We start from the raw sequence: 144,179 nt of genomic DNA, 5'->3' as shown, positions 1-144,179 counted from the left end.
GATCGGGCACTGTGGCTCACACCTATAATCCCAGTACTTTGGGAGGCCTAGGCGGGCAGATCACATGAAGCCACAAGTTTGAGACCAGCCTGGCCAACATGGCGAAACCTTGTCTTTACTAAAAAATGCAAAAATTAGTCGGGCATGGTGGGGCATGTTTGTAATTCCAGCTACTCGGGAGGCTGAGGCAGGAAAATCACTTGAGCCTGGGAGGTGGAGGTTGCAGTGAGCTGAAATCAAGCCACTGCATTCCAGCCTGGGTGACAGAGTGAAACTGTCTCAAAAAACAAAAATAAATTTTAAAAAATTATTTATTTATTTGTTTTAACTAGTCTCAATGACTGGTTATGAATGCAAGTTTTTCTAAGTTTGTGGGTAAATGAATCTTTCTGGGGAGCTTTTTGTGTGTTCACAAAGCTCCCTGTCCTAAAGGAATTTAAGAACCTTTTTTCCTACAGCAGAAGCAACTTGTCTGTCTCTCTGTCCAGCCCCACAGGACACAGTGGCTGCTGAGGACACCTGGGAAGCCACCAGCACCCTACATGTAATAGTCCGCAAAACCGTTTCACTAATGTGACCCTCTCAAGTAAGTACTTCACACAGAGATCACTCCCTACCCAGCAACCCAAATTTTGTCAGCTTTCACCCTCTCCTTTACCAAAAATGTCTGGCCAATTACTTAATTCTGTTTCTCTTCCTATTGAATTCCCCAGTTCTATTGATCTCTGAAATTACCTGAGTCTCTTGATCAATTCTATTGGAAATCAATAGAATTTGGTAATGGATTGGAGATTTCCTTCCTCTTTGCCACAAGGATCTAAACTGCCATCAGGCCCTAGCAATGCTTCTCTCTTTTTTGTTGTTGTTGTTTGAGACAGAGTCTTGCCCTGTGGCCCAGGCTGCAGTGCAGTGGCGCAATTTCGGCTCACTGCAACTTCCGCCTCCTGGGTTCAAGCTATTCTCGTGCCTCAGCCTCCTGAGTAGCTGGGATGACAGGCATCCACCACCACACTCAGCTAAGTTTTGTATTTTTAGTAGAGATGGGGTTTCACCATGCTGGCCAGTCTGGTCTTGAGCTCCTGACCTCAAGTGATTCCCCTGCCTCAGCCTCCCAGCCCTGGACCAATAGCTCTCCATGCCACTCTGCTCACTCTGCTGTCTTCTGCAAACTGAATGACTTTCGCCAAAATGCTATTTGGTACCTAGGCAACATAGCAAGACCCTGGCTCTACTAAAACATTTCTTTTTTTTTTTTTTGAGATGGAGTCTCGCTCTGTCGCCCAGGCTGGAGTGCAGTGGCGTGATCTTGGCCCACTGCAAGCTCCGCCTCCCGGGTTCAAGCCATTCTCCTGCCTCAGCCTCCTGAGTAGCTGGGACCACAGGCGCCCGCCACCACGCCTGGCTAATTTTTGGTATTTTTAGTAGAGATGGGGCTTCACTGTGTTAGCCAGGATGGTCTCGATCTCCTTACCTCATGATCCGCCCGCCTCGGCCTCCCAAAGTGCTGGGATTACATGCGTGAGCCACCGCACCCGGCCTCTACTAAAACATTTCTAAAAATCAGCCAAGTGTGGTGGCTCATGCCTGTAGTCTCAACTACTTGGGATGATCACTTGAGTCCAGGAAGTCGAGGCCTCAGTGAGCTGTGATTGCAATGGGATGAGCCCAGGCAACGGAGTGAAACCCCATCTCTTAAAAAAAATTTTAAACAAAATATGTGTTGTGGCAAAGCATTCTGTGGCTTCCTGCTCCTTCCATGACAGGTCTCATCACTCAGGCATTGATGACTTCATATAGACTCCACAAGCCACACCAAGGGGCAGACCTGTGTGTGCATTGCTCATTCCCGCCTTTATCCATTTACATATGGGGAATGCCCTTGAAGCGCTGCCCTTCGCTGTGCCTCTGGAAATCCGTCTTCTTTCAGGACTCACATCCTCCACAAATATTTAGGGATCGTTTTCTCCTTACAGGCACACACCACCACACCCAGTTAATTTTTGTATTTTTAGTAGAGAAAGGGTTTTGTCATATTGGCCAGGCTGGTCTCCAACTCCTGACCTCAGGCAATCCACCTGCTTCAGCCCCGCAAAGTGCTGGGATCACAGGCATGAACCACCGTGCCCAGCACAAAGTTGTTTTAGCAGTGGCACATGCATCAGGAGATTAAAACAGAGTTATGAGATAAAGAGGCCAATTATTAGAAACAGATCAACTTTAGCCTTCACTCAGTCAGGAAACAAAAGGCTAATTCAGATCTGGGTGGTCCTTCCTGAGATAGTCAACTGTGTGCTGAGACCTGAATGACCAGAAGCAAGCCCCTTGTGGAGATTAAGGGGGAGCATGTCAGGGAGGAGAGACAACAGGGGCAGACATGGAAGAAGGGCCTGGGCACACTGAAGCATGCGGCTGTAGAATGCAAATGAGGAAGCGCTGTGGCAGAGAGGCCCGAGCAAAGCCAGAGCTGATCGTACAGAACTGTAAGGGGACTCTTGTGGGTTCAAGTGCATTGAAGGGTCTCAGGCAGACAGAGGAATCCTATCCTATGATTCATTCAGTTACCAGCTGACTCTGCTGCTGTGTGGATAATGTTTGCGGGTCCAGGAGGAAGCAGGGGCTGGCTAGGAAGGGACAGAACAGTGCCAATTGGACTCGCATGGCTGTGAAAGATGAGGGTGACCAACGACCCCAATTTGCCGGGTCTGAGGGGTTTCCTGGGACACAGGAACTGCAGTGCTAAAATGAGACAGTCCTTGGCAAACCTGGATGAGTGGTCATCCTAGGCCACCATGGGTAGACCAAGTCCACCTTACTCACTGATGGATAGAAGGAAGGAAAAGAAGAAATCGATGGGGACTGATAGGAATTTAGCTTGAGCAACTGAGTGCATGGTGGTGCCATTTACTGGGATGCAGAAAATGAGACAGGAACAGATTCAGAGAGAAAATCAAGAGTTCAACTTTCTGAGATACCCATGGCGAGCTCCATAAATCTCTGCCAAATGGCAAAGTCACTGTTATAACCCTTGAGAGAGACCTTCTGCTCTCCCAGATCTATGGAGATCCAAAGTGAATACAAAAATAGGCAATCTAATCAACAGCAAAATTGCTTTGGGATCCCGTAATTGCTGGCTAACAGTCACAAAGGAGTCATCCTTCCCAGAAAGAGGGGGATGCATCCGTTTCCAACAGATATGATGTTAGCACAATCCAGAGTGAGCTAGGGGCCATGCTGACCCTGGCCTCTGCTGTCTCCTTACAGACCCCATCCCCGGCAATTTGTGATGGACGCAAATTTAATTCAAGATGGGGAGGGGAGGGCAGCGGGAGGGGTCACATCAAGTTAATGTAGGAGCATCATTCTCTGTCTCTAGCTCCACCGAGATACTCCATCCTGGGTCCAATTATTTCTCTTTCTTCTGTTGTAGCACACCTTTCTCCTTCCTCTGACCTCAGCTGCCAAGGATGCCTTTACAGCAAATGGGCTTCTAGAAGCATCTCCCAACAGCGTTAGTCCTCTGTCCTACAGATGCTAAAAGGACTGCTTTCCTGTCCCGTGTGCTGGTCTTTCCCCCGTGACCTTGCTCTTAGTAGCCACACACTTCCCTTGGAGGGAATCCCACCTCCTGCATTTCCTCCCACAAGCCCAGCCTGCTCCTTCTCCATTGCAGCAGCTATTCCTGCTATCTGCAGAGACCCCCGCCCACCAGTCTAAATTGAAGAAAAACCAGGAGGTTCCCTAGGGCAAACTGGGAGGGAAGGGAGGAGAGGCTGGACCTTCCCGTCTCCGCTAACCTGCCCGAGGCTGTTAGCATTCCTGCTTTTTCTTCCTTGTGTCTGGTCCCATGTCTCCTACCCAAATATATGTGTTCTCAGAGCAGGAGGAGGGGAGAAGTGATGCACTTGGCACCAATTCTTTATTTATGTAAATTTTATGGCCAGGTGTGGTGGCTCACGCCTGTAATCCCAACACTCTGGGAGGCTGAGACGGATGGATCACTTGAGGTCAGGAGTTTGAGACCAGCCTGACCAACATGGTGAAAACCCACCTCTACTAAAAATTCCAAAATTAGCCAGGTGTGGTGGTGCACACCTGTAATCCCAGCTACTTGGGAGGCTGAGGCAGGAGAACGGCTTAAACCTGGGAGGCAGAGGTCACAGTAAGCTGAGATCACGCCACTGCACTCCAGCCTGGGCAACAGAGCAAGACTATGTCTTATTGTTACTTTGTTCATTATGAATTGTTTGCATTACCTTAGATTACTTTTTAAATATTGCATTCAGATATTATTTCTCTTGGGTGCTGAGTTTTTTGGAATCCTTTAGATTTTGTGCTCCAGTTGAGTGACTCACTCACTTTGCCGTAACCTGAGTCCTTCTGGTTTGCCGGCAGTGACACATGCATAAGGAGACTAAAACCTGGGAGGTGAGACTCTTTTTTGTTTGTTTGTTTTGGAGAGACAGTGTTTTGCTGTGTTACCCAGGTTGGTCTCAAACTCCTGGCCTCAAGCCATCCTACCACCTGGACTTCCCAAAGTGCTGAGATTACAGGCATGAGCCACGGTGCCTGGCCTGGACTTCCAGTTTTATTTATTTATGTATGTATTTATTATTTGTCTATTTATCTATTTATTTATTTATTTATTTGAGATGGAGTTTCGCTCTCGTTGCCCAGGTCGGAGTGCAATGATGCGATCTCAGCTCACCACAACCTCTGCCTCCCAGGTTCAAGGGATTCTCCTGCCTCAGCCTCCCGAGTAGCTGGGATTACAGGCATGCGCCACCACACCCGGCTAATTTTGTATTTTTAGTAGAGGCGGGATTTCTCCATGTTGGTCAGGCTGATCTCAAACTCCCGACCTGTGGTGATCCGCCCCCTTCGGCCTCCTGAAGTGCTGGGATTACAGGCGTGAGCCACTGTGCCCAGCCCATTTATTTATTTTTAGATGGAGTCTCACTCTGTTGCCCAGGCTGGAGTACAGTGGCATGATCTCAGCTCACTGTAATCTCTGCCTCCTGGGTTCCAGCGATTTCCGGCCAATTTTTGTATTTTTAGTAGAGACAAGGTTTCACTGTCTTGTCCAGGCTGATCTCGAACTCCTGACCTCAAGTGATCTGCCTGCCTTGGCCTCCCAAAGTGCTAGGATTACAGGCGTGAGCTACCGCCCCTGGCCTGAACTTCAGCTTTAAAATCAAGATAGTTCTGGGAAAACCTGGAAAAGGTGGCCACCCTAGGAGTAGCTGGTGCTAAAGTCAGGCTGCCAGAAATCAAATCCTGGTGTTGCTGCTCCCAGCCAGGGAACAACCTCTCTGTGATTCTCTTTCCTCTTCTGCGCATTGAGGATGGGAGAAGCCTCCGAGGAGGCTATTGTGAGAATTAAGTGAGTTCATCTGTTCATCTGGAGTGAGCTTGGTACCGTGTCTGGCGTTTAGAAAGTGTTTCAGACCATTAGCCTTGATGTTGATTTATTACCTGCCACGTGCCGGCCACTGTTCTAGGGAGTGGGCATATAGTAGTACTTGTGATGGACACAGCCTTGCCCTTAAGGAGCTCTAGGTGCTAGTGGGGAAGTCAGACCATGAACAGGTCATATCAAGAATTCTGTGTACCTTTTGGAATGGAATGGCTTTTATTTAAAAGATAAACATTAAGTGTTGGAGAGGATGCAGAAAAAAGAAAACTTTTTTTCCCCCAGCCAAGGTCTCACTTTGTTGCCCAGGCTGGAGTGTAGTGGTGCAATCACAGCTCACAGCAGCCTCAATTTTCTGGGGTCAAGCAATCCTCCTCGCACCTCAGCCTCCCAAGTAGCTGGGACCACAGGCTCATGTCACCATGCTCAGCTAATTTAAAAAATTTGGGGGGCCAGGCGCAGTGGCTCACGCCTGTAATCCCAGCACTTTGGGAGGCCGAGGCAGGCAAATCACGAGGTCAGGAGATCGAGATCATCCTGGCTAACACAGTGAAACCCCGTCTCTACTAAAAACAAAACAAAACAAAAACAAAAACAAAACAAAAAAATTAGCCAGGTGTGGTGGCGGGTGCCTGTAGTCCCAGCTACTAGGGAAGCTGAGGCAGGAGAAGGGCGTGAACCTAGGAGGTGGAGCTTTCAGTGAGCTGGGATCACATCACTGCACTCCAGCCTGGGCAACAGTGTGAGACTCTGTCTCAAAAAAAAAAAAAAAAAAAAAAGCCAGGTGTGGTGGCTCACGCCTGTAATCCCAGCACTTTGGGAGGCCGAGGTGGGTGGATCACGAGGTCAGGAGATCAAGACTATCCTGGCTAACATGGTGAAACCCTGTCTCTACTAAAAATACAAAAAAATGAGCTGGGCGTGGTGGCGGGCACCTGTAGTCCCAGCTACTCCGGAGGCTGAGGCAGGAGAATGGCGTGAACCCAGGAACGGAGGTTGCAGTGAGCCAAGATTGAGCCACTGCACTCCAGCCTGGGCAACAGAGCAAGACTCCGTCTTGAAAAAAATTAACCGGGCGTGGTGGCGCATGCCAGTAGTCCCAGCTTCTCAGGAGGCTGAGGCAGAAGAATCGCTTGAACCTGGAAGGCAGAAGTTGTAGTGAGCCGAGATTGCGCCACTGCACTCCAACCTGGCGACAGAGCGAGGCTCTTAAAAAAAAAAAAAAATTTTTTTTTTTCTTGTACAGACAAGGTCTCACCTTGTGGTCCAGGCTGGTCTCGAACTCCTGACTTCAAGCAGCACTCCAGCCTTGGCCTCCCAAAGTGTTGGGAATACAGGTGTGAACCACCATGCCTAGCTGAAAACTCTTATATGCTGTTGGTAAATTAGTATGGTCATCATGAAAAATGGTACAGAGGTTCCTCAAAAAGCTAAAAATAGAACTACCATACAACCCACAGGAGATATCCATCCCACTTCTGGGTATCTATCCTAAGGAACTGAAATCAGGATGTCAAAGGGGTATCTGTACTCCCATGTTTATTGCAGCACTATTCACAACAGGCAAGATACGGAATCAACTTAAGTCTCTATTAACAGATGAATGGGTAAAGAAAATGTGGTATATGCCAGGCACGGTGGCACATGCCTGTAATTCCAGCACTTTGGGAGGTAAAGGCAGATGGATTGCCTGAGCTCAAGAGTTTGAGACCAGCCTGGGCAACACAGTGAAACCCCATCTCCACTAAAACACAAAAAATTAGCCGAGTGTGGCGGCATGTGCCTATAGTCCTGGCTACTAGGGAGGCTGAGTGAGACAGGAGAATTGCTTGAACCTGGGAGGTGGAGGTTGTAGTGAGCCAAGGTCATGCCACTACACTCCAGCCTGGGCAACAGAGCAAGACTCCATATCAAAAAAAAAAAAAAAAAAGAAAAGAAAATGTGGCATATATATATACAATGGATATCGTTCAGCCTTTAAAAGGGAGTAAGTCATGTCTACAAACCATATACACCTACCATGTACCCGCAGAAATTAAAAATTTAAAAATTTTAAAAAGCAAAGGAAAAAAATGCCTAAATCGTTATTTATTTATTTATTTTATTTTATTTTATTTTATTTTATTTTTTGAGATGGAGTTTCGCTCTTGTTGCCCAGGCTGGAGTGCAATGGTACAATCTTGGCTCATCGAAACCTCTGCCTCCCAGATTCAAACAATTCTCCTGCCTCTGCCTCCTGAGTAGCTAGGATTACAGGCATGCACCACCACGCCCAGCTAATTTTGTATTTTTTAGTAAAGACAGGGTTTCTCCATGTTGGTCAGGCTGGTCTCGAACTCCCGACCTCAGGTGATCCACCTGCCACAGCCTCCGAAAGTGCTGGGATTACAGGTGTGAGCCACTGCACCCGGCCCAATATGCCTAAATCTTTGTGGAGGATGTGAGTCCTGAAAGGAAACAGATTTCCAGAGGCAAAGCAAAGGGCACTTCAAGGGCATTCCCCATATGTGAAAGGATAAAGTTCGGAATAAGCAATCCACACACAGTTCTGCCCTTGGTGTGGCTTGTGGAGTTTATATGAAGTCATCAATGCCTGATGACGAAATCTGCCATGGAAGGAGCAGGGAGCCAAGTCTTGCTCTTGCTCCCAGGCTGGAGTGCAGTGGCGCCATCTTGGCTCACTGCAACCTCTTCTCCCAGGTTCAAAGGATTTGCTAAGTGAAATAAGCCAGCTGAGCATAGTAGCTCACATCTATAATCCTGGCATTTTGGTAGGCCGAGGCAGGAGGATTTCTTGAGACCAAGAGTTCAAGACTGGCCTTGGCAATATAGTGAGATCCCATCTCTAATTTTTTTTTTTTTAAATTAGCTAGGTGCAGTGGTATGCAGTTGTAGTCCCAGCTACTTGAGAGGCTGAGGCAGGAGGATTGCTTGAGCCCAGAAGTTCAAGTCTATAGCAAGCTAAGAAGGTTGGGTGACAGAGCAAGATCCCATCTTTAAAAAAAATTAGATAGAATAAAAAATGAAATAAGCCAGGCACAGAAAGACAAATAGTTCATGATCTCACTTACAGGTACAATCTGATAAAGCTGAACGCATTGCCAGGCGAAGTGGCTCACGTCTGTAATCCCAGTGACTCAAGGGGCTGAGGCAGCAGGATCGCTTGAGCCAGGAGTTCGAGACCAGCCTGGGCAACAGAACAAGACCCTGTTTCTAAAAAAAAAAAATGAGCTGGGTGTGGTGGCACACACCTGTAGTCCCAGTTACTTGAGAGGTTGAGGTAGGAGAATTCGTTGAAGCTCTGGGAGGCCATGTGGTGGGGTGGAGGGCAGATCACCTGAGGTCAGGAGTTTGAGATCAGCCTGGACAACATGGTGAACCGCGTCTCTACTAAAATTACAAAAATTAGCCTGGTATGATGGCGCGCACCTGCAGTGAGCCGAGATCACGCCACTGCATTCCAGCCTGGGTGACAGTGAAAGACAATGTCTAAAAAAAAAAAAAAAAAAAATCCAGGTGCGGTACCTCATACCTGTAATCCCAGCTCTTTGGGAGGCCAAGGCAGGCAGACGATGAGGTCAAGAGATCGAGACCATCCTGGCCAACATGGTGAAATCCCGTCTCTACTAAAAATACAAAAATTAGCTGGGCATGGCGGCACACGCCTGTAGTCCCAGCTACTTGGGAAACTGAGGCAGAAGAATTGCTTGAACTGCGGAGGTGGAGCTTGCAGTGCGCCAAGATCATACCACTGCACTCCAGCCTGGCGACAGAGTAAGACTGTCACAAACAAACAAATCAAAAAAAGAATAAAAATAAAATGATAATAAACTTGAATTTATAGAGTAGAGAGTAGAACAATGGTTACCAGTGGCTGGTGGGTAAGGAGGGAGAAAATGGAGAGTTGTTTTTGATCAAAGTTTCAGATAGACAGGAGGAATAGGTTCTGAGAGCTATTGCACAGCAGGCAGACTATTGTCAACAATAATGTATTATATATTGCAAAATAACTAAGAGAATAATTTTCAAATGTCTCAACATAAAAAAAGGTAGGTAATTTTTCTCTTGCTGCCACCATGTAGGAAGTGTCTTTCGCCTTCCGCCATGATTCTGAGGCCTCTCCCGCCATGTAGAACGAGGAGAAGAGACAGAAAATAAGGAAGTCATCAACCCGGAGCTGGAGGTCCCAGCTGAGAAGAAAGCAGTAGAAGCTAAAAGGCCGGGTGTGGTGGCTCACGCCTGTAATCCCAGTACTTGGGGAGGCCGAGGCGGGTAGATCACAAGGTCAGGAGTTCAAGACCAGCCTGGCCAAGATGGTGAAACCCCATCTCTACTAAAAATACAAAAATTAGCTGGGTGTGGTCGCGGACACCTGTAATCCCAGCTACTCAGGAGGCCGAGGCAGGGAATTGATGAACTCGGGAGGCAGGAGTTGCAGTGAGCCGAGATTGTGCCACTGCACTCCAGCCTGGGGGACAAGAGGGAGACTTTGTCTCAAAAAAACAAAAAAAAAAAAAAAAAAAGAAAGAAAAAGAAAACTGTAGGAGCTGTGATGAGGAAACGGAAACACATTGGCAAGCCCAGCTCCCTCAGCAGGCCAGGGCTGGACAGGGCCAAGATAGGGACTCCCAGCCAAACCCCAGCAAAAAGAAGCCCCTCATGGAAAATAGGAGAAAATGGGAAAGCAAAACCCAACAAGGACTGCAGGAGACTCTGGCCTCTGATATCACCGATGTCCAGAGACAAGATTCTTAGTGGGGGTGACAGCCTGCCAGGGCCAGTTGTCCCACCGCTGCAGCACAACTCATCTCCACCTAAGGAGCGAGGAGCCAGTGGCTTCACTGGGTTTCTAAGCCCTCTCTCCCCGTTTCGATATTTCTTTAGGAAGAGCAGCCACTCTGAGCCTTCTAAATGCAGCTCAGGAAAGAGGATCCTCTTGTGCAGTGACTCCCCCCAAGCCATTCTTCCTCCAACTCTATCCTTTTCTTATGACACTTCAGTCGTGGGGAATGAGGTCCCCATGCTGAGTTCTCTGTGGGTTTATCCTGTCCTTTGCCCCTTTATAATAGTTGGGTTTTTGTTTTGTTTTGTTTTGTTTTTTTTGAGACAGAGTTTTGCTCTTGTTGCCCGGGTTGGAGTGCAGTGGCACAATCTCGGCTCACCGCAACCTCTACTTCCCAGGTTCAAGTGATTCTCCTGCCTCAGCCTCCTGAGTAGCTGGGACTACAGGCCTGCACCACCACACCCAGCTAATTTTGTGTTTTTAGTAGAGACAGGGTTTCTCCATGTTGGTCAGGCTGATCTTGAACTCCAAACCTCAGGTGATCCTCCTTCCTTGGCCTTCCAAAGTGCTGGGATTACAGGCATGAGCCACCGCACCTGGCCTATAATAGATTTTTTTCCCCAAATTTAAAATAATAAGAAAAGAATGGAACTTTCTAAAATGTTCACGTCCTGAGGCCCAGTTTAGCCTTTTGTCTTCGGCACTTAGGATCTTAATGACAATAAATTATTTACGAAGGAAAAAAAAAGATAGGTAAGCGAGGTGACGGAAATGTCAGTTAGCGTGATTTAATCATGCCACGTTGTATACTTATACAAAAACATCATACCGTACTCCAGAAATGCATACAATTATGATTTGCTCATCAAAAATAATATTAATAATACATTTTCATCTTGGTTTTTTTTTTTTTTGGTCCGTTTTCAGTCTTTTAAATTTCCTTCCTTCCTTCCTTCCTTCCTTCCTTCCTTCCTTCCTCCCTCCCTCCCTCCCTCTCTCTCTCTCTCTCTCTCTCTTTTCTTTCTTTCTTTCTTTCTTTCTTTCTTTCTTTCTTTCTTTCTTTCTTTCTTTCTTTCTTTCTTTCTTTCTTTCTTTCTTTCTTTCCTTCCTTCTTTCTTTTTTGAGACAGGGCCTCCCTCTGTTGCCCAGGCTGGAGTGCAGTGGCATGATCTCAGCTCACTGCAGCCTCAACCTCCCTGGCTCGAGCCAGCGATCCTCCCACCTTAGCTTCACTAATAGCTGGGACTACAGGTATGAGCCGCCATGCCTGGTTACTTTTCTTATTTTTTGTGGAGACGGGGTCTCCCTATGTTGCCCAGGCTGGTCTGAAACTTCTGGGTTCAAGCGATTCACCCACCTCGGCCTCTCAAAGTGCTAGGATTTCAGGTGTTAGCCACCACATCCTGCCAATAACAAATTTTTCAAAAAAAGAATTATGTGTGCAACAGATATGTCAATAATAACCTGCGTCATTTCACATCATCCTCTCAACCGGTTTGCAATCCGTTTCACTCCTGCCTCCTGTTTAGCAGATGACACCACTCAGAGAGAGGCCAGAGCTTGTATGGGATCCCAGAAAGAATGCGAGAAGGCTTTGGAATCTGACATCTGCACTCAGAGCTGATGTTCTGCCCATTGCCTCTTGGTGGCTCTGGAAGGCGCCCAGTGTGGCTAGGATTAAGGAGGAATAAACTCCAGTGAACAGTTTATCTTACAGAACATGCCACGTACTGGCAACTTACATTCATTAATCAAGTTCTCCTCAAGAGGAAGGTTGGCAAAGACTTACCAGTTCCCCACCGGCTGCTTTCGTGGGATGGAACTAGCTGCGTGGGGCACATGCACAAGGAGGGGTCCTTCTTCCTGCACACCCTTTTGCACTTCTGAACTTGGAGCCATCTAACTATAGATATTACCTCTTCAAAAATAAATGTTGGCTGGGCCCAGTGGCTCACACCTGTAATCTCAGCACTTTGGGAAGCTGAGGCGGAATGATCGTTTGAATCAGGAGTTCAAGACCAGCCTGACCAATATGATGAAACCCCGTCTTTACTAAAAATACAAAAATTAGCTGGGCGTGGTGGCACACGCCTATAATCCCAGCTACTTGGGAGGCTGAGGCAGCAGAAGCTCTTGAAGCCAGGAGGTGGAGGTTGCAGTGAGCCAAGATCGAGCTACTGCACTCCAGCCTGGGTGACAGAGCAAGACTCTGTCTCAAAAATTTTTTTTAATAAAAAAAATAAAATGTTAGAATTAAAATTCAAAATTAAAAAGAGAAAAGACTTACGAATTATCTTCAGAACACTGGAGTGAATTAGCCATAAAATGCATTCTATTTCAGCAAAATCTTCATGGGTTCCCAGAATGGTCTTCCCTGGCTGCCAAGTGAACCAGGCTCCCCAGCATTAGTTCACTCCTTGGACCCGCATTTTAGATTCCCCAGATATGCGACTTTCTGCTAATCTCGGATCGGCCCGGAGCAAGACCGGGCCTACAAAGTTTTTCTTTTGGGTTCCAAATGATCCAGTCTCAAGAACAATCTTCACAGGACAGCTCCCAAGACTGCACTGATGAGGGGTAAGTGGCCTGGCCAGCCAGTCCTTAATCCTCTCTCGGTCTGTTGGAGGGGAAAAAAGGGATATCGCAGCCAGAAGCTCACAATTGGGATTAACTATGAAATCTAAGGGGACACCAACCCCACAGTGGCTCTGAAAGAAGCTCACGTCCTCCCTCCTGGTTGGGTCACCCTGCTATGGAAGGAGCAGTGCTATTCAATAAAAGATTGTAATTAAAAAAAAAAAAAATGAGACACGGGAGGTAGTACGATGGCATGGGGAATGCCCAGATGAAGAATCCAGAGACCTAAGTATAGGTTCCAGCTCTGTCACCAGCAGCAGGCATTGGATCAGGCGTCCCATCGCTGAACCTCTGAATCTGTGAAGTGGAGAGTTGGGCTGATGTGCCCCAGCTTCCCCCCTGGCCTAATTTCCCAATTCGAGCTTGTCTTCTGACTCTCTCCTCCTTCCCTGGATTCAGGCTCAGACCTCAAGGGCTGCAGTCCCAGTTCATGGGCGGCTTGCAGGCACCACTCTCTGAAGGCAGGGAACAGAATCTTTGGTCCTTTTGTGCATCTTCCCACAGAACATAGTCCCCAGTTCTGCACATGCTGCCTCCCCCAACCCACCCTCCTCTTTCAGCATCTCTTAGGTTGCCCTGACCAGCAATGTTCACTCCTGGCTCAAGTCTTACTATGACAAGTGTCTTATTGTCTCTGCCTTGCTGAGTTGCTAGAGTCTCCAAAGACCCCAGATATGCAGGAGATGCAAGGCTAGGGCATCTCCCCTGAGATTGGTCTGGGATCTTGGGGCCAATGAGGGACTGTTTAGTAGACAGGGACTTACAAACCCCATAGACTGGGGTCATATCCTATGAGAGGTCCCCAACTCTGTCTCACAAAGTGCTCCCCTCTCCCAATCCACACTGGTAGAGTGTTCAGATTGTCTCCACCCTCCAGCCTCAACTGATTGGCCCACAAGTAGACATCTGACCTGAGTGGAACCAATGGGTCCCTGGCCTCAAACTTTGAAATCATGCTAAGAGATTTCAGTCCCATGGTGGCTGGACCAGTCAAGAAATCCTAAGGCCTTGGCCAGGTGCGATGGCTCATGCCTATAATCCCAGCACTTTGGGAGGCCGAGGTGGGCAGATCACCTGAGATCAGGAGTTCAAGACCAGCTTGGCCAACATGGTGAAAACCCATCTCTACAAAAATACAAAAATTAGCCAGGCATGGTGGTGGGTGCTTATAATCGTAGCTACTCGGGATACTGAGGCAGGAGAATCATTTGAACCAAGGGGCAGAGGTTGCAGTGAGCTGAGATTGCACCATTGCACTCCATCCTGCATGATAGAGCCAGACTCCATCTCAAAAAAAAAAAAAAAAGAAAAGAAAAGAAAAGAAATTCTAAGGCCTTTTCTACACTGGGAACGATAATAGGTTGCAGAGACAGCCTGTTTTCAGGAAAAGAAAAAGAGAAGCGTGAAGCAAAAATACAATAAGGGCTGAAATGGGACTTGGAGACAGTCCTGTGAGCATTCCTGTCCCTGGCAAGTCCCCGGTCAGGGCCTCAGGAGGTGCAGGTTTGTGTGTTTTTAACAGTCCAGTACCCATTACCTTCCAAAACAGGCACCCATTTCCACTATGAGTGCTATGTCTCAATATTTATATTCCCCCCAAATTCATATGTTGAAATCCTTTTAAGATGATGGTATCAGGAGGTGAGTCCTTTGGGATTAGTCGCCTTATAAAAGAGGCTCACAGGAGCTCATTCACCCCTTCCACCATGTGAGGATACAGACAGAAGGTGCTTTCTACAAACCAGGAACTTGGCCCTAACCAGACACCAAATGTGCTGGCACCTTGATCTTGGACTTCCCAGCCTCCAGAACCATGAGAAATACATTTCTTCTGTTTGTGATCCACCCAGTCTACGGCATTTTGTAACAGCTGCCCAAATAAACTAAAACAGTGGGTCACCTTTTGAAGAAGGGTCATTCCAGGCCACTTTCACCATACTGCGGGGAGCCAAATTCTTCTGCCCACTGCCAGGGACTGCCACACACAGACACGTGTTTTCAGCTGGCCTCTCCCAGGTCACAAATCCCACGCAAGTGACTGCAGTGGTGGCTACCTGCCCAGGCGGTCCTGGTAGGCCTCCTGCCCACCCCTCCAGGCTGCCTTGCCTCTGCCTCAGTTGCCATCAGCCTTCTGCCTTGTGTGCCCCCTTCTTTCTGTCTTTAAGTTCCCTTTTGTTTTAGCAAAACCAGAGTTGGTTTCTCTGATTTGCCACTGAGAGGTACTGACTGATATATGAAGTTATATCAGATGCCTGAGTTCCATGAGACAGTCCTGTATACATCCCCTGAAATAAGCTCTGTAATCCCAGCACTTTGGGAGGCCGAGGTGGGTGGATCATTTGAGGTCAGGAGTTCGAGACCAGCCTAGCCAACATGGCAAAACCCTGTTTCTACTAAAAATACAAAATTAACCAGGCAGTAGTGGCGTGTGCCTGTAATCCCAGGTACTCAGGAGACTGAGGTGGAAGAATCGCTTGAACCTGGAGGCAGAGGTTGCAGTGAGCCAAGATCATGCCACCACACTACAGTCTGGGCAACGAGTGAGATCCTGTCTCAAAACAACAACAGCAACAACAACAACAACAACAACAACAACAAAAAACAAAAACAAAAACAAAAAACAAAGAAAACAAACAAAAAAAGACACAAAACTCCTTAGAGGTTAGGGGTGGACTCTGGACAAGTTATTTTACCTCTCTGAGCTTCTCTTTTCTTACCTGGAAAATGATGCTACTAATTCCTGCTGTGCAGAGTAATTGGACAAAACAGCAACCGCAATAATAAAGGTGATCAACAGCACATGACAGATTGTGCTTACTATGTTCTAGGAGCTATTCCAGGAGTCTACATCTAGTAAGAAATTCATTCCACCCTCACAACAACAACCCTTTGAAGTAAGTAATTTTTGCCTCATTTTGAAGGTTGGAAAATTAAGGAACAAAGAGGCTAAGTAATCTCCCCAAAGCCACACAGCTAACACGTGCGGGGGTGCCTCATACATATTATGTTGTTCAGTAAATGGTGTTTATTGTTTGTGCTCGTCAAAAGATTCGACAAACTCAAAAAGTCAGTTTATGATGTAGGTTGCACCCTTTGTGTAAAGGAAAGGTTGAGCTGGGTGCGGTGGTTATTGTTTGTGCTCGTCAAAAGATTCGACAAACTCAAAAAGTCAGTTTATGATGTAGGTTGCACCCTTTGTGTAAAGGAAAGGTTGAGCTGGGTGCGGTGACTCATGCCTGTAATCCCAGCCCTTTGGGAGGACGATGCCAGTGGATCATTTGAGGTCAGGAGTTTGAGACCAGTCTGGACAACATGGAGAAACCCCGTCTCTACTAAAAATACAAAAATTAGCTGGGCATGGTGGTGGGCACCTGTAGTCCCAGCTACTCAGGAGGCTGAGGCAGGAGGATCCTTTGAGCTCAGGATTTCAAGGCTGCAGTGAGTTATGATCACACCATTGCACTCCAGCCTGGGTGACAGAGCAAGGCCCTGTCTCTAAAATAAAATAAAATAAAATAAAAACAACAGAAATTAAAAAAATAAAAAAATTAAAAAGACAAACAGTGCATGTTTGCCCCACACCTGCCCAGTCACCAGTGCTTTCTGCTCTAGTGGATGGTGTCACCAATCCCCAAGCTTCCTGAACCAGCTGTCCAAGGGTTGCCTCTGCTTCTTCCCTCACCCCAAATCCAATCAATTAATCACCAAGCCCAGTCTATCCTGCCTGGATAATCCTCATTTCTCCAGTCCCTAGAGCAGACCACTGTCACCCAGCTGCTGATCTCATTTCCCACATCCCCCTCCAATCCAATCCCACATCACAGCCAAAATGATGCTTCTACAGCACAAATCTGGCCACTCTTCCTAATCTGCAGTGGCTCCCCCTTGACTCCAATATAAAGCCAAACTTCTTTTGACAGTTTATGAAATTCCCTGATCTAGCCCCTACCTATCCCTCCAGCCATCAACTTTGATATTTTCCCTCTGCCATTTAACAAAAATGCGTTGAGCTCCTAATGTGAGCCAAACACTGGGAGAATAAGAAGGCAACATGATTCTGCTCTTATGAGGGCTACACTGGCCTGGGTGGCTCCTTTTTATCTTTGAGATATCAACTTAAATGTCAGTTCCTCAAGGCAATGCTCCTTCTTTCTTTGAGTTGCTTGGTGTGTGTCTCCAGAATGCCTTGCCCTTCTCTACCATAACTTATCCCACACTTGATTGCTGCTCAACCTCTCTCTTTGCTGCCAGAGCCATGGGGATGGGCACTGGCTCTCTTGCTCTTACCCGTGTCCCTGGCACCCAGTGTGGTGCATAGTAGATATTCAAAAAGTAGTTGAGGCTGGGTGCAGTGGCTCATGCCTGTAATCTCAGCAATTTGGGAGGCCGAGGCAGGCGGATCATGCAAGCTCATGAGTTCAAGACCAGCCTGGACAACATGGTGAAACCCCAGCTCTAAATATATATATATTAGATGGAGTGTGGTGAGGCATGCCTGTAGTCCTAGCTACTCAAGAGACTAAGGTGGGAGGATGGCTTGAGCCCAGGAAGCAGAGGCTACAGGGAGCTGAGATTGTGCCACCGCACTCCAGCCTAGGGACTAGAGCCAGACTTTGTCTAAAAAAAGAAAAAAAAAAAAAAAAAAAAGTAATTGATGATGCCAGGTGCAGTGGCTCACTCCTGTAATCCCAGCACTTTGGGAGGCCAAAGTGAGAGGACCACTTGAGGCCAGGAGTTCAATACCAGCCTTGGCAACATAGCAAGATTCCATATCTATTAATTAAACATTTAAAAAATTAACCAGATGTGGTGACACACACCTGTAGTCCCAGCTGCTCAGGAGGCTGGGTGGGAGGATTGCTTGAGCCTAGAGGTCGAGGCTGCAATGAGCCCTGACTCTACCACTGAACTCAAGCCTGGGTAACGGAACAAGACTCTGCCTCTGCAAATGAATAAATAAATATTAAAAAATACAAACAAAAAGTAATCAATGAAAGCCAGGCATGGTGGCACATGCCAATAGTTCAGCTATTCAGGAGGTTGAGGTAGGAGTTCAAATCCAGCCTAGGCAAACTAGCAAGACCCCATCTTTAATTTATATGGATATAAATATGTATATATGGCCAGGTGCGGTGGCTCATGCCTGTAATACCAGCACTTTAGGAGGCTGAGGTGAGAGGATCACCTGAGGTTGGGAGCTCGAGACCAGCCTAAGCAACATGGAGAAACCCCGTCTCTACTAAAAATACAAAATTAGCTGGGCGAGGTGGTGCATGGCTGCAATCCCAGCTACTCAGGAGACTGAGGCAGGAGAATTGCTTGAACCTGGGAGGCGGAGATTGCAGTGAGCTGAGATTGCGTCATTTTACTCCAGCCTGGGTAACAAGAGCAAAACTCCGTCTCAAAAAAAGAAAAGTATATATCATATATATAATAAATAAATAATAGTTGATAAATGAATGTATAAATATATGAATGAATAGCACTATCCTTATTAAATAATCATACTTCTGGTTTTCCCCCAAGACTGTATGCTTTATTTTTTAAACAGGAAAGGTCATGTGGTATTTATATTTTTCTCCCAGTAGCTGCCACATTGATACTCAGCGAGTCTTGGTTGGATGGATGGAGAAGTGTGTCCCAGTGTGGAAAAATGAGAGTTAGGAAGGATGGTCAAAGTAGAAAGGCAGTTCCTTTAAAGACCGAGGCAAGTGTGGGCGCCCCTGGAACTTGCAATCACTTGATCTACCTACTCTTCAGAGAGGCATGGAGTTCCTTGGTTCTCAGTGTTTGCTGAACATGAAGTCATGTGGGGTGGTTGATAAAATACCAGTTTCAAGGCCTCTCCCTCAGAGAGTCCAATTCAATGGGCAATGGGTCTGGGATGAGGGTTGAACACTGGATTTTTCTTTTTTTTTTTTTTTTTAGAGATGGGGTCTTACTCTGTTGCCCAACCTAGTCTCAGACTCCTGGACTCAAGCAATCCTTCCACCTCAGTCTCCAGAGTCACTGGGATTACAGGGACAAGGCTCTGCACCTGGCTAGAAAATAGTTTTTTGTTTTTTTGGTTTTTTTTTTTTAGACAGGGCCTCACTCTGATGCTCAGGCTAGTCTTGAATTCCTGGCCTCAAGCCATCCTCCTTCCTCTGCCTCCCAAAATTCTGGGATTACAGGCATGAGCCACTGCACCCAGCTGAGCTGAAAATGAAATTTTTTTTTTTTTTTTTTTTTTTTTTGAGGCAGAGTCTCACTCTGTCACCCAGGTTGGAGTGCAGTGGCGCAATCTCAGCTCACTGCAACCTCTGCCTCCCAGGTTCAAGTGATTCCCCTGCCTCAGCCTCCTGAGTAGCTAGGACTACAGGCGCGTGCCTGACTAATTTTGTTTTTTTTAGTAGAGATGGGGTTTCACCATGTTGGCCAGGCTGGTCTTGAGCTCCTGACCTCAAGTGATCCACCCACCTCAGCCTCCCAAAGCACGGGCATTGCAGGCGTAAGACACCGTGCCCAGACTGAAATATTTCTTGTAGAGATGGGGGTCTCCGGCTGGGGGCAGTGGCGGGCGCCTGTAATTCCAGCTACTTGAGAGGCTGAGGCAGGACAGTCGCTTGAATCCGAGAGGCGGAGGTTGCCGGGAGCCGAGATCGCACCATCGCACTCCGCCTGGGCAACAAGACCGAAACTGCGTCTCGAAAACAAACAAACAAACAAACAAAAACCACACACACACACTAAAAGAGAGATGGTAGTCTCACTATGTTACCCAGGCTGGTCTTGAACTCCTGGGCTCAACCAGTCCTTCTGCCTCAGTGACCCAAAGTGCTGGGATTATAGGCATGAGCCGCCACACGCGGCCAAGTCTCTTAATTTTAAGGGGCATTTTATCATTGTGCATGTTTGTACTAAAGAACGTTTCAGTTGGATACTAGCTTTCCTTTAACACCTTTCTAATACTTGCTAAGTTCCCTTTATAAGCAGTAGAAAGGAAGCCACAGACTCAGAACCTTCTTCAAGAAGAAATACCTGCATAGAAGTGAATAACACTGCTGTTTTATTTTTTCCATTATATGCACTTTCAGGGTTACTTCTATCTAAATACAAAGTGATAATAATTTTCCTTTTGTCACAGTAATAGCATGTTTTCATTTCAAATAATTTTTTAGGCAAAAAGCAAGTGATTAGGCTTTAAGAATGACTATTCAATAAATAATAGTAATGTGATTTGTGTATATTGCAAAATCATGATGATGGTATGAAAATGATAGAAAATTGGAAAATACTGAATGAGGTGATTTCTGTGCTCCCCTACTAAACAATCAGAGAAATTGCTAGCTTTATCATTTTTATTCATGTATTCACTTACTCATTCCGCTGACACTGATTAAGCCCACCCTAGCTTCCAGACGTTATATTAAGCATTTTCCCACAAAATATCTATTTCATTGCAAAAATAGATGAGAAATATACACAGAACCATCTTTGTCTCACTCATTGCTGTATTCCAGCACCTAGCACACTGTGAAGGCGCTCAAAACTTTGCCTTTGCATTATAGGGGCATTTTTGAGTCAAGATTCAACTTTTTTTTTTTTTTTTTTTTTTTGAGACAGGGTCTTGCTTTGTTGCCTTGCTGGAGTACAATGGCATAATCATAGCTCACTGTGGCCTCGACCTCCTGGCCTCACGAAATTCTCCCTCCTTAGCTCCCCCACCAACCCCCACCCTCCACCAAATAGATGGGACTATAGGGGCATACCACCATACCTGGCTAATTTTCTTTCTTTTTCTTTTTTTTTTTTTTTCGAGACAGGGTCTCACTCTGTCATCCAGCCTGGATTGCAGTTGTGTGATCACTGCTCACTGCAGCAGCACTGAACTCCTGACCTCAAGCAATCTTCCCGCCTTGTCCTCCCGAAGTGCTGGGATTACAGACATGAGACACCACGCCCCAGTCAGGCCAGCGGTTTCACCATGTCGGCCAGGCTGGTCTCAAACTCCTGACCTCAAGTGATCCTCCCACCTCGGCCTCCCAAAGTGCTGGTATTAGAGGCATAAGACACTGTGCTCGGCCCACTTAGGCAAATTATAACCCCCTTAGGCTCCCAATCCCATCTCGCCTCTACTTTAAAGCCTAATGTGACCTTCTCAGTGGAGAAAGACCCCTTCTTCCTCAGAACTCCTGCTCATTTAGAGTTTGTATACATAACATGGAGACTCAACAGAAAGAATGATACAATTGCCTCTTCTATTATTACCTCCAAATGGTTTATCTAATTTCCTTGTGTAAACTATGAGCTCCTTGGTGAGAGAATCGCTTCCATTTTATGTGCTCTGTCACAGGGCTCCAAAAAAGTCCCCCTTGTTCTAGAGATAACCAAAACCAGTTTCTGTTGCTTGCAATCAAACTACTCCCTAACTTATCCACCATGAACAAGGGGTGGGAAAAAAATTTTGAATTAAGTTAAATAAATGCTACTAAGGACAACTTAATCGTCACACATGTTGCTTAAGAGATTCCCTTACATCTCAGGCAGGGCCTATTTACTTGTATTTTAAATTCATTCTTCACAAGCTCAGTTATGCAGCTTTTATCAAAGTTATAAATGAGTATTAGGAAAACAGCTGCGGCAGGTGCTTCCATGAGAGAAAGAGCTGATAGCCCAGCCAAAACGAAGAGAGAAAAGCCACACATGGCAGAGACAGCCAAAAATTCAACAATCGCAGTGATTTGGGTAGAGGTTAAAAAAAAAAATTCATGAGCTCAATAGGACTGGATGATAGCCCAGTATAATAGGCAGTGTTCCTGATGGTGCCCTGAGTCATTCAGTAGGTTTAATTTTCTGGTATCTTCTATCTGCAGATAGCATGGAACTGAATAATTCATTTTAGAAAATTTCTAACCCAAATGTCTACTTAAGAAAAAAAAAGGTGTGGGACTCTGTAGAAGGTTCACACTTGAAGAAATCCATACATTCATGGATCTCTTCATTCAACACATATTTATTGAGCACCTACGCTGGACCAGGCACTGTCCTAGCTCGAGGATAGATGGATGATCAAGACAGATGAAGTAGATGCAGTGGGACACACCTATAGTCCCAGCTACTCGGGAGGCTGAGGCAGGAGGATTGTTTGAGCTTGAGAGTTTGAGACCAGCCTGGGCAACATAGTAAGACCCTGTCTCTAAAAAAGAGACAAATTAGATTCCTGGCATTTATTTTATTATTTATTTATTTATTTGAGACACAGCCTTGCTCTGTCACCCAGGCTGGAGTATAATGGCACCATCTCAGCTCTCTGCAACCTCCGCCTCCTGGGTTCAAGCAATTCTCCCGCCTCACCCTCCCGAGTAGCTGGGATTAGAGGCACCCGCCATCATGCCCAGTTTATTTTTGTATTTTTGTAGAGACAGGGTTTCACCATGTTGGCCAGGCTGGTCTTGAACTCCTGACCTCAGGCGATCTGCTTGCCTCCGTCCCAAAGTGCTGAGATTACAGGTGTGAGCCACCTCGCCCAACCTGCAGTTTATTTTAGATGGGGAAAAGACCATAATCAAAGAAACACTTAAATAAACAAGATTCTTTTATTTTATTTATTTTTTGCAAGTGGTTTTATTTACATACTGCCTTTTAAAAGGTCACTAAAGTTAACTGGACAATAAACTAGGCAGACATCGCTTTACAGGAAAGAAAGCTCAAAATGTCACTTATAGAGAACCCACAGTTCAGTCTTATTCACAACAAAGAGAAAAGAAATTTTCGATCATACTAGAGGAAACTCAGCCGTAAGTTTGGAATCTGCACTCAAACTACACATACAGTAAGGACGATATTCTGCTGATACAATTGATAGGCTGCTGTGCTTGTCCACTGTTTGTCTGATATTGACAATTATAAACAGGGCAGTGCAACCAGTGTTTGAAACAATCCTTACAGTGTGGCAGTGTCAGGCACAACATTTCACGTCTCTTCACACCGCTGGTTCTCTTTGGGTACCTGGGCTTCCTCCTGCTCAGTAGAGTCAGTTTTGGTATCGACGGAAGACTGTTCGTGCGAATCTCCTCAGGAGCTTTCCCCTTGATCAAATAGGCAACAGTCTTGCATGGAACATCAAACAGACCTTTGATGTCTAAGTAGTTTACAGCCAAAATGACTTCAAAAAGTGTCCCTGGGTCAACTTTCAGGAATTCTTGGTCCCAAACAGGGATAGCATCTGTTCGCTCTTCTTAGTTCTCATCAGCTTCTGGAGGAGAGGAGGGTCATCCTTTTGGTTGGTGAACCACTGAATTGCCTTTTTTTAAAAAAAGAAATTGTTATTATTATTTATTTATTTTTGAGATGGAGTCTTGCTCTGTGGCCCAGGCTGGAATGCAATGGCATGATCTCAGCTCACCGCAACCTCCAGCTCCTGGGTTCAGGTGATCCTCCTGCCTCAGCCTCCTGAGTAGTTGGGACTACAGGCATGCTGCCACCATACCTGGCTAACTTTTGTATTTTCAGTAGAGACGGAGTTTCACCATCTTGGCCACGCTGGTCTCGAACTCCTGATCTCATGTGATCCGCCGGCCTCAGCCTCCCAGAGTGCTGGGATTACAAGCGTGAGCCACCGTGCCTAGCCTGAACAACCTTTTTAATATTGCTGCATTAACATTTGGCAGAGGAACTGGGTCATTATCTCCTTCATCATTCATTCCCAAATCTTCCAACATGATCTTGAGAGTCACAGATTGTTTGGCAATTTCCACATCAACTTCAAATATCTCTCCATCAGAACTCAGCAACTTAATTGAAGGTATTATGGGTGTTGGTTCTTAAGGAGACAGCCAGCCAGAGGCTAAGGAGAGCTTGATGGCCTCAGCGGAGAAACAGGAAAGGCAGAGGACGGGGCCTCTGCAGCGACGCAGCATCTGCTCAAGCAGGATCATTTTAAATAGCAATGTGTTATACTATATATGGAAATATATCAGAGTGATATTATAGTAGATAGCGCCTGGGTGGGTGGGGGGGAGATAAATTATATTGGGTGATCTGAGGAAGAACATTTAAAGTCATTCCTTTCTCCACTTTTTTATTTTTTGAAAATAATTTAGGACCGGGCGCTGTGGGAGGGATGACCTGGGAGGAATGATCTTCCCAGCACTTTGGAAGGCCAAGATGGGCAGATCGCTTGAGCTCAGGAGTTTGAGACCAGCCTGGGCAAAATAGTGAGACATCATCTCTACCAAAAACATAAGAAATTAGCCGGGCGTAGTGGCGCATGCCTGTAATTCCAGCTACTCGGGAGGTTGAGGTGGGAGAATCACTAGAACCAGGGAGGCAGAGGTTGCAGTGAGCCGAGACTGTGCCATTGCACTCCAGCCTGGGTGACACAGCGAGACTCTGTCTCAAAAAAACAAACAAACAAACAAAAAACCTATTTTTAATTATTATGCATACATTAAGTTGTACATAGTTATGGGAACTTCCTGCGTTTATACCCTCCTAAATCCCAGAGGTACCTGTTTTCGGCTGGAAGACTCTGCCTCAGAGAGCTATTGACAGCGTCCCTGAGCTCGAGAGAAGGAAACAAAATAACCACATCCTTTTGTCAAAGAGATAGTTGAGTAAAGTTAAGAGTCCTGGCTTGTAGAAGGAAGTTTTTTTGCAGTCCCTAGATCAACACATCCTGTAGCCAATCTGAAAGGCTGTCCAAGCAGGACCCGGAACATAAGTCAGCAATGGGTTAAGGGCTCTCAGTGGAGAAGGCGGTTTGATTCCCCTGGTTTAGCCGTCAGGGGCTCGGCCCCCACATGCAAGAGTTGATAACCAAACAATGATTGTCACTAATTCACGGAAGGTTTGTAGCTGTTTTAGCCCCGATGTGCTCTGTGCTCAGTCATCCAGAAGTTACCTAGGGTGGAGGCGTTTCATGGTCTGACACTTTGACACAGAGCCATGTGACGAGCAATCTCTCAACGATTCCTCCAAGGCCAGCAACTGTCCCACCCTGGCTGCCAAGTACAGTCTATGACCCCTATGCATGCCCTCCAGCTGCCGACTCTCTCAGCAAACTCACTTCTTTGTCCGTCAGAATATCTGGCATTTTCCCCTAAAGGCTGGTTATAAAACTTCCACCTGCTTCCAGCAAAAATATTCAAGCAGATTCCAATTTTGCTTCACATGCCGCAAGAATGTGAATAATCCCATTTAGGAAGATGCTTGATTAAGTTTTGAGAACCCGAATCAACTTGGTCATTCTTCAACCCCTAGAGCAGGGCTGTCAAGAGAAAAAACACTTCTTCATCAACTATTGCCCAGAGAGGAGTCTCGTTAGGCTGGTTCCAAACACAAGGAGTTCCTGTAAGAGGCAGTAATGTGATTTCCACACGCGAAGTCCCTCAGACCAGTGCAGACTCTTTGGCCCCAGTGAACGTGTGCTCCGGGAGACAGCTGGCCTCTGACAAAAACCAATGTCCCCAATGCAGAGAGAAGAGAGGGCCTGTATCATCAGGGCTGTTATGTCATTCATCCTTCCAGCTGCCCAGCCTTTTAGGTGGAAAGACTCATAAACCAAATTCACTGAGCCATTACCTATATGAAAAGTGTGTTATCAGCTGAGTGCAATAGCTCATGCCTGTAATCCCAACACTTTGGGAGACTGAGACAGGAGGATCATTTGAGGCCAGGACTTCAAGACCAGTCTGGGCAACATAAGGAGACTCTGTTTCAATATTTTAAAATTCTAAAGAAAAATAAAAATATGTTATCACATTATTTAACAGGTTGGTAGCAAAGTCTCCCTCTGATCTGCCCCGCCAACTGCTGTGGTAACTCCCTCCTGCAGGAAGTTATGAAAGAAGAAGGCTGGGCCAGGCACGGTGGCTCAAGCATGTAATCCTAGCACTTTGGGAGACCAAGGTGGGTGGATCACCTGAGGTCAGGAGTTTGAGACCAGTCTGGCCGACATGGTAAAACCTTGTCTCTACTGAAAATACAAAAATTAGCTGGGCATGGTGGCAAGCGCCTATAGTCCCAGCTGCTCGGGAGGCTGAGGCAGGAGAATTGGTTGAACCCGGGAGGTGGAGGTTGTGGTGAGCCGAGATCACGCCACTGTACTCCAGCCTGGGCAACAAGAACAAAACTCCGTCTCAAAAAAAAAAAAATGCAAAATTAACCGAGCGTAGTGGCAGGCACCTGTAATCCCAGCTACTCGGGAGGCTGAAGCAGGAGAATTGCTTGAACCTGGGAGGCAGAGGTTGCAGTGAGCTAAGATCGCGCCACTGCACTCCAGCCTGGGTGACAGAGAACAACACCATCTCAAAAATAAAACAAAATTAAATTAAAATTAAAAAATAAAAGAAAGGAGAAGCCTGGCAGCTCTGAGAACAGGTACCTCTGTCCTTGTAGTTCCCTGCGTCTGTCTCCCAAACCTGAGCTAAGACAAGCACATGGCTTCAAGGTGGCAGAGTCCTCATCACAGCTGGGAAGAGAAGAAAAGCCCTTGCTTTAAGACCTGCACTGGGTACCTTGAAAACTGGTGTGTTTCAACAGACAAGAATTCCTTTGCTAAATTCTTTTTTGTTGTTGTTTTTGTTGCTGTTTTTGAGACAGAGTCTCGCTCTGTCACCCAGGTTGGAGTGCAGTGATGCGATCTCGGCCCCCTGCAACCTCTGCCTCCTGGGTTCCAGCGATTCTCCTGCCTCAGCCTCCTGAGTAGCTGGGATTGCAGGCGTGAGTCACTGCACTTGGTCCCCCCTTGCTAAATTCTATCAAAGGAATATTTCCCCCACAGGGGTACCCGGTGTGATCTCGCATATATGAATATCTAAATAGTTTCCCTCCATTACTGCCGAGGTGGAACTAAGGGGCCTATAAAGTGTGAAATGAGAAATGGTTGCTGCGTGGTTTAATGCTAATTACCACTCAGGTGATGTGGCTAAGGCTTCCACATTCTTACAGCTCCTGAAATCAGAATCTGGTTAGCGGCTATTTTAAGACTGCATTATAAAACCTGCCTCCAAATGCTTTCTAAATAAGGAGACTATTATGGGCTGCCACCCATCTTTCCCTCCTGTTAATCATTTCAAGGATTTATGTTGTATACACAGGGTGACTACTAACCAATTAAAACATTAAGGACATTTTTTAATTTGAATAATTTAGTTGAACTTTAGAAGAATCCTCCTTCCCCACCATCCCTCTACATCTTTTAATTTAAGTACCTGAATTCTATCACAGTCTATTAAAAGTATAAATAAATAAGTTCTAAGTCTACTGATAAAAGCTAGGGAAATGGTTTTTATTTTTAAATAACATATTTGTGTTAGAATGATTGGCTTAATTACAGAACTAAAAACAATTGTGAACCCTAGACTTTCTCTTCCCGAGTTGTGCTGTTTTAATTGCTTCAGTGGTAGGATAGCCAATCCACTCATTTTGTTCTATTTTCCAGGTTTCCAACCTGCCATATTTATACTAAAAATCATTGGTGATTCTGCAAGACAAAAAAACATTTAGTGACATGTAGTTCTCCCAATATCTTTACTGAGTTACAAAATTACTAATAACATGCATAGTCTTTCCCTCCAAGCTAACTTTCTTGTGTCCATATATCTGACCAAAGTCAGAATCCAATTAGTCATCTTAGAATATTGTTTCGACTTTGCAAAAAAAAAAGAACATTGTTTCAACTCTAATACCCACTCAACCTGCACCTAATCCAATCAATCAACAGCCCAAGTTGATCCCATCTCTGAATTAACTCTTTTTTTGTTTGTTTGTTTAACAGAGATGAGGTCTCACTATGTGGCCCAGGCTGGTCTCAAACTCCTAAGCCCAAGGAATCCTCCCGCCTCAGCCTCCCTAAGTGTTGAAATTACAGCACCTAGGCAGCCACTGCACCCAGCCTGAATTAACTCTTTAACCCCCCTTTTTTTTTCTTTCCTGAGAGAGTCTCACTCTGCTGCCCAAGCGGAAGTGCAGTGGCACAATCTCCATTCACTGCAACCTCAGCCTCCAGGGTTCAAGCGATTCTCCTTCCTCAGCCTCCTGAGTAGCTGGGACCACAAGCCCGTGCCACCAACATCTGGCTATGTTTTGTATCTTTGATAGAGACAGGGTTTCACCGTATTAGACAGGCTGGTCTCAAACTCCTGACCTCAAGTGATCTTCCCTCCTTGGCCTCCCAAAGTGCTAGGACTACAGGCGTGAGCCCCCACACCCAGCCCTGAATTAACTATTGAATCCACACCCCCTCCCCAGGCCTGGTACCACTGTTGTAGCTCAGGACCTGGCTGTGCCTCACCAGGACAGTGAGTGTAATAACCCAATGGGTTCACCTTGGCCACTGCCTAGACAGAGCCAATTTATCAAGACAGGAAGAATTGCAAGAGAGAAAACAGTAAAGAGTAATTCACGCAGAGTTAGCTGTGCAGGAGACTGGAGTCTCATTATTACTCAAATCAGTCTCCCTGAGCATAGGGGAATCAGAGTTTTTAAGGATAATTTGGTGGGTGGGGGGACAGCCAGTGAGTCAGGAGTGTTGATTGGTTGGGTCAGACGTGAACTCACCTGGGTGAGTTCCACAAGAACACAGATGGATGGGGGCCACAGGATCAGATGAGCCAATTTATCGACCTGGGTGGTGCCAGCTGATCCATCAAGGGCAGGGTCTGCAAAATATCTCAAGCACTGACCTCAGGCTTTACAAAGTGATGCTATCTCCAGGAACAGTCAGAATCTTGTAGCCTCCAACTGCATGACTCCTAAACCATAATTCTCATCTTTTGACTAATTTGTTAGTCTATAAAGACACTCTCGTCCCCAGGCAAGAAAGGGGTTTGTTTTGGGGAAGGGCTGTTATCATCTTTGTTCTAAACTATAAGCTAAGTGCCTCCCAAAATTATGTCTAGGAATGAACAAGGACAGCTTGGAGGTTTGGCTCGCTCTCAGCTCACTGCACCCTCTGCCTCCCAGGTTCAAGCAATTCTCCTCCCAAGTAGCTGGGATTACTGGCATGGGCCACCACGCCCAGCTAATTTTTGTATTTTCAGTAGAGATGGGGTTTCGCCATGTTGGTCAGGCTGGTCTCGAACTCCTGATCTCATGATCTGCCTGCGTCGGCCTCCCAAAGTGCCAGGATTACAGGCATAAGCCACCGTGCCCAGCCTGTTTTTGGGGGCTTTGAGACAGGGTCTTACTCTGTCACTTAGGTTGGAGTGCAGTGGCACGATCCCAGCTCACTGCAGCCTCGACCTCTTGGGCTCAAGCGATCATCCCGCCCCTCAGCCTCCTAAGTAGCCGAGACTACAGGCACGCACCACCATATCCAGCTAATTTTTGTATATTTTATAGAGGCAGGGTTTCGCCATGTTGCCCAGGCTGGTCTTGAACTCCTGGCTCAAGTGGTCCACCCACCCTGGCCTCTCAGAATTCTAGGATTACAGGCGTGAGCTACCACCGCACTCAGCCACGTGATGTTCTAAACACAAATCAGAACCCTAGCTCCGTGTCCACCATATGCAAAGTCCATGGTCTTTGGAATGGCCCATTGAGGACATTTCTTGCCTCCCCCAGGCCAAGTTGGGACCCCTCTCTCAGACCTTCATGTATGTCCCGTGCACTGAGGATTCCACAGCATTTTAATTCTTTGCTTGCAAAATTATCTCCCTCAAGGCCAAGCACAGTGACTCACACCTGTAATCCCAGCACTTTGGGAGACTGAGGCAGGCAGATCTCTTGAGGCCAGGAGTTCGAGACCAGCCTGGGCAACAGGGTGAAACCCTGTGGCTACTAAAAAAAAAATACAAAAATTAGCTGGGTGCAGTGGCACATGTTTGGAATCCCAGCTCCTTGGGAGGTTGAAGTGGGAAGATCGCTTGAACCTGGGAGGTTGCATGAGCCAAGATCATACCACTGCACTCCAGCCTGGGTGACAGAAGTAGACCTCATCTCAAAAAGCAAACACACAAACTGTCTGCCTCACTAGACTATGAGCATCCTAAAGGAGGGAGCTCTGTTTTTCCCAGCACCCCACACCGAGAAAATGGTTTAAAAACAAACAAACGAAAGATTGCTTGTAGATAAAAAGAAAAGGCCAGGCATGGTAGCTCACTCCTGTAATCCCAGCACTTTGGGAGGTTGAGGCAGGTAGATCACCTGAGGTTGGGAGTTGGAGACCAGCCTGACCAACATAAGGAGACCCTGTCTCTATAAAAGAAAGAAAGAATAGAAGATGGGCAATAGGAGCCCATTGAGCTTCACATACTGTGATAGTCCACAAATATGTCTTGTCGGCCTGCTCACCTAACTTCCCAGCATGAAAAAGGGGATTCCAGTAGAGTGACCATTGCCGCATCCAGTCTATTTGGGGAGAATCCCCTAGCAGCAGGCCAGCTTTGAGTATGTGTGACCTATACCATCATACAGGATCCCACACTTAAAAAGCCCTTACATTTAATTTAACGCTCTTCTGTTACTATCTTAAAATTCTTTTTTTTTTTTTTTTTTTTTTTTGAGATGCAGTCTCACTTTGTCGCCGAGGCTGGAGTGCAGTGGAGCGATCTCGGCTCACTGCAACCTCCGCCTCCTGGGTTCAAGCGATTCTCCTGCCTCAGCCTCCTGAGTAGCTGGGACTACAGGTGCGTGCCACCACACCGGCTAATTTTTCATTTTTAGTAGAGATGGGATTTCACCATGTTGTCCAGGCTGGTCTCAAACTCCTGACCTCAAGTGATCCGCCCACCTCAGCCTCCCAAAGTGCTGGGATTACAGGCATGAGCCACCATGCCTGGCCTCAGCCATCACGCCTGGCTGAAATTCTTTGTGGGTGTTTGTTTGTTTGTTTGTTTGTTTTTGAGATGGAGTTTCACTCTTGTTGCCCAGGCTGGAGTGAAATGGTGCGATCTTGGCTCACCGCAACCTCTGCCTCCCAGGTTCAAGCGATTCTCCTGCCTCAGCCTCCTGAGTAGCTGGGATTACAGGCACGCGCCACCATGCCTGGCAAATTTTGTATTTTTTTTTTTTTTCAGTAGAGATGGGGTTTCGCCATGTTGGTCAGGCTGGTCTCGAACTCCTGATCTCATGATCTGCCTGCGTCGGCCTCCCAAAGTGCCAGGATTACAGGCATAAGCCACCGTGCCCAGCCTGTTTTTGGGGGCTTTGAGACAGGGTCTTACTCTGTCACTTAGGTTGGAGTGCAGTGGCACGATCCCAGCTCACTGCAGCCTCGACCTCTTGGGCTCAAGCGATCATCCCGCCCCTCAGCCTCCTAAGTAGCCGAGACTACAGGCACGCACCACCATATCCAGCTAATTTTTGTATATTTTATAGAGGCAGGGTTTCGCCATGTTGCCCAGGCTGGTCTTGAACTCCTGGCTCAAGTGGTCCACCCACCCTGGCCTCTCAGAATTCTAGGATTACAGGCGTGAGCTACCACCGCACTCAGCCACGTGATGTTCTAAACACAAATCAGAACCCTAGCTCCGTGTCCACCATATGCAAAGTCCATGGTCTTTGGAATGGCCCATTGAGGACATTTCTTGCCTCCCCCAGGCCAAGTTGGGACCCCTCTCTCAGACCTTCATGTATGTCCCGTGCACTGAGGATTCCACAGCATTTTAATTCTTTGCTTGCAAAATTATCTCCCTCAAGGCCAAGCACAGTGACTCACACCTGTAATCCCAGCACTTTGGGAGACTGAGGCAGGCAGATCTCTTGAGGCCAGGAGTTCGAGACCAGCCTGGGCAACAGGGTGAAACCCTGTGGCTACTAAAAAAAAAATACAAAAATTAGCTGGGTGCAGTGGCACATGTTTGGAATCCCAGCTCCTTGGGAGGTTGAAGTGGGAAGATCGCTTGAACCTGGGAGGTTGCATGAGCCAAGATCATACCACTGCACTCCAGCCTGGGTGACAGAAGTAGACCTCATCTCAAAAAGCAAACACACAAACTGTCTGCCTCACTAGACTATGAGCATCCTAAAGGAGGGAGCTCTGTTTTTCCCAGCACCCCACACCGAGAAAATGGTTTAAAAACAAACAAACGAAAGATTGCTTGTAGATAAAAAGAAAAGGCCAGGCATGGTAGCTCACTCCTGTAATCCCAGCACTTTGGGAGGTTGAGGCAGGTAGATCACCTGAGGTTGGGAGTTGGAGACCAGCCTGACCAACATAAGGAGACCCTGTCTCTATAAAAGAAAGAAAGAATAGAAGATGGGCAATAGGAGCCCATTGAGCTTCACATACTGTGATAGTCCACAAATATGTCTTGTCGGCCTGCTCACCTAACTTCCCAGCATGAAAAAGGGGATTCCAGTAGAGTGACCATTGCCGCATCCAGTCTATTTGGGGAGAATCCCCTAGCAGCAGGCCAGCTTTGAGTATGTGTGACCTATACCATCATACAGGATCCCACACTTAAAAAGCCCTTACATTTAATTTAACGCTCTTCTGTTACTATCTTAAAATTCTTTTTTTTTTTTTTTTTTTTTTTTGAGATGCAGTCTCACTTTGTCGCCGAGGCTGGAGTGCAGTGGAGCGATCTCGGCTCACTGCAACCTCCGCCTCCTGGGTTCAAGCGATTCTCCTGCCTCAGCCTCCTGAGTAGCTGGGACTACAGGTGCGTGCCACCACACCGGCTAATTTTTCATTTTTAGTAGAGATGGGATTTCACCATGTTGTCCAGGCTGGTCTCAAACTCCTGACCTCAAGTGATCCGCCCACCTCAGCCTCCCAAAGTGCTGGGATTACAGGCATGAGCCACCATGCCTGGCCTCAGCCATCACGCCTGGCTGAAATTCTTTGTGGGTGTTTGTTTGTTTGTTTGTTTGTTTTTGAGATGGAGTTTCACTCTTGTTGCCCAGGCTGGAGTGAAATGGTGCGATCTTGGCTCACCGCAACCTCTGCCTCCCAGGTTCAAGCGATTCTCCTGCCTCAGCCTCCTGAGTAGCTGGGATTACAGGCACGCGCCACCATGCCTGGCAAATTTTGTATTTTTTTTTTTTTTCAGTAGAGATGGGGTTTCTCCATGTTGGTCAGGCTGGTCTCAAACTCCTGACCTCAGGTGATCCACCCACCTCAGCCTCCCAAAGTGCTGGGATTACAGGCATGAGCCACCGCGCCCGGCCTTAAATTCCTAATAAGTTATTAACAATGAGCTCACATTTTCTATCAGCACTGAGTTCTGCAAATTCTGTAACCGGTCCTGCCTAGTGGATATGGAAATCATAAGGGCTGGGGACTCAGATCCTCCTGCTTCCTTCTCCCCGTCTCATCCTCTCATGCATATATTCACCAAGCAGTCATTATCTGCAGACTGAGGGAATACTTTTAGTGTTTCTATCTACTGCTATTTTTCAGCATTATGTCGTCAATTTTTTTTTTTTTTTTTTTTTTTTTTTTTTTTTTTTTTTTTTTTTTGGAGACAGAGTCTCTATCTGTCGCCCAGGCTGGAGTGCAGTGGTGTGATCTCAGCTCACTGCAGCATCCGCCTCTCGGGTTTAAGCAATTCTCCTGCCTCAGCCTCCAGAGTAGCGAGGACTGCAGGCTTCCGCCACCACGCCCGGCTAATTTTTGTATTTTTAGTAGAAATGGAGTTTCATCATGTTGGTCAGGATGGTCTCGATCTCTTGACCTTGTAATCTGCCCGCTTCAGCCTCCCAAAGTGCTGGGATTGCAGGCGTGAGCCACCGCGCCCGGCCATATGTTATCACTACTGAATTTAATAAAATACATATTTATTTGAAAGAGTTTCTTAATTTTATGTGACATTTTATCTATGAATATATCTTCTACCTAAGAAAGTCCTCATTAGGTACCAGTCTGTCTCTAACAGTTTTCTAACACTTGCTAAGTTCCCTTTGTAACTTAGAGGAGGCTACAGGTTGAGAACCTTTCCCAAGCAGAAATATCTGATTAGAATTGAACAGCTCCTGGTGGTACTTTTCACCTCCTGGGAGCCAGGAGCCCAGGCACACCTAAGCACTGTCACTTAGATGCTAATACCCAGGAGATGAAGAGGTGATAAGAAGCTCTCTCGGGGACATCACAGTTGCAGTATCCCTACTGGCCATCACCTGCAGGACTCCTCTCCACAGCTCCTTCTCAGCTCCCACCCATCTTCGCAACCTGCACCTTTGGGCAGCCACTGATTTCCAGAGCCCCCACAGACTTCCAGTAGATTCCATTTCCATTTGAGGAAGAGTGAGTGGGTTGCTGCTGCTGGTCACATGGGAGAACTTTCTAAAAAGTGATAAAAATCAAAACTGCTTTTGCTGCAGGTTCTTCTTCCTTTCACTTGTCCCCACCCCTCACATGGTAGTAAGAGATGAAGACAGCTGGGCTTCTGGGTTGGGTGGGAACTTGGGGAACTTTTATGTCTAGCTAAAGGATTGTAAATGCACCAATCAGCACTCTGTAAAATCTCACCAATGAGCACTCTGTGTCTAGCTAAAGGATTGTAAATGCACCAATCAGTACTCTGTAAAATGGACCAATCAGCAGGATGTGGGTGGGACCAAATAAGGGAATAAAAGCTGGCCACTCGAGCCAGCAGCAGCAACCCACTCGGGTCCCCTTCCATGATGTGGGAGCTTTGTTCTTTTGCTCTTCTCAATAAATCTTGCTGCTGCTCACTCTTTGGGTCTGCACTACCTTTATGAGCTGTAACACTCACCGCAAGGATCCGCAGCTTCATTCCTAAAGTCAGCAAGACCACAAACCCACCGGGAAGAACAAACGACTCTGGACACGCCACCTTTAAGAGCTGTAACACTCACTGTGAAGGTCTGCAGCTTTACTCCTGAAGTCAGCGAGACCACGAACCCACCGGAAGGAATAAACTCCAGACACATCTGAACATCTGAAGGAACAAACTCCGGACATGCCATCTTTAAGAGTTGTAACACTCACCACGAAGGTCCACGGCTTCATTCTTGAAGTCAGCAAGACCAAGAACTCACCGGAATGAATAAATTCTGGACACAGTAGGTAGGAGTGCCTGGTGATAGATAACACAGTTGACTGCCTCCAGGGGCCGCAGCCAAGCTCTGCCCTAGCCCCTGGCCACATGGAGCACACGTTTGGCATTTGACTCAACAGGTAGTTGTTGTTAGTTCCCCACCCTCTCTCTCTATCTGATCCACCTAGGAGTAACACCTAAAGGTTACTTTGGCCTCACCAGGTGCACAGTCTGTCCCAAACCCTTTGTGTGTGTGTGTGTGTGTGTGTGTGTATACATATGTGTGTGTGTGTGTGTGTGTGTGTGTATATATATATATATATTTTTTTTTTTTTTTTTTTTTGAGATGGAGTCTGCCTTTGTTGCCCAGGCTGGAGTGCAGTGGTGCTATCTTGGCTCCCAAGTAGCTAGGATTTCAGGCACGTACCACAATGCCCAGCTAATTTTTTGTGTTTTTAGAAGAGATGGGGTTTCACCATGCTGGTCAGGCTGGCCTCGAACTCCTGACCTTGTGATCCACCCACCTTAGCCTCCTAAAGTGCTGGGATTACAGGTGTGAGCCACTGTGCCCAGCTCAGAGCCAAGCTCTTTTACCACTAAACACTACTGCCTTCCCCGGACCATCTAGCTAGCTGTGGTCCACTGTGACCTCAGATATCTTTCTAGAACTAATGCATTCGTACCAATTCTGTGCCAGCGTCCTACATGCATAAACATGCCATCTTATAATAGTGCCTACTGAATGGCATTGCTTTTCACTAAGAGTCGCTCCAACTGCCCACCCCAATCTATTACGAAGGCTGGTGGTAAGAGTTCAGAGTGGGGGCAAAGGTGGAAGTTCAGAGCTGGAGGACCGGGTGTGTAGAAGCTAAAAGAGATGAACCAGATGGCTTCTGTGAGAAGTACATACAGTGGGTGGATCAACATTTCCTGCCTTCTCCTAGGGTGGGTCTTCCTCCATAGCAGAGGCTGGAAGGTTAAGAACCACAATTCCCAAGCTCTAGGATTCCAGATGCTGATGAGGTTCCATCAACCAGCAGGAAGCAACAAGGATAAGACCCCCCCTTCTTATCCTTATCCTGCTGCTTCCACTGTTTCTCGTGGCAAGGGTCATTCCTGTGGAATCTGGCTTTCCCACAGTGTCTTCCCAAACCAGCCAGTAACAAAAGAGTCAGTAATTTCCTTGCTGCCTGACCTCCCACTTCTTTTTTTCTTTTCTTTCTTTTTCTTCCTTTCTTTTTTCTTTTTTTTTTTTTTGTTTGGTGGAGGGAGAGGGGATGGAGTCTCGCTCAGCTGTCCAGGTTGGAGTGCAGAGGCATGATCTCCGCCCCCCGGGTTCAAGCGATTATCCTGTCTCAGCCTCCCGAGTAGCTGGGATTACAGGTTCACATTACCACACCCGAATAATTTTTGTATTTTTAGTAGAGACGGGATTTCACCATGTTGGCCAGGATGGTCTCGATCTCTTGACGTCGTGATCCACCTGCCTCGGCTTCCCAAAGTGCTGGGATTACAGGCATGAGCCACCGTGCCTGGCCTTCTTTTTTTTTTTTTAATTTTTTATTTTTTTGAGACGGAGTCTCACTCTGTCCCCCAGGCTGAAGTACAGTGGCACGATCTCAGCTCACTGCAACCTCCACTGCCCGGGTTCAAGCAATTCTCGTGTCCTAGCCTCCCAAGTACCTGGGACTATAAGCGTGTGCCACCATGCCTGGCTAATTTTTTTGTATTTTTAGTAAAGACAGAGTTTCACCATGTTGGCCAGGCTGGTCTTAAACGCCTGACCTCAGGTGATCTGCCCGCCTTGGCCTCCCAAAGTGATGGAATTATAGCCATGAACCAGCATGTCTGGCGTATCTTCCCCCTTCTAAAACTCAGAGGGGTACCTTCAGCCTCCTGATCAATTCTGTAATCAATATTAATTCTCCTTCAGCCTAAACTAGCTAGCCAGCTAGAGTAGATTATGTCTGTCACTGACTCCTGACCAATACAGCATTGAGATGAAAATCTGACCATGACTGGGGTGCAGAGGAAATTTCGTTGCCAAAGACTTCATTTAAACAAAAAGCATAGAGAATAGCATGACAAACATCTTTGTACCCCCCACCAAGTTTCAAAAATAAAATTGAGGCTGAGCGAGGTGGCTCACATCTGAAATTCCAGCAATTTGGGAGGCCAAGGCAGGCGGATCACTTGAGGTCAGAAGTTCGAGACAGCCTGGCTAACATAGCAAAGCCCCTGACTCTACTAAAAATACAAAAATTAGACTGGCATGGTGGCACCACTTGTAATCCCAGCTACTTGAGAGGCTGAGGCACAAAATCATTTGAACCTGGGAGGCAGAGGTTGCAGTGAGCCGAGACTGGGTCACTGCCCTCCAGCCTGCAATACAGAGTGAGATCCGTCTCAAACAACAACAACAACAACAAATGACCGGGTGCAATGGCTCACGCCTGTAATCCCAGCACTTTGGGAGGCCGAGGCGGACAAATCACCTAAGGTCAGGAGTTCAAGACCATCCTGGACAACATGGTGAAACCCTGTCCATACTAAAAATTCAAAAATTAGTTGGACATGGTGGTGGGTGCCTGTAATCCCAGCTACTGGGTAGGCTGAGGCAGGAGAATCACTTGAACCCGGGAGGCAGAGGTTGCAGTGAGCCGAGATCTCACCACTGCACTCCAGTCTGGGTGACAGAGCCAGACTCCATCTCAAAAAAAAAAGAAGGAAATAAAATTGATGCCTCTGTTTCCTCTTTACCACTTAAAACCCCCACCTCTTATTTCAAGGACCTATCATCTTGAAGTGCCTGTGTATGTGTTTACATTTTTACCTCTTATGTAGCCCACATATCCCTGACTTTGTGTGCCTCCTTCTACAACTTGCTTTTTTTCCTCAACATTATGTTTTAGAGATTTACCAATACTGATATACGGTCAGCCCAGTTTATTCTTTTTTTTTTTTTTGAGACAGAATCTTGCTCTGTCACACAGCTGGCATGCGGTGCAGTGGTATGATCATAGCTCACTGCAGCCTCAACCTCCTTGGGCTCAGGCAATTCTCCTGCATCAGCCTCCTGAGTAGCTGGGAGCCCAGGCATGCGACAACACGGTTGGCTTATTTTTTAATTTATTATAAAAACAGGGTCCTAGCCAGGCGCGGTGGCTCACGCCTGTAATCCCAACACTTTGGGAGGCTGAAGTGGGTGGATCGCCTGAGGTCAGGAGTTCGAGACCAGCCTGGCCAACACAGTGAAACCCTGTATCTACTAAAAATACAAAAAAGTAGCTAAGCGTGGTGGTGAGCACCCATAATCCCAGCTACTAGGGAGGCTGAGGCAGGAGAATTGCTTGAACCCGGGAAGCGGAGGCTGAAGTGAGCTGAGATCACACCACTGCACTCCAGTCTGGGTGACAGAGCCAGACTCCATCTCAAAAAAAAAAGAAAGAAATAAAATTGATGGCTCTGTTTCCTCTTTACCACTTAAAACCCCCACCTCTTATTTCAAGGACCTATCATCTTGAAGTGCCTGTGTATGTGTTTACATTTTTACCTCTTATGTAGCCCACATATCACTCCATTGCACTCCATTGCAACAAGAGCAAAACTCTGTCTCAAAAAACAAACAAACAAACAACAACAACAACAACAAAAAACAGGGTCTTACTATGATGCCCAGGATGGTCTTGAACTCCTAGGCTCAAGAGATCTTCACGTTTCAGCTTCCCAGAGTGCTAGGATTATAAGCATGAGCTACCAAACCCAGCCCTCAGTTTATCACCCAGGCTGGAAAGCAGTGACTCAATAACAACTGATTGCAGCACCTTCCTGGGCTCAAGCCGACCTCCCGAGTAGCTGGAACTATAGCCATGTCTGGCTAATTTTTTTTTTTTTTTTTTTTTTTTTGTAGAGGTGGAGTTCTGCCATTTTGCCCAGGTTAGTCTCAAACTCCCGGGCTCAAAGGATCTTCCCGCCTCGGCCTCCCAAAGTGCTGAGATTATAGCTGTGAGCACCATGCTCAGCCAGTTTATTCCTTTAAACAGTTGGATGGTATTCCATGCATGAACATATTATCTGCATGGTTACATCACAGTTTATTCTGCTATCGATGAGGGACGTAATTTAACTTTCTGAACTCTAACTGGGAATGGCATTTCAAATGTCTTCAGGACAGACAAATAAGAGAAATACATGAAATGCTTTGCAGAGCAACAATAATGACCGGTGCCCATGGTGACCAAGGCATTCACATTTCTGTCTTAAAACTGCACTGGCTGGGCACACCTCATCCCTGGAGCATCAGTGTCCACGGTGGTGTCCCCAGTCTCTGTGCTTACGGTTGAGGCTTCTTAAGACAAAGACCCATGACAAACGGTACCAGATCACTTTCAGGAAATGAAAATAAAGTGGGTGACTGGCTTCCCATCCCAACAGCATGCGCCTGAGTTCTGGGAAGATGCTGGTGATCTCACTGACCAATCATGGAGCCGTTCTAACACCTTTGCCAGGAATTCTGGATGAAACCGGTAGCTCAGTGCAAACAATTCAGGAGTTTCTCAATAACCAGGGCTGGAGATGAGTTACTTTGTCACTCAAAGCTACTGAATCATGGAAAGTGGAGATGCATTTGCTATGGTTCAGTTCCAGTCAGTAGAACTTCCCTGGACACTGTGGGAAGAAGGAGAAAAGAATGGCTTTGCAGACAAACATGCATAAATCCCAGTTCTGTCTCTTTCTTTGTTTTGTTTTTGTTTTGTTTTGGTTTGGTTTTTGTTTGTTTGTTTTTGAGATGGAGTGTCGTTGTGTCGCCCAGGCTGAAGTGCAGTGGTGTGATCTCGGCTCCCTGCAACCTCCACCTCCTGGGTTCAAGCAATTCTCCTGCCTCACCTTCCCGAGCAGCTGGGATTACAGGCGTGCACCACCACGCCCGGCTAATTTTTGTATTTTTAGGAGAGACAGGGTTTCGTGGTGTTGGCCAGGCTGGTCTAGAACTCCTGAACTCAGGTGATTCACCCACCTCGGCCTCCCAAAGTGTTGGGATTACAGGCGTGAGCCACCCCAGTTCTGCCTCTTTCTAAGTGAATGACCTTGGACAAACGTTTCCTCTCTCTGAGCTTTGGTTCCCTTATATCTAAATGGAAAATTAAAATAATAACTGGGCTGGCGTGCTGGCTCATGCCTGTAGTCTCAGCACTTTTGGAGGCCAAGGCGGGTGGATCACCTGAGGTCAGGAGTTCGAGACCAACCTGACCAACATGGTAAAACTCCATCTCTACTAAAAATACAAACAAAAACAAAAACAAAAAAAAACTAGCCAGGCATGGTGGTGGGCACCTGTAATCCCAGCAACTTGGGAGTCTGAGGCAGGAGAATCATTTGAACCTAGGAGGCAGAGATTGCAGTAAACTGAGATCACGCCATTGCACTGCAGCCTAGGTGACAAAAGTGAAACTCCATCTCAAAAATAAAAATAAAATAGTAAAATAAAATAATAACTGGACGTGGGTGATCTGGTTTCCTTTCCTTTGGGTAACAGCATCCAGATTTGCTTCTGGGGAAACACGCCTCTGCCACTTGTAGTCCATACATTTTGGATCATGCGTCACTGCCCTTAACTTCAGAGGTGATATGGGACGCTGACCACCAGCAAGACTTACCGTGTCCCTGGCCAAATCACTGGTTCACAGGCAGGCATATCATGCAGTCAGAGCCAGTGCCATACAATGAAACTTTTATTGGAACATCAAGTGCTTTTTTACTGATGTACTTGAACTTGGGGAGAGTGTACCTCTCCCTGATATACTTGAACTTGGGGAGGATGTGAGCCTACAGTTGCAGGAGTCACTAAAAGTGATTTTTTTGTTCTTGCTTTCTTGAAGACAGGGTCTCGCTCTGTCACCCAGTCTGGAGTATACTTGTGTGGCGTGTTCACAGCTCACCACAGGCTCCACTGCTCAACCTCCCTGGCTCAGGAGATCCTCCCAACTCTGCCTTCCAAGTAGCTGAACTACAGGCAAGCCACCATGCCCAGTTAATTCTTTTTTTTTTTTTTTTTTTTTAGACAATCTCTCTCTGTCACCCCGGCTGGAGTGCAGCAGCACAATCTCTGCTCACTGCAACCTCCACCTCCCGGGTTCAAACGATCCTCCTATCTCCTTCTCCCAAGTAGCTGGAATTACAGGCATACACCACCATGCCCAGATAATTCTTTGTATTTTTAGTAGAGATGGGGTTTCACCATATTGGCCTGGCTGGCCTCAAACTCCTGACCTCAAGTGATCCTCCAGCCTCTGCCTCCCAAAGTGCCGGGACTCTAGGCATGAGCCACTACCCCAGGCCATGGAGCCACCAGTTTTGACCAAGAATGAAGGCAATACAGAAGATAACATTGTTGAGAGGTGGCCAGAAACCGGGACCTAGTGTCATCATTTGAGTTTGCTGGAGCACAGAAACCAACATATGGCACTTCAATGTGGTAAACTGAAGAAGCCTCAAGGCCTCTCTGACCTTCCCCTCCCCAGCCATCCCTCCCAAAGCACAGGATAACACTGAAGTTCCTTTATCTGACTGAAATCTAGACCCGCCAAAAAAAAACCTACTGTGTTTTCTTTCCCCTCCTTGTTAGACCAAGAATGTAACCACACCTGAACAGACCTTCTCCCAAGATAATCTCCAAGTTTTTTTCTTTTTTTTTTTTTTCTGAGAGGGAGTCTCACTCTGACCCCTAGGCTGGAGGGCAATGGTGCAATCTCAGCTCACTGCAACCTCCGCCTTCCGGGTTCAAGCAATTCTTGCTGCCTCAACCTCCCCAGTAGCTGGGATTATAGGCTTGTGACACCACGTCTGGCTAATTTTGCCGTGTTGGTCAGGCTGGTCTCAAACTCCTGACCTCAAGTGATCCACCGGCTTTGGCCTCCTAAAATGCTGGGATTATAGGCGTGAGCCACCGTGACTGGCTTGTCCAAGTCCTTCTCTGTTCCCTGATCCACTCATTCTTCCTAGTAATCCCCTCAATAGATTTCCTCTCTTCCCGTCCTCCCATAAGCTATTTTACCAGGATGGTATATAAACTTCTGAACCACTGTGGGTTGGGTAATCACTCTGTGGTTCTCCCCAAATACGTACTAAGATTCGTGGCCAGGCACTGTGGCTCATGCCTGTAATCCCAACATTTTGGGAGGCCGAGGCGGGCAGATCACTTGAGGCTAGGACTTCGAACGCAGCCTTGCCAACATGGTGAAACCTCATTGCTACTAAAAATACAAAAATTACCCGGTTGTGGTGGCACGCACCTGTAATCTCAGCTACTTGGGGGCTAAGGCAGAAGAATCACTTGAACTCAGGAGGCGGAAGTTGCAGTGAGCCAAGGTCACACCACTGCACCCAGCCTAGGTGAGAAAGCAGAAACTCTGGCTCAAAAAAAAAAAAAAAAAAGATTTGTATCCCTTTTCTCCAATGAATCTGTCTTTTGTGAGTTGATTTTTTTTCTGCAAACTTTCAAAGGGTGAAGACGAAATTTCTTTTAGTCTCTGCAAGTTCCTGCTCAAGTTATACTGAAGGCTGAGGTCAATTGTGGGACTTTTTAGCTCCTCATTAGTGTATTTATTTGTTTTGCTTAAGCCAGGTTGAGTTAGGTTGTCTGTCACTTGCAGGACAGTAAGTCTTGACCAACAGTCGGCCTTAGTGTGCAGCCGTGAGGACTGAGATGACATGAAGTAGTCCTACTATGAGCAAGATTCCTTTCCTTTCCTTGTTCAGATCCAGAGCTATTTTCATCTAACTCCTTTTTAATTTCATGTAATCCTAAAATCATTCTGAATTTCTAAAAACATCTGGAAACGATGACATATCAGAAACATGAAAAAATTGGAGATGGTTAGCTTAAAAAAGATGGCTTGGCAATGTCATCACTTTCTTGAAATAGTGAAGAGCCTGTCATATGGACAAGAATCAGAGTTGGAGAGCAGAATTGGGCAACCAGGTGGAAATCAGCAGAAGACACTTTGCTTTAATGTGAAGAACTTTATTTTTGAGATGGAGTCTCTCTGTTGTCGCCCAGGCGGGAGTGCAGTGGTGCGATCTCAGCTCACTGCAACCTCTGCCTGCTGGGTTCAAGTGATTCTCCTGCCTTAGCCTCCAAGGAGCTGGGATTACAGGCTTGTACCACCACGCCTGGCTAATTTTTGTATTTTTAGTAGAAACAGGGTTTCACCATGTTGTCCAGGCTGGCCTCAAACTCCTGACCTCAGGTGATCCACCAGCCTCGGCCTCCCAAAGTGTTGGGATAGTAGGCATGAGCCACCGAGCCCGGCCAGGAAGAACTTGTTAGTCAGGAAGCTCTGGACTGCTCCTCTGGGGCAGTGGGTTTCCTACTGCAAGAGACCTTCAGGTGGAAAAAGGACAATCACTTACTGTGATTTGTAGAGGGGATTCCTATTTCTTTTATTCTTTTTTTTTTTTTTTTTTTTTTTGAGATGGAGTCTTGCTCTGTTGCCCAGGCTGGAGTGCAGTGGTGTGATCTCGGCTCACTGCAAGCTCCACCTCCTGGGTTCACACCATTCTCCTGCCTCAGCCTCCTGAGTAGCTGGGACTATAGGCGCCCACTACCTTGCCCGGCTAATTTTTTGTATTTTTTAGTAGAGACGGGGTTTCACCGTGTTAGCCAGGATGGTCTCGATCGCCTGACGTCGTGATCCGCCCACCTTGGCCTCCCGAAGTGCTGGGATTACGGGTGTGAACCACTGCAGCCGGCGGGGATTCCTATTTCAAGGAGAGAGTTACAGGGATGGCATCCAAAGCCCTCTCACTTTTAGAATGCTAGGGTTCGAAATAAAGTGCCAAATACGAGGCCAGGCATGGGGGCACACATCCGTAATCCCAGCACTTTGGGAGGCTGAGGCAAGTGGACTGCTTGAGGCCAGGAGTTCGAGCCCAGTCTGGGCAACATGGAAAAACTCCATCTCTACTACAAATATGAAAATTAGCCAGGCATTGTGGTGCTCACCTGTAATCTCAACTACCTGGGAGGCTGAGGCATGAGAATCACTTGATCCCAGGAGGTAGACGTTGCAGTGAGCCAAGATCACGCCATTGCACTCCAGTGTGGGTGACAGAGTGAGACTGTCCAAAAAAAAAAAAAAAAAAAAAAACTAATACAATGACTACTCTTATGTTTCTAATATCTCCAATGTTTTTCTTCATGAAAAAGGTTTTGAGCCAGGTGTGGTGGCTCATACCTGTAATCCCACTGCTTTTAGGAGGCTGAGGTGGAGGCATCACTTGAGCCTGGGAGTTCAAGACCAACCTGGGCATCATAGTGAGATCCCTGTCTCTAGAAAAAAATGAAAAATTAGCTGGGCATGGTGGCATGTGTTTGGACTCCCAGCTACGCAGGAGACTGAGACAGGAAGACAGCTTGAACCCAGGTGGTTAAGGTTGCAGTGAGCTGTGATTTTGTACCACTACAGTCCAGCCTGAGCGACAGAGCTAGATCCTGTCTAAAAAGTAAAATTTAATTTAATTTACAAAAAAAGAAACGGTAATTCCAGCACTTTGGGAGGCCAAGTTGGGAGGCTCCCTTGAGGCCAGGAGGTTGAGACCAGCCTGGGCAGCATAGCAAGATCCCATCTCTACAAATAAAAAATAAAAACCAGTAGTGGTGGCCTGCACCTATAGTCCCAGCCATGAGGGAGGCTGAGGTGGGAGGATCAGTTGAGCCCAGGAGGTCAAGGCTGCAGTAAGCTATGAGCAAAGCACTGCATTCCACCCTGGACAACAGAGTAAGACCCCATTTCTAAAATAAGGAGTAAGACCCCATTTCTAAAATAATAAATAAGGCCAGGCGCGGTGGCTCATGCCTGTAATCCCAGCACTTTGGGAGGCTGAGGTGGGTGGATCACGAGGTCAGGAGTTCAAGACCAGCCTAGCCAAGATGGTGAAACCCTGTCTCCACTAAAAATACAAAAATTAGCCAGGCATGGTGGCAGGCACCTGTAATCCCTGCTCCTTGGGAGACTGAGCAGAGAATTCTTGAACCCGGGAGGTGGAGGTTGCAGTGAGCCTAGATTATGCCACTGCACTGCAAAAAATAATAATAATAGTAATAATAAAATAAAATACCTTTTAGGCATATGGATGAAATAGTCAAATGTCTAGTCATACTTTTTTTTTTTTTTTTTTTGAGACAGAGTCTCACTGTATTGCGCAGGCTGGAGTGCAGTGGCGCAATCTCGGCTCACAGCAACCTCCACCTCCTGGGTTCAAGTGATTCCCCTTCCTCAGCCTCCTGAGTAGCTGGAATTACAGGCGCCCACCACCACGCCTGGCTAATTTTTGTATTTTTAGTGGAGACAGGGTTTCACCATGTTGGCCAGGCTGGTCTCAAACTCTTGACCTCAAATGATCCGCCTGCCTCAGCTTCCCAAAGTGCTGGAATTATAGGCGTGAGCCATCGCGCCTGGCCCATATTTTCATTATATCAGTTATTTACGCAAATCTTTACATGTACTTATTACATAAAATTATGAATAGGAATTTATAATTCTAAATAGGAATTTAGAAAATTTGCTTTTTCCAAATCTCTTTTTTTTTTGGAGACAGGATTTCACTCCAGTTGCCCAGACAGGAGTGCAGTGGCATGATCTCTGCTCCTGGACACAAGCAACCTCTGTCTCCTGGGCACAAGCAGTTCTCTTGCCTCAGCCTCCCAAGTAGCTGGGACTACAGGTGCATACCACTGCACATGGCTAAATTTGTATTTTTTGTAGAGACAGGGTTTCGTCATCTTCCCCAGGCTGATCTCAAACTCCTGAGCTCAAGTGATTCGCTCATCTTCGTCTCCCAAAGTGCTGGGATTACAGGCATGAGCCACCACACCTGACCTTCAATTCTCTCATTTAATGAAATAACATTATTCAAGCCTTTCACGTGCACTTAGACATTAGTTTTTTGGTTTTTTGTTGTTTGTTTGCTTTTTTGAGTGACTTTCGAACCGTATGATGTTGGAATTCTCCAATTATGTTTAACTTTTAGAGCTGTGCCCTTGTAACTATAAAAAAAGGACTTTCAGATAGACATTCCAGCATTAAAAAAATACCCTTTTTGCGGGAGTCTTGATTTTTGATCCAATGAGTTTTCTTGACAACTCAACTATTGCAATATGGCAGAACAAGCCATACTTAGTAGCTGGTAGAATGTCTTCTAAATAAGGCAAAATACCAAACTGCAAATATAGTCTGATCCAAAATATGATGAAAATTTAGATAACTAGATGCAAAAAAAAAGATGAAAAAAATAACAGAAGTTAAACAGTCATCACTAATTGCAGTTACTATGCATGTCACTGTTTTATTTTTCATACTTTTTTATATTTCCAAGTTTTCTAGAATCAGCATGAGTAACTTTTATAATCGGAAAAAAAGAAACAAGTTACAGAAATAAATGCCTGTGTGGCAGTTATAGAATCTAGACCACTATTCCAGCTTCTGAGAAGTCTACAATTTGCAGTTAGACCAAGGGTCACAAACTCAACCACTTCCATGTAACATAAGTGACAGAAGTGGGCCAACTGTAATATAATACAATAGGGTACAATGGGTACTGCGGTAAATTGAGGAAATTTGTCTAAACAGGGCGGCCAATTATTGTCACGTGAAAATGTGAGGCCAGTGTTATCAAATACTCTGATATTGGACATTTAGGTAAAATTCACTCTCCCTTTTTTTTCTTTTTTTTTTGAGATGGAGTCTCGCTCTGTCACCCAGGCTGGAGTGCAATGGTGAGATCTCAGCACACTGCAACCTCCACCTCCAGGGTTGAAGCGATTCTTCTGCCTCAGCCTCCCGAGTAGCTGGGACTACAGGCCCTCACCACCACATCCGGCTAATTTTTGTATTTTTCAGTAGAGACGGCATTTCACCATGTTGGTCAGGTTGGTCTCGAACTCCTGACCTCAAGTGATCCACCCGCCTCAGCCTCCCAAAGTGCTGAGATTACAGGCATGAGCCACCACACCCGGCTGAGAATCTGCACTTCTAAGGAGTTTTTAGGTGATACCAATGCCGTGGGCCATGGGCCACACCTTGAATCACCAGGGTTTAGAACAGCGATTCGTAGCTCCAGCTGTCCCCTAAGGTCACATAAGAGGCCACATCTAACCCTACTCCAGGTTGATTGAATCAGAGTCTGAGGTGTTCCTGAGCACAAGCATTTCTACAAATCTCCCTGCAGCCTCACCCCCTGCCCCACACCTTTTTTTCTTCTTTTAACAGTGAGGTCAAACAAAATCTATGTTCCAGTTCGCCATTGTCAGTGACCTTTAAGTTAGATAGTTTCCGGTCACTCTGACTTGATATTCAAACTTCTGACTTTTACTGCCAGACTACAGATTTTAATTGCCCTGTCCAGCCAGACATGGTGGCTCATGCCTGTAATCCCAGCACTTTGGAAGGCTGAGGCCAGATCACTTGAGGCCAGGAGTCCCAGACCAGCTTGGGCAACATAATGAGACCCCACTTCTACAAAAAACTTAAAAATATATTGTAATTGCCCTGCTCTTCTTCTCCAGCCTCTCTATTAGCGTGTTTCAACATTAACTGCTTTTTATATTTCCCAGCCAGAGATTCACAGTGTCCACTGGTGCTTTAAAATGTATGAGAAGTCCTGCAGTTTACTAAGCAAGCAAACTTTGCATAGTCTACTATTTTCCAAGCTCATGGGGCCACAGAACCCTTTGGGGGCATAACTTCTCACACTTTTTTTTTTTTTAGGTGGGGGGGATGGAGTCTGGCTCTGTAGACCAGGCTGGAGTGCAGTGGTGCAACCTCAGCTCACTGTAACCTGTCTCCTGGATTCTCCTGGGAGGCGATTCTCCTGCACCACCATGTCCGGCTAATTTCTGTATTTTTAGTAGAGATGGGGTTTCTCCATGTTGGCCAGACTGGTCTCCAACTCCTAACCTTAAGTGATCCACCTGACTTGGCCTCCCAAAGTGGTGGGATTACAGGTGTGAGCCACCACGTGTGGCACATTTTTTTTTTAAGATAGGGTCTTGCTCTGTTGCCCAGGCTGAAGTGCAATGGTGCGATGACAGCTCACTGTCATGAGGTTGAGTCTGCAGTGAGCTGAGATTGTGCCACTGCATTCCAGTTTCAGTGACAAAGAGACCCTGTCTCAAAAAAACAAAAACAGGATGGCCATGGTGGCTCACACCTGTAATCCCAGCACTTTGGGAGGCCAAGGTGGGTGGATTACATGAAGTCAGGAGTTTGAAACCAGCCTAGTCAATGTGACGAAGCCCTGTCTCTACTAAAAATACAAAAATTAGCCAGATGTGGTGGCACACGCCTGTAGTCCCATCCACTTGAGGCAGGAGAATCACTTCAACCTGGGTGGTGGAGGTTGCAGTGAGCCGAGATTGCGCCACTGCACTCCAGCCTGGGCGACAGAGGGAGACTCTGTCTCAAAACAACAACAACAACAACAACAACAACACAGGCTGACAGGCCGGGTGTGGTGGCTCACACCTGTCATCCCAGCACTTTGGGAGACCGAGGCAGGTGGATCACCTGAGGTCAGGAGTTGGAGACCTGCCTGGCCAACATGGTGAAACCCTGTCTTTACTAAAAACACAAACATTTGCTGGGTGTGGTGGCGTGAGCCTGTAGTCCCAGCTACTCAGGAGGCTGAGGCAGGAGATTTGCTTGAACTCCAGAGGCAGAGGTTGCAGTGAGCTGAGATAGCACCATTGCACTCCAGCCTGGGCAACACAGCCAGACTCCATCTCAAAAAAAAAAAAAAAAGAAACAAACAAACGGTGTTATAAATTCTTTTGGAATTTATGTAGCCCCCTAAAAAGTCAATTAAAAAACCAAAACATGTTACTGCTACAGAAGTGATAGACCATGGAACACAATTTGAGTAGCACAGATTTAGGTTACTTGAAGCTTTTTTTTTTTTTTTTTTTTTTTTTTTTTGAGACGGGTTCTTGCTCTGTTACCCAGCCTCACTACATCCTTGACCTCCTGGGCTCCAGAAATCCTCCCACCTCAGCCTTCCGAGAAGCTGGGATTATAGACATGCACCATAATGCTAGGTTAATTTTTAGATTTTTTTGTAGAGACAGAGTCTCATGTGTTACCCAGATTGGTGTTGAACTCTGGGTTCAAGCAATCCTCCTGCTTCAACCTCCCAAATTGCTGGGATTATAGCTGTGAACCACTGCACCCAGTGCTTTTAGAGTTCTTGGTGGAGAAAATAATCTAAGCTACATGGATGTTAAGTCTATTTTCCTGGATGAGGAGATTCATGGGATGTTGCAAAGGAATGAGCAGAGATTGAGAATAAAATGCTGAAAATGTGTGTGTGTGTGTGTGTGTGTGTGTATTTATTTTTGAGAATAAAATGCTGAAAATGTGTGTGTGTGTGTGTGTGTGTGTGTGTTTATTTTTTATTTATTTATTTATTTTTTTGAGATGGAGCCTCACTCAGTCACCCAGGCTAGATAGAGTGCAGTGAATGAGCCCAATCTCGACTCACTGCAACCTTTGCCTCCTGGATTCAACCAATTCTCCTGCCTTAGCCTCCCTAGTAGCTGGGATTACAGGCACCCACCACCACGCCCAGGTAATTTTTGTGTTTTTGTAGAGACAGGATTTCACCATTGTTGCGAGAAGTCAGGGACCCCGAATGGAGGGAATGGCTGGAGTCGCAGCAGAGGAAACATAAATTGTGAAGATTTCATGGGCATTTATCACTTCCCTAATAATACTCTTATAATTTCTTATGCCTGTCTTACTTTAATCTCTTAATCCTGTTATCTTCATAAAATGAGGATGTATGTCACCTCAGGACCCTGTGATGATTGCGTTAACTGAACAAATTGATTATAAAACGTGTGCGTGTTAACAATATGAAATCAGTGCACCTTGAAAATGAACAGAATAACAGCGATTTTAGGGAACAAGGGAAGACAACCATAAAGTCTGACTGCCTGCAGGGCCAGGCAAAAAAAGCCATATTTTTCTTTTTGCAGAGAGCCTATAAACAGAAGTTCAAGTAGCAGAGATACTGCTAAATTCTTTTCCTAGCAAGGAATGTGATATTAAGACCCTAGGAAAAGACTTGCATTCCTAGGGGGAGGTCTATAAACGGCTGCTCTGGGAGTGTCTGTCCTATGCGGTTGAGATAAGGACTCAGATACGCTCTGGTCTCCTGCAGTACCCTCAGGCTTACTAGGATTGGGAAACCCCAGCCCTGGTAAATTTGAGGTCAGACTGGTTCTCTGCTCTCAAACCCTGTTTTCTGTTAAGATGTTTATCAAGACAATATGTGCACAGCTGAACATAGCCCTTATCAGGAGTTTTTGATTTTGCCCTTTGCCTTATGATCTTCACTTTGCCCTTTGCCTTGTGATCTTTTTTGGCCTCAGAAGCATGTGATCTTTGTGACCTACTCCCTGTTCCTACACCCCCTCCCCTTTTGAAGTTCTTAATAAAAACCTGCTGATTTTGTGGCTCAGGTGGGCATCACGGACCTACCAATATGTGATGTCACTCCCGGAGGCCCAGCTGTAAAATCCCTCTCTTTGTACTCCTTCTCTTTATTTCTCAGCTGGCCAACAGTTAGGGAAAATAGAAAGAACCTACGTTGAAATATTGGGGGTGGATTCCCCTGATACATCATGTTGGCCAGGCTGATCTCAAACTCCTGACCTCAAGCAATCCATCTGCCTCAGCCTCCCAAAGTGCTGGGATTATAGGCGTGAGCCACTGTGCCAGGCCCTAATTTTTGTATTTTTAGTAGAGACGGGGTTTCACCATGTCAGCCAAGCTTATCTCGAGCTCCTGACCTCAGGTGATCAGTCTGCCTCTGCCTCCCAAAGTGCTGAGATTATAGGCATGAGCCACTGTGCCTGGCCTGAAAATGTGTATTCTGATAAGTTCGTGTGGCACATAGTAACCACAGATATAGTCCTCAAAGCCAGACTTCCTGAGTTCCAAGGCCTGGCTCTGCCATTTCTTAGTGACACCACCTTGAGCAAGTCACTTAACTTTACTGTGCTTAGGTTTCTTGATATATTAAATGGAGCTAATTATAGGCCCTCTTCAAGGAATTGTACAAATAATAAATGAATTATGTAAAATGCAGAAAATTCATGGCACATTGCAGGGGTTCAATAAGTGTTAGCTATTATGTTCACTTATCCGCTCACTACATTTGCTAATGCATGGATAATAATAATGGCTACAGTGATATCATTACCTATATTATATATACATATATATATGTGTATGTGTGTGTATATATTTATTTATTTATATATATATATTTTTTGTTTGTTTGTTTGTTTGTTTTTGAGACAGAGTCTTGCTCTGTCACCAGGCTGGAGTGCAGAGGCATGATCTCAGCTCACTGAAACTCTGCCTCCCGGATTCCAGCGATTCTGCTTCCTCAGCCTCCTGAGTAGCTGGGACTACAGGCGCGCACCATCACGCCCAGCTAATTTTTTGTATTTTAGTAGACATGGGGTTTCACCATGCTGACCAGGATGGTCTCGCTCTCCTGACCTCATGATCCGCCCACCTCAGCCTCCCAAAGTGCCCGGATTAGAGGCATGAGCCACCATGCCCAGCCTACCTATATTATATTTTAATAGCTAACATATATTGGGAGCTTACTTTGTGTCAGGCACTGTACTAAATAAATTATATCCCCACAATTACTGTATTTGGTAAGTATTATGATTGTTCCTAATTTATATTGGGAACTGAAACTTTGGAGAGTTGATGTGACTTGCTGTAGATTAAAGGCTTAGCATTGGTAGAGCTGGGATAAAATCCTGGTGGTTGGATTTGAAAGTCCTCCTTCATAGCTGTTACGTTCTGCTTATTCAAAGGCCCAAGTCTTGAAACTTTAGAACAGGAAGATTCCTTGAAGATGAGCTTCAGGAATTCACTGGTGCCTCCCATTTCCCTGATGCAGAAAGGCCCAGGGGTTTGAATGACCTACCTGAAGTCAAATAGATGGGAGCAGAACTGGAATTAAAGGAAAGAGGGAGGAAGGAGGGACAGAAGAGAGGGATCCAGAATGGAGAGAGAAGGATGAGACCAATACTCCCATATTGGCCATAAAGGGGATCAGAATATGCCTCTCCAAAATATGCTACCCCAAAATACGCCTCTTTGGCATGAAGATTATTTTGAAATGATGGCAGTTTAGAAATAGCAGACACAGGAAAAGCTCTCTACCGCCCTCCTTTCTGTCTAAAAGCAGGGCATACATTTCCTATTATGAAGATTTCCCCCTCCCTTCTCCAATCCAGGAAGGAAAACAACTTTTTTTTTGCTTTTTTGAGACAGAGTCTCGCTCCGTCACCCAGACTGGAGTGCAGTGGCGGGATCTTGGCCCGCTACAACGTCTGCCCTCCAGGTTCAAGCAATTCTCCTGCCTCAGCCTCCTGAGTAGCTGGTATTATAGGTGCGCACCACCACGCCCGGTTAATTTTTGTATTTTCAGTAGAGACAGGGTTTTATTATGTTGGCCAGATTGGTCTCAAACTCCTGACCTCAAGTGATCCACCTGCCTTGGCCTCCCAAAGAGCTGGGACTACAGGCGTGAACCACCTCACCCGGCCTTCTTTCCCCCATATATTTACCTTCCCAGAATTACCTTCCCTAGAAGCCCGCACCCTTTTCCTTTGTCTTTTCACTTCTCTATAAATGTAATGCTCTTTGTTATTATATAAACTCTCAGACCTAACTGCTTCTTTAGATTTTTACTTCTTTTTCTATGAGACCCCCATGTACATGTAAAAATTAAAATATTAACATCAAATAAAATGAACATGCCTTTTTTCTGTTAATCTGTCATTTGTTTAATTTGCAGAGCCCTTGTCACTGACCTGAGAGGGTAAAAGAAAAATGTTTTAATTTCTTTTTTATTTAAAAAAAGTAGAGATGAGGTTTCACTATGCTGCCCAGGCTAGTCCCAAATTCCTGAGCTCAGACAATCTGCCCGCCTCAGCCTCCCACAGTACTGGGATTACAGGCATGAGCCACCGTGTCTGACTGAGGGTAGAAGAAAAAGTTTTTTCCTCCCCTATAGCCACATCCAATTGGAAAAGCCTATTAGCTGTCCGTGAGGATGGACAAGAAGGAAGTTGGGTCTTCAAGCCTGGAGCTCAGGTACCAGCTTGGGTCACATCTCCTAACCTGGTCATCTATACTGCCAAATGCATCTAGTACCCTGGGATCCATCTAGACACTAACCCTCCCTTACTCCTCACATCCTGTGAATGCTCCAAGTTCTGCAGACCCCACCTCCACAATGCGGCTTCGTGTATGCATTTGTCTCCACCCCTTTGTCACTACCTAGGCAGGTCCATCATCATCTCTCCCATGGATGCCTAGGCCAGTCTTCAACTTGGTCTTTCTGACTTTAGGCTTGCCCCTTGCAATTCATCCTTCATACTTTAGCCAGGGCAAATCTGACCATACTTTTCTGCTTAAACACCTTCCGTGAGAGTTTTGTTTGCTTCAAACCACAGGCTCACCAATGTCCTCATTGGTCCCTGCTCAGCTCCCTGAACTTGCACCATCCTGAGGGTGTCATGTTCTTTCCCTTCCCCCTGCTTTGCCATGTGCTATTTCCTCTGCCTGGAGTTCTCTCTGTTCCTCCCACTTGCTTCACTGCACTAGTTCGCACTCATGCTTCAGGTCTTCCTCTAGAGGCGCCTTCCTGACCTTCGCTCCTGGATAAATCCCCTCCAAGGGTGCCCACAGCACCCTGTAGTTACCCTCATCAAAGCATTCATCATGTTGCACTATAATTACCTTCGCTCATCTGTCTCTCCTAAAGAGATTGAATGGAACAATTTGAGTACAGGGGTGCATCTTTGTTGCCCAATGCCTGTCACATAATAGGTGGAGAATAAATTATTTATTTATTTATTTATTTATTTATTTATTTATTTATTTTGAGATGGAGTCTCGCTCTGTCCCCCAGCCTGGAGTGCAGTGGCACAATGTCAGCTCCCTGCAACCTCCACCTCCCGGGTTCAAGTGATTCTCCCACCTCAGCTAGGATTACAGATATGCGCCACCACGCCTGGCTAATTTTTGTATTTTTAGTAGAAATGGGGTGTCACATGTTGGCCAGGTTGTTCTCGAACTCTTGACCTCAAGTGACCCGCCCACCTCGGCCTCCCAAAATGCTGGGATTACAGGCATGAGCCACAGCGCCTGGCCAGAAATCACTTTTGAATGAATTAGTGAGTGAACAGCAACTTATACTAATTCATGCCCCTACATTTTAGATTGCCATCACGCCAACCTCACTCAGCCAGCTACTATTTTTATTATCAATAGAGTGCATTTGTTGTGCACCTTCAGTGTGAACACCAGCTGCGTCACTAAGTCAAAATCACCTACCACCAACCTTCTCAGAATGTGCTAGCAGTAACATTTCTACCAAATGTTATGTATAGCTTTTTGGCTCATGTTATGTGGCTCCAGGGAAAAAATCTTTCCATGTTCAAATCTGGGCTCCCAGGTTCTAGCTGGGCTACGTTATTGGTGTACACTGTCTGGTGCCAGGAAGGAGAAACCGGTTTGCTCATTCCCATGAGATGTATTCACAGAAAACCAACTCTGTAGCCAAGGAGACAAGGAGGGTGTTGTGTCTGTCCATCTGGGGCAGTTTTAACAAAGGAACCTGAAAACCCACCATTCCTCTTGGGAGCTGCACCTGATGAAGCTGGGTGACACACACTATATCCAGATACCCTCACGCCACACACCCTGGTCGCTGGGAATGAGAATTTGGGTTACTGGATAAAAATATAGCACAATCAGTTAAATTTGAATTTCAGATAAACAACAGATTTTAAGTATGAAAATGCCACATGTATTGCAATGGAACATACTTATACCAAAATAATTACTTGTCGTTGTTCATCTGCAATTCAAATTTAAATTGGATGTCCTTTTCTTCTTCTTCTTCTTCTTCTTCTTCTTCTTCTTCTTCTTCTTCTTCTTCTTCTTCTTCTTCTTCTTCTTCTTCTTCTATTATTATTATTATTTTTGGCTGTATGTGGCAACCCTAAATTAAGTTGAAGATTGGGATCCCAGCAGGCATTCCCAGTGCAAGGCTACCCAGGGATAAAAGGCCAACTCCAGGGAATTCCAGGTCTTCGGAAGGTGGATTTGAGCAGCCAGAAGACTGTCTCCTGGCCAGACGAGGTGGCTCACGCCTGTAATCCCAGCACTTTGGGAGGCCAAGGCGGGCAGATCACTTGAGGTCAGGAGTTCAAGACCAGCCTGGCCCACATAGCAAAACCTGTCCCTACCTGGGATTATAGGTGTGTGGTGGTACACGCCTGTAATACCAGCTACTCAGGGGACTGAGGCAGGAGAATCGCTTGCACCTGGGAGGTGGAGGTTGCAGTGAGTCAATATTGTACCACTGCACTCCAGACTGGGTGACAGAACAAGATTCTGTCAAGAAAGAAAGAAAGAGAGAGAGAGAGAGAAAGAAAGAAAGAAAGAAAGAAAGAAAGAAAGAAAGAAAGAAAGAAAGAAAGAAAGAAAGAAAGAAAGAAAGAAAGAAAGAAAGAAAGAAAGAAAGAAAGAGAAAGAAAAGAAAAAATGGCCAGGTGCAGTGGCTCACACCTGTAATCCTAGCACTTTGGGAGGGCCTAGGTGGGCAGATTGCCTGAGCTCAGGAGTTTGAGATGAGTCTGGGCAACATGATAAAACCCCATCTCTGCTAAAATACAAAAAATTAGCTGGGCATGGTAGTGTGTACCTATAGTCCCAGCTACTTGGGAGGCTGAGGAGAAAGAATCGCTTGAACCCTGGAGACAGAGGTTGCAGTTAGCTGAGATCACGCCATTGCACTCTAGCCTGGGTGGGTGACAGAGCAAGACTCTGTCTCAAAAAATAAAAATAAAATAAAAAAAGAAAAGAGAAAAAAAAATAGAGAGAGAAGGCTGTCTCCACTCAGAGGACAAGACTGTCATTTGGGGCAGAAGAAAAGAAGTTGCTGGCCTCCGCTGCACATTAGAATCACCTGCATGACTTTTAAACAGTCTCAAAGCGGCCAGGTGTGGTGGCTCATACCTGTAATCCCAGCACTTTGGGAGGCCAAGGTGGGTGGATCCCCTGAGGTCAAGAGTTCGAGACCAGCCTGATCATGGAGGTGAAACCCAGTCTTTACTAAAAAAACAAAAATTAGCCAGGTGCGGTGGCAGGCCCCTGTAGTCCCAGCTACTCAGGAGGCTGAGGCAGGATAATTGGTTGAACCCAGGAGGCGGAGGTTACAGTGAGCCAAGATCGTGCCACTATACTCTAGCGTGAACTAGTCTCAAAGCCCAGGCCACGTCTATTTCAGTTAAAACCGAATCCTTAGGGCTAAACACAGGCTTCAGAACTTTTTTTGAAGATTCCATTGTGTAGCCAAGGTTGAAATTTACTGATCCAGGACCACTTTCCTCCCCTCCCACAAGTCACCTGTTAATCATCTTCCCCCTTCACAGAGTGTGGTAAGCTGTCATTCAATTAGCAAATACTTATGGGAGGCTGGTGAGCCTTATCAGTGTGGTCTGGTATCGGGTGCCAAAGAGTTGAAGTTGCAAAGCCTGATTGGACCCATACTGTTACCAGTAGAAGGTGTCCAGGTTCTCAGCATCTCGAACAAAGAATTGGACAACGGCCGGGTGTGCTGGCTCATGCCTGTAATCCCAGCACTCTGGGAGTCCGAGATGGGTGGATCACCTGAGTCAGGAGTTTGAGACCAGCCTGGCCAACATGGCGAATCCCCATCTCTACTAAAAATACAAAAATTAGCCGGGCGTGGTGGTGTATGCCTGTAATCCCAGCTACTCAGGAGGCTGAGGCAGGGGAATTACTTGAACCCGGGAGACGGGGGTTGCAGTGAGCCAAGATCATGCCACTACGCTCCAGCCCGCGCAACAGAGCGAGACGCCACCGTCTCAAAAAAAAAAAAAAAAAAGGGACAAAAAGCACTAACAAAGTGAGGAAAGCAAAAGCAGGGATTCATTGAGAATGAAAGTACACGCCACAGTGTGGGAGTGGGCGTGAGCATAGGGGCTCAAGAGCCCCAGTTACCGTATTTTCTGGGGTTTCAATACTCCAGGGGTTTCCCATTGGTTACTTGGTGTATGCTCTATGTAAATGAAGAGAATGAAGTGAAGTTATGGAGTCATTTACTAGGAATGCGCCCTATGTAAATGGAGAGGATGTTACCTGTGTGTGATCTATGTAACAGAGAGGATGAATGTGAAGTTACAAAGTATAAATGGTGTAAATGGAGAGGATGAAGAGAGCTTACAAAGCCGTTCGCATTCCTATCACTGCTGAAGTGCTTTCATTTGATTAAGCCAGAGTGGATGGGCCTTATGTTCCCTTACCACAAGGCCCTATTCTCGTGCCTCAATACTAGCTATGGGTCTTCAGAAAAGAGGCCACTTTGAGAGCCTTGGTCTCCAGTTTGTCAAATAAAACCATGAACGTGGTGCTATGATGCCTGGCCAGCCTGCTTTGCAGAGCAGGATAAGGTTGAGGGTTAGGGAAGATGCAATTAGGTCACTTCAAATGTCTGGCAAGCTCTGAATCACTGTAGAAATATCCATTATTAGCCCCCTGACCTTCTAGTGGGCCCATGGACAGATCTCAGACTTAGGGGTTTAGGGGGAGCTAAATCTGAATCTGAATCCGTATGTTAACATGATTCCAGGTAAGATGCAGGCACATTAATGGTTGAGAAGAAGTTAGGATGCAAATTTCGGCTCAGTGGGTCTTGAGTGGGGCTGAGAACCTGCACATCTAAGGAGTTTTTAGGTGATGCCAACACATGCAATCACAGGGTTTAGAACGGCGATTCTCAGCTCCAGCTGTCTAGGGCCACATAAGAGGCAACATCTAACCCCACTCCAGGTCGACTGAATCAGAATCTGAGGTGTTCCTGAGCACAAGCATTTGTACAAATCTCCCTGTGCTGGGCGTGGTGGCTCATGCCTGTAACTCCAGCACGTTGGGAGGCCAAGGAATGAGGATTACTTGAGCCCAGGAGGTCAAGACTGCAGTGAGCTGTGATCGCACCGCTGAACTCCAGAGCCTGGGTGACAGAATCAGACCCTGTCTCAAAAAAATAAAAACTAAAATCTCCCCAGGTTCAGCTAGAACATGGATAATGAAGGAACGCCTATTTTCCAGATTCCTGGAAATCTGAGCTCCAAAACCTTGAAGGTAAACTCAGTTTCTCTCTCGTGCACACTCCCTGGGTCTAACTGCTGCGGGATCCCATCAGTTGTCGCAGCCAGGTAGCTCTACCACCCTCTTCCTTCCATGGCTGCTGTCCAGTCCTCAAATCGATCCCATCTGGGTGGCGTCAGGCCCGTAGCAGGATTTGGACAATGACCCCGGCCTCCTGTGCTGGGAAGTGCTCCACAGTTGCTCCCCACCCCTGTCATTAGCCAGGAACTGTGCAAATCTTGCAGGCAGCGTCCACTCACAGCAGCTCTTGCTATTATTACTATTACAAGGAATAGTTGGCCAGGCGTGGTGGCTCACGCTTGTAATCCCAGCCCTTTGGGAGGCCAAAGCAGGTGGATCACAAGGTCAGGAGTTCAAGATTAGCCTGACCAACATGGTGAAACCCTGTCTCTAATAAAAATTTTTAAAAATAGCTGGACGTGGTGGCACATGCCTGTAATCCCAGCTACTCAGGAGGGTAAGGCAAGAGAATCACTTGAACCCAGGATGTGGAGGTTGGGGTGAGCCAAGATCACGCTATTGCACTCCAGCCTGGGCAAGAAGAACAAAACTCTGTCAAAACAAACCAAAAACCTACAAGGAATAGTCTACAGGCTGCTTCTCCCTTCCTAGAGCCCTTCCCAGCTGCCGAACTGTCCAGTTGCAATGCACGCACTTGACCCCCGAGCTAGTCAGGCTGAGGAATGGGCTACGTCCGCATTTCTAATGTCCTCATCTTCTAGAACTGCAACAAGGCAAAAACAGGGGGAGTCCTGCTCTGTGACTCCTAATTAGTGTGTGGAAAGAGTCCTTTGTGATCCACAGATGAAAGGCCACTCTCTGGGGGATGTCATTACCGTGATGAGTTTCGCCATCTATAAAATGGACTTTAATGAGGCTGCTTGTTTACGGAGTGCCTGAGATGAAAAGGGTGTGACGGGCAGGATGCTGATGAGTCTTGGCTTGGGAGCCAGCCTGAGGTTCCATGAGGGGAAGCCTCCTTCCTTCGCTCACTCTGGCCCCAGCCGGCCAGAAAGGAGCATTGGCCAGTTCTGTGGGGACAGAACGGGGGTGAGAATGGAGAGAAGGGAGGGGGGTAGGGATAAGAAAAGGAGGTGATTGGTGGCCCGCAAAGCTACATCTGAAAGGGAGGGAAGCCCAGGAGGGAAAGCAGAGGATTAGGCCCGTGTGTGTGTGTATGTGTGTGTCTGTGTCTCTGCATGTGTGTCTGTGTGTGTGTCTCTGTGTGTTTCTGCTTGTGTGTCTCTGTGTGTCTGTGTGTTTCTACCCGTGTGTGTCTATGTGTGTCTGTGTCTCTGTGTGTGTGTCTGTGTGTGTGTCTCTCTGTGTGTCTGTGTGTATGTATCTGTGTGTGTCTGTGGACATCTGTGTGTGTGTTTCTGTGCGTGTGTGTCTCTGTGCGTGTCTGTGTGTGTGTAAAGTACGGGGTGCTGTGCCTGAAGAACCCTTCATTGTTACTGGTGTGTGTGTGTGTGTGTCTGTGTGTGTGTGTGTCTGTGTGTGTGTGTGCCTATGTGCATTCATCACCAAGGTGGACAGATAAGGTCCTAGCCTTGAGGTCAGGAAGAAACCATGTGTTTCTACTCCAAATTCCAAGAATTCATTAAGCTGAAGCTGAAATTAGTTATGGCTCAGGTGATGTGACTGTTCCAGTTTTCAGCCAGCGCCCTGTGGAGCCCCTCCAGGTTTCAGATGCCTGGACTAGGGAAGAGGAAGGGGAGGGACCAGGCTGGGGCACACAGCACCCCTCCCCCTTCAACCTAAACCCCACCTCGTGGGCTGTTTTTACTTTAGACTTCCTTACAAGATTTCATTGGAAGAGATTTCAACGGCTTACAAATGCTTGTAAAACACAGTCTGGGGGCAGGAAAAAAAATAAAGGAAATGCAAAGGGCTCTCCCAGTGTCAGAATAGCATACTTGTAAGGAACACAAACCTTAGGGACAGATGGCCTGGCTCTTAGCTTTGTGATCTTGAGCAAACTGCCTCACATCTCTGTGTTGGTTCCTGAATAGTAAAGTGTGGGTTAAAAATAGTAGCTGCTGGCCAGGTGCAGTGGCTCGCGCCTGTAATCCCAGCACTTTGGGAGGCCAAGGTGGGCCGATCACGAGGTCAGGAGTTTGAGACCAGCCTGGCCAACATGGTGAAACCCTGTCTCTACTAAAAAATACAAGAACTAGCTGGGTGTGGTGGCACATGCCTGTAGTCCCAGCTACTCAGGAGGCTGAGGCAAGAGAATCGCTAGAACCCGGGAGGTGGAGGTTGCAGTGAGCCGAGATTACACCATTGCACTCCATCCTGGGCAACAGAGTGAGACTCCATCTCAAAAAAAAAACAAGTAGCTGTGTTTTGGGGTTGCTGTGAGAATTTCATGAGTTCATCCGTGTAAAGTGTGGGGTGCTGTGCCTGAAGCACCCGTCATTGTTACTGGGAACCTTTATCTCCCCCTATCAAATGTGTCAGGTGCAATACCTGACACTTACTTCCACAGATGCTTCTTTTTATTTTTAATTTTTATTTATTATTATTATTATTATTTAGAGACAGGATCTCACTATGTTGCCCAGGCTGGCCTCTCCTGACTTGAGCAATTCTCCTACCTCGACCTCCCAAAGTGTGGGGATTACAGGTGTGAGCCACCATGCCCGACCCACAGACACTTCTTTGTGAAATCCTCTACAAATATATGCTGACCCATTGCACCGATAAGGACATCAAGGCCTGGGGAGGGAAGTGGAAGAATCACATATGGAGTCCCAGCTTAGGTCTGCAAGCCAGGGCTTCCTGCTGCTACTCTCAGGACTAGAAGGGAGGGGCTGTTTCTCAGGCAGCTGCTGTCCCCGCACTGAGGTCAGTCCTTTACACTCTGGCCTTCTCCACCTTGCTCTGTCCATCTGGGCGAGCAACCAGCTCAAGATACGAGCTCATCAACCCCCAAACAACAGGAGCAGGAGGTCCCCACAGTGACTGATAAAGGCTGTGACTGATCCATTGTGAAGGGGCCCTGGTAGCCAAGGACAGGATTAAAGTTTCTTTAAACTGTGCCCACTCACTCTAGGTTAGTGTTTCTCCAAAGGTGATCTCTGGATCTTCCATTTCAGAACCTTCAGGGGCTCTCATTGAAATACGGATTTCAGCCCTGCACAGTGGCTCACACCTGCAATCCCAGCACTTTGGGAGGCTGAGGCAGGCAGATTGCTTGAGGCCAGGAGTTTGGGACCAGCTCAGCAAACATGGCCAAACCCTGTCTCTACTAAAAATACAAAAATTAGCCAGACATGGTGTCGCATGCCTGTAATCCCAACTACTTGGCAGGCTGAGGCACAAGAATCGCTTGAACTCTGGAGGTAGAGGTTGCAGTGAGCCGAGATCGCATGCCACTGCACTCCAGCCTGGGCAACTAAGTGAGACTCTGTCTCAAAAAATAAAATAAATAAATAAATAAATAAATAAAATACAGATTTCTTGGCCTCAAAAGGATTAAATTCCAACCTCTAGAGAAGAGGCCCATCTCATGGTAAATTGCTTTTGGGGAAAAAAAAAGAAAAGAGGCTGGGCGCGGTGGCTCATGCCTGTAATCCCAGCACTTTGGGAGACCAAGACTGGTGGATCACAAGGTCAACAGATTGAGACCATCCTGGCCAACATGGTGAAACCCCATCTCTACTAAAAATACAAAAATTAGCTGGGCATGGTGGCACGTGCCTATAGTCCCAGTTACTCGGGAGGCTGAGGCAGGAGAATCGCTTGAACCTGGGAGGCGGAGGTTGCAGTGAGCCGAGATTGCGCCACTGCACTCCAGCCCAGGCGACAGAGCGAGACTCTGTCTCAAAAGAAAAAAGAAAAGAAAAAGGAAAAGAAAAAGCCGAGCGGGGTGGCTCATGCCTATAATCCCAGCTCTTTGGGAGGCCGAGGTGGGCAGATCACCTGAGGTCACGAGTTCGAGACCAGCTTGGCCAACATGGTGAAACCCCATCTCTACTAATAATACAAAAATGAGCCGGGCATGGTGGCAGGTGCCTGTAATCCCAGTCACTCAGGAGGCTGAGGCAGGAGAATTGCTTGAACCCAGGAGGCAGAGGTTGCAGTGAGCTAAGATCACACCACTGCACTCCAGCCTGGGCAACAGAGTGAGACTCTGTCTCAAAAAAAAAAGAAAAAGTAGAGAAGCAGCCCCACTATCTAAATGTAGCAAGCACCCAGGAGATTCTGGTCTTCCAAAGGTAGAGATCCCTGGATTCATGCCCTGTGTGGGGTGTGTGAGGGATGGGCTTGTTCATCGCACCTTCTCCTGGCCTCTAGGCTCAGGGTTGAGCCCCCCGCCTAGAACCCTGGTTCCAGAATAGTGAGGCCTTTTCTGCCTGAGGCCCAAACCCACTTCACGTCTCAAAACCCTGCCTGGCATGAGTGGATACTCAAGCCCCAGGAAGCTGTCCTGAACTGAGCTGCATTTGCCTATCCCGGGTGGGGCTCTTGCCTACTTATCTCCTGTGTGTAATTTTGCTCTTTCTTCTATTCCCTTTTGCTATGACCTCTTCTCCAACCCTTTCTGTCCTTAGTTGCCCTTTTCCCACCTGAAAAATGCAGGGGCTGCTCTGGTACTTCTCCTAGATCCTTTCTTACAAAATATTTAAGGAGCTGAGTAACCAGTAACTGCTGTCCCCTTTTGGAGATGCAGCAACCTCTCCCTGCCACACACACAGCTTCGAAGTGATTTATGGAGAGGGATGCAGGTGGCTACTGGAAGGAGTTGTGTGCACCAAGGAGGGTTTCTATGTCTCAGCAAGAACAGCCAGAAATTGCCTTGCCACGGACTAGACTCTGGCTCTCTTCCCTACCAGAGGCTGCCAAAAAAGGAATGCTAGGGTGGGCCAGTTGAAAAGATAATTCCTAAGAAAGTGAGAGGAATATAAAATCTAAGAGGAGGGCCTAGTGCTGTGCTCCTGTAGTCTGAGTTACTCAGGATCTGAGGCGGGAGGATCACTTGAGCCCAGGAGTTCGAGTCCAGCCAGGGCAACATAGCAAGACTCCATCTTAAAAAAGAAAGATCTGAGAGGAATTTGTTGAGAGATGTTTTATAAAAAGAAAACATGAGAAGTGAACTTCATCTGTTAATTTGTTGTAAATGTTCTGATGTAAGATGAAGGTGGAATGCGATCTAATGATACGGGTCCAATTTAGTGCAGGTGTAAGCCTGTATTGAGGTATAAGCCTGTTAGATCTCATTCCTCAAAAAGTGCCCCCTTAATACAGGTATAAAGGATTGTACTTCTCCCAGAACCCTTCACGTTGCAAAACTTGGCCTGGCAAGAGTGGATTATACCTATATTAAGGGCGTGTGTGTGTGTGTGTGTGTGTGTGTGTGTGTGTGTGTGTTTGAGACTCTGTCAGCTCACTGCAACCCCCGCCTCCCCGGTTCAAGTGATTCTCCTGCCTCAGCCTCCTAAGTAGCTAGGATTGCAGGGGTGTACCACCACACCCAGATAATTTTTGTATGTTTAATAGAGACAGGGTTTTGCCATGTTGTCCAGACTGGTCCCGAACTCCTGACCTCAGATGATAAGGGGTACTTTTTGAGGAATGAGCAGGAAGCAGTGGAATGGAGTGAGGGCCTGGGGTTTGCTGTTGGATTCACCTGGGGATCAGTATAGGCCCATCACAAGCTGTGTGGCCTTAGGAAAGTTACTTCATCTCTCTGAGCCTCCATGTCCCTATTAATAAAATGGTGACAATCACAAAACCACATGGGTTTGTGGTGAAGACCTAATGAAGTCATAATGTAGTATGCCTGGCATAGTTGAGTGTCCCATAGTCCATGATTCCCTGTCTTTCTGGACAGCTCAAAACTGATGGTACAAGGGGGTACAGGACTTCTAGGCAAAGTCATTGATCAAAAGACAAATGCAGGTTCCAGTCTTCAGGTATGAAGAAGGAAAAGAAGACGGGTGATTATGAACAATGATGAGGCACTAAATAGCTTATAAAAATACATGATAATAAACTGCTCCAGTCTGGGCCTAGGCATTTATCCAACCAGCAGCAGCTTTGAGTCTGTTCAAATGTTCAAATTCATCCTCAATAGCGGCCTATTTAAGAGGCTATCTTTCTCTCTACCTGCTCATTTTTTTTATTTTTATTTTTTTCTTCTTCTTTTTTGAGATGGAGTCTTGCTCTGTTGCCCAGGCTAGAGTGCAGTGGTGCAATCTTGGCTTACTGCAACCTCCGCCTCCTGGGTTCAAGTGATTCTCCTGCCTCAGCCTCCTGAGTAGCTGGGATTACAGGTGCATGCCACCACGCCTGGCTAACTTTTGTATTTTTAGTAGAGACGGGGTTTCATCATGTTGGTCAGGCTGGTCTCAAACTCCTGACCTTGTAATCCGCCTGCCTTGGCCTCCCAAAGTGCTGGGATAATTACAGGCGTTGAGCCACTGTGCCTGGCTTTTTTTTTTTTTTTTTTAAATAGAGATGGGGGTCTTGCTGTGTTGACAAGGCTGGTCTTGAACTCCTGGCCTCAAGTGATCCTCCCATCTTGGCCTCCCAAAGTGCTGTGAGTGTAGTGACGAGATCACCGCAGCCTCAACCTCCCACACTCAAGTGCTCCTCCCACTGCAGGCTCCTGAGGACTACAGGTGCATACCACCATGCCCTGCTAATTTTTGTTTTTTGTAGAGACAGTCTCACTATGTTATTCAACCTGTTTTCAAACTCCTGGGCTCAAATAATCCTCCTGCCCTGGCCTCCCAAAGTGCTGGATTACAGGAGTGAGCCACTGCACCTAGCCTCTACTTGCTAATTTTCTGCAGGAAAGTTCAGAAATTTCAACAACAATAATATCAACCACATGGATAGCAATGATGAAGGTGCCATGACCCGGGCTGTGTGATGGGTGACCATGGTCTCACTGAATCCTCTAGACCTTCTGAAGTGGTGGTGTGACTCCCAGTCGCCATCTTCAGATGCCGGTGCTTGGAGGTCACCTTGCCCAGAGTCATGCAGCAGCAATGTGGCACCGCCAGGACTCGGATCCAGGCCTGACTGGGGGTGGGGAGGGCTGGAGGGCACTCTATCATGTGAATGTCAGAGAAAACGTCTGCAGGATAAACCTGCAGGGAAAGGGGGAGCAGGAGAGGAAGAAAGAGTCTGAAAAACTCTAAGGACTGGGTAATAAACATCCGCCTCTGAATCATCCACTCTGTCTCTGAAATGAAGAAAGGAACAACCAGCAACAAGAAAGCAGATGAGGAAGCTCTGCATCAGGGGCTGGATGGTGCTTTAATCTCTTGCTGTCACATGATCCTTGTGATCTCTGTGACTCTCCAAAGAAGCCAAACACTTTACAATCGGATTAAAAACTAAACCAAACCTTGCAGGCTGGGAGAATGTGAAGCTGGCAAGGTCAAAGGATTAAACCCAAATGCCCAGAGCAAAATTTCACCATGACAGCCTGTTTGTGCAGGGTGGCTGGGGTGTGCCCGCCTGGCGGCGGTGCCAGGGCTGAAAGGGCAACGCGCCTTCGCAGGCAGCATCCTCAAGTGTTAGACCCGCTGCCACAGGCCCCCAGAGTGGGAAGACATGAGGGACAGACAGGCTGACATCAAACCTGACCACCAGGGGCGACAGCATTGACCCTGCAGCGAGCACAAGACTCAAGTGGTCTGGAAGGAAGGGGAAGGAGTTTCCTGGATGAGAGTGTGGGGATTAAAGAAGGCCACTGAGCTTTCTGCACAGGCACTCACTGCAGGATCAGCAGCGGAGACGGGAGGCCAGGACAGAGCCGCGCTGATGGCTGTAGCCCGGCTGTTTGGTGCCTACACAAGCAGCCCCTCTCACCTCTCAGGTAGCACAGTGCCTCTTCCTCTCAGGCCACACTAAAGAAGATTTATCTGCAGGGTGTCGTGGCCCATGTCCTATAATCCCAATGCTTTGGGTGGCCTAGGTGGGAGGATCTCTTGAGCCCAGGAGTTTGAGACTAGCCTGGGCAACATGGTAAAACCTCGTCTCTATGGAAAAAAAATAAGTAGAATGTTAGCTGGGCATGGTGGCGTACGTCTGAGGTGGGAGGCTCAGTTGAGCCCAGGAGGTTGAGGCGGCAGTGAGCCATGTGTGTGCCACTACACTCTAGCCTGGGCAACAGAGCAAGAGCCTGTTTCAAAAATAAAATAAAAATAAGGTGCGAATAAAGAGGCTTTTTCTTTTTTTCTTTTTATTTGAGATGAAGTCTCGCTCTGTTGCCAGGCTAGAGTGCAGTGGCACCATCTCAGCTCACTACAACCTCCGCCTCCCGGGTTCAAGCGATTCTCCTGCCTCAGCCTCCCAAGTAGCTGGGACTACCGATGTGCACCACCACGCCCAGCTTTTTTATTTTATTTTATTTTATTTTATTTTTTGTACTTTTAGTAGAGACGGGGTTTCATCATGTTGACCAGGATGGTCTCAATCTCTTGACCTCATGATCTGCCTGTCTTGGCTCCCAAAGTGCTGAGATTACAGCTGTGAGCCACTGCGCCTGACCTTTAAAGAGGCTTTTTCTACTATCATGTAGAAAGTGGGAGAAAAAATATGCTGCAAAACAAGATCTCTTGCAGTTCTGGAAGCCAGAGTAGGAAGGAAGAAAGAAAAGAAAGAAGGAAGGAGGAAGGCCTTAAATTTAGAAAGAAAATCAATTAGCAATTGTTTTCTACAAAGAAATGGTTCAGGCCAGGCACAGTGGCTCACGCCTATAATCCCAGAATTTTGGGAGGCCAAGGCGGGCCAATCACGAGGTCAGGAGTTCGAGACCAGCCTGGCCAACATGGTGAAACCCCGTCTCTACTAAAAATACAAAAAATTCACTGGGCATGGTGGCAGGCGCCTGTAATCTCAGTTACTCAGGAAGCTAAGGCAGGAGAATTGCTTGAACCCGGAAAGCAGAGGTTGAGTGAACTGGGATCGCGCCACTGCACTCCCAGGCCACAGTGCAAGACTCTGCCTCAAAAAAGAAAAAAAAAAAGTTCGAATTTACCACAGCTTTTTTTAACTAGAAACTGCAACCGCCCTCCATATCCGTAGGTTCATCCTCAGATTCAACCAACAACGTCTGGAAAATATTTGGGAGAAAAATATATATGACAATTTAAAATAATACAAATTAAAAATGCAGTATAACAACTATTTACATTAGGCCGAGTGCGGTGGCTCACGCCTGTAATCCCAGCACTTTGGGAGGCCAGGCGGGTGGATCGCTTGAGGTCAGGAGTTGGAGATCAGCCTGGGTAACGTGACGAAACCCTGTCTCTACTAAAATTACAAAAAGTTAGCCAGGCGTGGTGGCACGTACCTATAGTCCAGCTACTCAGGAGGCTGAGGGCTGAGGCATGAGAACTGCTTGAACGCTGGTGGGTGGAGGTTGCAGTGCCATTGCACTCCAGCCTGGGCGATAGAAGGATGCTCGGTCTCAAAAAAAAAAAAAAACGATTTACATAGTATTTACATTGTATTAGGTATTATAGGTAATCTAGTGATGATTTAAAGTATATCAGAGTAGCGGGGCATGGTGGCTCATGCCTGTAATCCCAGCATCTCAGGAAGCAGGAGGATGGCTTGGACCTAGGAGTTGAAAGCTGCGGTGAGCTGTAATCGTGCCACTGCACTCACTTAGCCTGGGCGACAGAACAAGACCCTATCTCTAAAAGAAACAAAATATGCAAGAGAAAGTGCATGGGTTACATGCAAATACTATGCCATTTTATACCAGAGAACAGAGCAGGATTTTGGTATCTTCAGGGAGTCCTGGAACCAATTCCGCTCCATTTAAGCATTTGTTTGGAGATCCTTAGCTAGCAGTGCAAATGGGCACAGAAACTTAAAATTCAAGACATTTGGTCATCCACAAAAGACTGCTGAATTCCCAGACCAGCATAACAATAGTGTAGGTCACTGGGGAGGGGAAACAGTTCATGAATATGTAAATCAATGGAAATTTTGTTTCAGGAAAAATCAGAGAGAGTTCTACTCAATATACTGGAAGACAAACTTAGAGAACTCACACACACACACACGTATCCCAAACCCCAGTGTGGATGGTGCAAGAATATAAAGGTGACAGAAAAACAGAGATCCACAATGAGTTGTCTATGCATCCTAAAAATCCTTTTCCCCCAGGAACAACTGCCTTTCTGCAAAACAATCCTCAGAGCCACTGACAGAGGCTGAGAGCAACACAAAATTGCAGAATGAGCACTGAATTTGGAGGACAGTCCTCAGGTATAAACTCCAAATTCCCGCCTCACTCCCACCCTAATTTGACCTCGTGCAAGTGCCGTAACCTAAGTTGTTGTTGTTTTTATTTTATTTTATTTTTTTTTTTTTTTTTGAGACAGATTCTCCTCGCTCTGTCACCTAAGCTAAGTGTGGTGGCGCCATCTCAGCTCACTGTAACCTCTGCCTCCTGGGTCCAAGCGATTCTCCTGCCTCGGTCTCCCGAGTAGCTGAGACTACAGGTGTGCACCACCACCCGAACTAATTTTGGTACTTTTTGTAGAGATAGGGTTTCGTCATGTTTCCCAGTCTGGTCTCGAACTCCTGGCCTCATGTGATCCACCCACCTGAGCCTCCTAAAGTGTTGTAATTACAGGAATGAGCCACTGCGCCTGGCCACGGATTCATGTCCTTAACTTAAAACAAGGTTCATAGAATTGTAAGGCGGGAAAGATATTTAAATATTTACTGAGAGCACAATGGTGCACACCTGTAGTCCCAACTACTTAGGATTTGAAGCTGGAGGATCACTTGAACCCAGGAGTTCGAGGCCAGCTTGGGCAGGCAACATAGTGAGACTCTGTCTCTAAAAAACAAAACAAAGTATTTCCTGAGCACCAAGCCCTGTTTTAGGCAATGGGAACATACAGTAAACAAAACAAAGGTCTGCATTCATGGAGCTTATAACTGAGATGGCAAGATGAACACTAAACACACACAGAAGTCAATGCAGAGTGTATCAGATGGTGTTAAGAAGGGAGTGGGGAGAGTCGGGGAGGCTGCTGTTTTATTTAGGGTGATCTGGGGAGGCTCTTGTTAAGAAGACTTGAGGCAGGGCTGGGCGCAGTGCCTCACACCTGTAATTCCAGCAGTTTGGGAGGCGGATCACAAGGTCAAGAAATCAAAACCATCCTGGCCAACATGGTGAAACTCCATCTCTACTAAAAATACAAAAATTAGCTGGGCATGAAGGTGTGGGCCTGTAGTCCCAGCTACTCAGGAGACTGAGGCAGGAGAATCGCTTGAACCCAGGAGGTGGAGGTTGCAGTGAGCCGAGATCGCACCACTGCACTCCAGCCTGGCAACACAGTGAGACTCCATCTCAAAAAAGAAAAGAAAAGGCCGAGCGTGGTGGCTCATGCCTGTAGTCGTGGTGGCTCACGCCTGTAGTCCCAGCACTTTGGGAGGCCAAGGCAGAGAGAACTCCTGAGGTCAGGCGTTCGAGCCCAGCCTGGCCTGCATGGTAAAACCCTGTCTGTACTAAAAAATACAAAAAATAAAAAATAAAAAAGACATGAGGCAGTCATGCAAATATCTGAGGAAAAAGGTTTCCTGACAGAAGGAACAGCAAAAGCAGAGACCCTGAGGCAGGGACTTTTTGTGGAGTTCATGTAATGAGGAGACCAGTGTGGCAAGCAGGGGTGAAGAGGTGTTCAAATAGGAGGATGCAGGAAATATCTGGTTTTCACCCGGAGTGAGCTGGAAAGCCGCGGAAAGGCTATAGTTGGCTTCTGTTTGAAAGGTTTGCTTAGTCTGCTGTGAGAAATAGAGGTTGGAAGGATCAAGGGCCTGAAAAGAGAGACCAATTAGAGGCTACTGAAATAGTCCAGGCAGAAGATGATGGCTGTTTCAATGTGACAATGGGGGTAGGAAGACTGAGATGTGAATGGGAGAGGGGTGCATTTTGAAGGTAGGTCTAGCAGGATTTGTTAGAGTCTTAATTGTGGGTATGAGAGAAAAGAGTCATTGATAACTCTAGTGTATTTGGCCTGAGCACCTAGAAGAATGGAGCTGCCACTAACTGAAATGAGCAAAACCACAGGAAGAACTAGGTTGGCAGAGAAGAAAACAAGAGTTCAGTTTGGGCTAAGTTTGAGAAGTCTATTGGATATATTGGTCTATTGGTTTGGATGTGCTCACCCAGGGACTAGGCACAGAGGGAGAAGAGAAGAGTTCAAGGACTCCGGGTTTAGACATTAAGGAGATGAGGAGAAGCAAAGAAGACCACAAGGAGTGGTCAGTGGGGTAGGAGAAAACACCAGGTCCCCAGTGAGTCTGTGCCACGGGTTGGCAAGTTGGCCCATAAAGGGCCACATAGTAAATATTTTTGGCTTTGTGGACCATGTGGTCTCTGTTGCCACCTCTCAGCGCTGCCATTACAGTTCAAAAGCAGTCATAGACAATATGGAAGTGAACGGATATGGTTGTTCCAGTAAAGCTTTACTGGATTTGGGCTGCAGGCTGTAGTTTGTCAAACCTTGGTGAACCCACGTAGCGCCCAAGAGTTGTGCAATGAGGAGAAAGAACGGTAGCCATGGTGCTCTGGAAGCCAGGAGGACAAAGTGTTGCCAAGGGGAGCGATCAGTGGTATCAAAGTGGCTGACAGTTTGAGTCAGATGAAGAAAGAGAAGCAGCCATTGACTATGGGAACACAGAGATCACGATGGCCTCAGCAGGAGCACTTTGCCTGGTAAGAGCAAAAGCCTGATGAAAGTGAGCTCTAAATTGCAAGCATGGGCATGAGCAGAAACGACTCTTTCGAAGAGTTTTTTTAGGACTCATTCACTGGTGGAAACTGAGCATTTTTCCATTGTTTCAAGTAACTTGTGCTCTTTGGATTTGCAAGAAAAACAGCCTTAAGATCTAGAGTTAAGTCAGAAGCCATCAAAATATGGTTAAGAAGCTGGGCGTGGTGGCTCACGCCTGTAATCCCAGCACTTTGGGAGGCCAAGGCAGGCGGATCACTTGAGGTCAGCAGTTCAAGACCAGCCTGGTCAACATGGTAAAATCCCTGTCTCTACCAAAATTACAAAAATTAGCTGGGCATGGTGGCGGGTGCCTATAATCTCAGCTACTTGGGAGGCTGAGACAGGAGAATCTTTTGAACCTGGGAGGCGGAGGTTGCAGTGAGCCGAGATCATACCACTGCACTCCAGCCTGGGTGACAGAGTGAGATTCCTTCTCTTTTTGTTTTTTAATTTTTTTTTTTTTCCAGACACAGTCTTACTCTGTTGCCTAGGCTGGTGTGCAGTGGCATGATCTTGGCTCACTGCAGCCTTGAGATTCCTTCTCTAAAATAATAAAATAAAATAAATATAAGGTTAAGATTTGATGGTGTGGTCCCAGGCATTATTTATTTTATTGCACCTTTATTGCAAATCCCAAACACCCAGTGCCTATTTATCTGTATGTTGCCCTGTGATAAAAAGTCTTTTTTTTTTTTTTTTTGAGACAAGGTCTCAGTCTGTCACCCAGGCTGGAGTGCAGTGGTACGATCTTGACTTACTGCAACCTCCGCCTCCCAGGTTCAAAAGATTCTCCTGTCTCAGCCTCCCAAGTAGCTGAGATTACAGGCACCCGCCACCATGCCCAGCTAATTTTTGTAATTTTGGTAGAGACAAGGATTTTACCATGTTGACCAGGCTGGTCTTGAACTGCTGACCTCAAGTGATCCGCCTGCCTTGGCCTCCCAAAGTGCTGGGATTTGCAGGCACGCACCACGCCTGGCTAATTTTTGTATTTTTAATAATTTTTTGTAATTTTATAATTTTGTATTTTAAAGATGAGGTTTCACCATGTTGTCCAGGCTGGTCTCGAACTCCTGACCTCAAGATGATCTGCCTGCCTTGGCCTCCCCAGCTGCTGGGATTACAGGCGTGAACCACTGCACCCGGCCCGAGAAAGTCTTGAGACAACTGTCCGCATCTTGGTTAGAGGAAGTCCATGCCTGGCCAAAATATTCCATTCTGAACTCAGACAGCAGCCTGCACATTCCTGCTGTCTACACAGCCAAGCACGTTTTTCATCAACTGGGGTGAGTTGTTGGCATGAGGATCCATCCAGTGAAAAAGCCAAAATTTATGCCATACTTTGTTTCCCAGCGAGCCCAAACTATTTCATATAAATTACCTCATTGATCTCCAAAGCCCTTGTGTGAGATTTAGAATTATTACTTTTTTTTCATCTTCACACCCAGTCTGTAGGGGGGCAATAAATATTACATTCTGCTGTTCATGATGCAGGACTGAGGACCACGCCAGTGAACTTCGAATTGTGGCTTTCACCTCTGAGCAGAGTCCTGGTGCGGGGAACTGAGTAGCAGAGGACTGGTCTCACAGACTGCCCTGGGCATGTGTCCTGGGCACACTCAACCTCAGATCTTGCCTGCTTGCGGGACCACATGGGGCATCCTACGATCTTGCTTTCTTCTGTACACCCCTTGCCAACCACAAATGGATTGGGAATGGAGCCCATCCCCTTTAGCCCGTGTCTATGTCTGGCATAGCATGATGAGCTGGGGCCAATCCTCTGCCTCTCTCGGGAAAGAGTCCCCCATCAGACACAAGGAGATGAGAGGAGCAGACACCCAGAGAGCCCCCATCATATTGATGGTGCAACTCTAAGGTGAAAATCCATGAATTTCTGGATGCAAGAGGTCCCTGGTGCTAGCTTGGATGCAGCTATTTTTTATATATAGCTGAGCGTGGTATTGGGCACCTGTAATCCCAGCTATTTGTGAGGCTGAGGCAGGAGAATCACTTGAACGTGGGAGGCGGAGGTTGTGGTAAGCCAAGATCCCACCACTACACTCCAACCTGGGCAACAGGAGATTCCATCTTAAAAACAAACAAACAAGGGCCAAATGTAGTGGCTCACGCCTGTAATCCCAGCACTTCGGGAGGCTGAAGCGGGTGGATCACCTGAGGTCAGGAGTTCGAGACTAGCCTGGCCAACATGGCAAAAACCCATCTCTACTTTAGTAAACACACAAAAATTTAGCCAGGCACGGGGGAGGACACCTGTAATCCCAGCTACTTGGGAGGCTGAGACAGGAGAATCTCTTGAACCTGGGAGGCAGAGGTTGCAGGGAGCCGAGATTGTGACATTGCACTCCAGCCTGGGCGACAAGAGCAAAACTCTGTCTCAGAAAAACAAAACCAAACCAACCAAAAAAAAACCTCTGATGTAAGGAGTTTGAGGTCAGTCTGGGCAACATAGTGAGACCCCACCTCTACAAAAAAATAAAATTAGCTGGATGTAGCGGTGCACGCCTGTAGGCCCAGTTACTCGAGAGGCTGAGGTGGGAGGATCACTTGAGCCCAGGAGGTTGAGGCTGCAGTGAGAAGTGATGGTGCCACTATGCTCCAGCCTGCATGGCAAAGCACAATGTTGTCCAGGCTGGAGTGCAGTGGTACCGTCATGGCTCACTGTAGCCTCAAACTCCTGGGCTTAAGCAATCCTCACACCTCTGCCTCCCAAGTAACTGGGACCACAGGCACATGCCACCATGCCTTGCTCCTGGCTTGTTTTCCTTCTTCCAAAAGTTCTTATTATTCTAGATCATCTCTATTGTGTAGACGCAAAGACCCACCCTGCCCTAGATCTCAATTTGTTAATTTATTCAACATTCACTGGACACCTTCTATGAGCCCAACACCCTAGGCACTAAGGCCACAGGAGTGAATAAGTCAGACCCAATCTCTGCCCTTGAGGGCTACAATCTAAAAAGAAACAGACAATTAAACAAGCAAGTGCATTGTGATGTCCTGTGACCTAAGAGAGGAAACTGGGGGTAGAGGAAACCCCAGAGCAGGCAAAGCAACTTCTTGTCTTGAGGAAGTCATGGGGGCTTCCTGGAGAATGTGGCCCCTAAGCTGAGGCTTGACAGGGAGTTGGGGTTACTCAAGGAGGAGGCAGAAGGGTGTTGGAGGCAATGGAAGCCACACGACTGAGCAAAGGCCAGACCAGGTCAAGGTCCTTGGAGCAATCGCATTAAAATGAGACACAATTCAGAGTCCAAAAATGCCCCAGTAGGAGACGGGACAGCACACGCTCCCAAGTCCCTGACTTACTCATCAAATTTTTTATTCTAAATGAAGCTTAGAATCCAGTCAGGACACCTCAGAGCAGACCTACATTTCCATCCTGAGCCCAGAGAATCTTTTGGCCGGAAACCAAAGCAAATTGAGAGCAGCCCATTCATGGGACCCCAGTCGACCACATCCACAGCAGAGAAAGAGGGGCTTGCGGCCCATAGACTCGGGGCTATGCCTGCTGGCAGCACAGGAGAGAACACACCAGGGGCTGGAGACCCCAGGGGTCCCCCAGAAGAGGGGCGATGCTGTATTTCCCGAAGAGTTTTTTCTCCACCGAGTTTCCTGGATGTATCTCTGGGGTCGAGTCCACCCATCTTGCCAGCCCAAAATGAGGAGACGCAAGATCCAGCCTTTATGTGTCAAAGGATCTATGTAGCAGTGGGGTTCAGCTGCTGCTCTGCATGGCTTTAGGGATTGCCAGCACGTGCTCCCCTTTTTCCTCCCATCACGGTCAGCGACGATTATGTTTGGTGCAAGCCAAAAATATTGCATTCCAGCCTGGGCAACAGAGTGAGACCCTGTCTTCAAAACAAACAACCAAACAAAAATTAGAGGGAGAGAGGGTCTTACTGTGTTGGCCAGGCTGATCTGGAAGTCCTAAGTTCGTGCCTTGGCCTCCCGAAGTGTCAGGATTATAGGCGTGAGCCACTATGCCTGGCCCCGTCTCTATTAAAACAACAAAAAAAGAAGAGTGAAGCAGGCTGGGTCTGCATTAGAAACGTCTGAAGTTCATACCATAGGTTAGTGAGGGGAAAACAGACCAGGTTCCATCCTAGGCTATAGGCCACAGAACTCAACTTACGTCCAATAAATGATCCCTGCGTGCCAGGTAGTTACTATCATTATTATCCCCTTTTACAGATGAGGAAACAAAGGCCCAGAGAGGTCAAGTGACCTGCCCAAAGTCTCCCAGCTAGGAAATATACAAGCTGAGATACGGATTCTGGTAATCTGCTACTAGAAGTCAAGGGTTAGAGGTCAGAACTGCAGCTGTTTAAGTCCAGCTGGGAAATCTGATACACACACCTGATAAATGGGTTTTGAGGATGACATGCATCTTAAATAGCTCTTCATGGCTGAGTTTAGGCAGCTGAGACTCTGAAGAAAACTTAACAGCTGGAATTGCAAACGTTTGTTGAATGAATTAATGACTGAACCAGGGTTATTTGGGGCCTCATCTTCCTTTCCACATTCTTCCCTTAGCTTCTCTCTTCAAGGATTTTATCCTCCAAAACACTTCTTACGTCGTTTGTCCACTTCGATAGCCAGTTCTTTCCCTCTCTGACTTCTCCTGTAATTCCCAGCCTCACTGGGACTCTGGGTTAAAAAGTTGTGGCTCTGCCACTCACTAGTTCTGTGACTTGGTGCAGTTTCTTTTCTTTTCTTTTTTCTTTTTTTTGAGATGGAGTTTTGCTTTTGCTGCCCAGGCTAGAGTGCAATGGCGTGATCACAGCTCACTGCAACCTCCGCCCCCCAGGTACAAGCAATTCTTCTGGCTCAGGCTCCCAAGTAGCTGGGATTACAGGTGTGTGCCACAATGCCCGGCTAATTTTTTTTTTTTTTTTTTTTTTTTTTTTTTTGAGGTAGAGTCTCGCTCTGTCGCCCAGGCTGGAGTGCAATGGCGCGACCTCAGCTTACTGCAACCTCTGCCTCCTGGGTTCAAGTGATTCTCCTGCTGCAGCCTCCTGAGCAGCTGGGATTACAGGTGCCCACCACCATGCCCAGCTAATTTTTGTATTTTTAGTAGAGATAGGGTTTCACCATGTTTATCAGGATGGTCTCGAACTCTTGACCTCAGGTGATCCACCTGCCTTGGCCTTCCAAAGTGCCGGGATTATAGGCATGAGCCACCGTGCCCAGCCAGAGTTGGTACAGTTCGTAACTCCTCTGAGTCTCTACTTTCTGGACTGCTAAAAAGAAGTCGATGGCCCTACCCTCTTAGACCAGTGGATCAAATAGAATAACGCAGAGCATCACTTGACAGCATGACTGTGCCCAGCTCATAGGAGGTGTTTACTCCCCTCCTCTTTAGCTTTCAAGCATAATAAACCTTTGGACTTTCCCTCTATCACTCCACCCATTCAAAGATAATTTCTTGTTTCAATATATCCTGAAGGCACATGTTTCTTTGGTCTCAGATGAGAACCAATTTTTTTTCCTTTTATTTGAGACAGAGTCTCACTCTGTCGCCCAGGCTGGAGTGTAGTGGCACCATCTTGGCTCACTGCAAACTCTGCCTCCTGGGTTCAAGCAGTTCTCCTGCCTCAGCCTCCTGAGTGGCTGGGATTATAGGCAAGTGCCACCACATCCAGCTAATTTTTGTATTTTTAGTAGAGACGGGGTTTCACCATCTTGGCCAGGCTGGTCTTGAACTCCTGACCTCATGATCCCCCCGCCTCGGCCTCCCAAAGTGCTGGGATTACAGGCATGAGCCACCGCTCCTGGCCTGGCTGAGAACCAATTGTAAACCACCACACAGAGTTGCAAAACCATAAAACAATTAGCAATAACTCTGCTATCAAACAATTAATTTCCAGGGTGTGTAAATATGTCCCCAAGGCTCCAACGTACAGACTAGTAAGAGTTTTGAAGCTTGCCGTTTTTCGAAGGCTTATACAGAATAGTTTCCTGCAAACTCAAGTGGCTGGGAAGCCCAGCTGAAGGTTACTTCTACCCAAAGGCCACGTCAGCAGAAAGTGGCCAACAGGTCTTAGGCCTGAAAAAGCTCAGACTGAATTTCAGGAATGACATCTGAAACTGCTGGTTTCTCACAAGGAATAAAAGCTATCTGGGAAGCTGGAGAAGCAGCTTACTGTCTGGGGCAGGGACTTGCAAATGGGTAAGTAGATATCTGGGGAGATTAAGTGCCCAGTGCTGGCCGGGCACGGTGGCTTACTCCTGTAATCCCAGCACTTTGGGAGGCAGAGGTAGCACATCACTTGAAGTCAGGAGTTTGAGACCAACCTGGTTAACCTGGTGAAACCCTGTCCCTAGTAAAAACGCAAAAAGATTAGCTGGGCATGGTGGCACGTGACTATAATCCCAGCTTTACGAGAGGTTGAGGCAGGAGAATTGCTTGAACCCAGGAGGGGGATGCAATGAGTCGAGACTGTGTCACTACACTCTAGCCTGGGCAACAGAGTGATGCTCTGTTTCAAAAAAAAAAAAAAAAAAGAGTGAGTACAATATTGATTGGGATGGTCTTCAGGCATGGAGCTCAGATGTTCTGTTTTTCAGACTTTGGCCCAACACATGACCACAGTAGAAGTCAACGAGTCTGAGTTCTTGGAACTGTCTGAAGATGCTTACTGGTTGGATTGCAGGGCCTTCAGTTCTTTCTTCATTTCTCTGCTAGCTAAGATTTTCCAGATCAGCAGTAGGAATATCGGAAGGTCCCTCTTTCCTGCTTTGACTGAGATAACTCACCAAGGAATCTTTGGATGTGCCCAACATGAAACATTTCAATCAAACCTGAAGAGAAATTGAGATGTTTGAGAGATTAAAAGAGGACTTATGATGTCTTGGTTCCGTTCAATTTCTCTTAAGGGTCAACTCTTAATCATAAAGCAAATACGTTAGTATTTTGTAATATATTAGTATTATGTAATTTCTCCACACTTACAACCTTTAAGAAGAAGGACTGAAGATAAGTTAAATGGTTTCTATTTACTCTAACTCAATAATACAGAGTTTGACTAGAAAGTAATCAAAGTGACTTTTAGAATAAGCACTCCAGGCAGGGCGCGGTGGCTGACGCCTGTAATCCTAGCACTTTGGGAGGTTAAGGCAGGCAGATCACCTGAGGTCAGGAGTTTGAGACCAGCCTGGCCAACACGGTGAGACCCCATCTCTACTAAAAATACAAAAATTAGCCAAGTGTGATGGCACACGCCTGTAATCCCAGCTACTCGGGAGGCTGAGGCAGGAGAATCATTTGAACCCAGGAGGCGGAGGTTGCAGTGAGCCGAGATGGTGCCATTGCACTTCAACCTGGGTGACAGAGCGAGACTCCATCTCCAAAAAAAAAAAAAAAAAGAATAAACATGCCCAAACTCTCATAATAGAGCAAGTAATGGCTTTGGAGTGGATGCCTTCAGAGCATATGTACCAATCTGGAAAGTTGTAGCTCAAAACACATTCTGCAGCCCCCTCCGTCAAGATTACCTTCAAGGCTAATTTACAACACACAAGTGAAAATCTACTTTTGACTTCACATAGAGTTATGTGGCTTGTCTACTCCATATTAATCCCTAGATTTGGCCACAGATGGTTTGTGTCTGTTTCTGAAAATCAAATCTACCTCCAAAGGATGAAGATTTATCATTCCCCCAAAGACATGTGGAAATTTAAAAATGCAATGCAGGCTCTGAAGGTAATTCTCAAGCACCTTGAACATTGTTCTAAAGTTTGAACAATAGAAGCATTGTTTGAAAGTGAAGTTTTCCCAGGTGGTGACTTTGAAGACCACACACTTCATGTGTATGCACTGGGTCACAAAATGCCAGACCTAGAAGAGGCCTTGAAGACAGGAGCAGGGACTAGGTGGACAGGATCCTTAGACTTTGTGTCCCAGGTCCCTCACTCTCCTCATCCTCATCCCAGCCTTGCATCAACATTTTCTAGCGTACATTTATGCTGCCTCCCTCCACCCCATCCCATTCATGGCTTTGTTAAGAGCATCAATCATGTTATTTTACATCACATCTCATGAATGTGGTTCTAAACAATGATAATAGGAGTTGAAAGAGAAAACCAGCTTGCAGGTTTATGTTGGATTTAGTGCCTTCCACAGCCTAGTAAGATGCTCAATAATGTTGACAAAATGAACTGGACTTGAGATGTGATACTAAGAAATATATTTTAGCTATGGAATATATCATCACCGTTATCAGTGCCAGTGCTCACCACTGCATTGCAGACTGTGGTGGGAATCACAAATGTCATGCTATTAAACCACCTCAGATAGATGTCTGGTGAATTTTTTTAAAGCTTCAACTATTTCTGGTATTGATTTTCCCGAATAAGGGGCTATTACCAAGAACTGTAAAGTACTCTGCTCAGTAGATAACCATTAAAATCTAATCGCTGCCAAGTCACAGAGAGAAGAGATGGGAAAATGTGCTTTGTCAGAGGCTGGTGGAAGTCAGCTGCAGGAAGAATTTGGGGGCAAACCTTAGGAAGAGCTCAAGTTATCAAAAGCAAAATCATCAGCCTCATGCAACAGTGAATTGGCCATCCTAGAAGTATTCCAGTAGAGGTCAGATGACCCCTTTTTGGGAGATGTTGTCTATAGAACGGCTTCTACAATAAGCTACAGAGCTCCTTGGTCCCCCTCAGAGGCTGAGTTTTTTGGATTCTATAACATGGATTGCAAGATAAGGATCTATATGATACAGACACCAACACATTCCTTGACTAAATTGTTATCCTCTTTTATTCTGTTTTGATAGAACAATTTTTCTTTAGCTTCTTTCTTTCCTTCCTTCCTTCCTTTTTTTTTTTGAGACAGGGTCTTGCTCTGTTGTCCAGGCTGGAGTGCAGTGGTACAATCTTGGTTCACTGCAACCTCTGCCTCCCAGGTTCAAGCAATTCTCATGCCTCAGTCCCCCAAGTAGCTAAGACTGCAGACACGCACCACCACGCCTGGCTAATTTTTGAATATTTTGTAGAGATTGGGTTTCACCAATTGGCCAGGCTGGTCTCGAACTCCTGACCTCAGTAATCTGCCTGCCTTGGCCTCCCAGAGTGTTGGGATTACAGGCGTGAGCCACTCCATCCAGCAGCTTTTTTTTTTTTCAGTCAAAACTCTAATCCCATTCACTAAAAGGAGTCTTTCTGATTAACCAAGCGAGTCAATAGACTTCCTACCCACTTCCCAACTCAATCAGAACAGTCTTTGCCTTTTCTTCAGGATTTCTAAACAGCAATAGACACTCACAGGGAAGGAAATGAGCATCTTGTTAAATCTTCACAAATACTCCGATAAGCAAAAATTCAAGTCCATGTTATGCAAACAAGGAAACTGTGGATGAGGGAGGTCTCAAGATGTCACAGCTGGCAAAAGCTAGAGTGGGCACTCCTATGCAGGCCAGCATGGTTCCCAAGCACATGCTGCTTCCGTTATACCAGGATGTCCCCCTGTGTCCACTGTGTGTATAAACACTGCACTGAGCCATCCAGTCCACGTACTGTTATTTCAGTTTTTATCGATGCATCGACACTCTTCACAATATGATTCTTTTGTATTTTTTATTTTTCTGAGACAGAACTTCACCCCTGTTGCCCAGGCTGGAGTGCAATGGTGTGATCTCAGCTCACTGCAACCTCCTCTTCTCAGGTTCAAGTGATACTCCTGCCTCAGCCTCCTGAGTCACTGGGATTACAGGCATGCGCCACCACGCCCGGTTAATTTTTGTACTTTTAGTAGAGACGGGGTTTCACCTTGTTGGTCAGGCTGGTCTGAAACTGCTGACCTCATGTGACCCACCCGTCTCAGTCTCCCAAAGTGGTGGGGTTACAGGCATGAGCCACTGCGCCCAGCACACAATACGATTCTATGCTAGCCATGAAAGGTCATCTAGTGGTAGCATTGTGCCGAGCAAGGCTCTGGGAGCTTACTGTAACAAACTCGTGGTTCACTGGCAGTAGGTACTGTTGTCATCTCCATTTCTGAGATTAAAAACTGAGGCTGGGCCCCATCTCTACTAAAATATGAAAAATTAGCCGGGCGTGCCAGCATGCACCTGTAATCCCAGCTGCTTGGGAGGCTGAGACAGGAGAATCACTTGAACCTGGGAGGCAGAGGTTGCTGTGAGCCGAGATCGTGCCACTGCACTCCAACTTGGGCAACAGAGCAAGATTCCATCTAAAAAAACAAAAACAACAACAACAAAAAACTGAGGCTTAGGGAGTTTAGGTGACTTGCACAAGTCACATGGCTAGTAAGTAGTAAAAAGAGGGTTTGAGCCAGGTTTATTGGCTCACACCTGTAATCCCAACACCTTGGGAGACCAAGGCCGGAGACTGCTTGAGCCCAGGCTGTGTTAGTGCCACTGCACTCCAGGCTGGGTGACAGAGCAAGAGCCTGTCTCAAACAAAACAAAACAAAACAAAACAAAAACAAAAAGAGGGTTTGAACCCAGACGTTCTGTCATCCGTATCCTTCTCTGCCTTGATCACTAAACGATACTGCCTCTACCCTACTTGAGGAGGAAGAGTCACTTTGCATTTTAATAAAGCACCCACATTATTAACATAGTGTCATATTCATAACAGGAAATTAATAAATATGCTATTAATTGGTAACGGGGGGAGACAATCATGGAAGGGAGGAAATAACTAATTACTAGGCGGGCAGCTAGTCAGAATGGTCTGGTAGACTATCAGAGATCAAAGATGTTTGGCTGGGCAAAGTGGCTCACACCTGTAATCCCAGCACTTTGGGAGGCTGAGGCAGGCGGATCACCTGAGGTCAGGAGTCAAGACCAGCCTGGCCAACATAGTGAAACCCTGTCTTACTAAAAATACAAAAATTAACCAGGTGTGGTGACACACACCTGTAATCCAAGCTACTGGGGAGGCTGAAGCAAAAGAATTGTTTGAACCTGGGAAGCCAAGGTTGCAGTGAGCTGACATCACGCCCTTGTACTCCAGCCTGGGTGATAAGAGCCAAACGCCCGTTTCAAAACAAACAAACAAACAAACAAACAAAAAACCAACTGCAGGGTCAAAAGCCTTTGAGAAAAAGCTGTGATTATCCAAATGCAGTGTTGCCTTCTTGTTCCAGAAAGCTGAACTGACGGGCTGGAAAGAGGGAAGAGCTCCTGGGCACCCTCTCAAATCTGAAAAACTGGCCCTGCCTGTTTGATCTAATGCCTTTGAAAGGTTAAATCAGCTCCTTTGGCTCTCCAAGCACTCATTCAACAACAATAAAAACAATTTTTTTCAGACAAGTTCCTGCTCTGTCTCTCAGGCTGGAGTTTAGTGGCGCCCTCATGGCTCACTGCAGCCTCAACCGACTGGGCTCAAGGGATCCTCCCACCTCAGCCTCCCAAAGTGCTAGAATTACAGGCATGCGCCACCACGTCCGGACATTCAACAAATATTTGCTGAGAGATAACTCCATGCCAGGCACTGCGAACAAGCAAAGGCCCAAATACAGCCCCTGCCTCATAGAGCTTACATCAGAGGAGTCATGAGTAGAATATATCTCAGGTGAGGCTAATTGCTATGAAGGTAAACAAACACTGGGAGTAACAGGAGAGGAGTGCGTTTTAAATAGAGTACTCAGGCCAGGTGCAGTGGCTCATGCTTGTAATCCCAGCACCTTGGGAGGCCGAGGCGAGCAGATCACTTGAGGTCACGAGTTCGAGACCAGCCTGGACAACATGGCAAAATCATGGTGGCATGTGCCTGTAGTTCCAGCGACTAAAAGAGGCTGAGGCAAGACAGTCGCTTGAGGCCAGGCACAGTGGCTAACGCCTGCAATCCCAGCACTTTCGGAGGCTGAGGCAGGTGAATCATGAGGTCAGGAGTTTGAGACCAGCCTGGCCAATATGGTGAAACCCCGTCTCTACTAAAAATACAAAAATTAGCAGGGTGTGATGGCGCATGCCTGTAATCCCAGCTATTCAGGAGACTGAGGCAGTAGAATCGCTTGAACCCGGGAGGCGGAGGTTACAGTGAGCCAAGATCGCGCCATTGCACTCCAGCCCAGGTGACAGAGTGAGACTCTGTCTCAAAAAAAAAAAAAGAGAGAGAGAGAAACACATCATTAGGCAATTTCGTCATTGTGTGATCATCCTAGAGTATACTTTCACAAACCTAGATGGCGTAGCCTGCTACACACCTAGGATATATGGTACAGCTACAAACCTGTACAACTTGTGACTGTACTGAATACTGTAGGCAACTGTAACACAATCAGAAGTATTTATGTATCTAAACAAAGGCAGCTGTAACACAATGGGAAGTATTTGTGTATCTAAACGTAGAAAAGGTACTGTGAAAATACAGTATTATAATCTTATGGGACCACAATCATATACGCAGTCCATTGTTGACATGACTGTATATATTTCACTTACTTGGAAAATTGTAATATATATATTTTTTCACTTAACTTAAAAAATATGTATTTTATTAAAATACATATTTTATATATACTTTTATATGAAAAATATGTGTATATTTCACTTACTTGAAAAGACATCAAACGAAGCAATTAAGAATTTAAGGCCAGGCGTGGTGGCTCATACCTGTAATCCCAGCACTTGGGAGGCTGAGGCAGGTGGATCCCTGAGGTCAGAAGTTCAAGACCAGTCTAGCTAACATAGTGAAATCCTTTTACTACTAAAAATACAAAATTAGCCTGGCATGGTGGCGCACGCCTGTAGTCCCAGCTACTTGGGAGGCTGAGGCAAGAGAATCGCTTGAACCTGGAAGGTGGAGGTTGCAGTGAGCCGAGATCACGCCACTGCACTCCAGCCTGGGCAACAGAGCAAGACTCTGTCTCAAAAAATAAATTAAAAAAAGAAAAAGAATTTAAGAACTGGGTTCTTGAGTCAGGCAGCCAACCTTTCGCCTGAATCCTTCCTACTCTCTCTCTCTGTGGCTTAGGTAGAAATATATTCCTTTATTTTTATTTTATCTTTTTTTTTCCTGCCACCCATTCTTTGCAGAAACATATTCCTTTAACACTCCATTTTTGAGTTTGTAAAATAGAACTAACAACAGTGCTAGCCAGGCACGGTGCCTCCACCTGTAATCCCAGCACTTTGGGAGGCCCAGGCGGGAGGATCACTTGAGGTCAGGAGTTTAAGACCAGCCTGGCCAACATGGCAAAACCCCATCTCTAGTAAAAATACAAAATTTAGCCAGGTGTGGTGGTGGGCACCTGTAATCCCAGCTACTCGGGAGGCTGAGGCAGGAGAATCACTTGAACCTGGGAGGCAGAGGCTACAGTGAGCCGAAATCATGCCACTGCACTCTAGCCTGGGTGATAGAGCCAGAGTGTCTCAAAAAAAAAAAAAAGAAAGAAAAAAGTGCCCATGGAATGAGGTTATAAGGTTGCTATAAGCATGCCCAGAATAGCTGCTCAATAAATGGTAGCTACTATATTATTATCACTATTATTAATATTAAATACCTACTCTCTGTCCAACATTTTGCATATATTACCTCTATTCATTACCAAGAACCATGAAAGATAAATATTATTATCCTCAAATACAGATGGAAAAAAATCCCTCAGCTGGAGAGGTTGAGGAATTTGCCCAAGGGGAAGGGACAGCTCTCAGGAAAATCCTTCAATGGCCCTAGGTTCCCAGGACCACACCCACCGAGACTGGCTTCTCCAGGGAGCATATGTGAGTAACAGCCTGTGGCTTCCATTGTCTTTTCTTGCCGGCACACACTGCATTACGACTCTCTCTTTGTTTAGAAATCAGTCTCCTTGATTTGCATTTGGTATCAGGGTTCTTTCTTTGTTTAGAAATCACTGTGCTTTGATTAGTTTGTTTCTATTAAAGAACAAGAAATCCTTTGTCCTTGAGGTCCCAATGACATAAGAGTTGTGACTGCATGGCCCCAGGCACCACAATTTCTGCTCCATGATGGTAATAAAAGGAGTTGGGACCTATGCCCTGTCAGAGCAGTAACCCATTGGGTCTTGGCAGGAGGGCCAGGCCCCATTCTGTCTTCATCTCAGACATTGAGAGTAGTGGCAGGTGGAAGGTGCCTCAATAGGAAGGATGAAAGCAGCAAAACTGCTATTTGCATATGAGAAGGAATAAAAGACAAGGGAAATCCCTTTTCTTTTCTTTTTGTTTTTTTTTGAGACAGTGTCTTGCTCTGTCACCTAGGCTGGAGTGAAGTGGCATGATCTCGGCTTACTGCAGCCTCCAGCTCCTGGGTTCAAGCGATTCTCCTGGCTCAGCCTTCTGAGTAGCTTGGATTACAGGTGCAGCCACCACTCCTGGCTAATTTTTGTATTTTTGTAGAGACAGGGTTTCACCATGTTGGCCAGGCTGGTCTCGAACTCCTCACCTCAACTGATCCGCCCACCTCAGCTTCCCAAAGTGCTAGGATTACAGGGGCGAGCCACCACACCTGGCGGGAAACCCTTTCTCTATCCTTTGGGGCCATCTCCTTGAAATGAAACGAATTAAAGGAAGGTGTGGCCCCACGGGGAGAGAACCCCAGTTTGACAGAGCCTGGAGTGTCAAGGTTCCACCATTATGACACATGGAGTCAGGACACCAGGCCAGGGTTCTTGGGCCTCTTAGTACCATACTTCACTGCCACCTAATCTTGAGATTCTGGAATAGTCTCCTGTAAAAGATGAGCCACGTTCAAACAACAATTTGAACCCAACCCAAGCTCTTGTATACTCTTAACTAATATGAGATCAATAACTTTCACAATTCTCGCATTCTAACCATGAAATAATTTGCTCACTGGACAAAGAGCCATTCACCTGTTCCTTCGTTCACTCAGTAAATATGCATAGGATAGTATGATGTGTCAGGCACGGTTCTCAGTGCGGGGACTATAGCAGTGGACACCACAGACAGAAATCCCTGCCCCATGGGGCCCATGTGCTGTCAGGAAGAGACCAGCGATAATAAATACACAAATAAGTAAGTTATATTGGATATTGGAGATAACAAGAGATAAGAATTGAAAAGGAGAGAGAGAAAAAATAGGTGGAATGAAGCCAGGCATGGTGGCGCATGCCTGTTGTCCCAGCAACTACTAGAAAGGCTGAGGTGGGAGAATTGTTGGAGGCCAAGAGTTCAAGACAAGCCTGGGCAAGTAGCAAGATTCCGTCTCTACCTTTTTTTTTTTTTTTTTTTTGAGAAAGAGTCTCACCTATAGCCCAGGCTGGAGTAAAGTGGTGTGATCATGGCTCACTGCAACCTCTGCCCCTCGAGTTCAAGTGATTCTCCTGCTTCAGCCTCCTGAGTAGCTGGGATTACAGGCATGCACCACCACGCCCAGCTAATTTTTGTATTTTTAGTAGAGATAGGATTTCGGCATGTTGGTAAGGCTGGGTCTTGAACTCCTGACCTCAGGTGATCCACCCACCTCGGCCTCCCAAAGTGCTAGGATTATAGGTGTAAGCCACCACGCCCAGTCCCCTGTCTCTATTTTTTAGAATATGGGGGATGAAAGGGATTGAGGATACAGGTAGGGAGTGGTAGTTGATGTTTTCAGGAGGGAAGTTGGGATTGGCCACTTGGAGAGGGAACATTTAGATCTGGAGACTGTAAGGGAGTCAGCCGTGTGCACACCAGGGAAAAGACTCAAGTAGGCGTAGGAAAAATGGGCGTGTGACTCACATTTTGTAAGTCTGATCCTACTTTTCCACCATGTTACATAATAACCGAAGAGATATATTCCCAAAGAGGGAGACATGATTCAAAGAGTAATAAAATAGAAATCATCATTGATGCAGGGAATATGGGAACATATGTTTTAAAGCTAAGTGACAGCATTTAACTAAAATCTAAACCATAATTCTTAATCAGTCCCTCCTGAAAATGCCTTGCTAAAGAGATTTGCACACAGTAGCAACTGAGGAGGCATTCAAAGCTAAATGCTCTTCTTGCAGGAAGAACTTGGGGCTTGCTTTTCTTTTGCAAAAGGAACTTTTCAGAAATGTCTTGCAGGTGCCTCTCCCAAACACTGAAAAGGACACAACCTCTCACCCGTGGTTCCCTTGGCTGAGTCTAAACCACGGGCACACAGTTAGGCAAATCCAAACTAAGGAACACTGTGAAAAACAACTGGCCTGAACTCTTCAAAAATGTTAATGTCATAAAAGATATAGATAGATAGATAGATAGATAGATAGATAGATAGATAGATAGATAGATAGATAGATAGATAAGATAGGCTGGGAGAGCTGTTCAATAATAAAGGAAGCTAAAATGACATAAATCACACAACAAAATACAATGCCTGATCCTTCATTGGATATGCTGAATTAACATTTTTCTTGAAAAACCTAAACAGCTATAAAAGACATCATTGGAACAACTGGAGAAAAGTGATTATGGACTATACGTTATTTTTATTTATTTATTTGTTTTTTGAGACAGAGTCTCGCTCTGTCTCCAGGCTGGAGTGCAGAGGCATGATCTCAGCTCAGTGCAGCCACCACCTCCCAAGTGTAAGTGATCTCAAGCCTCAGCCTCCCAAGTAGCTGGAATTACAGGTGCTCACCACCATGCCCGGCTAAATTTTGTCTTTTTAATAGAGACAGCATTTCGCCATGTTGGCCAGGCTGGTCTTCATCTCCTGGCCTCAAGTGATCCGCCCGCCTCGGCTTCCCAAAGTGCCACTATATGTTAAATAATAGCATCTAATGATTACCAAATTTACTGAGTAACAATTTATCGTGTTTCTGAGGGAGAATGCCTCTGTTGTTAGGAGATGCGTGCTGAAGAGTTTAGGGAGATAGTTTAAGATTTCTGCAGGTTATTCTCAAAAGGTTCAGCAAAACCAAACAAACATAAATAAACAAGAGTGTATACATGTACAAAGAGAGAGAGAGAAGAAATGTGGCAAAAATGTTAACAGTTGGTAAATTTAGGAGAAGAGTGTAAAAGCATTCATTGTCCTATTCTTGCAATGTATTTGAAGATGTAAACTTCTCATTTAAATTTTTTGAGACAGGATCTGTCTTTGTTGCCTGTGGCTGAAGTGCAGTGGCACTATTCGTAACTCACTGCAGCCTCAAACTCCTGAGCTCAAGCCATCCTCCTGCCTCAGCCTCCTGAGTAGCTGGGACCAAAGGCATATGCCATTTTTCTTTTAAAGTTGGGGAGAAGGAATCCTTCAACCAGTCTTCACTCTGTCTAGACTTCCTTGCAGTGGTTTTTCTCACTGTGTGACCTTATTGCTGCCTTATATCCTTTTTTTTTTTTTTCTTTTTGAGATGGAGTTTCACTCTGTCACCCAGGCTGGAGTGCAATGGCATAATCTCTGCTCACTACAACTTCTGCCACTAGTTCTAGTGATTCTCCCACCTCAGCCTCCTGAGTAGCTGGGATCACAGGCACACACCACCATACCTGGCTAATTTTTGAATTTTTTTTATTAGAGATGGGGTTTCCCCATGTTGGCCAGGCTGGTCTTGAACTCCTGGCCTCAAGTGATCCACTCATCTCGGCCTTCCAAAGTGCTGGGATTATAGGTGTGAGTCACAGCACCTGGCCTGCCTTATATCCTTTTTGCAATAAGGAGTGTGGGGCATAAATCATTTAAAAATAGCAGCTTCTTTCCAGACATTTTTATTTATTTTATTTTATTTGGTCTTTCCAGACATTTTTAGTGGCGAACATGTGATTAAAAAAAAAAATTAGCCGCCTTGCCATTTAAAGTAAAAATACCTACTGTAAAAAAGACACAGCTATAGGACAGGCACAGTGGCTAACGCCTGTAATCCCAGCACTTTGGGAGGCTGAGGCAAGTGGATCGCTTGAAGTCAGGAGTTCTAGACCAGCCTGGCCAACATGGCGAAACCTTGTCTCTACTAAAAATACAAAATTAGCTGAGCGTGGTGGCGCATGCCTGTAATCCCAGCTACTCGGGAGGCTGAGGCAGGAGAATCGCTTGAACCCGCGAGGTGGAGGCTGCAGTGAGCCAAGATCATGCCACTTCATCCAGCCTGGGCGACAGACTGAGACTCTGCCAAAAAAAAAAGATACAGCTACAGAGGCAAACACCAGGACAGTGGCTGCCAAGGATTGGGATGGTGAAGAGATTGACTACAAAGAGGCGTGAGGGAACTTTAGGGAGAATGATGAAATATTATCTATCTATTATCTATCATAATTGTAGTGATGGTGGTACAGCTTACATTTGTTAAAACTTTAGATGTGTAGACTTAAGAAATGCAAATTTTACTGTGGCAAATTATACCTCAGTAAACCCGACTTAAACATATACACACACACACACACACACAACAACAACAACAACAACTGTTTCTCAACAGGTTGAGATGAGTCTGTATTAGAAACTTGTTCTAGGCCGGGTACAGTGGTTCACACCTGTAATCCCAGAACTTTGGGAGATCAAGGTGGGAGCACTGCTTGAGGCTAGGAGTTGGAGACCAGACCGGGAAACATAGTGAGACCCCGTCTCTAAAAAAATTAAGAAATTAGCCAGGCATGGTTCTAGCTACTCAGGAGGCCGGGATCACTTCAGCCCAAGAAGTCTAAGGCTTTATGAGCTGTGATTGTGCCACTGCACTCCATCCCGGGTAACAGAGTGAGATTCCGTTGGTTAAGGAAAAAACAGAAACAAAAAAACCCAAAAAAGTTATTCTAAATGAAGCCTTACAATCGGTACTCTCCTTAAAAGGCAGAGGAAAGAAGATAGAAGTTTTTAACAGCAAAAGCATTTTCTGAATGTTTGAAAAATGCACACAGCATAAGCTGTTCATTGTCTGGGGCTGTTTGGAAGTCTAAATTAGTAGATTAAATCTCAACTCTCTGAAGCAGCCAGGAGGCACTTTCAGGTCCCTATCGTAAGTTCAACTGGACTCCATTGGTCAGGTTAAGACCCTTTAGGGATCTGCTGTATGGAAGAAATGGAACAGTTTTATTTACCAAATCAATATGTTGGTATGCAAATGAGGGCCTCTGGGGTGGTGAAAAACAGATTACTCTCAGAAAGATCAAAAACTTCATCTGCAACATCTTTTGGACCATTAGGCATTGCACACTTATAGAACAGGCTGGATTCAAGTCCACCGCCTCTCCCCCAGGGCTAGGCATGTAGAATACTCAAGCCAGTAACTTATAGTCATTGCCTTTGTTCAAAGCCGGAACGCTTGGTTCTGCATTGCAGGAACAGTGAAGACAGACAGCATCTCCTTCCTCTGAAGATTCTGTTCGGAATGAATAAAGTTTTAGCATTCTCCCTGGATGGGGCAGCTTAGCAGGTGAGTTCCTGACATTTCTGAGTAGACATGGGACTCCTCCTTCCTCCAGTCCTAAACTGCACACCAACTTTACTGGTCAGAGAAGCAGGCACCACACCCCACACCTTTGCATCCAGGTGACAAACAGCCAGCACTTCTTCTAGGTGAGTTGAAGTGTTTCCAAGAGTGTGGAAGGTGAAAAACACCAGGGATTAGTGTCTAGGCTCCGGACTCAGTGTCTGAATTTGGTTCCACCATCTTGGGCCCTTAAGCAAGTCAGTATCCCTACACTTGCCTGCATTTTGCCATCTGTAAAATGGCAAAGATAATACTAACAGCAAATGCTTGCATGTATCTTCTTCCAATCAGACACGGTTCTGAGCACTTTACATATACCAGCCAGAGAATCCTCACATAGCAGTAGTTGAAGTCAGTAGTATTATTCTCCTCCCCCTCCCCTCCTCTCAGTGAGGAATAAATAAATTCTTACCATGAAGGGCTTGGAAATAGTTCAGGGCCCAAAACACTGAATAAGTTTCAGCTATTATTTGAGATGGTTTCAAAGGTCACATGGATAAGCATTTTTAGGTCCAGAGATGTGCATTTATAAAAATAAATGCAGGCGGGCCAGGCACAGTGGCTCAAGCCTGTAATCCCAGCACTTTGGGAGGCTGAGACGGGCGGATCATGAGGTCAGGAGATCAAGACCATCCTGGCGAACACGGTGAAACCCCGTCTCTACTAAAAAATACAAAAAACTAGCCGGGCGAGGTGGCGGGCACCTGTAGTCCCAGCTACTCGGGAGGCTGAGGCAGGAGAATGGCGTAAACCCTGGAGGCGGAGCTTGCAGTGAGCTGAGATCCGGCCACTGCACTCCAGCCTGGGCGACAGAGCGAGACTCCGTCTCAAAATAAATAAATAAATAAATAAATGCAGGCCAGGCATGGTGGCTCGTGCCTGTAATCACAGCATTTTGGGAGGCCAAGGTGGGCGGATCACCTGAGGTTGGTCAGGAGTTCAAGACCAGCCTGGCCAACGTGGCAAAACCCCATCTCTGCTAAAAATACAAAAAATTAGCCAGGTGTGGTGGGCATACCTGTAATTCCAGCTACTTGGGAGGCCGAGGCATGAGAATCGCTTGAACCTGGGAGACCAAGGTTGCAGTGAGCTGAGATCATGCAACTGTGCTCCAGCCTGGGTGACAGAGCAAGACTCTGTCTCAAAAAAGAAAAAATTAAAATAAAATAAAGAGATTCAGCAAAAATTACAAAGGTGGAATGCAAATGCCGAAACACTGGAAAATACTGCTCTAGATCCAAAACAGCCAAAATAGTGCCTGCTTTTATTTACGTATTATTTACTTATTTATTTATTTATTTATTTTAGAGATAGGGTCTCTCTCTGTTACCCAGGCTGGGGTGCAGTGGTGCCATGATAGTTCACTGCAGCCTCAATTCCTGGGCTCAAGTGATCCTCCCACCTTGGCCTCCCAAAATACTGGGATTACAGGTGTGAGCAGCCACCCTGCCCAGCCAGTGCCTGCTTTTACTGGCTGTCTTCCCTCCTCTCCTCCCTTACAAATGTCCACCTCTCTGTGGTCCAGCAGGCAAGAAAGAAGTCAACTGAATTTCTTCTAGAGAAATTATAGAAAGAAAGAAAGAGAGAGAGAGACCACGCGTGGTGGCTCACACCTATAATCCCAGCACTTTGGGAGGCCGAGATGGGTGAACGGGTGGATCACTTGAGGCCAGGAGTTCGAGAGACTAGCCTGGCCAATATTGTGAAACCCTGTCTCTACAAAAAAATACAAAAATTAGCACAGCATGGTGGCACACACCTATAGTCCCCACTACTCGGGAGGCTGAGGCAGGAGAATCAATTCAACCTGGGAAGCGGAGGTTACAGTGAGCTGAGATCACACCATGGCACTTCAACCTGGACAACAGAGCAAGATGCTATCTCAAATGAATAAATAAATGATAAATTAATAAGAGGAAGGAAGGAAGGAAGGAAGGAAGGAAGGAAGGAAGGAAGGAAGTTAGTTCCAGCTCAAGGGTCAAGACTGTGTCCCCAGGAAGAAGCAAAGGCTGTGTTTTCCACACCGTTATCTAGAGGTGAGCCGGCAGAAGCTCCTCCCAGACCGCATCTATCAGACAGGCAGACAATAACTGCTTGGGTGAGGAACCAAGGGAGGAGACACCACCTGTCCCCACTAATGACAGAAGACCTGGCAGCCTGAAGCCCTAATATTGGCTCTGGCCCTTTAAGATCCCACCCCACTTAACTGTAACACCCCCCTTCTCCAGGAAATTGGCAAGGAACCTTGGGCTGTTGGCCTTAGCGCTTGGAGACAGTGGGACAGAGTTGGCAGGACTGCCTCCCCTGCTTTGAAAATGTTTAACAATAGGTAACTTTGGCATTTCGAGCAGGTCTTGGATCACGGGAGTTGTGGAGGCCCTGGGAGATGTAGAAAAGGCATGGTGAAAGGTTTTGTTTTGCCCGGAAGGAAAGCATGTGGATATCTCAGTCAGCTCAGACTTCTACTCGGGCTGAGGAGTAAATCAGGAAGAGCTTCTGAGTGTTCACAGAACGCCGCCTCTACCTTGTAGCTGCCCAGGCGGAATCGTTCAATCTCTCATCTGACATCACCTTCACAGAGTCAGTTTCATTCGCAAGGAAAACATTGACCAAAAAAAAAAAAAAAAAAAAAACCACACACAACAACAACAACCAGAAGTAACTTTCTTTTAAAGGGCTTCAAACCTCCTGCTACCAAAAACTAGAATTCCCGGTCTCTCTGGTTTACTGTCCCCCAACCCAAGCTTTGTGATGGTTTTCACTTCTTCCAGCGACACTGAAGGCAGCCCCAGCAGTAATTTTCTTGCCTTAACCTCTGCAGACACGAGCTTCAGGCTCATATTTTGGCTCTGCGAAGTGCTTTTCACGCATCCTCTCATGCAAATCTCACGACAACCTCGTGAGTTTGGGTCTCTAGTTTTTGCCCTGTGTTACAAATGAGGAAACGGAAGTGCGAAGGGCTTGAGCAACTCGCCACAAGTCGTGATGCCATTTAAAAGAAGGGGTGGGATTTGAACTCAAGACTGTGCCCCAGAAACTGTTCCTGCCATGCCATATGGAATCTCTAGGGGTGGGATAAGGGGGTAAGGATGACAGAAATATGACAGCTCAGCCTTCAGGACATGGGCAGTATCCTCAGCCTGCTGAATCACACTTAGACCCCAGATGCAGGGAGGGCTTGGACTGGGAACCAGGGGCCAGTTAAGGGCTCCTAGTTATTTTTGTTTTTATTTTTTTATTTTTATTTTTTTACTTTTTTTTTGAGATAAGGTCTCACTCTGTCACCCAAGTTGGCGCAATCACCGCTCACTGCAGCCTTGATCTCCCAGGCTCAAGTGATCCTCCCACCTCAGCCTCCTGAGTAGCTGGGACTACAGGCGGTGCCACCATGCCTGGCTAATTTTTTAAAGTTTTTTGTAGAGATGAGGTTTCATCATATAGCCCAGGCTGGTCTTGAACTCTTGAGCTCAACTGACCTGCCTGCCTCTGCCTGGGATTACAGGAGTGAGCCACCGCACCCGGCCTAGTTTTACTATTTAGTTTAATTTTTTTTTTTTTTTTTTTTAAAGAATAGGGATTTGCTATGTTGCCCAACCTGGTATCTGTAACTCCTGGCTTCAAGTGATTCTTCTGTCTTGGCCTTCCAAAGTGCTGGGATTATAGGCATGAGCCTCCACACCTGGCCCCAGTTAAATTTGAATTTCACATGCACAGGAAATGATATTTTATTTTATTTTATTTTATTTTTAATTTGTTTTATTTTGAGACAGTCTCACTCTGTCGCCCAAGCTGGAGTGCAGTGGTGCAGTCTCGGCTCACTGACTGCAGTCTCCACCTCCTGAGTTTGAGCAATTCACCTGCCTCAGTCTCCGGAGTACCTGGGACTACAGGCATGCTCCAACAACCCCGGCTAATTTTTGTATTTTTTGTAGCGTCAGGGTTTTACCACGTTGGCCAGGCAGGTCTTGAATTCCTGACCTCAAGTGATCCACCCACCTCAGTCTGCCAAAGTGCTGGGAGTACAGGTGTGAGCCACCGCTCCCAGCCAAGGAATGATATTTTAGTATAAATGTGTACGTCCATTCAAGGGAATAACAGGCAGGTTAGCAAAGATGAGTCATAAAATAATATTATTATAGTTTTGTGACCTCTCAGGAAACAAATGATATAAGCATAAAATATTATGACTTTACTATTATTATTTTATTTTTATTGATATTAATTGAATCTTAGTAGACCAAAATGACATAGGTATTAACCAAAGTCATGAATAAACATAGAGTGTGAGATGTTAGATACTGCAACACAGATAGGTTATGTTGCAGTGCAGCACTAAGAATGAATGTCTGTGTATAGTATATATTAATTCTTTTCCCCATATGATTTTCTAGAGCTGGAGGGATTAAAAAATAGATCTATGAGGCCAGGCATGGTGGCTCATACCTGTAATCCCAGCACTTTGGGAGCCCAAGGCGGGCAGATCACTTGAGGTCAGGAGTTCAAGATCAGCCTGGCCAACATAGTGAAACCCTATCTCTATTAATAATACAAAAAATTAGCCAGACGTGGTGGCACCAGCCTGTAGTCCCAGCTACTCAGGAGGCTGAGGCAGGAGAATCATTTAAACCTGGGAGGCGGAGGTTGCAATAAGCTGAGATTGCACCACTGCACTCCAGCCTGGGCAACAGAGTGAGACTCCATCTCAAAAAGAAAAAAATGAAATTTGCCTTTCCTGTCTGAACACTTTCAGAATTTTCTTTTTCAACAACAGCATCAACAACAACAAAAATAGCATGCCAAGGATATGAATAATTGAAGAAATGTGCAAGCTGTATGCAAAGAACATTGTAAAATCTTACTGAAGGTCACCAAAGACTTGAACTTGTATTTTGTCTCAATCCTCATCACAGTGCTTTGAGGTGGATATCATTTTATCTTTCTGCACCCAGAAAGATTAAATAAATTGCTCAAGTCCACAGAGTGGCAGAGCTGCAGTTTAAACCAGATTCTCACATTTGTGCTCTGTATGGTAACTAATGCTAGCCCCAAGGAACTGATACAAATTAATGAAGTAACCAAATGTGACTTCGATTATTACTTTAGGTCAAGATTATTCCTACACGCACCATGCACATGCTGGCTCACAAATTGTAGGTTTCTCCTTGGTTGTAAACATAGCATGAGTCATATTTGTGGCAAGAACCATGTAACAGTGAAAGGAAATTTTGAGATTTTTGGAGTAGATATTCCTCAGATTCTGAAATGCCCAGGTGAGATAAGCCTGTGCCTCCAGGCCCTCGCACTTGCTGTTCCCTCTATCTGGAAAGCACTTCCCCAGATTCTGGCAGAACTACCTTCCTCATTCCTTCAAATCTTTGCTTAGATATTGCCATTACAAGGAGTTCTTTCCTGGCCACCCTACTTATAATTACCATCTCTCCTGGCTTTATTTTTTCCCACAGTACTTATCACTATCTACTGTGTGTATAGTTTACATTTTTATTTTGTTTACTGTCTCCCCCTCATCCTTTACCCACCCCTCTGCCCCCCAAAAAATGTTAGCTCCAGGATAGAAGCAGAATTTTGTCTTTTTGTTTTGCCATCAGCACTAAGAACAGTGCCGTATGCAGAGTTGGTACTCAGTACTTGTTGAATGAATGTATGAGCAAATGAAACCAGAGGAATAAAGTATATATACCCCTCAAAGGAAGCCCTGCACTAGCAAATTACGAGTTTGACTCCAAGGGCATCTCAAGATGGCAGCAGAGAGGGACAGAAACAGAGAGGAACATAGAACTGACTGGCTGTGACTATAGGTTCATTCTACTGTTATCTGTTTTTGCATTTTCTATAGAGAATTCATGATTTAGATGTCCTTTTGTGACTTGCTTCTGTTATTTATATTCTGATTGCAGGATTTATCCATGTTTTCGTGTGCAGCTGTAAAATTTTGTTATTACTCTAGCTGTATGGGATACCATTGCAGGAATAATATGCAATTTATTTATCCATTCTACTACTTTGGGCATTTGGGTTGATTCTTCTTTGGGACTATTTTGATCCCTGCTGGTGTGACCACTTTGTCAAGCTTCAGGTGCACATGAGTAAGAATTTCTCTAGAAGGACAGGAATTTCTTCTCTTTTGCCAAATAATAGCAAACTGTTACCTAAAATGGTTGGGCTAATTAACACTCCCAATAGCAATGTGTGGGAATCACCATTGCTCCACATCTTAGCCAACACTTGTTATTATCTGACTTTTTTTTTTTTTTGAAGATAGAGTCTTACTCTGTGGCCCAGGCTGAAGTGCAGTGATATAATCTTGGCTCACTGAAACCTCCACCTCCCGGGTTCAAGCGATTCTCCTTCAGCCTCCCAAGTAGCTGGGATTACAGGTGCCCACCACCATGTCCAGCTAATTTTTGTATTTCCTTTTTTTTTTTTTTTTTTTGTGAGTCACAGTTTCGCTCTTGTTGCCCAGGCTGGAGTGCAATGTGCGATCTTGCCTCACTGTAACCGCCACCTCCCAGGTTCAAGTGATTCTCCTGCCTCAACCCACCCAAGTAACTCGGATTACAGGTATGCACCACCATGCCTGGCTAATTTTTGTATTTTTGGTAGAGATGGGGTTTCATCATGTTGGCCAGGCTGATCTCGAACTCCTGACCTCAAGTGATCTGCCTTCCTCAGCCTCCCAAAGTGCTGAGATTACAGGTGTGAGCCACTGTACCTGGCCTATCAGATTCTTTAATTTTGCCCTTCTGGTGAGAATAAAATGGTGTCTCCTGGTGGTTTTATTTTTATTTTCCCTGATTATAAATGAGATTGACAGCCTTTTTATAAGATCAGTTTGTGCTTTTTACATTTATGTATTTATTTATTTTGAGACGGAGTTTCACTCTTGTCGCTCAAGGCTGGAGTGCAGTGGCGCGATCTTGGCTCACTGCAACCTCCACCTCCCCAGTTCAAGTGATTCTCCTACCTCAGCCTCGTGAGTAACTGGGATTACGGGTGCCCACTGCCATGTGTGGCTAATTTTTGTATTTTTAATAGAGAAGGGGTTTCACCATGTTGGCCAGGCTGGTCTCAAACTCCAGATCTCAGGTGATCACCTCGACCTCCTGAAGTGCTGGGATTACAGGCATGAGCCACAGCACCCAGACTACTTTCTTTTTTTTTTGAGACAGAGCCTCACTCCGTTGCCCAGGCTGGAGTGCAGTGGCGTGATCTCAGCTCACTGCAACCTCCTTCTCCCAGATTCAAGTGATTCTCCTGCCTCAGCTTCCCAAGTAGCTGGGCATGCGCCACCCCGCTTGACTAATTTTTGTATTTTTAGTGGAGACGGGGTTTCACCATGCTGGCCAGACTGGTCTTGAACTCCCGACCTCAGACAGTCTGCCCGCCTCGGCCTCCCAAAGTGCTGGGATTATAGGCGTGAGCCACCATGCCCAGCCTTCTTTCTTTTTTTTAATTTAATATTATCATACACTGTTTGCATGCAGCCATCTGTATCTTCTTTATTCATATGCATTAGTAAAGGAATAAGAATGTAAGTAAATACAAAATAATTTTAATTCTAGTCGGGCACCGTGGTCTATATTAATAATACAAAAAGTTAGCCGGCCGTGGTGGCACATGTTTGTAATCCCAGCTACTCAGGAGGCTGAGGCAGGAGAATAGCTTGAACCCGGCAGGCAGAGGTTGCAGTGAGCTGAGATCGCACCACTGCACTCCAGCCTGGGTAACAGAGTGAGACTCCGTCTCAAAAAATAATAATAATAATTTTAATTCAACTTTGGAATGATCGCTGTTTTGCCTCCATACTTCCCTTTTGAAATCAATTCAGCTTAATCAGTCATTAAATCTAATTTAGAATCAAAGACTTGGCCAGGCGTGGTGGCTCATGCCTGTAATTCCAGCACTTTGAGAGGCCGAGGTGGGCGGATCGCTTGAGCCCAGGGGTTCAAGACCGGCCTGGGCAACATGGCGAAACCCCATCTCTACAAAAATTACAAAACATAGCTGGGCATGGTGACACATGCCTGTGGTCCCAGGTACTCAAGAGGCTGAGGTAGGAGGATGACTTGGACCCGGCAGGCAGAGGTTAGTTACAGTGAGGAAAAGTCATGCCACTGCATTCCAGCCTAGGTGACAGAGCAAGACTTTGTCTCAAAAAATATATAAATAAGAGAAAGAAAGAAAGAAAGAAAGAGAAAGAAAGAAAGAGAGAAAGAAAGAAAGAAAGAAAGAAAGAAAGAAAGAAAAGAAAGAAAGAAAGAAAGAAAGAAAGAAAGAAAGAAAGAAAGAAAGAAAGAAAGAAAGAGAGAGAGAGAAAGAAAGAAAGAGCGAGAAAGAAGAAAGAAAGGAGGGAGGGAGGGAAGGAAAGAATCACAGACTTTAGAAGTGGAAATCATGATATCGTTTTAGCTTAACATTTGTTGAGTGTTTATTTTGTGCTAGTTATGGTGCTTTACATACAAAGGAATGAAAGACTTGGTATTTAAAATAGCAACTTCCTTCTAAGGACAGGGAGTCTCTTATCTGGAAAGTTCACTGAGCACCTTGGCTCAATTACACAAAGTGAGTGCAGTAGGAAATTTGGTGCTCAAAGCTAGAGAAAGCCAAACTACTCTGCCTCATGAAATGAGAAGAATGTGGAGTTCTAGGGTAAACACAGAGAGAAGGAATGAGGAGGAGAGACGAGAGGAAACATGGGAGGTGGGGGTAGGGGGTTTCAGTCAATATGTGGTAGATGGATCTCAAGGTGCTAAAATGATCAAGGGATCCTTCCATTTTCGGTATAATGTCTTGCATTGTATCTGTAACAATGCACAGAGAGGGTGGCTTATGTTTTGGTGATTTTTTTTTTTTTGTAACATTTTTCCACATGGGCTGGGCGCGGTGGCTCATGCGTGTAATCAGAGCACTTTGAGAGGCCGAGGCAGGCAGATCACCTGAGGTCAGGAGTTTGAGATTAGTCTGGCCAACATGGTGAAACCCCGTCTCTACTAAAAATACAAAAATTAGTCAGGTGTGGTGGTTCATGCCTATAATCTCAGCTACTGAACCGAGATCGCGCCACTAAACTGTAGCCTGGGCGACAGAGTGAGACACCGTCTCAAAAAAAAAAAAAAAAAAAAAAAATTCCCACATAGGGAAACCCATTATGGAAGAGGACCAGCATGCTGTTTTGTGTGTTTTGTTTTTGTTTTTTGTTTTTCGTTATTTGTTTTTGAGATGGAGTTTCGCTCTTGTCTCCCTGGGCAGATCTCGGCCCACTGCAACCTCTGCCTCCTGGGTTCAAGCGATTCTCCTGCCTCAGGCTCCAGAGTAGCTGGCATTACAGGCGGGCACCACCATACCCAGCTAAATTTTCTTGGTATTTTTAGTAGAGACGGGGTTTCACCACGTTGGCCAGGCTGGTCTCCAACTCCTGACTTCAGGTGATCTGCTGACCTCGGTCTCCCTAAGTGCTGGGATTACAGGCGTGAGCCATTGTGCCCGGCCCAGCATGTTTAAGACATAGAGGCAATACTTAAACAGAATTAATTCACCACAGGCAGAAACTCAAAAGCCAAGATGAGCAGAAGAAGGTAAGCCCCACCACCTCCCCACTCACCGCATGAGGGCTGGGGTTTAAGAACATTTTATCTAAAAATAAGGGAGTAGCAAGACGCTAGCTCATCTCTAGGTAACACTTCTATTATCTGCTTTCTTTAATCTTCACAACAATCCTAATAGGTAGATATTAACATTATTCCCAAACACAGTTAAGGATCTCAAGGCTCAAAAGGGGCAAGTAATATCCTATACACAAAAATGGAATCACTGATTACTGAACTTCTCATTAATTTTGCAGATGGGGAGACTCTTCCATTCTCATCACATAGAAATGCTGGGTAAAATTTAACCCCTTTGTCCCAGTTTTTAAATACCTGGCCAATTCTGAAAATAAGAAAAGAATATCCCCCAGACTTCAGAGCAGGGAGCAGGAGCTAAAAAGAAATAGTCCATGAGGGTATTTGGAGCTAGATGAACACAGCAGAGACTGGTGATTAAACAAATCCTCAGAACCTCTCACCCTATGAGAGGTGGGGAGCTGGAACTGACCATCCCCTCACCCCAGCGTAAAGCTGAGCACCAAGAAACAGGCAACAGAAGTCCTTTTATTAGCCAGAAACACAGAAAGAAAGTTGACCATATTCCAGGGCCATAGAAAGTAAGAGAATCAGGCTGGGCACGGTGACTCATGCCTGTAATCCCAACACTTCAGGAGGCTGAGGCAGGAGGATTACTTAAGTCCAGTTGTTCGAGACCAGCCTGGGCAAAATAGTAAGACCACATCTCTACTAAAACTTTAAGAAATGAGCCCAGCATGGTAGTTCATGCTGGTAGTCCCAGCTACTCAGGAGGCTGAGGCGGGAGGATCACTTGAGTCTGGGAGGTTGAGACTGCAGGGAGCTATGATCACACCACTGCACTCCAGCCTGGGTAAGTGAGACCCTATCTTAAGAAAAAAAAAGAATCACTCGAAAAAGAGCAGAACATCCACCTGCATCATATACAAACCTGTGGTCTTAATCCATGCTACTAATCAGTCGAAAGAACCCATTCTAAGAAACAAACATAAAGCTGGTCGGGCAGGTAGCTCCCACTGGTGACCCCAGCACTTTGGGAGACAGAGGCAGGAGGATCACTTGAGCCCAGGAGGTCCAGGCTGCAGTGAGCCGTGACAGCACCACTGCATTCCAACTTGGGCAAAAAAAGCAAGACTCTGTCTCAAAAACAAAAAGCAAAACAAAACAAAAATCCAACAAAACAAAACAAAAAACTGGTCCGGAATCTATAAGGTCTGGAACAAGCACATGCATTTCACAGAAAACCACTCCCCGCAAAGATAAGCTCATGGTAAAAAAAAAAAAAAAAATTACTAAGTTCATGAAGTAAATAACCGCTGTAAGAGAAAATTAGTAGGTGCAGCACATGCAACAGAATTTAGAACCAAGAACTGTACATATGAAGCAATCTCAAAGAGATCTTAAGATCATATATTCAAACAGGCAATAGTATACAGGAATAAAACACATGAAAGAAAGAAACAAAAGAAAATGAAAGAATACAACACAAAGCTAGGAGTGGGGGGAACTGTGAAATTAAAAAAAAAATTCAACTTAACTAGAAATAAAATGAGAGTCATTAAAAATAAAACTTCAACGAACACATTATACAATACACTAAAGAGAGAACTAATAAACTAAAAGGTAGATTTGAGGAAACCATCCAAAATGCAGTTCATAAAGAGGTGAAACGTGTGAAAGAAAGTCAGAGAACAGTTCATATAGAAGGAACAGATTCAGCATATATTTACCAGGAGTCCTAGAGGGCCGATAGAGACAAGAGGAGGGAGGTAGCATCAGGCATACATGCCAAATCACTATGCAAGAGTGAGCAGAAAAAGATATTACAGACACAAAAGTTTAGGGAATTTTACTGCAAACAATTCCTTATTAAGAGAAATAACAAAGATGATATCTCAGCTAGTAAGAAACCAAACCTATAAGGAAGGTGTATAACGCGAAAAGCCAATGATGAGTCAGGAATTGATTAAAAAGTTGATAAATCTAAATAATCTTTGCTGTAAAATCATGGTAACTAACAATAATGAAGAACAACTGGGAGGATTTATTTTTATTTTGTAAGTGAAACTAAAATATTGCCCAACAATATTACGGAAGACGGGAGAAGGTTTTAGGAGTAAAAGCATGCAAAGTTCCTTGTACTGTTTGAGGAAATAATAGAGGTTTTCGTTAGCTCTAAACCTGTAATCATGCATGCTAATAATTAACCACCAATGAAAATAAATCAAATGTTTAACTTCTAAACAAGGGAAGGGCAAAGAGTGGATGAAGAAGCAAAGAAAAAGCATGGTACACATTACAGGCGGTGGCTCACGCCTGTAATCCCAACACTTTGGGAGGCCGAGGCAGGCGGATCACCTGAGGCTAGGAGTTTGAGACCAGCCTGGCCAACATAGTAAAACCCCATCTCTACTGAAAATACAAAATTAGCCCAGCGTGGTGGCGGGCGCCTGTAATCCCAGCTACTCGGGAGGCTGAGGCAGGAGAATTGCTTGAACCCAAAGGGGAATTTGCAGTGAGCCGAGATCATACCACTGTACTCCAGCCGGGGCGACAGAGTGAGACCCTGTTTCAAAAAAAAAAAAAAAAAAAAAACTATAAAAAAAAGCTAAATAAGTAAAAAGAAGCCCAAACATATCAGGAATCATAAGAAATATGAATGACTATAGAGAAATTCTCACACATATTCCCCCCAAAAAATATGCCAAGATGTGCATTACAGCTTTATTTTTAACGGGAAAAAATTAGAAACAATCCAAACTTATCAGCCTTAGGGCACTAGATAAATACATTGTGGCATATTTATAATTTGAAACTCTCTAGAGGGGTTAAAAGTGAATAAAACTTATTTAGATACAAAATTTGGGGGTTTTGTTTGTTTGAGACAGGGTGTCACTCTGTCATCCAGGATGGAGAATAATATGCAATCATGGCTCACTGCCGCCTGGACCTCCTGGGCTCAAGGGATGCTCCTGCCTCAGCCTCCTGAGTAGCTGGAACCGCAGGTGTGCACCACCACACCCGGCTAATGTTTTATTTACTGTAGAGACAGGGTCTCACTACGTTGCCCAGGCTGGTATTGAACTGCAGGGCTCAAGCAATCCTCCTGCCTCAGCCTCCCAAAGTGCTGAGATTACAGGTGCGAGCCACTGTGTCCAGTCTGACATTTGTTTTTATGTATCGAACCTAGGAGGTTTGCTAAACATATGTATACGTATAGATAGGGCCCAAAATTATAACAACTGAAAAAAAACAAGTTGCAGAGTTTTGTATATATATGTAGTATTATATATATAACATATACTATATATTATATGTTAAGAATATAGTATATATTATTATGTTATGTAGCTGTATTACATATAATGTAGCACAATATAATATACTATATATTCTATATATTATATAAAATTGTTATATATATTTTACATATTATAATATATTATATTATATATTCATGTTTTTATAGTTTATGAGCAATATATAGCTTTTTTGAATATGTAAACAAATGGCATATTATATATAATATAATATATATTTATATTAATAGTATATTAGTGTAATATATTAATAACATATTATCTATAGTTTATGGCATTATACTATATGTAATATATTATTCTATTAGTAATTATATTACTAATATGTTATATTAGTATAATAATATATTTAATTATTATACTGTAATCCCTGACGCCTGTAATCCCAGCACTTTGGGAGGTCAAGGCGGGCAGATTACCCGAAGTCAGCAGTTTGAGACCAGCCTGGCCAACGTGGCTAAACCCCGTCTCTACTAACAATACAAAAAAATTAGCCAGGTATGGTTGTGTGCTCCTGTAATCCCAGCTACTCGGGAGGCTGCAGCAGGAGAATTGCTTGAACCCAGGAGAGGGAGGTTGCGGTCAGCTGAGATAGCACCACTGCATTCCAGCCTGGGGGACAGGGTGAAACTCAACCTCAAAAAAAAAAAATTATATGTTATAATATAATTATTTTAGTACTATTATATTCCTAATATATTCTAATATATTAATACTATATTATATATAGTATAATGCCATATACTATACATAATATTAATATTAATATGTTAATAATTATATATAGTATAATGCAATTTGTTTAAATATTCAAAGAATGCTACGTGTTGTTCATAAATAAACTATAACGACATGGATGAGAAGGATACAGAAGCTTCTGGAATGGGGAAAGAGAGGTTTTCAGTTGTATCTTTTTTTTTTCTTTTTTGAGACGGAGTCTCATTCTTTCACCCAGACTGGAGTACAGTGGTGCGATCTTGGCTCACTGCAACGTCTGACTCCCAGGTTCAAACAATTCTCCTGCCTCAGCCTCCTGAGTAGCTGGGATTACAGGCACCTACCACGACGCCCAGCTAATTTTTGTATTTTTAGTAGAGACGGGGTTTCACCATATTGCACCAGGCTGGTCTCGAACTTCTGACCCTAGTTGATCCCCCTGCCTTGGCCTTCCAAGGTGCTGGGATTACAGATGTGATCCACTGCGCCCGGCCATTCAATTTTATCTTTAATGCATTACTTCTTTAAAAATATCTGAAATAAAGACATCAAAAAATTAACAATGTGTTCATTTATGTAGGTGGTTTATCATACTCTGTACTTTTCTGGATGTTTAAAATATGTCATAATAAAAATGCATTCATGACTCAAAATATTATTGAGCTGGAATATTTAATAAATTTACATTCACATTTCAATTAAATTAAAATTTTAGTTTCAAAGTGGCTCTAGCCACTTTTCTTTGCTTTGCTTTTCTTTCTTTCTTTCTTCCTTTCTTTTTCTTCTTCTTTTTTTTTAAATAGATACAGGATCTCGCCATGAGCCACAGCACCTGGCCACTTCTCATTTTTAAAACTGTAGGGAGATATTAGTGATAGCAATAGGCAAAATATAGACCAAATGAGTCCTGAGCATACAGCATGGATATAGACCCTTACGGGAACTTGGTTAAATGATGTCATTCTGTCGTGTTATGTTTTATCAAATTACTTGCAATTCCTGGAAGGCTCATGTCCAATTAATTGAGATCTTCCTATAACATTTCAGCTGATAACAGCCACAGTCATTTAAAACTGGTAATAATGATAGGGTTGTTCCAGTTACTATATATTTGATTCCCAAACTGTTCCAATTCCACGCAGTGACTTGCCAAGGTATAAATCTGGTAAAATTAACACAAAGGAAGACATTTCTCAGATTTTCTCATTTACTAAAGTAAGGGCTATAAACAGTTGTCTGAATGGCCAGTATTTCACTAGGAATTTCAACATTAACAACAACAACAACAAAAATGCTTTACAAAAGCATTGAGAAGGTTGGAAAACCCAGCACTGGCTTTAGGGAGGGAAAGATTTGAGACTTTGCCCTCAGACCACAGAATTACTGCAGGCCATTAATTTCTTTCCATTCGGGCTTTAATTGGCTTTCTCCCTGGCACAAATTCTCCTGAATCTCCTCTAACTGTCTAATCAAGGCTGAGCTGTGAAGTACAGCAAAGCAAAGTGAACTTTGTTCTGTACGTAGAGAGCTCCCAAAATATAGCTGTTTTATCAGTCATCATCAGGTTAGCACATGGAAAATTCCTTGGGCTACAGAAAGCTTTGGGGGATATAAAACTATTGATCATATCCTCCTAAGTAGCAAGTCAATTTCAATACTATGATTCCATGAATGGGCGAGATATATTCATTCGTTTGGCAGTTATATTTTTGAACACCTACTAGGTATCAGGCACTGTCCTAAGAGATACAGCGATGTAGACAGACATGGCCCCTGGCCTTATGTTGCTGATAATCCACATGGAAGAGCTGTCATTCTGGCCTGTGGAACAAGGTAATCTATAAGTGAATCCTGGACAACTAAAAATGCTAAGTGCTTTGCAGCTTGATGAATGGTGTGGAGTCTGGTTCTCTTTGTAAATAGAATTGGGGTCTTTGCAAAAGGTAAAGCTGAATTTTTTCCAAAATTCCAGTCACTGGAAGTCTTAATGAAGAAAATCTCACTCTTTGAGCCATACCTATATTTTTTCTTTTTAATTTTTAAACTATTCTTTTTTTTTTTTTTTTTGGAGACAGGGTTTCCTCTATCACCTAGGTTGGAAGTACAGTGGTGCCATCACAGTTCACTGCAGCCTCATCCTCTCCAGCACAAGAAACCCTCCCACCTCAGCCTCTTGAGTAGTGAAGACTACAGTGGCACACCACCACACCTGGCTAATTTTTGTATTTTTTTGTACAGACAGGAGTCTCTGCTATGTTGCCGAGGGTGGTCTCAAACTCCTGGATGCAAGCGATCCTCCCAGCTCGGCCTCCCAAAGTGCTAGGGTTACAGGTATGAGCAACCATGCCCGGCCATCCATGGTTTTTATTAAACACCCAAATCTCCCTAGTTCTACTGGAATAAATATGCAGTCACCACCTTACAGACTTTCTGAGGAAGACCCAAATTCTAACAGAGAGATTGAATTAAAAGAGGAAATGAGATGTTCCAGTGTGGTTTAAGGCCAAAGATAATGTGTAAGGAGTAGAAGAGAGGAAAGCACAGTGATTGTGCGTCCCTTTGGAGAGAAAGCTAACCTTCGTTGAGCATTTCCTTGGTTTCACGCGCCATTTATCCATCGTTCTTTCAATTCTCCCAACAACCCTGCAAAGTAGACACTCTTACCCCTATTTTACCATTGAAGTAAACGAAGTTCAGGTTGGGAGCGGTGACTCACACCTGTAATCCCAACACTTTGGGAGGCTGAAGTCAGAGAATCCCCCCAGCGCAGGAGTTTAAGACCAGGGCAACATAGGGAGACCCGGCTTCTGTTAAATTTAAAAGAAAGAAAAGGAAGTTCTGACGGGGGTGCCTCTCTAAGGCCTCAAACTAAGGAGTCAAGAGCAGAATCCACTCGTGCAGCTTCACCTTGGTGACTTTGAACCCACCTGGTCTGACTTACAGGTACGGATGACCTCTAAGATTCCTGCCAGTGTCTCTGAGTCAATGAGTGCACCCTGTCGCTCAGCCTGAAGTCAGATAGAAATCAGGAGAGGCAGTTAAGCTGCTGATAATTAAGGGGTTAGAAGTATAAATCAAAATGAGCGTTGTTTTATGAGTCTCTTTTTATTACTTTCAAGTTTTATTCACCTGATAAGGTAAAAAGAGAATAAAAACAATCAAGAAGGCGAGTCCTTCAATACCCAGATTGCTGCAGCATCTTTTTTCTCATTGTGTTTTGTGGACAGATTAAGTATTAAATTATAAAACTAATCTGTTCAGATATCAGGAATAATGTCAACTTTGATAAAGGTTCACTCGCTCTGAAGATTACTTTCAAAATGACCTGATCTGACTCAATGAATAATTTAACAATTGATTTCCTGGCAGAAACACTAAAGAATGAAAGGCAAGGCCTCCTAAGATCATCTTGGGAGAAAAAATTTCCTTTTCCCCGAGACCTTTATTTCACCTTAGTTTGCCTGTGATTGGCTTTGATGGGAAGATTCCGCCATTAGTTCCTGATGTCCCAGAGTTATAGTTTTTCAGAGAGATGCTATCTCTCTTGATGTGAAGATATATATCGAGGGAAGGGTTGCTTATCATGTGCCTCACCCTGGGTCAGGCACTAGGGATGCAGAAGCCAGCAGTGTGCATGGCTCCTTACCCTGGCAGAACTCAAGGTCTGGTGGCAGAGGCAGCAGACAGACAGAGACTCAGATGCAGTGTGAGCAATACTCTGGAATCGTGGAGGAGGGACTCCTCCTTCATACTCAGGGGCACTCCTCAGAGAAATGCAGGAAGCACAGGAAGTGCAAAGGCCAGGGGGAAAGAGAACGATGGCGCCTGCAGGGAGTCGCATGCATCTGAGCAGTATTTGGGTGGGAGTTTACTGGAAGCCACAAAGGAGGAGTCAGATGTTCTCACTGTAAGTGTAACAGCCACAGATACCAACCAATACAGGAATGTGTTACTGCATCAATGATGAAAATACTACAGCAGCCATTGTCATCAGAAAATTTCATAATTTTCTAAATTATTGAACAACCCTCAGGTAAGTTCACAATCTGTGAAAGTATAATCAACATTCAATTTGTGTAGTATTTGCTTTTCTAGAAAATGCAGTATATAGTGCGTATAAAAACTGTAAAAGGCAGGGCATGGTCGCTCATGTCTGTAATCCCAGCACCATGGGAGGCCGAGGCAGGTGGATCACTTGAAGTCAGGAGTTTGAGACCAGCCTGGCCAACATGGCGAAACCCCATCTCTACTAAAAATACAAAAATTAGCCAGGTGTGGTGGCTTACACCTGTGATCCCAGCTATTCAGGAGGCTGAGGTGCCGGAATCGCTTGAACTCGAGATGCAGAGGTTGCAGTGTGAGCTGAGATTGCGCCACTGCACTCCAGCCTGGGCAACAGAGTAACACGCTATCTCAAAAAGAAAAAAGAGAAAAGAAAAGAAAAGAAAAAAACTGTGCAAAAAGTTCTTTCAGTATGTAAAAATGGAGTAATGTTCTAGAAACAGATAAATTTTTTTTTTTTTTTTTTTGGACGGAATCTCACTCTGTCGCCCAAGCTGGAGTGCAGTGGCACAATTTCAGCTCATTGCAACCTCCGCCTCCCAGGCTCAAGTGATTCTCCTGCCTCAGACTCCTGAGTAGCTGAGATTGCAGTCGTGCACCACCACACCCAGCTAATTTTTGTATTTTTAGTAGAGGCGGGGATTCACCATGTTGACCAGGCTGGTCTTGAACTCCTGACCTCAGGTGATCCCCCTGCCTTGGCCTCCCAAGGTGCTGGGATTAAAGGCATGAGCCACGGCACCCAGCCTAGATACAGATAATTTTACCCTCATTCACTTATATATGGAATGTCCGATGGGATTTTCAAAGGTCATGCAAGATTCAGGAGAATTCTTTTCTTTTTTTTTTTTTTGACGGAGTCTCACTCTAGCCTAGGCTGCAGTGTAATGGTGCGATTTTGGCTCAAACCTCTGCCTCCTGGGTTCAGGTGATTCTCCTGCCTCAGCCTCCTGAGTAGCTGGGATTACAGACACCTGCCATCCTGCCTGGCTAATTTTCATAGTTTTGTAGAGATGGGGTTTCACCATGTTGGCCAGGCTGGTCTTGAACTCCTGACCTCAGGTGATCCACCTGCCTCGGCCTCCCAAAGTGCTGGGATTACAGGTGTGAGCCACCGCACCCGGCTGATTCTTTCATGTGTTGAGTTGTTCTATGTCTTTGAGGATGCCTGGTAGCACGGTTCCTCGTACACTAAACGCCTCAGTGCCTCACAAACCACAAGACACCCCCAGGGAGTGAGCCATCTTTGTTGGCTGAGGTTAGTGTTCCTGGTGTCTGTGCCCACTCTTCCCCATGGGAGAAAGAGTGACTTTTGATTGGTAAGTTTGGGAGAACTTCATCCCTTCTCTTCTGTATAAATGCCCGGGAATTCCCGTTCTGCCCAGGACTGATGGGAGAGTTAACTCTAGGAAAGAGAGCAAACCCATTAAGCTAATGATTTAAAGACATTCTCTGTGCAGCTTTGTCAGTAATAAAGCTGACATTTTTCACTCTCCGTCTGCCTCTTAAGTCTCATTTTTCAAATGCTTGAAAGAAGCATTGAAGAAAGAAAAGAGCATTAGTGTGCTCCACATACAGCCCATTTGGAGTAAAGGATAGTCATTGTCATGCCAGGAGGGTTGGGGCCATCCAGGACGCATGAGTGGAGTGAGGCATGAAGACCCCCATAGAACCTCATCACATAGGCTGTGGCTTCTCAGAGACCCAGGATTCTGGAGGGGAGCTCTTGGGGATTCTGCGAGACGAGATAAGAGGAGGGAAAGTGCCACCCACTATTTCAACCATAGCAACTGTGGTTTTCTGTGTTTTATATTGGGTTCAAATATACGTAAAATCTCATTTTTTTTTTTTAAAAAGGTTCCACGGCAGAAAGAAAAAAAGAAAGTGTTTGGCAACATCTGAGCTGAAGAGTTGGCAGAGAAAAGAACAGCCCAGGAAGAGTGATAAGGAGGTGCCAAAAATGCAAGAGGAAGGAGGAATATTTGCAGACCAGGAAGCTGAGGAATGGAACTTTTCAAGAGGCAGAAAGTGACTGCAGGTTGGGTAACACCATAGGGAGGTCAGAGAAGAGGAGAACAGAAGAGTGACCACAGCGTTTATTGACATTGTGATCTTGGCAGGAACAGGCTCAGGGCAGTGTCAAGGGCCAATCCTAAATGGTAGGGGATTAAGAGGTAAGTAAAGAAGTGAGGAAGTTGAGACCATTTGAACTTCACTGTAAAGAAGATGATGGAGACCTGGCACAGTGGCTCATGCCTGTAATCCCAGCACTTTAGGAGGCCGAGGCGGGCGGATCACCTGAGGTCAGGAGTTGGAGACCAGACTGGCCAACATGGAGAAACCCTGTCTCTACTAAAAATATGAAAATTAGCTGGGCATGGTGGTGGGCACCTGTAATCCCAGCTACTCAGGAGGCTGAGGCAGGAGAATCACTGAACCGGGGCAGGTAGGGGTGACAGAGTTTGCAGGGAGATGAGATTGCACCACTTCACTCCAGCCTGGGTGAAAGAGCAAAACTCCATCTTGGAAAAAAAAAAAAGAAGAAGAAGATTATGGACCCTGGATGGTATCAGTTTCTCCAGTGCCTACTGGTTGTCAAAAAGGTTCACGCACAAAAGAAATTAAGTTGCTGCAATGTGCTGGACAATAGAGTACTATTTGTGGTAGAAACAGAGAAATCCTTTTTCAAATGTGGTCGAAATAGGAGAAGCAGGGGGTCTGGGAGGAGTACAACAGCAGATCCTTGCCTTCTTTGCTGAAAGGACTGGTTGTAACCATTTTGTTGTTGTTTCATATTGAAGAGAGCATTAATCTTTCTAGAAGTCCGTAGCTCAGATGGGAGCTGCAGTTAACAATGCCTCCTCTGTTGCTAACACGTTAATGAATGTTGAATCAGCAGGAGAGAAATGACTTCTCCTCCGCCATATTCCATACCCTGCTGATAGCAAGGACATAAGTGCTGCTGACTGGCTGCCTAATGGTCCATGGAAGTCACTGAGGTGACATGGTTAGTGCTGCAGAACTCAAAAGGGCTTCTTCTTTCATTCTTAGACCCAGAGAAAAGCATTGGGAGGAATAAGAAAGTAGCAACTAGACAAAAATGAAAACTCTTTAAGAAGCATTGCTGAAGTTACAGGGGAAAAAGATAAGAGTCTTAGTGGTCATTTTCCTAAGTGCAGCTCTGAAATTGAAATGATGTTTGACCACTCCCACATAAAGACATGGCGAAGAGTGAGATATGCTTGCATGGCCTTCTGAACTCCACTGGGCGGAAGACCTACATGAGACATGTTAGACCACTGGAAGCAACAAAGACCCATGTTCTTCTTCTGGCTCTAGTTCTGAGCCCATAAGCCACTGTGTTTTCCGCCAGTTGCATTCTCTGTGTCTTCATCTACTCATCAACAAAACCAAATTACAGGCCACTCTGTGGATAATTCATTCAAGCCTGCCATGTTGCTCAACCAACAGAAGAGAGGAGATTCAAAGGTCAGATGGGAAAGGTGCTTCATGCTCTTAAGTTTAATCTCTTAACAACACGGACAGGCATTATTACCCATCTTACAGATGGTAAAACAGGCCAAGAGAAACAAGTCACTGGCATAAAGTCCCTCAGCTGGTAAGTGACAGAGTTGAGTCAAAAGCCCAGCTATGTCTAGCTGTAAATAATATAAAATGAATGAGTGATAATTGAGTGAATGATAAGAATAAGGAATTAAACTTATAATACGTTTTAGACATTTTAAGTCTAATTAGGGACTTTTTTGTTTGTTTGTTTTCTTTTTTGAGATGGAATCTCACGCTGTCGCCAGGCTGGAGTGCACTGGTGCAGTATCTCCACTCACTGCAATCTCCACTTCCTGGGTTTAAGTGATTCTCCTGCCTCAGCCTCCGGAGTAGCTGGGATTACAGGCTCATGCAACCATTCCCAGCTAATTTTTTTTTTTTTTTAACAGAATCTTGCTCTGCTGCCCAGGCTGGAGTGCAGTGGTGCCATCTTGGCTCACTGCAACCTCTGCCTCCCTGCTTCAGTCTCCCTACTAGCTGGGACTACAGGGGTGTGCCATCACGCCCGGCTAATTTTTTGTATTTTTAGTAGAGATAGGGTTTCACCATGTTGGCCAGGCTGGTCTTGAACCCCTGGCCTCAAGTGATCCTCTTGCCTCAGCCTCCCAAAGTGCTAGGATTATAGGCATAAGCCACTGCGCCTGGCCTAATTAGGGACTTTTGTTTCTTTCCCTGTTTACTTTCAGAATCACTTCTTTGCCCATAAACAACTAGGAGCCAGACAGTCCTGTCAGTGGTCAGAGATTCAGTGCTCAACAAATGATAAGTAGGCAAGTTCTGGCATCTCCTTCCTGTGGCACAAAAATCTGTGCAAGATTTATGAATCTTAAATGTCCACAAACCATGGGAAATATTAAGTGGAAAGCAGATAAAGAATGCTATTTTGTTGTTAAATACATTTTGATATATCCACAAAATGGAATGCAACCATTAAAAAACATGATGTTAAAGAGCTATGAATGGTTTATTATAATGTAAAGTGGGAAAAATGTGTGTGGACATTGTTAATAATAATTGACATCGGGAGATGAGATCATGAACAACGTTTTTCTTCTTTTCTGTACTTTCTTGTGTTTCCAACATTTTCTTTACTTAGTATTCACGGTTTTTATAATTGAAAAATATGGGCTGGGCATGGCGGCTCATGCCTATAATCCAAGCACTTTGAGAGGCCAAGAGGGGCGGATCACTTAGTCCAAACCTAATGACAACTCAACTTTTCAGGGAAATGCAAATTAAAATTGTTCTGAGATCATCACTACGCATTCACCAGAATGGCTAAAATTTTAGAGCCCGACAGTAGCAAGTAGGAGCAAGGAAGTGGAGCCAGGGAACATTCAAGCACTGCAGATGGCAAGGGTCCAGTGGGTGATTGGTAAAACCATTTAGCATTATCTTCTGAAAACAAATGCCTGTCCAACACCTGGCAAACCCACTCCTAGGTATAAACTCAAGAGAAATAAACACATATATCTACAAAAATATGTGTACATGAATGATTATAAGCAGCTTTAAAATTGAAAGTAATTAGTAGCCAAAACCAAGAAGCAGCCCAATGGCCATCAACAGGAGAATGAATATTGTGGTCTGTCCATACAATAGAACACCACACACCAACAACAAAAGAACAAATGACTGTTACACAGAATGACAGGAATGGGCTGGCATGGTGGCTCATGCCTGTAATTTTAGCACCTTGGGAGGCCGAGGTCAGAGGATTGCTTAAGGCCAGGAGTTCAAGACCAGCCTGGGCAACATGGTGAAACCCCATCTCTACAAAAAATACAAAAATTAGCCCAATATGACTGCAGGAAACTGTGGTCCCTGCTAGTTGGGAGGCTGAGGTGGGAGGTTCACCTAAGCCCAGGAAGTTGAGGCTGTAGTGAGCCTTGATTATGCTACTGCACTCCAGCCTGGGCAACCAAGCAAGATTCTGACTCAAAAAAAGAATGACAATAATGAATCACACAGAGTGTTGAGTGAACTAAGCCCACACAAGAGAATAATACACAGTGTGCATGATTTGGGAGTGTGATAAAGACAGCTCATACTAGCTCATGAGAACAAGTTATTCCATACATTTTGAGGAATTTTGCAATCCAATCATTAAATACATGCTTTATTTAAAATTAAATTATATAAACTTACAACTAAATAAATTGCATATAAAATAAAGGTAGTAAATACTCAAACCTCATCACTTCCTAATTATTTTACAGCATTTTTACTCTTCTCTATGCAATTGAGATTATTTGCATCTATTGTATCCATTTGGTGGAAATAATATATATAATTGTGTTCTACTGTACATATATTTCCAATACCATGTTCAATAATCACACCTTGATAGCTTCAAATCGGCAGTGGCGATTGCTAGAAAAATTGACAAAGGTACAGATCAGGGTTCCTCCTCTTCCTCCTCCTCCTCCTCTTCCTTCCTCTCCCCTCTTCCTCCTCTTCCTCCTCCTCCTCCTCCACCTCTTCTTCTTTCTTCTCATTCTTCTTCTTCTGCTGCTGCTTCTGCTGCTTCTTTCTGTTTTGAGAGCTGGTTGTCAGACATTTATCAGTACACCACTGCTATGATTACATTTGCATGAAACTCACGTATGGGGGTTAGAAGGCAGAAAGGAGATTGCCTGGGGTGGTGCTGGGGAGCTCCTTCCCAGGATGAGGCAGGCAGGAACCTTACAGAGTGATGGTAATATTATTCTACATTTTGATAATGGTGGTGATTCCATGGGTATAAACATCTGTATGCAATTTATCCAGGTGATACCTCAATGTTTAAAATAATCTTTTTAAAACATGGGATCTTGCTATATTGTCCAGGCTGGTCCCTCAACTCCTGAGCTCAAGTGATCCTCCTGCCTTGGCCTCCCAAAGTGCTGAGATTACAAGCATGAGCCACTGTGCCAGGATAAAATAAATTTAAAAAAATTTTCAAAACAGTTACCCTGAAAAGACCTTCCTCTGTAGGAAGGTGGGAAGTCTGGCATCCCCACAAAATTTCATGTTCCATCTTCATGGGGCAGCTGATTTACAAGGGACCCTGGAAGGAGGAATAGTCCTTTGTAACGATTTCCTGTGACTAAACCATAAGCTTGGAGGACAGGACCTGCATTGGCTTAAACTTTATAATTGGCCAATAGTCCCCCTCAGTGCAGATAATAATGATGGCTAATGCGTTCTATAGAGCACTGTTCTGAGTACTTTGCATGAGTGAACTCAATCTCCGCAAACTGTGAGAGGATTTTATGATTCCATTTTTCAGATAAGACAACTGAGGTTAAGGGCCTGACTCCAGATCACACAGCAAGGGAGGTGGCAGAATCAAGATTTCAACCCAGAAAACCTGCCTCGCATGCCTATGTTAATCACTACACCCTTCCCACAATAAATAAACAAATAAGCTACTAAGTTGTTAATTAATTTGCACTGGATAACATGGTGTGGCCCCCACTTCTGGGTCTTCTGACTTACATCTGTGAAAGATAGATGAAGGTTCAAACACATGGGCTCAGTCACCTGCATTCCACCCTTTCCCACACGGCAGGTGTATTGCAGGACTTACTGATCTGAAGTTAAACAAAGGGGCAGTAGACATAAGTGACTGTGAAAGACCCAAAGGAGGAGACTCAAATGGCTGTTCTGGGTGCAATTTGGTTGACTGTGCCAAGGGAGGCCCTCCGTTCCATCAAGGAAGTGGAAGCCCAAAGAGAACACATCACAGCGCATTATCGCTGAACTTGCCAGTTGAGTCCAGCCCCAGCAAGGAAAATATCGAAGGCTAAATGTGTAGTCCCATTGCCCTTGGAAATTAATTAGCCTAAGCCCACCCTGTCTGAGCATGTGACTCTCCTCACACACAAATAAATCTGCAGCAGGACCCGGGCACCATGAAATCCACTCTGAAATCACCTCTTAATTAGTTTGGGATGACTGATGGAATCAGTCAGACCTTGGATTTGCTTTAGGATCACAGAGCCCTAGCTTTTATGGGTGAGAAGACTGACATGCAGAGAGGAATTGTCTAAAGGGGGGTCCTCATGAAATAGATCAGAGACCCACCCATTTAGCTGCCACACTGTCCAATGAGCATGGTGCCAAAAAGTGCTGCTCCAGTACCTAAGATCATGCCCTTGGAGTTATGACCATGGCCTCCACCAAAGCCCCACGCCACCGTGACTGCTCGGTCTCAGCAATGGTATTTGTTGAGTGCTAACAAAATCTGGGAAAGCAAACCAGAGCCAGTCTCAGGGTGCAGGTGGTGGCAGGGCTATGCAGTGTGCTGAGGGAAGATTGCAGGGGTCCACTCCTGGAGCTGGGGCCAGGGCTCAAGGGAGGACAAGGCAGAGCCCATTTGGATCCTGACAGGGTGAAATTTCCATATCCCCTTAGACTTCCTCCAAACCTGCATGCAACTTCTTCTCTTTTGGACGCTGTCTCCTCTCTCCTCCCCTCCCTTCTCCTTCCCTCTCCTTTCTTCCCCTCCCTTCCCCTCCCTTCTTCTCTCCTCTCTTTCTTCTTGCTGTTATTTTGCCTGTTTCCTCATGAGACAGCAGAAATAAATCAGAATGCTACAGTGCAAACAGGTTCTAGAATTACATATATCTGCCTGAGTCCCTGACCAACCTACTTACAGGTCCTAAGTGTTCCGTATCTATCAAATGGGGAGGCTTATGGGATTACTAAAGGGTTTGGAAGAGACAAACGTAATATATACACGCATGCATTGCTTTTTTAAAAATGTGATGGACTCACCAAGAAAAATAATAACAAAGTCTCCCTTATCATCTCCATCCTCATCCTTCTCCCACCCCCAGAAAAAGAGGTTATGCTTTCAATTCAGAAATGTTGCCCCTGGACCCAATTCAAGGACTCTGGATTTTCAGGGCCCTTGATCTCTCAGTCTTTACATAAGACGGTCCCTCGGCCTGGAACTACTTTCTCCTTCCCCTTCTTTATCTGGCTAATTCCTACTGACACATTCAGACTCAAGTGTCTTTTCTTCCTGGAAGCCATCCATTCTCAAGAAATCCTCCTGGCCGGGCGCGGTGGCTCAAGCCTGTAATCCCAGCACTTTCAGAGGCCGAGACGGGCGGATCACGAGGTCAGGAGATCGAGACCATCCTGGCTAACACGGTGAAACCCCGTCTCTACTAAAAAATACAAAAAACTAGCCGGGCGAGGTGGCGGGCGCCTGTAGTCCCAGCTACTCGGGAGGCTGAGGCAGGAGAATGGCGTGAACCCGGGAGGCGGAGCTTGCAGTGAGCTGAGATCCGGCCACTGCACTCCAGCCTGGGCGGCAGAGCGAGACTCCGTCTCAAAAAAAAAAAAAAAAAAAAGAAATCCTCCCCATTCCAGAGTCCCTGAGCTGACCTTTTCCTAATCACACCTGTAAGCCTGAGGACACAGACACATCATTGAGAATTTCTGCTTGGTGGTCCCTTTCTCAACTGTCATTTGATGGAGGACACGAGACCTTCATTAACCACAGTAGCCACAGGTCTAGGAGGGCACTCGTGCAGAGTGGGTGCTGTGGTGAATATCCTAGAGCCCAAAACAGGGCTATGAAATGTTAGAATTCACCCTGAGGTGTTAGTGCTTAAGATTGCCTTTTCCTAGTGACAGTGCTTATAGCAGGATGAAGGAAACGCAACACAGAAAGATAATCCGCTAGTGGTAAAATTTCTGGTACTAGTGGAAGATAGATAAGCACAAAGATGGGGTCTTTGCTAAGGCCCCTGAGATAAGAGACACAACTTCTCCACCTGGAAGGAAACTAAGCAGCCATCAGATTTATTTATTTATTTATTGAATCTCAATAAATAAATTCAATAAATATATTTTGTTTATTCATTTATTTATTGAGACGGAGCCTTGCTCTGTCACCCAGGCTGGAGTGCAGTGCAGCAATCTCGGCTCACTGAAACCTCTACCCTGGGGTTCAATAGATTCTCCAGCCTCAGCCTCCTGAGTAGCTGGAATTACAGGCACACACCACCACACCTGGCTAATTTTTGTATTTTTAGTAGAGACGGGGTTTCGCCATATTGGCCAGGCCTGTCTCCAACTCCTGACTTCAGGTGAACCTCCCGCCTCGCCCTCCCTAAGTGCTGGGATTACAGGTGTGAGCCACCAAGCCTGGCCAGATTTCAGTTATTTTTCAGCTGTGCTTTGTGGATTTCTTAGATTCCTGGAAAGCATGGGGAGTGGGAAGGGCGGTTCGAGATTCCCTTCCCCCAAGTCTAGAAAGGAAACTCTGCTACAATCTGAGCTTGTGTGCAAGATTTTCCATTCTGGGCTTGTGTGCAAGATTTTGTTTGAAGAAAGAGTTCTGTTAATGGAAAAACCAAACTCTGTAAAATATTTTAAAGAGCTTTGTTCTGAGCCAATAGGAGTGACCAAAGCCTGGGAAAAACACAAACCCAAGAAGCCTTGAAAGAGTGGTCCCGAGGCAGTTAGGACACAATTCTGTTTTACACATTTTAGGGAAGTATATGTTATAGAAAAACTCATAAAAAATCAATACATAGAAATTACGGGCCGGGCGCGGTGGCTCAAGCCTGTAATCCCAGCACTTTGGGAGGCCGAGGCGGGCGGATCACAAGGTCAGGAGATCGAGACCACAGTGAAACCCCGTCTCTACTAAAAATACAAAAAATTAGCCGGGCGCGGTGGCGGGCGCCTGTAGTCCTAGCTACTCAGGAGGCTGAGGCAGGAGAATGGCGTGAACCCAGGAGGCGGAGCTTGCAGTGAGCCGAGATTGCGCCACTGCACTCCAGCCTGGGCAACAGCGTGAGACTCCGTCTCAAAAAAAAAAAAAACAGCCAGGCGCGGTGGCTCAAGCCTGTAATCCCAGCACTTTGGGAGGCTGAGACGGGCGGATCACGAGGTCAGGAGATCGAGACCATCCTGGCTAACACGGTGAAACCCCGTCTCTACTAAAAAATACAAAAAACTAGCCGGGCGAGGTGGCGGGCGCCTGTAGTCCCAGCTACTCCGGAGGCTGAGGCAGGAGAATGGCGTAAACCCGGGAGGCAGAGCTTGCAGTGAGCTGAGATCCGGCCACTGCACTCCAGCCTGGGCGACAGAGCCAGACTCAGTCTCAAAAAAAAAAAAAAAAAAGAAAGAAATTAGGTTGGGCACAGTGGCTCACGTCTGTAATCCCAACACTTCGGGAGGCCAAGGCGGGAGGATGACTCGAGCCCAGGAGTCTGAGACCAGCCTGAGCAACATAGTAAGACTTGTCTCTACAAAAAATTTAAAAATAATCAGGTGTGGTGACAAGCATCTATAGTTCCAGCTGCTCAAGAGGCTGAGGCAGGAGGATTGCTTGAGCCCAGAAGGTAGAGGCTGCAGTGAGCCATGATCACACCACTGCACTCCAGCCTGGGCAACAGAGCAAGACCCTATCTCAAAAAAGATAAAAAGAAAAGGAAAAACAAAACCACATGGGGGTTATACACTGGTTTGGCCCAAAAAGTCAGAATATCTCAGGGCTTACAGGTTATATAGATTTTTTTTTTTTTTTTTTTAAATAGAGGCAAGGTCTCACTGTTGCCCAGGCTGGTCTCAAACTCCTGAGATTAAATGATCCTCCTGCCTTGGCCTCCCAAAGTGCTGGGATTACAGATATGAACCACTGCACCCAGCCTAGAAATTCCTTTTTTTTTTTTTTTTTTTTTTGAGATGGAGTCTCACTCTGTCGCCCAGGCTGGAGTGCAGTGGCACAATCTCGGCTCACTGCAAGCTCTGCCTCCTGGGTTCACACCATTCTCCTGCCTCAGCCTCCCAATTAGCTGGGACTACAGGCGCCTGCCACCACGCCTGGCTAATTTTTTGTATTTTTAGTAGAGATGGGGTTTCACCATGTTAGCCAGAATGGTCTGGATCTCCTGACCTCGTGATCCGCCCGCCTCGGCCTCCCAAAGCACTGGGATTACAGGTGTGAGCCACGGTGCCGGGCCGAGAAATTCTTTAATGTGCAATTCGTTGAAGCTTTGTCTAAAAATTTGGAGTCTGTAGAAAGGAATGTTTTAAGTTAACATGAAGAAGTCTCTTGCCTAATGAACTGTGTCAGAATGACCTGTAGCCATGGTAAGAGTGTATGACTTCACTTTTGCCTGGCATGGCCTTAGGTCCTGTTTATAATTTGGTATTTTATCATCATAGTCTGTTTTGTTAATCAGATGATCTCTATTTTAACATAATGTTGATTAATTGCCTACACTCCAAAAGGGAGGGGATGTAACAAAGGCTTGTTTGACCTGCTTTCCTGTCATGACTGGGAATTAAGTTTTTAAGATTTTTTAATTTTTTAAAATTTTTTATTTTTGAGACAGAGTCTTGCTCTTTCGCCCAGGCTGGAATGCAAGTGATGTCATCTGCAACCTCCACCTCCCAGGTTCAAGCGATCCTCCCGCCTCAGCCTCCTGAGTAGCTGGGACTATAGGGTGTGTGCCACCATGCCCAGCTAACTTCTGTATTTTTAGTACAGACAGGGTTTCACCGTGGTGGTCAGGCTGGCCTAGAACTCCTGATCTCAGGTGATCTGCTCACCTTGGCCTCCTAAAGTGCTGGGATTACAGGCATGAGCCACTGAGCCTGGCTGGGTTTTTAAGATTTTCTAAACATTTTTAGAAATGTTTTAGTAGAGGCCAGGCACGGTGGCTCACGCCTGTAATCCCAGCACTTTGGGAGGCCAAGGCGGGTGGATCACGAGGTCAAGAGATCGAGACCATCCTGGCTAACACGGTGAAACCCCATCTCTACTAAAAATACAAAAATTAGCCAGGGGTGGTGGCACGCGTCTTAGTCCCAGCTACTTGGGAGACTGAGGCAGGAGAATCACTTGAACCCAGGAGGTGGAGATTGCAGTGAGCCAAGATGGCTCCATTGCACTCCAGTCTGGGTGACAGAGCGAGACTCGTCTCAAAAAAAAAAAGAAAAGAAAAGAAAAGAAAAAGAAAAAAGAAAAAAAAAGATTTTTCTAGAGTCTTCTTGGCTAAGAGGGGGTCCATTCAGTTGGTGAGGGCTTAGGATTTTATTTCGAGTTTACAGTTCTATTGCACAAAAAAAAAAAAGACGACCTTGTCCAACTCACCCATTTTATAGATGAGTATGCCAGTAGCCCAAAATGACACAGTAGATGCCCAGATCTTTCCATTTTCCCACCAGTGCTTATTTCACTACCTGCATTGGTCTCCAAAGCACACTGCACTCAGCAGGCCGCCCGCGGGCAGGATGGACTCCTAGCATACTCCACACCTCCAGGGCAGTCTTCCGGCCATAGGCCTCCCGGGTCCCTTTCCAAAGTCATCCTCCCTTAAAGAGGAGGGGCAAGCTGATAGGGTAAAACCATCTGATCTTACTATTCTCTTATTTATTTATGTATTTGAGACGAAGTGTCGCTCTGTTGCCCAGGCTGGCGTGCAGCTCACTGAGTAGCTGGGATTACAGGCGCCTGCCATCACACTCAGCTAATTTTTGTAATTTTTAGTACAGATGGGATTTCACCATGTCAGCCAGGCTGGTCTGCAACTCCTGACCTCAAGTGATCTGCCCTCCGTGGCCTCCCAAAGTGCTGGGATTACAGGCGAGAGCCATCACGCCCGGCACTGTTCTCTTTTTTAGATGATGAAACTGGGGCACTGGTTCTGTAGCTCATCCTTAGTGAAACCCGGGTCTTCCTGACTCTGCTATCACGCAAGGCTGAGTGTTCACCAGGTAATGTGGACACTGTGTGTTGAAGGAGCTCAGAGAAGGCTCTGTTTGGGCTGGAGCTGAGGAGGAGAGAGGGAGGGCCAGATGAGGGTTGGGGAGCAGATTCCTAGGCCCATTAAAAGTGAGGGAAAACACCATGGCCTGCCGGGCGCGGTGGCTCACGCCTGTAATCCCAGCACTTTGGGAGGCCGAGGAGGGCGGATCATTTGAGGTCAGGAATTCGAGACCAGCCCTCTGGCCAACATGGTGAAACCCTGACTCTACTGAAAATACAAAAAATTAGCTGGGCGTGGTGGCGGGCACCTATAATCCCAGCTATTCGGAGGCTGAGGCACGAGAATTGCTTGAACCCGGGAGGCAGAGGTTGCAGTGAGCTGAGATCATGCCACTGCACTCCAGCCTGGGCAACAAAGCAAGACTCCATCTCAAAACAAACAAACAAAAAAACACCATGGTCAAGGGTGAGCTTCAGAATTACAGCCGCTGCTTCCTGAGCCTCTGGGAAAAAAAAAATTTCAGTCATCACTGTTTCACTGTTCCTCCTGCTACCACCGTTTGGAATAATTCTCTCTGTAAATGTTAAGGTCCTTCCGGGTGCTGATATCAAATTAAATTTGCCTACTGACACAGGCCTGCCTGCAACAGAGCCAAAGAAGCAACGCAAATAAAAGGCACACAGGGCTCTATCATCCTGGGGGATGTTTTCTTTATTTGTGTCTTCTGGAAACCAGCTGACCGAAGACAATAGTCCTTTAAGGATTTACCAGCAACTGGGACTGTAAATTACCATAGGTGCCTCCTGAAAGCCCAAGACAAAACCCTCCCCAGAGAGAAAATAAACAAGAGCTATTTCTTTTTATGTGAATCCTGACTCTTAAAGTGCCCTTTCCGTCTAATAAGTTTTTTTGCATTTTTCTCCAGGCCTCCAGTTTGTCTGCATTATTGTTAAATGTGAGAAATACAGTCCTGTGAACTGAGCTCAAGTCAGGAGCCAACCGAGGTGTGTGAGACGCGCTCAAAAGAAATAATGGTAACAGCTAGTGCTCCTCTAAATACTTACCTGAGAGAATGTATTTAATGCACAGGAGAACTCCGTGGGGTGGATGCTGTCCTCATAATCCTCATTTTAGGGTGAAGGAGACGGAGGCACAGAGAGGTTGAGCCACTTTGTTCAAAGGCAGAAAGTGTGTGAGAGGCAGAGCGAGCTTCAAACTCAGGCAGTCGGGATCCCAAGCCACAACCTAAACTACCGTGCTCCACAGTCTTTTTTATTATTATTATTATTTTGAGACAGGGTCTCACTCTGTCACCCAGGCTAGAGTGCAGTGGTACGATCATGGCTCACTGCAGCCTCGACCTCCTGGGCTCAAGCCATCCTCCCACCTCATTTTTATTGTTGTTGTTGTTGTTGTTGTTGTTGTTGTTTCTTGAGGTCTCACTATGTCACCCAGGCTGGTCTCAACCTCCTGGGCTCAAGTAATCCGCCTGCCTGGGCCTCCCAAAGTGCTAGGATTACAGGCATGAGCCACTGTGCCCGGTCCGCCCCAGGCTTTTTTTTTTTTTTCTTTTGAAACAGAGCCTTGCTGTGTCACCCATGCTGAAGTACAGTGGTGCGATCTCAGCTCCCTGCAACCTCCGCCTCCTGGGTTCAAGGGATCCTCCCAAGTAAGTAGCTGGGGTTTCAAGAGGTGCACCACCACACCCGGCTAATTTTTGTATTTTTAGTACAGGCAGGGTTTCACCATGTTGGTGAACAGGCTGGTCTCAAACTCCTGACCTCAAGTGATCCGGCCACCTTAGCCTCCCAAAGTGCTGGGATTATAAGTGTGAGCTACTGTGCCCAGTCCACCCCACAGCGTTTAGTGTAACTGCAGGTCAGGGTGCTCCTGCTGGAACAAAACAGAATCCACAAGAAGTGAGATGACTGGGCCTCGGGACCTTGGCCAATTTCATTGAGAAGGGTGAGTAATCATTCCTTTGGACTGGGACCAGTATCGACTGGAAGGCTGACTCTGACATTTACTAGAGGTGTGACCTTGAGCAAGCGGCTTTCTCTCTGAGACTTCCTTTCCTAATGAGTGAAATGGAGGTGTTAGTATCCCCATCTGTGGGGTCCTTGCTGAGGATGAAAGCATGAGCACACTGTAAGCAGTTAGCTGCTGCGAATTCCTCCCCTGTCCTCTTGTGCCCACCCCACTCCTAGCCTTTATTAAACTAAAAGCTGCTTCCTTGAAACCTTCACCTTTTGACACTGCTTAGATCCTATATTCATTTGCTAGGACTGCTGTGACAAAGGACAACAAAGTGGGTGGCTTAAACAACAGAAATGCATCGTCTCAGTCCTGGAGGCTAGAAGTTCAAAATCAAAGTGGTAGCAGGGCCGGTTCCTTCCAAGGACTGTGAAGGAGAATCTGTTCCAGGCCTTTCTCCCAGTTTCTGGTAACCTCAGACACTCTTTGTAGATGACATTCCTTTTCCCTGTGGCTTTGTAGCATCTTTCCTCTATCTTGACTGCCTCATCTGTCTCAGTGTCTGAATTTCCCCCCTTTATGAGGGCACCAGTCAGTAGATTAGGACCCCCTTTAGTGACCTCATCCTAATCATCTGCAAAGACCCTATTTCAAATTAGATCACATTTACAGGCAGTGGGGAGTTAGGACTTCAATATCTCTCTCTCTCTCTCTCTCTCTCTCTCTTTTTTTTTTTTTTTTTTTTTTTTCTGAGACAGGGTTTCATTCTGTTACTCAGGCTGGAGTGCAGTGGCACGATCTTGACTCACTGCAACCACCGACCGACTTCTGGGCTCAAGCGATCCTCCACTTTGGTCTCCTGAGTAGCTGGGACCACAGGCATGTGCCACCACACCTGGCTAATTTTTTGTATTTTTGGTGGAGATGGTGTTTCACCATATTGCTCAGGCTGGTCTCCTGACCTCAAGTGATCCACCTGCCTTGGGCTCCCAAAGTGCTGGGATTATAGGCATGAACCACTGCACCCAGCCCGGGACTTCAACATCTTGTTGGGGGACACAATTTGACCCATAGCATGACTGAAGAATTATGCCCAAGAAGTCGCCTTCCTGCTCCAAACCTCAGTACTTGGAACACCTGGACACAGCCATTATGTCTCCTGTTAGTCTCCCCACCCCGTTTCTGGAGAGATCTTTCTTATGGTTAGATCTCTATAGGATCTCTTTTTAAACGCCAGTCCCAGGGCACAACAGGTTTCCCCATAGGCAGCCCATCCACCAGGCAACATGAGGGATCTACCACTTCCCAGGAATGAAAAATTTTTGTTCAATTAATGCAGGCAATCAAGCTGGTTTCCCCAGCCTATCCATGCAGTTGAATTTTTGAACTTGGGTACAAGAGTTTACATTTAAGGCTAGGTGCAGTGGCTCATGCCTGTAATCCCAGCACTTTGGGAGGCCGAGGCGGGCAGATCACTTGAGCCCAGGAGTTTGAGACCAGTCTGGCCAACATGGCGAAACCCTATCTCTACTAAAAATACAAAAATTAGCTGGGTGTGGTGGCTATGACTGTAATCCCAGCCATGCAGGAGGCTGAGGCAGGAGAATCACTTGAATCCGGGAGGTGGAGGTTGCAGTGAGCCAAGATCGCGCCACTGCACTCCAGCCTGGGCAGCAGAGAGAGACCTTGTCTCAAAAAAAAAAAAAAAAAAAAAAAAAGAAAGAAAAAAAAGAAAGAAAGAAAGAGTTTACATTTAAAATTGGTTGGTTAGAATAGAATCTAATGATCCCAAAAAGTTTTTGTTTTGTTTTGCTTTGTTATTGTTTCTGTTTTTTAATTGAGACAGAGTCTTGCTCTGTTGCCCAGGTTGGAATGCAATGGCGCGAACTTGGCTTCCCAGATCCTCCGCCTCCTGGGTTCAAGCGATTCTTGTGCCTCAACTTCCCAAGTAGCTGGGATTACAGGAGCCTGCCACCATGCCCAGCTAATTTTTTGTATTTTCAGTAGAGACCTGGTTTCGCCATGTTGGCCAGGCTGGTCTCGAACTCTTGACCTCAGGTGATCCACCCGCCTCGGCCTCCCAAAGTGCCGGAATTATAGGCGTGAGCCACCACAACCAGCCTCAAAGAGTTTTAAATCTGCATTTCATCATCTGCTATGTCCCCCATCCCTCTCAATGTTGTTTCATCTGAGGGTGGCATCAGTATACCTTTCCTGCCCTCCTCTTATTGTGACCAAGCGAGTTACAGAGAAATGTCACACTTTGAGACAAATTAAAGAGGCCTTTATTAGCCGGCAACCGAGAGGCAGCTAACGCTCAAACTTCTCTCAGTCCCGAGGAAGGGGCTAGTTTTGTTTTTATACTGTGGTCTAAATAGAGGAGGGGGTTTTTAGCTGAAGTAATTTTTACAGAAGCAGAACTGGCAAAAAGTTAAAAAATTAATTGGTTACAAATGCAGTTACAAAAAAAAAAAAAACAGTTCCAGGTGCAGGGGCTTAAACTATCACAAAGAGATAAATGCAGGGGGTTTGGGTGCCATCCACCATGCGCGTCCCCAGGAGCAGATGGTGCAGCTTGCCTCAATATCTTTTCAGTTGGTGCATTCCTGAATGTGCTTTGAGTCAGTTTACACTAGTTATGCCATAAGGGAGAGAGGTGAAAGGGGGCTGCAAATAAAGAAACTAAAATGGAGTCTGTTCGGCTCTCTCTCTGCTAGGATAGAGTCACTCAGTTTAAAACAAGGTAGGGTATCACACTCTTTAAGTCATCAAGAAGAATATTGGGAGTATGCAACCCCACAAAGAGGGTGACATCTCTGCAATGGGACAAAAAACCTTTTATTCTTTTTATATAGAAAGCACAGATATGCATACAGTCCATAAACAGATTGATGGTATATCATCTGTGGTGTTAAAATTTCATAAGGGAGGTGGGTATTCAGGAAAAACAATAAGGGTCCTCAGGGGAATGATAATTTTTTAAAGTTTGAGAAACAGTAATCTGGAGGATAAAGCTCTGGACCAGTATCACATGAGTCTGCTGGACATCTCCCCAGAGCTGCCGAACCCCTCAAATGACATGGCTCTAGCTGCAGCAGGGCCTTCGGCTCCATCAGGGCCAGCTGACCATTTTCAGATAGGTAGGGATGCAGGAAAGTTTTCTTTTGTTTTGTTTTGTTTTGTTTTTTTGAGATGGAGTCTTGCTCTATCGCCCAGGCTGCAATGTGGTGGCAAAATCTTGGTTCACTGCAACCTGTGCTTCCTGGGTTTAAGCAATTATCGTGCCTCAGCCTCCCAGGTAGCTGGGACTACAGGTGCCCACCACCCACACCTGGCTAATTTTTGTATTTTTAGTAGAGACGAGGTTTCACCACGTTGGCCAGGCTGGCAGAAATGTTTTCATAAACACTAAGACGTTGTGCAACAATGCCTCCAACAACCAAGAGGGCACAGCGATCAACGATCAATTCACTCGAGCTCTAAATGGGCATTAAATCATTATCAATTCATGCACGCATTCATTGATTCGACAAATTTGAGTGTTCTAGGAGCTGGGGGTACAACAATGAACAAAATAGATTTTTTTAAAAGGTTCCCACTTTCATGGAGCTTACAGTCTAGAAAAGGTTGAGATTTGGGGAAGACAGAAAATAAACAAAAACTAAATTGTATTGTCAGATGGAGATGAAGTGCCAGTAAGGGAAAAAAAGCCTCTTAAAAGCTGTGGTCTGCAGGGTTTTTAGGGAGGTAAGACCATTCTGTATGACATAGTAGTGACAGATACATGTCATATTGCATTTGTCAAGACCCACAGAGCCAAGCAACATAAAAAGTGAAACCTCATGTAAACTATGAGCTGTAGTTAATAATGTATCAGTATTGGTCCATTAAGTGTAACAAATGTACCACATTAATGGAAGATGTTAATAATGGAAGAAACCGTTAGGAGCTGCAGGGGAGATGGGGAGGGTATGTTGAACTCTGTACTATCTGCTCAATTATTCTGTAAATCTAATACTGTACTACATAAATAAAGCCTAGTAATTTTTTTAATGCTATAGTCTGAGCCCATGCAAAAAAAAAAAAAAAAAAAAAAAAAAAAAAAACAGAAAAGAAAGGGCACTACTGGTATGTTTGGAATCAGAAAATTTGGCAAGAAGAGAGTTGAAAGGGGTATGTGTATGGGCGAAACTGACTTTGGCCAGGTGAAATGAATCCGTGTGCCAATAGGAGTCAGGTGAAATAGTGCAACTAGGAAGAAACAAGAGGAAATTGATTCCAAAAGATGCTGTGGAACAATGAGAGCAGAAGAGCTCACAGAAGCAGCACATAGCAGTTTTGAAAAGAGCTTTAATAATAAAATATAGCAGCCACAACTACACAAGGAGGAGAAAAGAAAGAAGTCAAGCTGTGATCAATTTTAAAGGGAAGTTCTGTGCTAGAAACAGGGGCGATGGTAATCAATGCACATAGCAGAATTTAGGAATTAGGAGTGGAGAGGAAATTACATGCAATTTTTACCCTTCTCCCAGACACGATTTCTAGCTTATAATTAATTAGAATTAGTTTTCTGAGTCTTCCCAGCTATACCGAACTGTGAGAAATAATAATGAAGAAAAGGAACATTTCATTATACCTAGATTAATTCATCACAGGTGTCTAAACAGCTGACAAATTTTTCATTGCAGGGACTTGAAAGGCCACACACTTGCAATAACAGAAGACTTGTGAGGAAAGGAATCAGACCTATGGGTAAGCTAAAGGCAGGAGTGACTTTATCAATCCATAAGCAGCACAAGTGAACATTAAGTCTCTATGCCCTATGTATCCCAGAAAAGCCCTAGGGACTGTCAGTTACGTAAGAGGGGCACAACCCTGCCCCTGCCCTCAGGGGGATTATAGTCTTATTGGAAAGACTAGACTTGCTCACCTGAAATACAGAGAATAAAGGTGAATAAAATAGTGTTTCACTGAACAGATAGAAGAGAGTGAGTGCTATGGACTGCAGGTGTGTGTCCCCTGCAAATTTGTATGTTAAAGCCCTAGTCCCCACTGTGTTCCGTATTTGGAGCTGAGGCCTTTGGGAGGTAATTAATGTCAGGTGAGGGAAGAGGGTGAGTGCCCTCATGATGGGATTAGTGCCTTTGTAAGGAGATAAAGGGACTAGTGCATGCTCTTTCTCTCTCTGTCTCTCTGTCTCTCTCTCTCTCTCTCTGCCATGTTAGGATACAGCAAGGTGTCTTTCTGCAAACTAAGAAGAGAAACTTCTCCAGGAACCCCAACAGTTGGCACCTTGATCTTGGACTTTTCAGTCTTCAGAACTGTGAGGAAATGTCTGTTGTTAAAACCACCCAGTCCATGGTGTTTTTGCTGCAGCAGCCGAAACTATAGCTCAAAATAAAAAGGGAGGTCAGATTATGTGGGCTAAACTATGGTTCTACTTTCTCTCCAACAAGAGAAAGTGCACAAAGAATAGAGACTTCAGGAGGTGAGGACTACTGCAGCGACTATGGTCCTTTGGTCGAGGAACCCAACGACAACATTGAGATAGAGACACCAACCAGATCAGCAGTTCTCAAATGAGAGAGGCAACCTCACATCACCCCCAACCCCAATATACTTCTGCTCTCCCTGCCATTAGCCAAGTCTTCCCTTCTGCCCAGAGAGCCCTCAGCCTTCTCTGTGCTCTACACAACCTTTGAAACCAAGTTCAAGTTCCAACTCTTTGGCAAAGCCTAACATTGATCTCATCTTTCTCAGAATTCCATCAATACACATGATGTATACCATTTGCTTACTATCCTCATATGAAACGTGGTGTGACAGGCAGCAATGAATTTGCAGTAATATCTGGATTCCATTGGAGAGTCACTTCTCACTAGCTATGTTAACCTGAGTGGATTATTTAGCATTCCCAAGCCTCAGTTTCCTGATTTACAAAATGGGAAAAATGAGAGGATTCAAAGCCTCTATCCTGAGGACAAAGAGCAATGGGAACTCGCATATATTAGTGGTTGGGTGTAAATTGATCCAAGCCCTTTGAAAACCATTTGCTAGTGTCTCCTAAAGTTAAATCTATGCCTATTCTATGAGCTAGCAATTCCACTCCTAGATGTATAACCAATAGTAATAAGCACTTAAGGCTGGGCGCGGTGGCTCACACCTGTAATCCCAGCATTTTGGGAGGCCAAGGCAGGCGGATCACCTGAGGTCGGGAGTTCGAGACCAGACTGACCAACATGGAGAAACCCAGTCTCTACTAAAAATACAAAATTAGCCAGGCGTGGTGGCACATACCTGTAATCCCAGTTACTCAGGAGGCTGAAGCAGGAGAATCGCTTGAACTTGGGAGGTGGAGGTTGTGGTGAGCTGAGATTGCGCCACTGAACTTCAGCCTGGGCAACAAGAGCAAGACTCTGTCTCAAAAAAAAAAAGAAAAAAGAAAGAAATGAATGCTTAACGAAGGTGCCAAGAACATACACTGGGGAAAGGACAGTCTCTTCAAGATACGGTGCTGGGAAAACTGGATATTCATATACAGAAGAATGAAACTAGACCCCTATCTCTCACCATATGCAAAAATCAAATCAAAATATATTAAAATGGATCAAAGACTTAAACCTAAGACCTCAAACTATGAAACTACTACAAGAAAACATTGGGCACATCAAGTTAAAAAGCTTATGCTCAGTAAAGGAAACAATCAACAAAGTGAAGAGACAACCCACAAAATGGGAGAAAATATTTGCAAACCACCCATCTGACAAGGAACCAGAATATATAAGAAGCAATGCTATAGGAAAATATCTGATTTTAAAAAAATTTAAAAATTGAAAAATTAAAAAAAAATTAAAAATCTAATTTAAAAAATCTAATTTAAAAATGGGCAAAAGATCTGAACAGACGTTTCTGAAAAGAAGTCATACAAATGGCAAACAGGCATATGAAAAAATGCTCAACATCATTGATCATCAGATAAATGCAAATCAAAACTACAATGAGATACCGTCTCCAGTTAAAATGGCTTTTATGCAAAAGACAGGCAGTAACAAGTACTGGCGAGGATGTGGAGAAAGGGGAACCCTTGTACACTATTGGTGGGAATGTCAGTTAGTACAACCACTATAGAGAACAGTTTGCAGGTTCCTCAAAAAACTAAAACTAGAACTACCTTATAATCCAGCAATCTCACTGCTAGGTATGTACCAAAGAGTAAGAAAATAAGTATATCGAAGAGATACCTGCACTCCCATGTTTATTGCAGCACTGTTCACAACAGGCAAGATTTGGAAGCAATCTAAGTGTCCATCAATAAACAGGTGGATAAAGAAAATGTGGTATGCATACACAAATGAGTACTATTCAACCATATGAAAGAATGATGTCCTGTCATTTGCAACAACATGGATGGAACTGAAGGTCATTACGTTAAGTGAAATAAACCAGACAAAAAAGGGCAAATTTCACCTGTTCTCACTTATTTGTGGGAGCCAAAAATGAAAACAAGTGAGATAGAGAATAGAAGGATGAGTGCCAGAGGCTGGGAAGGGTAGTGGGGGGTGAGGAGTGGGGATGGTTAATGGGTACAAAAATATAATTACATAGAACGAATGAGGTCTAGTAGTTGATAGCACAACAGGGTGACAGAGTCAACAACAATTTACTGCACATTTTAAAATAACTACTTGGGTGGAGTGGCTTATGCCTGTAATCCCAGCACTTTGGGAGGTAGAGGTGGGCGGATTGCTTGAGCTCAGGAATTCGAGACCAGCCTGGGCAACATAGTGAAATCTCATCTCAGCTAATTTTTAAGTTTTTCTGTAGAGCTGAGGTCTCACCATGTTGTCCAGGCTGGTCTTGAGCTCCTGGGCTCAAGTGATCCTCCCACCTTGGCCTCCCAAGGTGCTAGGATTACAGGTGTAAGTCACTGCGCCTGGCCTATTTCAACTTCAAAAAGTAAATAAAAAGGGAAAAGAGCATCTGGCCTTAGCCAGAATGTGGATCCTCAAAATATGTACCCATGATGGCCAAAGGGGAGGGATGGTCAGTGGCCAGGGGTGGGAGAGGAGCGGGGAGCTGCCTGCCTGGCTCCTTCAAGTCCCAGCAGCATGGAGTCAGAAGCCACCCTCCCACCTCCACCCCAACCTTGATATGGTGCTGGATCTTAGAAATGCGAAGATCCATATGACACGTTTCCTTCCCATGAGGAGCTCACAGTTGTCCACTGTGGCTGATTCAACCTTAAAAGGTCCATAGAATCCCAGTACTCCCCGCTGCCTGACACCCATCGTCATTCTCCAGGTTTGTTCAGCAACCTCCTACCTAACCTGCCACTCTTGGGGAGCCGCTGCACTGCCGCCACTGACTTGCTGCAAAATGCTTGTAACCACACTGCCTCCTGCTTCAAGCCTCCTTTGCCTCCTCCCACCAAGTTTGAACTGCTCAGGATGGCACAGGATGGCTCCCAGCCACTGTGTCTGCCCCGTTTCCCTCTGCTCTCCTCCCAGCCCCGAGTAGCCCCTCTTTATCTCCACGCCTCTCTCCACAACGTTCAGCCCTTGCATCCCCCTCTTATCCTCCTGGGCCTTTGGCCTCTTTTCCAACCTCCCAAACACCCTGCGAGACATCTCCCTGACCAAGGGCTCTATCACTTGAGGTCTGGAATCACTGGAGGGAGGCCAGACACCATGGGAGGCTCCTCTCAAGTTATTTAATAAACTTTCAGGCCAGGAGTGGTGGCTCATGTCTGTAATCCCAGCACTTTGGGAGGCCAAGGCAGGTGGATCACAAAGTCAGGAGTTCGAGACCAGCCTGGCCAACATGATGAAACCTCATCTCCACCAAAAATACAAAAATTAGCCGGGCGTGGTGGCATATGCCTATAATATCTGCTACTCAAGAGGTTGAGGCAGGCGGAGGTTGCAGTGAGCCGAGATCACGCCACTGCACTCTAGCCTGGGTGATAGAGCAAGACTATTCTCAGGAAAAAAAAAGAAAAACAAAACACAAACTTTCATTGTTTTTCTTCTGCTTTTTCTAAAATACACACACATATTTTAGATTATTCAGAGGCCAAAAGAAGAAATCAGAAGTCACATTTCACCATCCAGATATCATAACTGTTAACGTTTAGGTAACCAGAATGGCAATGACAATGATCCAGGGTCACTGTCTCTTGGCTGTAGTTTCTTATGGCCACCTTAAGATGACAGTTGTCCACTCTTTGCTCTGTCTATGCTTTTTCAAAAAAGGGGATTATAGTGAGCATTGTTTTTTGTAAATTGCTTTCTCTCCCGAAGTATACATAGTAGTTGTTTGGTTCAAGGGCAGAAGAGTGTGTAGCAGATGTTCAATCCAGTCAGATCTAGAAACTCAAGCCATTTAAAAAATACAGCTAATAGCAAATTATGCAAGAAAATATGTTTCAAGGGCATTTCAAGAACAATGAGTACTTTCTCAAGACAGACAGACAGAGAGAGGAGGTCAAATTCATTTAGGTTTTCAGCTTGGGCTTGGTGGTACACGCCTGTAGTCCCAGCTACTCGGGAGGCTGAGGCAAGATAATCATTTGAACCTGGGAGGTGGAGGTTGCAATGAGCCGAGATCCCACCACTGCACTCCATCCTGGTTGACAGAGCAAGACTCTGTCTCAAAAAAAAAAAAAAAGAAAGAAAGAAAAAAGAAAATATTTGAATAAATATATTACACTGACATGTAAGTATATTTAAAATTTTTGAACTGAAGTAATTCATTGACGTGTTAATGTGTAACATTAGGAATAATGTTTTCGACCAGGCGTGGTACCTCACACCTATAATCCCAGCACTCTGGGAGACCGAGATGGGCAGATCATTTGAGGCCAGGAGTTCGAGACCAGCCTGGCCAACTGGTGAAACCCCGCCCCTACTAAAAATACAAAAATTAGACAGGTGTGGTGGCAGGTGCCTGTAATCCCAGCTACTCAGGCAGCTGAAGCAGCAGAACCGCCTGACCTGGGAGGCAGAGGTTGCAGTGGGCAGAGATCATGCCACTGCACACTGCACTGCAGCCTGAGCCACAGAGTGAGACTCCATCTCCAAAGAAAAAAAAACGGGAAAAAAAGAAATTATGTTTTCGCCCTACATGTGAGCTACAATAATGATATCTTATGTAATGCAATGATTAATGTGAAATGCAGTTTAGCAAAACAGTAAACTGTGTTCATAGAAAAATATTATACATTCTTCATTTTTTAAATTAAAATTAAAAATTCTGGCCGGGTGTGGTGGCTCACGCCTGTAATCCCAGCACTTTGGGAGGCTGAGGTGGGCAGCTCATGAGGTCAGGAGTTCAAGACCAGCCTGGCCAACATGGTGAAACCCCATCTCTACTAAAAATACAAAAATTAGCAGGGCATGGTGGCATGCACCTGTAATCCTAGCTGCTCAGGAGGCTGAGGCAGGAGAATTGCTTGAACCCGGGAGATGGAGGTTGCGGTGACCTGAGATCACACCATTGCACTCCAGCCTGGGAGACAGAGCCAGATTCCGTCTCAGAAAAAAAAAAAAAAAATTCAGTTCTGCAGTCTCACTAGCCTCATTTCTTTTCTTTTTTCTTTTTTTTTTAAATTTTGAGACAGACTCTCGCTCTGTCCACACTAGCCTTTTTCCAAGTGCTCAGTACCCATCTGTGCCTCTAGTTCGTCTACTGACCAATTATAAATCTGGGTTATGCAGTGCTGTGAACATCAGGCTAAGAAATTTTTTAAAAATTTAAAATTTTTATTTTATAGAGACAGTGTTTTGCCATGTTGCCAGGCTAGTCGTGACAGGCTAAAGAATTTGACCTGTATCTTTGGCAAAGGAGGCAGTCACGCAGGTCGGCAAAGGGTGCCAGAAGGAATTCCTGTTTGGGAAGGTTGAGTGGCATTAATTTAGCTGTCCACAGGGTCAGGGAGAGCCCAGAGACCAATCAGGAGCAGGGGCAGAAATCTGGACTTGGGTTTACAAGGGTTATACAAAAATGCAGGGAGCACAGAGCAGAAGATGCATTTAGAGGGCCAGAGAGGGAAGAATCAGCTGGTCTTGGGAGATTCGGTGGTAAAGGACAGAAAGAAAAGGGAGTCAGTTTTGCAGTGCGAGTCACTGGAGAAGAGCGAGGGTCCTGGACCTTCAGTTTGAAGTTCATTTTCATTTGGGTGCTTTTCAACTCAATATTTGTTTTTCGTGTCTGCTCCGTACTGGCCCTGTGTTGGTTTGTGGGGTACAGGGTGGTGAACCTCAAGCACTTAGCTGAGAGGGAATGAGCACGATGGTTATCCTGACTCTAGGAACTCAGCTCTCGAAGTCAATCCTGAAGGAGTAAAGACTAAAGAGTAAAATCTTAATTTTTTTTTTTTCTCTTGAGACGGGTTCTTGCTCTACCACTCAGGCCGGAGTGCAGTGACACAGTCTCGCCTCACTGCAATCTCCGCCTCCCATGTTAAAGCCACCATGGGCCGGGCGCGGTGGCTCAAGCCTGTAATCCCAGCACTTTGGGAGGCCGAGACGGGCGGATCACGAGGTCAGGAGATCGAGACCATCCTGGCTAATATGGTGAAACCCCGTCTCTACTAAAAATACAAAAAACTAGCCGGGCGAGGTGGTGGGCGCCTGTAGTCCCAGCTACTCGGGAGGCTGAGGCAGGAGAATGGCGTAAACCCGGGAGGCGGAGCTTGCAGTGAGCTGAGATCCGGCCACTGCACTCCAGCCTGGGCGACAAAGCGAGACTCCGTCTCAAAAAAAAAAAAAAAAAAAAAAAAAAATAGCCACCATGCCCAGCTAATTGTTTTGTACTTTTCGTAGAGATGGTGTTTCAGCATGTTGGCCAGACTGGTTTCGAACTCCTGACCACAAGCGATCCGCCCGCCTCGGCCTCCCAAAGTGCCGGGACTACAGGAGTGAGCTACCACACCCCGCCTATTCAAATATTTTCTGCAGGCCCAGCGCGGTGGCTCACGCCTGTAATCTCAGCACTTTGGGAGGCTGAGGCGGGCAGATCAACAGGTCAGGAGATCCAGACCATCCTGGCTAACATGGTGAAACCCCCTCTCCACTAAAAATACAAAAAATTAGCCAGGCGTGGTGGCAGTCTCCTGTAGTCCCAGCTACACTGGAGGCTGAGGCAGGAGACTGGCGTGAACCCTGGAGGCGGAGCTTGCAGTGAGCCGAGATCGCACCACTGCACTCCAGCCTGGGCGACAGAGCCCGAGACTCCGTCTCAAACACAAACAAAACGAAACAAAACAAAAAAACAAATACTTTCTGCAGACAGTAAGAGGTAGATTGAAATACTGATTTTAATTATGATGCAATTAAATTTGTTTAGTTTAAAAAAAGTATGGGCAAATTTAGAAGTTATAAGCAAAGGCATTCTATGGATGCAGAATTGAGTGGAGATGCAGAAACTAGTACCTGAAGAGTAAAGCCAAAAAAAGATGACAAAAAGCAACTGCAATTTGCTGCAGCAATTTTTTTTTATGAGAGAAAAAATCTTATTAAAATAATAAAGTGGCCAGGTGCAGTGGCTCACGCCTGTAATCCCAGCACTTTGGGAGGCTAAGGTGGGCAGATCACGAGGTCAGGAGTTTGAGACCAGCCTGACCAACATGGAGAAACCCCATCTCTACTAAAAATACAAAATTAGCCGGGCTTGGTGGCAGATGCCTGTAATCCCAGCTACTCAGGAGGCAGAGGCAGGAGAATCGTTTGAACCCGGGAGGCAGAGGTTGCCGTGAGCTGAAGTCATGCCATTGCGCTCCGGCCTGGGCAACAAGAGCAAAACTCCATCTCAAAAGAAATAAATTAATTAATTAAATAAAATAATAAAGTGGATAATATTAAGAGACATTTTCAGCATATGATAGTGGATTTGATAAGAAGTTTCCTCTCAATAGTAAAAAAAAGAATCCACAAAATCAGTTACCTAAAGGCATATTTAACATTAAACAAAAATTTGTTGAATGTTTTTGGGTAACTTAAACATTCGACAAAAATTTGTCGAATATTTAATTTTTTTTCCTATGTGAGAAGATATCAAGCAATAATGCTTATTTTATTTGACACAGGTTCTCATCCTGTCACCCAGGCTGGAGTGCAGTGGTACAATCTCGGCTCATAGCAGCCTCTTCCTACAGGGGCTCAGGTGATCCTCCCAACTCAGCCTCAAGTATAATAGCTGGAAGTATAGGCATGTGCCAACATATCCAGCTATTTTTTTTTCTTTCCTTTCTTTTTTTTTTTTAGACATGAAGTCTCGCCACATTGCCCAGGCTGGTCTCAAACTCCTGAGTCAAGGTATCTGCCCGCCTCAACTTCCCAAAGTTCTGGGATTAGGGGAGGGAGCCACTGTGCCAGGCCATCAATAATGTTTCATTTTAAAATAATTGTTAAACAAATCTAAACAGGATCTGTGCTTATAAACTTGGCCAGCTATAAAAAGACTGGAATTCTTTCACAAAAGAAAAACACTTTAAAATATATTTATTTACTTATTAGAGAGGGGGTCTCACTATGTTGCCCAGGCTGGACTCGAAGTTCCAGGCTCAAGTGATCCTCCCCATCTCAATCTCTCAAGTAGCTGGGACGACAGGCACGTGCCACAGTACTCAGTTGAAAAACACTTTTAGGTGAAAAAATGGTAAAATAAATTATTTTTTGACAATGAAAATATTGTTAGAAAATTCTGAGGAAAAGATTTTAAAAGATACTTCACAAGAAGAGAAAGCTCTTCAATTGAGCCCTCAAATAATTGTCCATAAAATATGAAGACTTTTCTAACAATTGCAAAAACCAATCAATAATCTTGAAAAATCACAAGTACTTTAGCTTCAGATGAGTCATTTGATATAATATACACTGCGCAATTAATACATTGGTTATATTTTGTCTCAAAGGACTTCAAATTTATGAAGAAATGTCAATTCATAGCCTAAAAGAAACTAACACACGGCATGGATATTTTTAAATCTTTCATAACTGTCAAAGAAGAATTCCAGCCAGACAAGAAAAAAATTAGTCTCTTTCACCACAAATGGTAGTTCCATTATGCTGAATCAAAAATTTGGATGTATTAGAATTTTCAAATAAGAGACTAACATTTTCCTTATTGCTTATCCCATTAGGTGATATATTTTGAAAACAGTCATGCTTAGTTTTCTGCAGCCAACTCTGTGAAAAGCATCATAGATTAACATTGTTCATTGTATTCATTCAAATGCTATGAATCATCTTCAGTTTAAGGAACAGTTGAAAGAAATAAAAGATGACAGATTTAATGATCTTGTGGTCTTTGTCAATGCTCTTTGAGTCACAGAAGAGCTTTACAAAGGGTTACTGTATTTTTAACTCCAATTCAAGATTTTCTTTAAACAAAGGGAATGCTTGGCAAATTATCCCATAATCAAAGACAAAAAATGGCAGCATGATTTATGTTTTCTCATCAAAATTACACTGCATATCTGGCCGGGTGCAGTAGCTCATGCCAATAATTCCAACATTTTGGGAGGCTGAGGGAGGCAGATGGCTGGAGCTCAGGAGTTTGAGACCAGCCGGGACAACATAGTGAAACCCTGTTTCTACCAAAAATACAAAAAATTAGCTAGGTGTGGTGGCACATGCCTGTAATCCCAGCTCCTCAGGAGGCTGAGATGGGAGGATCACTTGAGCCTGGGAGGTGGAGAGTTCAATGAGCCCAGATCGTTCCACTGCACTGCCACCTGGGTGACAGAGCAAGACCCCATCTCAAAAAAAAAGAAAAAAGAAAAAATTACACTGCACATGGATGAACTAAACTTGAAACTCCAAGGTAAGGAAAAGTTTATTTGTTACATAGCTAGACATTTAATGAATGTTGGAACTGAAACTTTTCTTTTTTTTTTTTCTGAGACAGAGTTTCGCTCTTGTTGCCCAGGCTGGAGTACAATGGCTCCATCTCAGCTCACAGCAACCTCTGCCTTCCAGGTTCAAACGATTCTCCTGCCTCAGCCTCCCAAGTAGCTGGGATTCCAGGCATGTGCTACCATGCCCGGCTAATTTTGTATTTTTAGTAGAGACGGGGTTTCTCCATGTTGGTCAGGCTGGTCTCAAACTCCCGACCTCAGGTAATCTGCCCGCCTCGGCCTCCCAAAGTGCTGGGATTATAGGAGTGAGCCACCACACCCGGCGAAACTGAAACTTAAAATACAAATCAATAACAATGATTTTATACTTTTTTCTAAATGAAATTAATAGGCAAGTTATTTTCATTTAATTAAAACATGTTATGTAAGTTAAGCTGCAAAGACAGAAAAAAATGTGAAGGACATGATTATCATTGATAAATTTTGAGTTATTTTTCAATTATGTAGTATGCTTCAGATTTGACTCAAGAGTTGGTTAATTTACTTAACTTGGACAGAGACAGTTTTGAAACTGATAAACTTTTGCTCCAAAGTCAAATCCTTCTAGAAAGGATGAACAAGTTTTGTCAATATGGATGCAAATATTAAGGAAAAATTGTTTTTGGTACTTTTTTTGGCTAGTGGAAAGTATTTAAGTATATCTGGAACCTCTTAGTGATGAATCTACTTTTTCAACCATAAATGTAATGAAATGTAATACAGATGAAGTATTTCCAATAAAAATTTTGCATTGAATCAAGATGTACTGTAAGTAAAAACTAAACACTAAATTTCCAAGACTTAACATGAAAAAAGTACACAAAAGTCTCATTAATCAATATTTATATTAAGTACATGTTGCAACGATAATATTCTGAATGTGTTAGGTTAATTTCACTTATTCTTTTAATATGGATACTAATTTTTTTTTTTTTTTTTTGAGACAGAGTCTCACTCTGTTGCCCAGGCTGGACTGCAGTGGTGTGATCTCGGCTCACTGCAACCTCTGCCTCCTGGGTTCAAGAAATTCTTCTGCCTCAGCCTCCTGAGTAACTGGGATTACAGGCACCTGCCACCATGCTCGGCTAATTTTTGCATTTTTAGTAGAGACAGGGTTTCACCATTTGGCCAGGCCGGTCTCGAACTCCTGACCTCAGGTGATTTGCCCACCTCAGCCTCCCAAAGTGCTGGGATTACAGGCATGAGCCACCGCACCCGGCCAGATACTACAATGTTTAAAACACACATGTAACTCACATTCTGTTCGTATTGGATAGCTCTGATAGAGAATATAACTGCCATGATAATAACACAAAGGTGCAGGACCTTGGCCTTGTTCATTGTTATATTTTCAGAGCCAAAAACTAGTACCTGGTACATTCTAGGTGCTCAGAAAATAACAACTAAATAAATGAATCTACTTGTACCTCAGTAGTATAAGGAAGAGTCAGTCACAGGAAATAGAAACCACTCCAATTATTTTAAGCAGAAAGGGATTTCAAATAGGAAATTAAGAATTTACAAACAGGTGGGCATGGTGGCTTATGCCTGTAATCCCAGCACTTTGGGAGGCCAAGGCCAGCGGATCACTTGAGGCCAGGAGTTCCAGACCACCCTAGTCAACATGGTGAAACCCCATCTCTACTAAAAATACAAAAATTAGCCGGGCATGGTGCGGGCACCTGTAGTCCCAACTACTCAGGAGGCTGAGGCAGGAGAATCTCTTGAATCGAGGAGGCAGACATTGCAGTGAGCTGAGATTGTGCCCCTGCACTGCAGCCTGGGTGGCAGAGTGAGACTCCATTTCCAAAAAAAAAAAAGAATTTACAAATATCACTGGAAGGGCTGGAGCAGCGGGCTCTAGACCGGGCCCCAGGACCAGCCTACCAGGGACGCTGCAACCACTAGGAAGGCAGGACTGCTGAAGCTGCTGGCTTCAGGACCACACCTCTTCAGCTGTTAAAACTCGGAGTATTAGATTTAGAGCCACACCACACCTGAGAGATCCAATCCAACAAAAAACAGATGAGCCTCATCCTGCCTCTCATACCCAAGAAGCTGGTACCCAGACAATGAAACATGTTCCAGTAAAACCAGCAATGATATACTATTCATGGCACCATGCACGTGCCTTCCAATTCTCATGCAAGTGTATCTGATTTATAAAACCAAAATCACACCCAAAAGCAACTACAAAGAAGCCTCTCCTACCTTCACATTTCCCTCACTGGATAAACTCTTTCATATTAAACATCCCTTCCTCCAGGAAGCCTTCCTTGACTTCCCCAAGACTATGTTAAGTTGGCATTCCATGTGCTTTATCTACATTCTTTGTCAAATTTGTTTATTCTAATGACAGGCTATTAGCTGCATGAGATGGGGCTGTGTCTGTTTATTCCCCATCGTATCCTCCCTACCTAGTGGTAGATGATAAATTCACATGTGTTGCATGAATTAATGAACATGAGCACAAAGATTTTTTTTTTTTTGAGACAGTCTTGCTCTGTTGCCCAGGCTGGAGTGCAGTGGCATGATCTCGGCTCACTGCAACCTCCACCTCCGGGGTTCAAGCGATTCTCCTGCCTCCGCCTCCTAAGCAGCTGGGATTACAGGCATGGGCCACCATGCCCGGATAATTTTTGTATTTTTAGTAGAGACGGGGTTTCATCATTTTGGCCAGGCTGGTCTCGAACTGCTGACCTCAAGTGATCTGCCTGCCTTGGCCTCCCAAAGTGCTGGGATTACAGGCGTGAGCCGCCGCACCCAACCGCAAAGAGCTAATTTTTTTTTTTTTTTTTTTTTTTTTTTTTTTTTTTTTTGAGAGTGGCACCGGCTTTATTGTTTTTGTGGGCGCCTGGAAAGGTTGGGTCCTGGGGTGCAGGCGGGGAAAGGCCGGGAAGTTGTGTGACCAGGGCCTCAGGTGGTGTGCATCTGGGGTTCCTCCACTTGTGGGTGTCCATTGGTATCACCGGTGCAGCCATTGGTGGCAGCGGGTCCCGGTCCTTTCTTGTTTGACACAGGGCAGGTGGCAGCCACGGGTCCGACTCGCTTGAGGCCAGGCACCGGGAGTTCCATCGTGTGCTCCTGGACCACGTGGTTCTGTGGCGGGAGCCCCACACAGGCCCTGACGATGTTCTCAATGCAGCTGCACTGGCGGAAAAGTGCATTGACCACCCGGCTGCCCAGCAGCACCAGCGGCGCCTTGAAGAGGAAGCTAAGCAGGGACAGCATGGGGTGGAAGGTCTGTGGCTCGATGTTGTCATCAGTGCAGAAGCTCACGCAGTGGCAGGGCTCGGTCAGCAGCGCCAGGTCCAGCATGACAGGGGCGGCCAGCAGCAAGTTCTCGCACATGTGCAGCAACAGCGTGTTGGTTGCGCCCAGTATCAGCTCCAAGGTAGACTCATCCAGCGCACGCTTGGGGTCGCCCGCATACGGCATGTACTTGATGACCACGCAGTGGTCAGGCTCCTAGCTGGGCGCGTAGAGCACTGGGTGTCTTTGCACCATGTCGTCCACCACGTTGCTCTTGGACACCTCCTCAGAGGGAACCGCGATGGTGCCGACAGGTTCTGCTGGTCTTTATTCCGCAGGTGGTTATAATTCACAGTCGACTTGGTCTTGAGGCCGGAGCCGATGAGGAAGTCCACGAGCACGGACTTGACTTTTGTCTGGCCTGACTTGAAGTCATCTCCGCCCACGTAGCCCGGCGCTGCCACGCGAGCTTAAGGGCTCCGGACACCAGGGTTTTCTGTGGGGACCCACTGAGGAAGGCAGAGCCCTCCAGGATGCTGGCCACGGCAAAGAGCGTGGAGGGCGACACCTCCAGGCCAAGCTCGATGGTGCGCAGCAGGTTCTCGGCCGTGTCGTTGAGACCTGGGACCACCTCACAGAAAGAAGCACTCTGTGTTCGCCGTTTCACAGCGCGATGACTTTGTCCAGCCCTGAGCTAGACCGGAAGTCTCGAATGTCTCTGCGGATCTGCCCCAGCCTCTGCGCGCGCGTGCCCGGGATGAGGCCGTCCGCGCGCGCGCGCTCCGGTTGGCCGCGATGAACTCTGGGATGTATACCGAAGGCCGGGGCTGCAGGGCCTCCATGTGCGGCCGCAGTTGCTCCTGCAGTCCCCAATGCGGACCTTCGCGAGCCGCATCGCCTCTGCCAGGTTCAGCGACGAGATGTCCCAGCCATCGAACATGAGGTCGTTGGGTGCCACCATGGGCAGCAGCGGCGGAAGGGCGCGAACACCTCCTGACCCTTGGCGTCCAGGCCCGAGCTCACGGTGCCCGCCTAAGACAGCGAACCGTAGTAGTTGGCCTCCTTGCGATCCCTGCGTGTGGGCCAGGACAGACACAGTAGGTTGGCCAGCACCGCGGCGGTGAGCGTCGAGCCGTTGTTCCCACCTCAGCCGACAAGCATGACCCCTAGCCTGGGCACCTGCCGGCCAAGCGGTCCGGAAGGTGAAGCTCGTGGACTTGAGGTGCACCTTGAGGACGCCGCCCTCGCTGCTGACGCGGTAGACCACGTCCGGGCTCTGCACCAAGAATTGGACGGCGGTGGCGGTCGTCAGTGCGAAGTCGGCTCAGGCAGCGGCGGTGGACAGCGCGCTAAATTCTTTACCTGAGATTATCTTTCAGTTTTAACAACCCTGTGAGTTAGACTGTATCCCCTTCATGTGATGCATGAGAAAACGGAGACTCAGACTGTGACATGCCCAAGGACATCCAGGTGAAAGAGGACTTCGATCTTGGCCCTGTCTGATTCCAAAGCATATATGGTAACCACAGCACTATGTTGCCTGGGTTCAAGACCTGGACTTGACACTTGTCCTGGGACAAGTTGCTAATCTTCCTATGCCTTAGTTTTCTCATCTAAAAAAATGAAGAGAGGGTAATAATGGTGAATGAGTCAATGCCAGGGAGTTTCATAAGCTGTGAAACTGTTCAAGTACCACTGTTTGTATGACCCCAGTTCTCTTCCAGGTCCCTCACGTGGGCCTGCGTGACTTGTAAAGAAGACCTGAGACCAGCCTGGGCAACATAGACCCTGTCTTTACAAAAATAACAATTAGCTGGGCGTGGTGCCTGTAGTCCCAGTTAGGAGGCTGAGGTAGGAGGTTGAGGCTGCAATGCTGAGACTACAACACTGCACTCCAACTTGGGTGACAGTGGGACCCTGTCTCAAAAAAAAAAAAAGGAAAACCCAACGTCCTTACAAGCCACTCTGGCACCTTCACTCAGATTTATTGTTCATAGCACTTCCCACTACTGCCTTGTTCATTCCTTCAATTTCCTCTATATTGTTTTTCTCTCCTGCTATAGAGAAAAGCCCTGTGAGAGCAGGGGCTTCGTTTTTTTTTCACCAAAGTCTCCTAGCACCTCCAATAGTACCTTGCATAGAGAAAGCTCTGGAAAGACATTTGCCTAATGAATAAATGAGTGATTTACATATTATTACATCTATGTGATGTATCAGTGTTAAAACCTGTTATAAGAGGAATGGAGAAAATGTATATTCATATAATGGAGTAGTACTCAGCCATGAAAAAGAGGAGCAGCTGATGCACACACAAGGAGACTGAGGCTCAAAACATGTTGAGCAAAAGAAGCCAGGCACAAAAGAGTATGCGCTACATGAGTCCACCCATGACATGCCAAGGATAGGCAAAAATCAATCTTCGTATCAGAAATAGAACAGTGGGCAGTCACCTCCAGGGCTGGGAACTGGCTAGGCAGGGCATGAGAAAATTTTCTGTAGTGATGAACCTGTTTTATCTTGATTGGAATTTAAGACAGATTTCTGTGTTTGCCGGAACTCACCAAATCTGTACATTTCAGATCTGTGCATTTCCATGTTATGTACATTTTTCTTAACAAAACAAAACAAAACAGCTGGGCATGGTGGCTCACACCTGTAAGCCCAGCACTTTGGGAGGCCAAAGTGGGCGAATCACTTGGGGGTCAGGAGTACAAGACCAGCCTGGCCAATATGGTGAAACCCTGTCTCTACTAAAAATACAAAAATTAGCTGGGCGTGGTGGTGGGCGCCTATAATCCCAGCTACTCAAGAGCCTGAGGCAGGAGAATTGCTATAACTCAGGAGGCGGAGGTTGCAG

The 144,179-nt window shown here is 45.6% G+C and overlaps 1 long non-coding RNA gene and 2 pseudogenes across 1 annotated transcript; 1 reads left to right on the top strand and 2 right to left on the bottom strand.

The window, feature by feature from the left end:
- Positions 1-22,784: 22,784 nt before the first annotated feature.
- On the bottom strand, positions 22,785-72,540 carry LOC100428989 (S-phase kinase-associated protein 1-like; annotated as a pseudogene).
- A 4,211-nt stretch (positions 72,541-76,751) lies between these two features.
- LOC144341133 (uncharacterized) lies at positions 76,752-112,428 on the top strand. The gene is made up of 4 exons (XR_013417799.1): positions 76,752-77,001; positions 90,024-90,117; positions 106,088-106,180; positions 109,769-112,428. It is a non-coding gene; the product is annotated as an uncharacterized LOC144341133 (long non-coding RNA).
- A 28,464-nt stretch (positions 112,429-140,892) lies between these two features.
- On the bottom strand, positions 140,893-143,511 carry LOC100428899 (inositol-3-phosphate synthase 1 pseudogene; annotated as a pseudogene).
- Positions 143,512-144,179: the final 668 nt, after the last annotated feature.

The sequence above is a fragment of the Macaca mulatta genome, chromosome 5, assembly GCF_049350105.2.
Source record: "Macaca mulatta isolate MMU2019108-1 chromosome 5, T2T-MMU8v2.0, whole genome shotgun sequence".
NCBI classification, from domain to species: domain Eukaryota; kingdom Metazoa; phylum Chordata; class Mammalia; order Primates; family Cercopithecidae; genus Macaca; species Macaca mulatta.
This window is presented reverse-complemented; position numbering and strand designations above follow the sequence as displayed.